This window comes from Spermophilus citellus (genome assembly GCF_964194105.1).
Source record: "Spermophilus citellus genome assembly, chromosome: 5".
In the NCBI taxonomy this organism is placed as follows: Eukaryota; Metazoa; Chordata; class Mammalia; order Rodentia; family Sciuridae; genus Spermophilus; species Spermophilus citellus.
The window spans coordinates 80811558-80955736 of record NC_138186.1 but is presented as its reverse complement, the minus strand read 5'-3'; the positions used below and the strand labels follow the sequence as shown (position 1 = coordinate 80955736).

Below are 144179 nucleotides of genomic sequence, written 5' to 3'. Positions count from 1 at the left end.
TTGACCTTTAGTTTTTTTGCAATTGGCTTATTTCACATGGCATGACAGTCTCCAGATCTATCCATTCTTTTTATAGCTGAGTAATATTACATTGTGTATATATACCACATTTTCTTTATTCATTCATCTGTTGAAGAGCATCTAGGTTGGCTCCATAGCTTAGCTATTCTGAATTGAGTTACTATAAACATTGATGTGGCTGCATCATTGTAGTTTGCTGATTTTAAGTCCTTTAGGTATAAACTGAAGTGTGGGATAAATGGGTTAAATGGTACTTCCATTCCAGGTTTTCTGAGAAATCTTCATATTGCTTTCCAGAGTAGTTTAACCAGTTTGCAGTCCCACCAACAATATATGGGAGTACCTATTCCCCCACATCCTTGCCAACATTTATTATTGTTTGTATTCTTGATAATTGCCATTCTGATTGAAGTGAGATGAAATCTCAGTGTAGTTTTAATCTGCATGTCTCTAATTGTTAGAGATATTGAACACTTTTTAAAATATATTTGTTGACCATTTGTATTTTTTGTTCTGTGAAGTGCCTGTTCAGTTCCTTTGTCCATTTGTTGATTGGGCTATTTTTTTTTTTGGTGTTTTTTGACTTTATATATCCTGGAGATTAATGCTCTGAGGTACAGGTGGCAGAGGTTTTTCTCCTATTCTGTAGGCTCTCTCTTCACGTTTTTGATTGTTTCCTTTGCTGTGAAAAAGCTTTTCAGTGTAATACCATCCCATTTATTGATTCTTGAGTTTACTTCTTGAACTTTGGGAGTCTTGTTGAGGAAGTAGATTCCTAAGCTGACATGATAGAAATTTGAGCCTGCGTTTTCTTCTAGTGAGTGCAAAAATCTTTGGTCTAATGACTAGGTCCTTGATCCACTTTGAATTGAGTTTTATGCACTGGTGATGTATTCATATACTAACATAGGATAGGGGTAAAATTTCATTCTGATACACATGGATTTCCAGTTTCCCCAGCACCATTTATTAAAGAGGCTATCTTTTCTCCAATGTGCATTTACGGTGACTTTGTCTAATATAAGATGACTGTATTTATGTGGGTTTGCCTCTGTGTCTTCTATTTTGTTCCATTGGTCTACATGTCTGCTTTGGTGCCAATATCATGCTGTTTTTGTAACTATAACTCTGTAGCATACTTTAAGTTCTGGTATTGTGATGTTCTTGCTTCACTTTTCTCACTAAAGAGTACATTGGCTCTTCTGGGCCTCATATTTTTCAAAATGAATTTTATGATGCTTTTTCTATTTCTATGAAAATGTAATTGGAATTTTAATAGGAATTGGATTGATTCTGTCTAGTGCTTTTCATAGCATGGTCATTTTGACAATATTAATTCTGCCTATCTAAGAACATGAGAGATATTTACATCTTCTAAGGTCTTCTTCAATTTCTTTCTTTATTGTTCTATAGTTTTCATTGTAAAAGTCTTTCACTACTTTTGTTAGATTGATTCCCAAGTATTTTATTTTATTGACACTATTGTTAATGGGATAGTTGTATTCTAAATATAGAATCACATTGTTGATAAATAGAGATAGTTTGAGTTCTTCTTTTCGTATACATATCCCTTTAATTTCTTTCTATTGCCTAATTGCTCTGGCTAGAGATTCAAGCACTATGTGGTAGAGAAGTGGTGAAAGAGGGCATACCTGTCTTGTTCTTGTTTTTACAGGGAATGCTTTCAGTTTTACTCTATTTAGAATGATGTTGGCCTTGGGTTTAATGTATACAGTTTTTACAATGTGGCAATATGTTCCCACAATCCCTGGTTTTTATAGTATTTTGAACATGAATGGATGCTATATTTTGTCAAATGCTTTTTATGAATCTGTTGAGATCATCTTGTGATTCTTGTCTTTAGGTCTATTGATGTGGTGAATTATGTTATTGATTTCTGTATGTTGAACCAACCTTGCATCCCTGAGATGAACCCCACTTGATTATGGTGCATTATCTTTTTAACATGTTTTTGTTGGTGATTTATCTAAGATCTACTTAGAATCTACTAAAGTAAAAATTCTATGTGGAAAGGCTTGGGATATTTAGGTTTAAAAACCACCTTGTTCTCTTTAAAGTTGAGTAACAATTATTTAAAATTCACCAAAGTTATTATTTACTGATTATCAAGTCTGTTCTGTGTACTCTCACCTCTTTTCCTTTGTTTGTAGTCTTCCATCATTCTAGAATACTCCTTCTTTAAAACCTCTACTTATTTAAGTATAACAATTCTTCAAGACCAAGCTAGGCCCATTGTATGTATTCCCAGTAAATGAATGACTTTTTTTTAACAAGTTCCTCAATTTCTCTAAGACAATTTTATCAATATCAACAAGATGGATTGTTTTGAATTTAATGATTTCTAATGTAATATTTGCCTTCCAAATTGTAATTCTCGTTTTTACATCTTTCTTTGTATTTATCACAATCTAACATTAACTATTTGTGTGCTTGTTGTTTTACCTTTGTACCATAATAAGGACTTTAAAAATTCAGAACTACCTCTATTCCTATTAATACCCTGAAGTGCTTTGAAACATGCTTACCATGCAGGTGGTATTCAATAAATGACTATTTCATTGAAATTATTTAGAATAAATAGATAGATACTTAATTTTTACTATGATTTTGCATCCTGGATTGTGCCTTCTTGACCATAATAATTTAGGTATGCTTAATCTGTATTAAGAATGAATCTAAGATTCCTTCTAAAAAAATGTGACAGTATTTATTAATAAAATATTATATTATGAATAGCATTTATTGTGATATAAACATTAAAAATGTGAACAGTGAGACATAGAAATCAGAATTCCATTAGATGTGACATTTTCTGGTCACTTCAGAAGCATTTTGATAGTTCCATGTGTTTATGACACTAGTAGCCCTTTAATTCACATACTTGATGAACTATAATATAATGTTATCTAAGAAAAAGGCACTTTTTTTGAAAGAAGTTAACACATAAGTTAATTACATTGAGTTCTGACATGCAGATATGCTAAAAGTTTATGCTTTATATTTGAGTATTTTAAAAACTATGTCTGAAATTTAGATTTCCAATAATATGTGGCAAGCCAGCCATGGGCTGTGTGTGTGTAAAAATGAACATGAGTACATGAGTGGACTAGACTGACATTGCCTCTCTGTTTGGGTCGGTGACCCATGTGTCCTTTTTGCTCGCTCTGCCTTTTGATCCCACACAGAACCTGAGATGGGCATGGCCTTCCAAGATGTCAGTCAATCTGCTGATCATAAGACATCAAGAAGCTAGATTCAACCCCCTGAAACCTGACTCCCCTCATTGGGGTGGAACATTCTCGAGTGTGTTCCCCTCAATAAAAAGGGGCTTCAGAACATCCTTTTCCTCTTTTTTCGTTTGCCTCCCTTGTGGGAGCTAAAGGAGAGGGGCCATCACTGAAGAATCCCAAGAAAAAGGTATTTTATCTGTCTTGGGGTGATTATTTCGTGTCAGCCCAGTTCACCTGGAGTGAGCCTGAATGACTTAGTTGTGTGACAGGACAATAATAGCCTATCCATGGAGTTGAATATTTCTAGAAAAATGTGGGAATATTCTCTGATAATGAGTAAAGATTTTCATTAGACTAATTCAAGAAAGAATTAAATTATCTGTAGTTGGAAGCATGGTAGTTCAATAACAGAAAGAACATCAACATGTTATCTATAAAGTCAGAAATAAAAATGTTAGAAATAATGTTTGAAGAGGAAAGTATTTAGGCTCTTTATAGAAGATTAAAAGATTATTATCTTTCTCTATGCATTAAATAGATCACAAGCGCAATCCAGTTATGCCAAGTGTACAGATCTAAAGTAGAATTTATTAGGGAAAACTTACAAAAAGAAGTAGTAGAGACCACACAAACCATTGAACTCTCATTGTCCCATGGCTTATGCAAAAATAGTTTGCATGTACCAAGTCCAACCAAAACTCCTCTCCTCAACAATGTACATATTTATAGAGTGTAGAATCTTAGGAAGCATCTATATGATCACATAACAATGAAGTCCTGTTTGAATAAGTGGCTGTGACATGTAACATGTAACAAAGGGGTAACTTTTGGAACCCTGTACCTGTTATCAGCCAACTCTTCAGCTCACTAACTCTAACCTGCAGAACCTGCTCTCTGAGAAGCCAAGGAAGGAAGAGAAAATACTTTTCTAAAACCATTCAATTGTGTCTTTCATTAGTCCTCTTGAGTTTAGGAATGCATTAAATCTAAGTGTTTCCATCAGTTCAAATGACTCCAGAAAGTAATGTTTTCCACATTGTTCTTGGAGTGAGGCGTTTCTGCAGGAGGAAAGCATCATTTCAGATCCTACATCAGACAGAAGTGCCAGCCATGATGAAGGAGCCCACTACACTTATCTCTATCACAGAAACTCTGGGCAAAATATTAAATAAACTATGAACAGCATTTATTATAATAACTATGAATAGCATTTATTGTAAATAACACACAGATTAAGGAAGAAAACCAAAATTTGAAGAATGACTAGTATGTTGCAGATGAGTTTCCTCCCTCCCTCCCTCCCTTTTTCCTTTCTTCCCTTTCTATCTTTTCTATTTTTAATCCAACTGGGCTGAGTCAGTAGATACTAAAAACTCTAAGAGAATCCCTCATCCTAACCAGGGGCTGAGAAAAATGTGTGTCTGTGCCAGTGAGGTGGCAGGGAGGATTCTTATTTCCTCTCTTCTCTTTTTTTCCTCCAGCCCTTGAAAGGTCAGTGCTAGTTGCAGAACTGAACTGTAAACAGTTTGAAATCTACAGTGAAGAACTTATGTATGTGGTGATGGTGCAGGCAACTAAACCCCTGAATATTTGGATAGAAAAATCAGGAAAATGATGAAAAAGCCTTACTACTAAATCAGCATTGCATACAAAATGAACCAGAACTTTATGAAAACAAACAATTTTTTAAAAAGTTAACAACTTTAATGTTACCCAAATAATGTTTAAATTATCCAGGATATAATGTAAAGTTACTTAACATACAAAAATATAATGAATTTTCAAGGGAAATATTCAGCAATATGATTCAGATGATAAAACTCCAATATGATTCAGATGATAGAATTGTCAGACAAAATTTTACAGGAGCAGCTATAGCCATCCTCCTTGAGGTAAAGCTAAACCCTCTTGAAATTAATGGAAAACTAGACCGTCTGGGAAGATATAATTTTGTGAATGCTCTTTGCTTAGAAAGAAGTATGTAGACTATGTTTATTGATTGTCATGTACTACATATGCCTGTTAGGTCAAGTATGTTAACTGCATCCTTAAAACTTCTGTATTTTTAAAGACATTGTTTGAATATTTTTTAAAAAGTGTTTTTAGTTGTAGATGGACACAATACCTTTATTCATTTTTATTTTTATGTGGCGCTGAGGATTGAACCCAGTGCCTCATGCATTCTAGGCAAGTGCTCTACCACTGAGCTACAGTCCTAGCCCTAAGCTTCTATATCTTTATTGATAGTTTTGCCTGCATTTTACAACAATTTGTGAGTGAGATTCAGTAATTGTAAATGTTCTCTATATCTCCTTGTGGCTCTGTGAATTTTTGATTTATAAATTTCAAACTCTTATTAAATACATATAAATTTAATATTTGATATCTTGTTCAGAAGTTGAATATTAGCTTATGAAGTTATTCTTAACACCTATTTTTATTAATATATTATTATTAATCACATTAAATATATAAAGGCATTCATCACTTAACAATGGGTATATATTCTGACGAATGTGCCATTAGGTGATTTCATCATTGTGACAACATTCTATAGTGTGCAAACTAGGATTGCTAAAATATCACTAGGTGGCGTAATTTTAAGATACTACCATTGTACATATGGTCTGCTGTTGACCAAAATGTTAGTAACATGTAACAAAACATGTAGTGCATGTTAGTACCTGTAGCAAAACATGCAGTGAATGACTTACGTAATAAACATTATACATGCTAAATATATAACTAGTTTTCTTTCATCTAGAGTCTACCTGTTCTGTTTATTCATTTTTCATTTTAAACTTATCTGTATCTTTAGTTTTTATATGTCTATTGTAAAAAGTATGCAATTAGAATTTAAAAACATAGTCTGACATACTTATTACTTCTCAAAGTCTTAAATTAATGCAGATTTTTATTATCTGAAAATAATGCTAAGATCTTACATGTTAATTCCATTTATCTATATTTAATCCTTTCTCTAGCATAGTTGATAATATCTGTATGTTCACATATGTTCACATAGTTCCCATTGATTCAATGGGCAGTTTGTAGTTAAAAAACATTATTTTGTAATTCTACATCTGTAACGATAATTACTTTTTAAGGAATGGGAACAAGATTAATACTCAAATCTCTCTGAGCTTACAAAATAAACTTTAAAAGTCTTTCAAAGTTTTCTGTGTGTCACTTCCTATATCAGCTTCATTTTTTCACAACAGAGCAATCCCAAATTTCATGTTTATCATGACTTTGCTTTCCTGATAGCTTTACCACATATACGTTCATAAACAATACATTGCATAATTTGTTCATTTTAAAATATCATATTGATAAGAGTTATGCCATATATATTCTTTAGTACCTTCCATTTTTGTTCGATATCAATTTCTGAAATGTTTTCACAGTTATGAATACAGTAGTTTATGACAGTGTGTCCTATTACATTATATGAATGCTCTACAATTTATCTATGTAAGGGGGGGAAGCATTTGATAGACATTTGGGTTATTTCCATCATTTAGTAATTATTTTCAAAAAGTGCTGTTAATTGCCTACATCCATTTCTAGCAGCCAGCCAATGCTAAGTGGGCTTGGACAACATAAACTTTTTTTTTTTTTAAAGAGAGAGGGAGAGAGAGAGAGAGAATTTTTTAATATTTATTATTTTAGTTTTCGGCGGATGCAACATCTTTGTATGTGGTGCTGAGGCTCGAACCCGGGCCGCACGCATGCCAGGCCAGCGCGCTACCGCCTGAGCTACATCCCCAGCCCCCAACATAAACTTTGATGTGATTAAGGGAAAGTCAATCTGTATTGTGTGGTGTCAGAGGGATCCCTCTTTGACAAAATCTGGTGTAGGAAGTGTCTTCATCAAGAACCTGTTCAAATCTATAGATAACAAGGCACTTTATAATACTTTTTCTGCTTTGGGAACATTCTGTCCTGCAAGGTAAAATATAATGAAAAGAGCTTTAAGGGTTATGCCTTTGTCCACTTCAAGACCCAAGAGACTGTGACAAGGCCATAGAGAGGATGAATGTTGTGCTCCTCAATGACCCCAAAGTTGTTTGTGGGCAAATTCAAGTCTCACAAAGAGTGGGAAGCTGAGCTTGGAGCCAAAGCTAAGGAATTCACTTATGTTTATATCAAAAACTTTGGGGAAGAGGTAGATAATGAGAGTCTGAAAGAGATATTCAGCCAGTTTGGTAAGAACCTGAGTGTCAAGGTGATGAGAGATCCCAGTAGGAAATCCAAAGGCTTTGGCTTTGTGAGTTATGAAAAACACAAAGATGCCAATGAAGCAGTGGAAGACATGAATGGAAAAGAAATCAATGAGAAAGCCACATCTGTAGGCTGTGCACAGAAGAAAGTAGAATGGCAGGCTGAATTAAAATGGAATTGAGGTGCTGAAACAGAAGAGAACTAGTGGATACTAGGGGGTGAATCTACCTTGAGAACTTGGATGACACCATTGATGATGAGAAATTAAGGAAAAAGTCTTCTCCTTTTGGATCAATCACCAGTGCTAAGGTAATGCTGGAGGATGGAGGAAGCAAAGTGTTTGGCTTTGTCTACTTCTTATCTCCTGAAGAGGCAACCAAAGCAGTTACTGAAATGAATGAATGCATTATGGGCCCTGGGGGAGGAAGAGAGAAAGGCTCATCTGACCAACCAGTATATGCAGGGGTGGCTGGGATGAGAGCACTCCCTGCCAATGCTATCTTAAATCAGTTCTAGCCTGCAGCTGGTAGCTAATTTGAGCCAACAGTTCCTCAGGCTAAGGGAAGACCTCCATATTATACACCTAACCAGTTAGCACAGATAAGGACTAATTCACACTGGCAGCAAGGTGGGAGACCTCAAGGCTTCCAAGGAATGCCAAATGCTATACACCAATCTGGACCTTGTCCAACTCTTCACCATCTGGCTCCAACTGGGTCTGAGTGCATAGACTGCTTTGCTATGGACTTCAGTGGGGCTGGGGCTGCCCAGCAAGGGCTGACAGCTGTCAGTCTGGAGCTGAGCCTAACCTTGCACCTTGTGCTGTCATTGTTGATGCTCCTCTGGCTGTGGCACCATACAAGTATGCCTCCAGCATCTGCAGCCCTCAACCTTCCATGCAGCTTCTGCAGGCATCCCAGCCTGCAGTCCATGTGCAGTAGTCAGAGCCCCTGAGGTGCTACATGTGCTGGAGTCCTTCTAGACTCTTTGCTCTAAGGTAAAGGAAACTGTGGTAGTTCTACAGGCTCATCATGCCAAGAAAGAAGCTACCCAGAAGGTGGGCACCATTGCTGGTGCTACCTCTTAGACAAGGAAAAACTGGTTCAAAAGCCTAATAACCCCTGGTGGAAATCAGTTCAAGATTTGAAGACTTCCTAGCTTGTCCTATAAACCTCAATGTCAAGAACAACAAGTTGTAAACCTATTGGGTCATTTTGTATGAAAAGTTCAGTTATGAAAGGCCTAGAGTTTTTCAATTATAAGAATATATTCTTCAGATTCTGCTATAGCCCAGTGTTAGTTTGTTTTTTTTTTTTTTTTCCTATTGTGGGATATGGTCCCCTTCACCTCAACTGCCAGAAATTGGGTTAATTTGATGTACCCTGTCTCCAGTCAGCCATGGGCTGTGTGTGTGAGCTATGTGCATTTAAGCGTATGAGGGGACTGGACTGACGTTGCTGCTCTGACTGGGCATATGTGTCCTTTTCGCTCACTCTGCCTATGATCCCTACGCTGCACCTGAGATGGGTGTAACTTTCCAAGATGTAGTCAAACTGCTGACCAAGACATCAGCAAGCAATACTCCACCCTTCAAAACTTGACTCCTTGTTTTCTTGTAATATTACCCCTCTGCCTTACATGAATGAAATGTTCTATTGAACAGCCCTCCCCAATAAAAAACAGGGCTCAGGGCATGCTCGCTCTCTTGCCTACCTTTTTTTTTTTTGCCTCCCTTTTGGGAGCTGAGGCTGAGGAGCTGTCACTGCACCCCCCAAAAAAGGTATTTTCTGTGTCAGTATGGTATTTAGTAGTTAGCCCAATTCACCTGGAGGACCCTGACTGATTCAGTGGCATGTTGTGCAGCAGTATCCAAGTCTTAAGTTTCTCAATAAAGAAAAAATCTCAGTAAAAATGGGCTCTAAAACAATGATGCAAATGCCTTCTGGTGAACACGTGCAGGAATTTCTCTCAGGTGCAAATCTGCAAGTGAAATGTTGAGTTGCATGGTGTATGCCCATGTTCAACTTTATGTCATCATAATGGCATACGTTTTCCAAGATGGTCATATTTTCCATGTTCTAGGACAGTTTTCATTGCTACACATATTTGCCAACACTTGAAATATATTTATACTTAAAACTCTTCTCCTTTGAGTAGATGTGAGTAGTAATTCAATTGCTTATTTAATTTTTATTTCCTTTATAATAAAGTTGAACATTTTAAAAATATTTTATTGACCACAGAAACTATGTGGGTTCAAATAGTTGTACTGAAGTAAAAAATAGGCGAAATTATAGTGATAGGGGTCATAATACTAATTACCATGTAGTGAGGAGATGAGCAGTTGGTCCTAAGGAAGATTTGTGAAGCCATATATGATGTGGGTGATGTCTACCAGATGTTCATTTAAGTAAAAATTCATTGAGATGTGAACTTAAAATGTGTGCATTGTATTGTAGATGTTATATAGCAACGAGAAAGGAAATATTCCCAGATGAAAAAGCAGGAAAACAAGACCTGTAAACAAAGTGCTTTTTGTGTACAAACATACATATACATAGTATAATATGTAGAATACCATTTTTGCAAACAGATATTTATCAAAACAGATAAGATACATTGTTAGAAATACTGATGGAGAGAATGCTGGGGAGTCCACTACTGCTCTCACAGGCAAGAATCCTGGTTCTATCTTTGTTCTTTGTTACTGAAGCCACTATTTTGAAACAAGATTGAGGTGTGTAATGAAATGATACCCAAGAATTGTTGGCACAAGGAAGCCATTTATTAAGCCACCTACTTTGTTCTTGGGTAGAAGCAGACAACAACGATGTGTTTTAACTGTGAATTTACTTTGCTGCAAAGACACTTGTTACTGTTTTGGAAACAAATGTTTTTGCAAAATAGATGAATGAACAGACAAAATGCTAAGTGTATAGTCAGGGTTAGCTTCTTGGGAGTGCAGCCTGTATAGTCATATGGGGTTCCACATTCAGAAGGGCCTCATATTTAATTTAATGCTCTGCTGCTGCTATGTTGAAATTCTTCCTAACTGTAGTTTTGAACTTTTTCTAAATTTTGAATTTGAATTTCTTTAAATGAAGTCCAATGGGGAAATGGAGTCTATGAATGAACAGAGATACATGGTAGAAACAAAAAAGGGTTATAATTTAGTACCTTTAACAGTTTTTTGCCCTGTTATTAAATCAAATTATTCAGTTTGGAGTACATAGATAATGTAAAACCAGCCCTTTCAAAAATGAATAGATATTATGTATTAAAATAAACATCAATAGTTAGTAGTCAATAGTAAAAGCAACAGCTGTTGTGAAGTAGTGATTTAATTTAGCAAAAATGGTTTGTTCACAGGATTGAACTACAGCATAAAAACACATTATAGATAATATGTCTATGATAATGGACCTATGGTATATTATTAAGAAAAAACGAGATATTTGATGTCGAGCACTAACTTTGAAGAGTATAATCATGGCACCTCATACTCTGAGGCAGAATGACAGGATAGCTCCAGATAAAAATCAGATCATTTAAATGCCTTTGAATTTGGAATTTGGAGACTTCTAACCTGTCCTTTGTGGCCACTGAATAAGGCTGGAGAGGTCAGGCATGTGTGCCTGGAAGATAGTATATGGCTCAGAGAATTTTTTTAAAAGTTGGCAGCTGGGGTCCCCCCAGAAAAGGCAAACAGAGCAGATGGGCATGTGATAATAGTAGGAGGGTGCATTGGGAAATGGGCAGTGAGGCTGCTGGTTGGCTTGGGCCCAGGATATGTGGGAGTAACAAGCTGGATAGCATATCACAGCAAGAAAGATAACATTTCCTTTTACAAACAGCTTTAGAAAGAAGAGAGGAGAGCAGAAGAGTCTATAGGTGAAAGAAAAGACCAAATATGTTAATAAGGAGGCAAAAATTATACAAAGAAATAAATTTAAATAAACTGCATTTCATTAAACTGCTCCATTAAACTGCAGCATACAATAGTCATGTATCATTTAGAATTAAAAGGAATTGTTAAAAGTATAATGTGTCTTCTATCAGAAAGTTTAGTCTCACCCTCTTGAGACCTTACCCATCTGCCCTAATACCAATTATCCAGTAACTCCAACTCTGAATGCATTCAATATTTCTTCTAACCATACAGAGCTAGGGCCAGAAAGTGGATATGATATACAGCTCTGTTGCTTTTACCTGTTGTTTAGTGTCACCTGAGACCGATTTAGTATAATTCCAGAGTCTTGCCCATTGCTACAGGGATGCTCTTGCCAGGTCAGAGACACATACAAAGTCACAATGGTGCCCTACCTGGGAAGGTAAGGTGGTGTCTCTTTCTAAATTAATTTATAAATCGATTTCTTCCTGCTTGGCATTTATCTCTAAAGCCTGGCAGGGTTAAGAGTCACCTTCTAGACCAAGTCAGAGTAAATCCTCACCATGAAGCATGAGGATGAACTTAGGCATATTGTTTCAGGGACCTCATTTTCCCAAGACAATTTTATTTCCAAGGTTTCTCTCCCCTCCTGGAATCCTAAGGCCCAACTGAAACCACTGAAATGAGTTTCCCAACTTTGTATCTTAAGGAACAGCCTTTGGGGATTCATTCACTTTTTCCCCAGAAAATCCTGGATTTTCCTCCCCTATAACCATCTTTTGCATGCCAGAACCTCTAGGAAGGGGAGGAGTTTGTTAAAGATAGAATGTTCTGTTGCACATTTTCCAAGCTCACCACCAAGAAAGTCAATTTTCCCTGCTCTTTTATAAAAAAGGGAGACCTTCAGTGATTCTTCATAGGAAAAACAACTGCTTGAGATTTACTTTAATTTGCCTTTCTGAAGTTGCCAGAAGTAGCAGCAACTTCTCTTATTAAAGTTCAAAAATGTGTATAACTAATTTATCTGCCATACCAGGCATCCTATTTTGCACAAATATAACACTACATTTATGGGTGATTAAATATAACTGTGTGTGTTTGTAGCTTTTTAGAGTGGCGTTTTACTCATTTATTTAACAAGAATTTATGACAACTTCCTATGGGACAACCCTGAGGATATAGACAACAGATAAACCCAGGCCTAGAGGTGGAAGCTGAAGAAGCTGATAAGTAAATAGACCATTTTATTACAATATAGTAAGTACATATGCTGTCTAATGAGTAGAGTGCTGTGCAGTTATAAAAAAGCAGTATTAACTACATCTTTTTGCTGTTATAAAGACAGGGTTCCCCGAGAATGTCTTAAGTCATGTGAGTTTTATTAAAGGGTTCCATGTAGAAGTAAGTAAAACAGAAATTGTGATCACTCATCCTGGACTCCTATGAATCCAGGACATAGCCCCAAACCAGGACCCACAAAAAGAACTGGAATCTTTTCCCACATGGCTGGATTTTATGGGCTTTAGAACTGTAGAAGTCATTCAAGATTCAATCCTTTTGTCTTCAAATCTTCCACCACATAATTTTTTCATCCTTTATCTTATCTGCTACTGCTGACTCAATTTTGACTTACCTCCAACTTTCTGATTCATGCTTGTGTTTCTTGCCCCTTTCTCCTAGGTTTTGGTTGTTCATTACTTCTGCCTTATGACTTCTACTGCCAGATATTAGCTTCTTTTTGTGTTTCTCCTGCTGTTTACTAACTAGCCAAATCTCTTCTCTCTCTCCTGAATCCAAAAATTCCTGAGTTGACACTTAATTTGTTCCCCATTTTCATTGTTTAGCAAACTTTTGGGGACAGCCTTTTCATTTCCCACTGTCTAGTCTACATATTGGTTGCCCTCCTCTTCCCCAGCCTCATTATCTGGTTAACAAAACAGACTCACACAGGGCATAGTAAGTACACCAATGTGTTCTGTTCCCTGCAATAAAATGTCATGACCAGATTCAAAGGGCCTGTGGACATGAGAGGACTTAGAGACTAGGTCTGACCAAGACAAAGATGAATGTCAATATTTATGATATTTTATGAAATACTTACAGAACCTTCAATTATCAATAACAAAACTTCATTGTGAATACAGTAGTTGTTCAAAGGATGCCAAGATATCTTTATAAAGTGAAGCCCCAAAGTTTTATGTTTCTAAACTAAGATTCCAAACTATTGACATGAAGCCACAGATGAATGGGTTTGTGTGAATGATTTTATGTGAGTCATAGCGTTGAAGTTTTTGTTTTTTCAGGTACTCACTTATACTGTCCAGTTTTATACATATACTACACATAAATAAATAGGTAAATAGTTGTTTCAGGAGTCTATGACATTTAAACATAACTATTATGACAGGAAAAAATGATAGTCATAACTTTAGGAGTAAATTTATCAAAAACATTTTTATAATTATCTTATTTAGTAAAGGAAATAACATTGTTAGTTCTCTAAGATAACATTTTTTTCATTTCTATTTTCATAAAAGTCTTACAAAATTAATATAACTATATATTGAATTATCTGAATCAGGTACCTCAAATTTATATTTCCTGTCATATTTGCACTGAGTAAAGGTCAGATGCCAATCAAATCAAATATATCAAAGTGATTCCATACCTGGAAAAGAAAAACCTGATAGTAGAATAGATTGATTCCATGACACATGGTCATGCAGACTTGCCAATCTCTCTCAAACCTCTTTGGTTGGTCATTGTTATATTCACATTGTTGGACAAATAGTTTTAAAAATCCTACCTGAATGTTCCACTTGGTTTTACTTCATGAGCACTACGTATGCAAAGACAAAGGTTCTAGTTTTGGTTCCCACAGTAATTGGGTCACATACCAACTTAATGCATACTTCAGTAATGAGTGTCAATACTCACATTATCTCCAAGTGAAGGAAAACAAACAATTATCTCATGACTCCACTTTAAAACTGGCACTCAAGGATTATTCACTAGAGGAGATTTAGTTAGGCATAAAGTCTGATTTTACTCAATTAGCAAACAAAGTTATTTGTACCATTTTGTACCATGTACATATGGGAAAATACATTTTCTAGATTTGTGCTATTGAAATAAAAATCCACAAACACTCTAGATAGAGCAGAGGAGTGGAAGGGGAAGGGAGGGGGCATGGGGTAATTAATGATGGTGGAATGTGATGGACATTATTATCCAAAGTACATGTATGAAGACACGAATTGGTGTGAATATACTTTGCATACAACCAGAGATATGAAAAATTGTGCTCTATATATGTAATAAGAATTGTAATGCATTCAGCTGTCATATATAAATTTAGAAAAATAATTTTAAAAAATTCACCAACAGATTAGTTATAAAACCAGACATGAGTTTCCATTTTTCTACCATTAAATCCAGAACTGGATGATTTTATTTCAGCAAAATACCATCACATATCACATTAAAATAATAGTATTCACATGGATTTGGTCTCTTTAAGTTTGTTTAAATTTTTAGTTGTTTTAAAGGCATACAAAGTCTATAAGCTTCGGATATTTATTTGTAGTTTTAAACTTTTATTTATATAAATAGACTCATAAAAATAATTTCAACAAATATTGGATTCTCCCAAGATATTGCCCTCCTTCAAAGGGATCCATCCCTATTTAACTCAAGGTTGAGAAACACTGGCTAATCATGTATAAGATGGAGGAAATTATTTACATTTAATTTCAAAACAGAGAGGTATCTCTAAAGAAAAAAAGAAACAGAAAAGGGGAAAAAGACACTTAGCAAGAGAATCGTGAGCAGGAAAAACATACTTTAAGTAGGAGATGATGCTTAGAGTGAAAAGTCTGCCAGGCTTCCAGGAAAGGTTTCTAGGAAGGAGCCAAAGAGAGGGAGGCAAGAATATTTTTCTCACCTGTAAGGCAGATCCAGGAGACCAAAATTTCTAAGCTCATGAGCAGGTCCTGTTTATAAAAACAAAAAGAATAAAAATTATGAATACAAAGTTAAATTAAATGGTAAATTTTTATCTAGAAAACAAAAATTAGCTGACAAGTACCACAGATGTCACAAAATCCAGAAAATAGCTGGATTTGATTCTGGTGCCAGACTTTCAAAAATCTGGATCTCCTCCATCACCCACAAATTTTTGGTTTTAGGCACCATGAAATATATTCCTCACATAATACAAACTGCTGGTTTTGCCCTTTGTATCATGGTGCTCAATAAATTGGAATAGTAGGCAATAAGAATATTCCTGGAAGCCATTCCTACATCTGGAAACCTAGCAATAATTTAAGTAAACCTGAAAGTATCTATGAGCCATATGAACATTTCTCACTAAACCTAAACTAAAAGTACTCTAGGCCTACCTAACCCCGAGCAGGATCCTCAGAATGGCTGTGGCCACTCAAGTGACATTCATATGAGAGACAATTATGATGATGGGATGGTTAGGTAGAAAGAGACAATGGTCTTAACAGACTTAAGTAAAAATACATTATTTACAAAATGTTACAGAAAATTAGAACTATGAGAATACATTGGTAGGGACTCTGACAGCCATGGAAATGCCTGTGTAAGTGGATCATTGAATTTAAGTTTTATTTCCATCACAGTAAACCCACACCCATAGACATGTTAGAGTAAATGACAGTAAGGTCTCAAGGGGACTTTAAGGCAGTGTAATTACCCTAATTACCCTTTGACAATTTCTCAAGAGACTGAATAAAGATTTCACTTGCTTATAATATGTTTTTATACCCAATAGGTGTTTCTTTGAATATGAGCCCATAAGACTGGATTATGAGTAACCCCACAGAATCATATAGGTTATAAAACAATTAGATAGTCATAAACAGATGGTCAATTTGGGTAAATAGTGAAAATAAAAATGGAATGGTACTCAAAAACTCTTGCAAGCTTGAATTTTCATATGGTTATCAGAAAATAAATCTAACCTGAGAAAAAATGATTATAATAATTAGAAGTGGGACAATTTTCTATCTTGTACAAAGTTCCATCTTTCCTTTAATATTTAGTACATTCTAGCACTGTTCAGACATTAATTAGACTATACCAAATAAAAAGTTAATGTTATTTCTACAAAGGAGAATTTATGGGGGAAAAAAAGACCTATAATCAATGAAATATCAAATTTTGATTTTTAAAGTTAATTTCTTCAATATGTAAACATATATCCATATGCACACTTTCTGGATTGATTGTCATTTTAGAGGATTCCTTTATTGATGTGAAATGTAGTGTTTTAGTCAGCTTTTTCACTGCTGTGACTAAAAGGACCCAACTGCATAACTAGCTTAGCAAAGGAAAAGAAAAATATTTATTTTTTGGCTTGTTTAAAAGATAAAAGAAGAAAGTATCTTGGGGGTTTTCTATAAAATTTAACTACCAAAGCTATCTGTTACGGTTTGGATGTGAAGCGTTCCCCCCAAAGCTCACATGTATGACAATGCAAGAAGAAATGATTGGGATGTAAGAGTCTTAACCTGATAAGTGAATTAATCCCCTGATAGGGATTACCAAGTAGTAATGAAGTGGTAGGGTGTGGCTGAAGGAGGTGGAAATTAGGGCGTGGCTTTGGTCTATATATTTGTATCTGGTGAGTGGAGTCTCTCTGCTTCTTGATCACCATGATGTGAGCTGCTTCCCTCTGCCCACTCCGTCATGATCTCAGCCTCATCTTGAGCCCTGTGAAATAGAGCTGGCCTTCTATGGACTAGGACCTCAGGAACCATGAGCCTACCAATAAACCTTTTCTCCTCTACAGTTGTGCAGTTGGGTCCTTTTAGTCACAGCAGTGAAAAAGTTGACTAAAACACTATATTTCACATCAATATGAGAAAGGAATCCTCTAAAATGACAATCAATCCAGAAAGTGTGCATATGGATATATGTTTACATATTAAAGAAATTAACTTTAAAAATCAAAATTTGATATTTCATTGGTTATAGGTCTTTTTTCCCCCATAAAGTCTCCTTTAATGTTAGAAACAACATTAGCTTTTTATTTGGTATAATCCTTAAATTGTCTGCTAGCTATAAGACTACTAAAATGGTGGTAAAAATGAAATAGAAATAGAATCATCATTACTCACATCACTTGATCTATTAAGATTTTAATTACAGCAGAGAGCTCCCCTTCCACCAAAATAACCTAAATTTAAATGAATAAGCCTTTAATTTCAAAATTAAGTGGAAATATTAAAGACCTACAAAAGTTTTAACAGTTTTCCTTTTTCTTTCTTTCTTTTTTTGTTTTCAGAGCTAAATCTAACCATTAGTGGTTATTTTTTAAACTATTAACTTATTCATATTTCTGAAATAAGAAGCATCTTTTTAATACGAAAGCTGTATTTGAATATAAAGACTGAAACATGTGAGCAGTTTAGTTATTCTGCAGAGTATTAGAATCTTTTTAAACCATAGATATTACTGACTGTCTTTATGATACACAATACAAAATGAACAATGGAGTTTAATTTAAACAAGGTTATTGGGTCTTTTCTTATTTGGAAATATCAGTTTCTCATTAACTATGCACAAATTAGAATAGCATTTTTTTTTCATACTACTGCTAGAGCATATCATCGGATCTGTTAAAAATGCCTTCATCACGTATTCCCGGCAGTGGCGGTGGAGGTGGCGGCGCCCGCGGCAGGACGCTCCGCAGACTCGGTGCTGCTCGGCTTCCTCCCTTGCATCACTCCGACAGCTGCGGTAAAAATGGATTTATTTTTTTCTATTCTGTGAAGACTACCATTGGTACTTTCATAAAGATTTTGTTGAGGCGGACGAGCGGTCCCTGCACGCTGCCAGCCCGGAGCTCGGGCCCCAGCTCGGCAGACCGCTGGTGGGGTGCGGGGAGCGCGCTGAGAGCTGCCTGGCAGCGGGGGACCCTTCCCGCTGCCGCCCCCGCACGCCGCGCCCGCTCCCGCACTGCCGCCGACTTTCTGCATGACTGTCACAAAGACAAACAGCTGTGACTCAGCATTAATCCATCCGGCTGAAACAACTGGTCAGCCCTTCTCATCCTACAGAGGTAAATGCCTACCGAGCCTTCATAGTTAGTGGCCACAGGTTTGAAACGGGGCTTGGGAGAGACAGTAAGGACCCACCCGTTGCATTGGTCACCTGGCAAAGGGAAACGAACTGTCGCCATTTGCAAGAGACACCACCATGGCAGAGAACTAACGTCATCAGACTGCGACGGAGGAGATAACTTCATTGAAACCTGCGGATACAGGTGTGTAATCCCCTAGCCTTCCCTCTCCACACATCGGGGAAACCTTAAGGGCCCCTCCCAGGTCTCCCGTAAGGGCCCCTCCCAGCTCTCCCATGAGTGCGACAGCCAGCCCGAGGGAATCAGAGGTGGCGCGGGACTCGCGGCGCGGAACTACCGCTCCCACCAGGGCTGACTGCTGAGGTCTCTTGCACCAGCTACCGGGGGAGTGGCTACCGGAGGGCAAGTAAAATTCGCTGAGGATTCTCAGCCCCAAGCTCTACAAACTTAGGGTCTGAGGGAATGGCAAACAGGGAGAGTGTGCCCAGTCGTTCATGAAAACAGGGCTCCCGGGAGCAGCAGACCTGGCGTGTAGCCAGTATTGTGATGAGCGGCACCCGTGAGAGGGGCCTGGCTAGAGGAAAAGTGGGAAGTGACTAGACACAAGAGGAGGCCCTAGACACTCAGGATTGGAGACTCGCCCAGTCTGGGAGGAGCTGCTGCACAGTGATTGGTTCCCGCGTATTGACAGGAGAAACTTGACCTGGTGGGCACAGCGCCAACTACTGGAAGAGAAGTTAATCAAACTCTAAGACTGCATTTATTAGTTTTTTTTTCTTTTTTTCCTTTTTTTCTCTCTTTTTTTTTTTTTGATTTGGGTTTTTCTTTCATTTTCATTTTTCTTTCTTATTGTTTTTTTTAATTTTTTTTTAAATTTTTTTAAATTTTTTTCTTCTAATTTTAATTTTAATTTTTATTATTATTATTATTTTAAATTTTTTTCTTTTTTATTTCCTATTTTTTTCTTCTTTTGTCTTTTCATTTTTCTTATCCCCCTTCCTTGAATTCTACCTGCTTACTCTCATTCTCTTTAGTGACTTCTTCCCTTCCCTTCTAATACCTTTCCTCCCAAGCATCTAATAAATTTATAGGAGTAAACAGTAACTCAGCAGTCAAACAGAACAAGAAGTAACATGAGCAGCTTCAAAAAGCAAGGAAGAAAAGGAGTACAAACAATGCAGGACAGCCTAAATATTCAGGAGGACCTAGAGTCATCAGAAAAATGGTCATATAAAGACCTCAAGGAACACCTTAGACAGATGGAATGGAACCTTAAAGAGGATACAAGACAGCAAATTCAAGCAGCGAAAGAACACATTGAGAATGAATTACATAAACAGCTAAAAGAAGAAGTTAAGTATCTTTATCAGGAGACAGAGATTATAAAAATAATCAAACAATAATTCTAGAAATGAAGGAAACGATAAACCAAATTAAAAACTCAATTGAGAGTATCACTAACAGAGTGGAGCAAGTAGAAGCCAGAACGTCAGATAATGAAGACAAAATATAGCATCTTGAAAAGAGTCTAGCCAACTCAGATAGGCTGGTAAAAAATCACGAGAAAAACATCCAAGAGTTATGGGATAACATAAAAAAACCAAACTTATGAGTCATCGGGATAGAAGAAGGTACAGAGATTCAAACCAAGGGAATGAGTAACCTGCTGAATAAAATAATTACAGAAAACTTTCCAGAAATAAAAAAGGAAACAGATATACAAATTAAAGATGCATACAGGACACCGAGCACACAAAATCACAGTAGACCAACTCCAAGACACATTGTTATGAAGATATCCAATATACAGAACAAAGAGAAAATATTAAAAGCTACAGAGAAAGGAGGCAGATTACATTCAGGGGTAAACCAATAAGGTTAACAACGGGGATTTTTCACCACAGACACTGAAAGCAAGAAGGTCATGGAACAATGTATTTCAAACACTGAAAGACAATGGATGCCAACCAAGAATTCTGTATCCAGCAAAATTAAGCTTCAGGTATGACAACGAAATAAAAATCTTTCATGATAAACAAAAGTTCAAAGAATTTGCAGCCAGAATACCAGCATTGCAAAGCATCTTGAGCAAAACACTACACGAGGAGGAAATGAAAAACAATAACCAAAACCAACAGTGGGAAGTGCCTCAGTAAAGACAGAGGGCGGGGGGAAAGCAAATCATGGAGAAACAAACTAAATTAAAAAAAAAAGAAGGAGATAAATAATCCAACATGGCTGGAAGTACAAACCATATATCAATAGTAACAATAAACACTAATGGCTTAAACTCTCCAATAAAGCGACATAGGCTGGTAACATGGATTAAAAAAACAAATCCAACAATATGCTACCTCCAGGAGACACATCTGATTGGAAAAGACATACACAGGCTGAAGGTGAAAGGTTGGGAAAAAATATACCACGCACACGGTCCTCGTAAGCAAGCAGGAGTGGCCATCCTCATATCGAATAAAATCGACTTCAAGACTAAGTTAATCAAAAGGGATAAGGAAGGACATTATATACTGTTAAAAGGAACCATTCACCAACAAGACATAACAATTATCAATATTTATGCACCGAATAATGGTGCTGCGACATTCATAAAACAAATTCTCCTCAAGTTCAAGAATCAAATAGACCACAACACAATAATTATGGGTGACTTCAACACACCTCTCTCACCATTGGACAGATCCTCCAAACAAAAGTCGAATAAAGAAACTATAGAACTCAACATCACAATCAATAACCTAGACTTAACTGACATATATAGAATATATCAACCATCATCAAAAGGATATACTTTTTTCTCAGCAGCACATGGATCCTTCTCAAAAACAGACCATATATTATGCCATAGGGCAACCCTCAGTAAATATAAAGGGGTGGAGATAATACCATGCATTTTATCTGATCATAATGGAATGAAACTGGAAATCAATGATAAAAGAAGGAAGGAAAAATCCTACATCACATGGAAAATGAACAATATGTTACTGAATGATCAATGGGTTACAGAAGACATAAAGGAGGAAATCAAAAAATTCTTAGAGATAAATGAAAATACAGACAAAACATATCGGAATCTATGGGACACAATGAAAGCAGTTTTAAGAGGAAAATTCATCGCCTGGTGGTCATTCCTCAAAAAAAGAAAAAACCAACAAATAAATGAGCTCACACTTTATCTCAAAGCCCTAGAAAAGGAAGAGCAAAACAACAGCAAATGTAGTAGAAGGCAAGAAATAATTAAAATCAGAGCGGAAATCAATGAAATTGAAACAAAAGAAACTATTGAAAAAATTAACAAAACTAAAAGTTGGTTCTTAGAAAAAATAAATAAGATCGACAGACCTTTAGCCATGCTAACGAAGAGAAGAAGAGAGAGAACTCAAATTACTAACATACGGGATGAAAAAGGCAATATCACAACAGATGCTACAGAAATACAGAAGACAATTAGAAATTATTTTGAAAACCTATATTCCAATAAAATAGAAGATAGTGAAGACATCGATAAATTTCTTAAGTCATATGATTTGCCCAGACTGAGTCAGGAGGATACACACAATCTGAATAGACCAATATCAATGGATGAAATAGAAGAAGCAATCAAAAGACTACCAACCAAGAAAAGCCCAGGACCGGATGGGTATACAGCGGAGTTTTACAAAACCTTTAAAGAAGAATTAGTACCAATACTTTTCAAGTTATTTCAGGAAATAGAAAAAGAGGGAGCTCTTCCAAATTCATTCTATGAGGCCAACATCACCCTGATTCCAAAACCAGACAAAGACACCTCAAAGAAAGAAAACTACAGACCAATATCTCTAATGAACCTAGATGCAAAAATCCTCAATAAAATTCTGGCGAATCGAATACAAAAACACATCAAAAAAATTGTGCACCATGATCAAGTAGGATTCATCCCTGGGATGCAAGGATGGTTCAACATACGGAAATCAATAAATGTTATTCACCACATCAATAGACTTAAAGATAAGAACCATATGATCATCTCGATAGATGCAGAGAAAGCATTCGACAAAGTACAGCATCCCTTTATGTTCAAAACATTAGAAAAACTAGGGATAACAGGAACTTACCTTGACATTGTAAAAGCTATCTATGCTAAGCCTCAGGCTAGCATCATTCTGAATGGACAAAAGTTGAAGGCATTCCCTCTAAAATCCGGAACAAGACAGGGATGCCCTCTATCTCCACTTCTATTCAATATACTTCTCGAAACACTGGCCAGAGCAATTAGACAGACAAAAGAAATTAAAGGCATAAAAATTGGAAAAGAAGAACTTAAATTATCACTATTTGCAGATGACATGATTCTGTACCTAGAAGACCCAAAAGGGTCTACAAAGAAACTACTAGAACTAATAAATGAATTCAGCAAAGTGGCAGGATATAAAATCAAAACACACAAATCAAAGGCATTTCTGTATATCAGCGACAAAACTTCTGAAACGGAAATGAGGAAAAACACTCCATTCACAATATCCTCAAAAAAAATAAAATACTTGGGAATCAACCTAACAAAAGAGGTGAAAGATTTATACAATGAAAACTACAGAACCCTAAAGAGAGAAGTAGAAGAAGATCTTAGAAGATGGAAAAATATACCCTGTTCATGGATAGGCAGAAATAACATCATCAAAATGGCGATATTACCAAAAGTTCTCTATAAGTTTAATGCAATGCCAATCAAAATCCCAACGGCATTTCTTGTAGAAATAGATAAAGCAATCATGAAATTCATATGGAAAAATAAAAGACCCAGAATAGCATAAGCAATTCTAAGCAGGAAGTGTGAATCAAGCGGTATAGCGATACCAGATTTCAAACTATATTACAGAGCAATAGTGACAAAAACAGCATGGTACTGGTACCAAAACAGGCGGGTGGACCAATGGTATAGAATAGAGGACACAGAGACTAATCCACAAAGTTACAACTATCTTATATTTGATAAAGGGGCTAAAAGCATGCAATGGAGGAAGGATAGCATCTTCAACAAATGGTGTTGGGAAAACTGGAAATCCATATGCAACAAAATGAAACTGAATCCCTTTCTCTCGCCATGCACAAAAGTTAACTCAAAATGGATCAAGGAGCTTGATATCAAATCAGAGACTATGCGTCTGATAGAAGAAAAAGTTGGCTCCGATCTACATATTGTGGGGTCTGGCTCCAAATTCCTTAATAGGACACCCATAGCTCAAGAGTTAATAACAAGAATCAACAAATGGGACTTACTTAAACTTAAAAGTTTTTTCTCAGCAAGAGAAACAATAAGAGAGGTAAATAGGGAGCCTACATCCTGGGAACAAATTTTTACTCCTCACACTTCAGATAGAGCCCTAATATCCAGAGTATACAAAGAACTCAAAAAATTAGACAATAAGATAACAAATAACCCAATCAACAAATGGGCCAAGGACCTGAACAGACACTTCTCAGAGGAGGACATACAATCAATCAACAAGTACATGAAAAAATGCTCACCATCTCTAGCAGTCAGAGAAATGCAAATCAAAACCACCCTAAGATACCATCTCACTCCAGTAAGATTGGCAGCCACTATAAAGTCAAACAACAACAAGTGCTGGCGAGGATGTGGAGGAAACGGTACACTTGTACATTGCTGGTGGGACTGCAAATTGGTGCGGCCAATTTGGAAAGCAGTTTGGAGATTCCTGGGAAAGCTGGGAATGGAACCACCATTTGACCCTGCTATTGCCCTTCTCGGACTATTCCCTGAAGACCTTAAAAGAGCATGCTACAGGGATACTGCCACATCGATGTTCATAGCAGCACAATTCACAATAGCTAGACTGTGGAACCAACCCAGATGCCCTTCAATAGATGAATGGATAAAAAAAATGTGGCATCTATACACAATGGAGTACTATGCAGCAATAAAAAATTACAAAATCATAGAATTTTCAGGGAAATGGATGGCACTAGAGCAGATTATGCTTAGTGAAGCTACCCAATCCCTAAAAAACAAATACCAAATGTCTTCTTTGATATAATGAGAGCAACTAAGAACAGAGCAGGGAGGAAGAGTAGGAAGAAAAGAGTAACATTAAACAGAGACATGAGATGGGAGGGAAAGGGAGAGAAAAGGGAAATTGCATGGAAATGAAGGGAGACCCTCATTGGTATACAAAATTACATATAAGAGGCTGTGAGGGGAATGGGAAAATAAACAAGGAGAGAAATGAATTACAGTAGATGGGGTAGAGAGAGAAGATGGGAGGGGAGGGGAGGGGGGATAGTAGGGGATAGGAAAGGTAGCAGAATACAACAATTACTAATAGGGCATTATGTAAAATTGTGGATGTGTAACCGACGTGATTCTGCAATCTGTATTTGGGGTAAAATTGGGGGTTCATAACCCACTTCAATCTAATGTATGAAATATATATGTCAATAGCTTTGTAATGTTGTGAACAACCAATAAAAAAAATGCCTTCATTGTCTTCACCAGGAGTTCCCTTGACCAGGGTCCTATTCCCTATCCTTTGTTGGCTATCTTCCACCTGCTCCCTTAGATGCATTTTCCATCCTTCTTTGCTCAGCTCTGTATCACAGGAGGCTAATCATTATGCTTTGTATTAAATGGGCTGCCTTGTCCACCCTCTGACTTCCTGTTAGTTCACTCAAAAGCTTGAACATCAAATGGAAGAAGAGAGAGGTCAGGGTACTTATCCCCTGGCTCTCTTCTTGTGAGTCCTTAGGTTAACAACTAAGTTGTTTCTTAAAGTTATCAGTCTTGGCAGACTATAACAACTTCCTTTTGATGGAGAAGGAGTATCCTCTCAGGGATAGTGGCATATTCTTGAGAACATTACTAACCCTAGGGTCAGTTTCCTTTTATCCTGCTCATATCTTTGCAGATAGTCTGGGCAATAAATTCTCTTGAATCCCCTCTCTTGAATATACTCTTGGTTTTTTCCTGGAATCCTGGATGATTGATTTGTCTCCTTCCTTCTACCTCACTACCTCAATCCTTCAGAGTTCAAGTTGTCAAAAAGATGATCTGATAACCATATTTAGGTTGATTTACTAAGAGTGGCACATTTCTCTTTATCTTAGACATAAGTGCAAGGTGAGTCATTTCTAACAAAACTTTGGCTTCATTCCCTCTAGCTTTTTTGTTATTCCACCTCTCTTTACCAAACTTACTTATAGTTTTTGTTCATGACCTCTGCTGTCTTGATTCTCCTTCATTTCTCAATTCAGTGAAACCTGCTTTCTTCCTAACCACTACCCTGAAATCATTCTGGAAAGGTCATTAATGACTTCCATATAGTTGTGCTGCATTTAAAAGTGACAATTGCTCATTGTTTTCCAAACTTCTCATCTCTCTTTACTTATAAGAAATATTCTGACTGTTTTTTTCTAAATACTCCCTTTCTTTTGTTCCCTTCTAAAGTTATCTGTTTTATTTTTAGGCTTATTTATTTAACTATTATTATTCTCACTTATAGCTGTTTTCCCTGAGAATTCCATCCATTTCCACTGCTTCAATTTTCATTTTATTAAAGATATATGCCCAATCTTACCTCTGTAGCTGGTCTCTGTTTCCTACCTATACATTTTATGAACAGGAGCTATCCATGGCTGTGTTAGTCAGCTTTTCATTACTGTGACCTAAATATCTAACAATAACAATTTAGAAAAGAAGTTTATTTTTGGCTCATGGTTTAGTGGGAACACCCCCAGTGACCTGTTTCCTCCAGCCCACTCCCTACCTGCCTACAGTTACCACATAGGAGTCCATTCAAATTAGTAATCCATCAAATAGATCAATCCACGATGAGGTAACAGCTCTCATCATTGCCTAAAAGCCCCACCTCTGACCTTTGTTGTGTTGAGGACCATGCTTTCAAAACATGAGCTTTTGGGGAGACATTAAAGATCCAAACCATAACAATATCCCTGAGATATGTTAAATTCAGGATACCAAATTATACCCAGTACTTTGTTTCCTGCAATCCAATAGTGTACCATCATTTGGTAAATAAATTACTAAGAAAAAATGATGCCAATTATAGTGATAAGATGCCATCAGTTTTAAGATGCATCCTAACACCAGAGAAGTTAAACTGTAAAGGAAGAGTATACCTTAGCAGCTATGAAGTGCAGAATACATTTTAGTTATTCCTTACCCCCGTCTGTTCTTCCTCATGTATTCCTTATCTTAATTAGGTTACCAATGTTTTCCACTCCTCTCAGTTCAGAATCCTGAAAGGAATCTCTAGTAGTCAGCTTAACGTGTCAGCCTGGTAGTTGTAGTACTCAATAATTCAGATCATAACGCAGTATTGCTGTGAAGGTATTCTGTAGATGTGACAAATAACACAAAAATATTGAGTTGACCAAGTAAATGAAATTATTCTTAATGATCTGGATAAGAACTATTCAATCAATTGAAAGGCCTTAAAAACAGTACTCAAGTTTCCCTTAGAAAGAAGAAATTCTACCTGTGTACTATCTGTGTCATTTCCTGCCTGAGAATTTCCAGCCTGCTTTTCTTGAAGGCCTGCTCTGTAGATTTCAAACTTACATAGTCAGCTAATGTACAACCAATGACTTACATAGTCAGCCAATGTATAATTGCACAACCTAGTTTCCTACAATAAACATATATCCTGTTTTTCCCTTCCTCCTTCTCTTCCTCCCTCCCTCCCTTCCTCCTTCTCTCTTTTTTCCTCTCTCTTTCTCTTTCTCTCTCTCTCACTTTCTCTCTCTCTTTCTCTCTCTCTCTCTCTCTCTCTCTCTCTCTCTCTCTCTCTCTCTCTTCTCTACCTAACTTCCTATCTACTTATCTACCTGCCTATCTATCACTATCCTATTAGTTCAGTTTCTCTGGAACCCTAATACAACATCTTACCTTCTTCCTCTCGTTCCTTCATCTTTCACACCTGGATACCATATATTGCAAATTAATTTTTATTAGTATCTCATAAATTTATCTTCTCCTTTCATATTAATAGCCTTGGGTTAGTGTCATCATTTCTTACATTGACTTTAGCAACAGAATCTTAACTGAAATGAATCCCTGCTTCTAGTCTTCCCACTTCAAACCAAGCACTCAGATTGCCATAAAGGTATCTTTCTTAAATAAAAGACTGCTTACAGTACTTCACTGTTTCTTATTACCTACAAGATGAAGCCTAAGTTTCTTGGTGGATACATACAACAATTTATAATCTAGTCTGGGATTGGCTTAATTCCTGCCATTCTCATACTGGTTGCTCCAGACTGACAATGGTAGCTCAGGCTTCTCTTTGCCTTTGTGTGCATGCTGTTGCCTTGATGGAGTTTGCTCACTCTCCTGCTCTGTTGGATAAAATCATTTTCATCTTTTAAAATCTATCCCAATGTTACCTACTCATAAAAGCTTTTCCTAACTCTGATGAATTTATCTCATATTTTTACTTAAAATATTTTTTAATCAAAATTCAGATATAATGCTTGAAAACCCCATCTTTATATCTCTATATAATTACAAAACAATAGAAAATTTTGAAGAACATACCTGACATTCAACAACAACTAAGAATAAATGTTTGGGGCTGGGAATATAGTTTAGTTGGTAGAATGCTTGCACAAGGCCCTGGGTTCAATCTCCCACCATCACAAAAATAAACAAACAAACAAACAAATAAATAAATAGATAAATATTTTTAGTCTGTCAATTGTTTAAAAACCTAAAGATGAACTTAAAATTACTTAACATTGTTCTACAGTTATAATTATGTACACAAAAGCCACTTCAGCTCCATAAGTTCTAAAAAGACCAAAAGGATTTATAAAATTTATGATCTATAAACCATTAACATGAGAATCAAATACCAAGGTTTCACTTTGAATTCAAATATAAGTAGAGAAGTCTGTCCATAAATAAAACAAACAAAACCACACTATGAAAGAAGACTAGATTTTGAGTCAGGAGAAGAACCCTATTTTTAGGGGAAAAAAATAAGATATGTTACCCACCTCCAATCTCCATACCTTTAACAAAACATCCTTTGTTAAAATTTGAGTGCACTCTGGATAATTTTTAAAAGCAGTTTTTATCACAATATTTACTCATATTTGCAAACTGTATTTGCAAGTTTACTTTTTATATCTTAAAACTTTTAAGATATAAAAGGTTTAAGAAGCAACACAATGAAAAACACTTGGAGGTTTTAAGTGACATTTCAACATGTCTAAACTATGAATAAATCATTTCTTTCATAGCCATAAGAAAAAAAAGTCTTAGGAAGAAAACTAACATATATTACCAGTTCATGTGGGAATGCTTATCTCATTAGGAGAAGTTTATAAACTGTATCCATTAAGAGTTTATGCTTGTAGAAATAAGAAAATGTGAATTTCACAGTTCATATTATGAAACTGTGTGCAATCTAATTTTAGGATGACAAATTGGAAAATTGCTGATGTGTCCACAAATCAAAAATACCCAGATATTAACAGTTCATAGCACTTTCTTCTTGGTATTTTTTCTATTTAATGACCTATGCTTTTTAACACATACCTTATTTATTTGCACTCAAAACAAAGTATGTATGTATGTATGTATGTATATGTATATGTGTGTGTGTATATATATATATATATATATATATATACATATATATATATATATTCCATTTAGGCTCAAAAGTTATTTTTCATGAATTGGCTCTTGTGAAAAAAATGTCTTTCTTCCTACTGGGGAGAAATTTCTCATTTCTCATTTCTCATACAGAAGTGAGAAAATGTTCTGGCAGAACCCAATGGGCCTCTCAACCATATGTGCCAATGACCTTAGAAACACAGTGTAAATTCTTTCACAAAGAAAATAAGAAACTTAGGGTCATGATACTAATTTAGTTGGATGATAGTGGAAAGACTGAGAAGGCAAAGAGGTAATACAGTACTAGGAAGAAAAGGCAGGCATGGTCATGCTTCCTTAAGTCCATGTGAATGTTCACTCCAGACCATTGTTAAATCCTCTTGACAGAAGAGTACCTACAGGACACAGCAGAGAACAAAATATTAAATCAACATATTATGGACCAGGGCAGACATGTGCAAAGTCACTAGGCAGCAAGACTTAACTGTAGCCTGACTGAAGGAATTAAAAGAGCAGAAGAGAGAAGTCCATCCGAAAAAGAGTTCCCTGAGAGCCACAAAAGTACAGACAGAATGAGAGTTGGAAAGACAAATATTGAGCTTTCTAAGTGTCTTATTTGGACTTGGACAGTCCAGTGTTTTTTGACCCCTCCATTAGGCTTGAGTCATCCACCCTTTTACATTGCACCCTTCTCTAGTTCCTGGTCTAGGTAACTCTTTATGCCTTACTTCTTGCTTTTGGGGTTTTGAGGACTTTCCCTTTCTTTGTTCTCATTACCTACCCTGTGTTCCATTAACATAAGTATTTCTTGCAGGCTTTTCCTTTCCTCAGTATTACTTTTGTTCTATCAATTCCTGTGTAAATTAATGTTATAAATTTTATTTCCCATTTTATGTCATTTAATCATAATCCTACATTTGATTTACCAGAAAGACCTCATGGAAGGAATGAATAACCATTCTCATGCTTCTGGGTCCATAAAGCCATCCACAAGCTCCCAGGGGAGGGAAACTCTTTTGAGTGCTATGCGGATAGGGGTAAGAGGAGTGATTGTCCTTGCTTCATGAACACTTGTGTTGCGGGTTTTGACATCTCTGTTTATATTACCTTTCTGGTTTTGCAATAAAGTAAACTTTCTATAGGCCATCACTACCTGGTCTTCTTAGTACTGCTCCTAACTTTTTACTGTGCATGTGTTCCTGTCCCAGGCAAAGAAAATTCTCAGGAAGGACTCCTATAGTAGAGGTTGCTATATCTCTCCTTAGTCTTCCACAGGAAAACAGCGCATAAATAAGGTGATTTTCAGGAGCAGTGAGTTCAAACTCATCCAAGCCTTCGGTGTGAGTTCAAGGGAGTAGAGTGTGTTTTTTGAGGAGGAAAAATATTGGTAGGAGCTAATCCATACCCCTTCTACGCTATGGTACTCCTCAATATAGATCTTTACGGCAGCACAGCACCAGACATTTCTGTGACTCAGCCTCCCTTAGCAGCTGCAATAAGATGTAGAACCTCTTCCCAAATTTAGACCACATCCTCCAAAACTATATGTGATTTTTTTGTATATTCTCCCTCAACTGGTTTAAGGTAGAGGAACTATTCAAAAGCCGAGAAGCAGATGAGGAGTGAGGGGAGATATCTTTGCTGTCTTACAAAACTTTTTTCCTTCAAAGACTTCTAGCACTCTTAATATAGTCAAGGGAGTTTAGATTTTGACAGTTCTTCTGGAATGCTTCTTCTTATTAAACCTCTTGGGGTTATTTGACTTTTAATGACCATTTCATTGAACATAAAATGAAGCAGAGCACATAGAAATGCTGGTAATTTTCAACCAATAAAGATATTTTTGTTTGTTTATTTATTTATTTTGGTACCGGGCATTGAACTCAGGGGCACTCGACCACTGAGCCACATCCCCAGCCCTATTTTGTATTTTATTTAAAGACAGGGTCTCACTGAGTTGCTTAGTATCTTATAGTTGCTGAGGATGGCTTTGACCAAAGAACTCTGGCCCAATTCAAAGCATTCTTACATTGAAGAGCATAATCAGGATACTGTGTTTAGTAGTCTTTATTGGTCTAGTCTATGATATTAAATGATTAGAACATACTGACTAATTTGAAGAATGGCAAGAGGGCTAAAATGCATATCTTCGCCTTCCCAGATGCCTCACTTTCTCATTTCTCCCCCAATTTTGCTGATTCAAACCTATGTTCCTAGAAACCCCTATGTAACTAGAAATTCTTGTCAGTAACACAGTGATATAAAGTTTTTCTAACATGAAAATCAATCAACTTCTAAATAGTACTCCAATTCTTAGATGGTTAGAGGCATCAGAAGGATTAATACAATTTAATAAATGGGCTTAATTCAGTAGAGGGTACAAAAGATATTAACAATGTTCAGTCCAGATTTAGCAAAACTCCTATTTTATATATAATTTTAAACCATGGGGAAGAGTACGGGCTTAAATTCCTTTTTTCCCTTCTAACCATGATTTCTATTGTATGTGCAGAAATAAAAATGAATGTAAGGATTTATTATGTCTCTTGGAACACTCATCTAAACAAAATTTTGATAAATGAATTAGAGAGGGGTAGAAGAGAAATTAATGAAATAATTTCTTTAATGGGAACTGTTGCTTATTTGTGGAACCCTGCCTTGGGGGAATAGTGTTACTCCAATCCCTAGACTAATAAGGGAGGTCTACAGCTTGGCTATGGAATCACCACCAAAGACTATGTATTAAAGGCTTGATCCCAGGCCAATGGTGTTATTGAGAGATGGGGGAATCTTTAGGAGGTGGGGCTGAGTGGAAGTAAGTGAGGTCATTGGGGTATATCCTTGGAAGGGATATTGGGCAATAGTCTCTTTCTATTGCTTTCCAGTTGCCAAAAAATCAACAGTCACACTCCTACCATGATATGATGTGCCATCACAGGCCAAAGCATCAGGGCCAGGTGATCATGGTTGGGAACCTTTGAAACCATGAACCAAAATAAAATTTCCTTTCTTGTAAGTCGTTGTTTCAATGACAGAGAGCTAAGATATGAAGTCTCAAGAGACCTATTTGGAAATTTTGAAATATGGCCCCTGAAAGTGAGAGACAGAGGGTTGGTGTATGATTTAGTTCTGAAAGAATGATAGCTGACCATGGAGTGGGACTGACTCCAGTGGCCACATCCAAGAAGGGTTGATTTTTATCATGATGGAACTAGAGTAATGCAGTTAAATTGGGCTATGTTTATGCTGGAAGAAAAATTATTGCAACAAAGTATGTATGATCATTTCCAGTAGAGGAGATCTGAGCTATGTTGAGGTGAATGGGGGAGAACTGGACTGGGTTGTTCTCCAACCAAGAGAGATCCTAGGAGAGGATTAGAAGACATTAACAGGAATAATCAAAACTGTCCTCCAGTATGCCTTGGGGATGTTAGAAGAACTCTAGGTGACTATTTGGAAGAAGTGTCTCTTCAAGGAAACTATAAGAAAGAGGTCTCCAGAGTTGTGAATGTACCACAGTAGAGTCAAGTTCAAACATCTGCAAGCACAGAGAACTTACTCGTTTATGATACCGGTTCACATTACAATTACATTCTCTCCTGTTCTCTTCTTCCCTCCTTATTCTGTACTGGTAGAAGTACCAGGCCATCCCCTAACTACTGCAGGTTTCCTGCCAGAAGTGGGTCCTAGGTAACGGATAATATAAGAAATTGTAAACAGACGATGATGTTCATTCACAAAGTTGTGTTTGGCCTACTCACAGACTATGCTTGTTAAACTCAGTGGTAAAACTCACACTAAACACACCAATGGACCCAGCCAAGGCATCCCTGGAGTTCTCTTCCTCTGTTTCACTATGAGCTATGGCAGTGTCTGTCTTGTTTACTTCTGAATATTATAAAAGCCTATCATCTCATTTTGAATGTTCACAAACTGAATTCACAAGTATGCACAGATCTAAACAAAAAGGCCATAATACAAGGCAACGTCCAGCCAAGCAGTTGCCCTGCCTGGCATCACCGCCAGCAAATTAGAAAGTCTTTGGGGGCAGTGGGTAAACTTAGTCTGAGTCAAGATATTCTCTTCCTGCATTCTGGTGAGTTCTGATAATCATATCACCCACTCTACATTTTCGGGAAGTGGAAATCCGTAAAATTCGTTTGAATCTCCACATGTATATAGTCCATCCTTTCCAGAATTTCTTGGCTCTCTCAGTCCATCCGCTTAGGCTAGGTTAAACATTCCAAAAATGCTGTGCTGCTGTGAAACGACCTCGTCCTTTGGAACTCAGCCGGTGTGAGGCAAACCAGCTCGATGATGTCACTGCGTCCGGGCGTGCCCCGCCCCTAGCCCGTTCTTCCCGCCCCGCCCGGCTCGACGCCAGGGGACGCTCGTGGGTCGGGTCTCCTAGGCAACCAGTTGCTCCGCCCCCTCCGCCCCTTTAACCTTTAGGGTGAGCGGTTCCACGTCCCTCGCTCTCTCCCCTTTCCCCCTCCCCCTTCCCTATCCCCTTCGCTCAGGCCTGTCCGGACCGGAAGCGAAGATGGCGGCGGTGACTGCCGGCGCGGCTTCAGCCGAGCTGGTGATCGGCTGGTGCATATTCGGCCTCTTACTACTGGTAGGGGAGGCGCTTGGAGTTTTCCCAGTGTTTGCACTGGTGGGAGAAGGGAGGGGCCGGTCCTCCAGCTGGCCTCTCCAGGCCCTGGAGACCCTCCTTGCCCCGCCCTGCTTTTAGCTGGGACTCTGGGCTGCTTTCCATCGCGGGGCGGGGGCGGCTCCGGGAAGTCGAGGAGGGGGAGCTGATTTCCGGCCTCTTTTGCTTCCATTTCACCGATGACGTCTGAAGAGCTGGTGTTGTTTACCGAAACTCTTGCCCCAAGCCTTGATTGAGGCCTGGGGCCGGAGGTCTGTGGGCGGAAGAGACCCTCGGGTTGAGAAGGGTGTGGTGGCCTTTCATCCCCAAAAGGCTGTACCTCTAGTACAGGTGTGCGGCGGCAGCACCAGGTCTTTTCCAGTTTAGTAGGCGCTGGCGTTGTTGACTAGTCAGATTTTCTAAATGTTTTTTTCCTCCATGTTCCCTATCATTGGCAGCCTTCAGTGCCCATTGTGCGATTCCGCCTTGATGACGTGAGCTACTCGTTCTGACTTTGAGGTGTCACATTCTTTTCAACCTTTTATTGCCAATTGTAGAACAATTGTCAGGTAGAGCGGTAACCTCTTTTTAAGGCCAATGCCAGAGTATGTTACTCCCATTTTACCTCAAGGGCCTTCTGTCCCCAAGCTTCTTGTCTTTGATTATTCTGTGGGACTGTAATGGCCCCAAATGGCCTTGTTTTTACTTCTCTACCCCAAAAGACAATTCTTTTTCCCCCAATTTGTTCTTCTTTATATCCCTCTACATTCTCAGAATTCTTTCGTCCTTTGCCTTCATCCTGCCCTGTTGTTTTCTGTTCCAATGTATTTTGACTTCCTGCATTACAAGCGAAACAAAACAAAACTTTTCACTTCTAGAAATCCCACTTATTTGAATTTATGAGATTCCCTAGAAGTGTCTCCTATACTTTCTGTTAGTAAATTTTTTAGCAGAAACTACAAAAAAGAAAAAAGAAAGAAAAACTATTGAAAATGTAAGGAAAGGCTTTTCTTGCTGCCCTCACTTTCACAGATGCCTTTGCATCAGAATATGCTTTACCCCCTCATGAAGAAACTGGAAACACTAAGGGTTGGCTGTGGCCTTCAGAGCCATCCACTCCTGTGCTTGGAGAATTCCCTGGTTTTCCAACCCATCATATTTAGTTTATTTAGAAGAAAATAAACAAGTATGTAACTAGTATTGAAGTCTAGCGGGATTATTGTGTCAGTGGTTGGTGAATGAGCATTTAAACTACAATAGGTTTTCTGTAATTTGTAGAAGGATGCAAATGAAACAAAACATGGCCTTTAGCAAGGCTTGGAGATAGGTGGGAAAAAGAAAATTCTTGAAACATGTATTTTAAGCAATGAAAGCAGGAGTTTAAAAAAGAAATAGTGTTTCTGGGAATAGAGAACAACTTTGAAAGTGAGTATTGAGATAGATTTTAGATAGAAGAGGAAACCCACTTTAATTAGTAAAAGCACAGCAGAAACAAATGAAATGAGAAGACAGTTAATAAACCAGTAACCTGGATATTGGAGTGGGGAAAAAAATTAGTAATACGGATCATTGTTTAAATTTCTGTAGATACATTTAATTTCTGGTTTTAGAAGAGAACTGGATTCTTATATCTACTTTTTCATTCAGTCTTTTGAGTTATTTTGGTTGAAGTATATGAAGAAAATCCAGTTTCAACAATACGTGGTTAGAAGCAGAGAAGTATTTTATGTATAGTTGCAGATGCTATTTGCTATTACACCAAAGCTCAACAGTTAGAAGCTTCTTATGTTTAGTTGCAATATGCAATCTTAAACCCTGTCAGTGACTTTTCCTTGTTATATTAAAATTCATTAGTCCAACATGGACTTTGAATAGATCTTTTACCCATGCATAGTTTTACAAGACAGTATGTTGACCATTTAGAAAATACTGGTTAACTGAGTCATGCACATTTTCCAAATATGAATGCATTTTTTTTTTTCTTTTTGCAGTACTGGGGATTGAGCCCGGTGATACTTTACTACTGAGTACTTTTACTACCCAACCATTTTTTTTTGAGATGGGGGCAATCTCACTAAATTGCCTAGGCCAGCCTTGAATTTATAATCTGCCTCCCTCAGTGGCCTGAGTAGTTGGGATTACAGGCCTGCACCATCCCACCTGGCCAAATATGGATACATTTCATTATAACATATCCAAATGTCACATTCATTAAATCACTACTGATCTTATCAGAAATGCCTCAAACTTCCGAGTATTGAGAAGTTGTCAAGCTCACAACTTTTCCAAAATTCTTTCTTTTTTTTTAAATTTTTATTTTTTAATTGATTTTATTTTTTAAATACATGACAGTGGAATGCATTACAGTTCTTATTACACATATACAGCACAATTTTTCATATCTCTTTTTGTATATAAAGTATGCTCACACCAATTTATGTCTTCATACATGTACTTTGGATGATGATGTCCATCACATTCTACCATCATTGCTAACCCCCTGCCCTCTCCCTTCCCATCCCGCCCCTCTGCCCTATGTAGGGTTCGTCTGTTCCTCCCATGCTCCTCATCCCTACCCCATTATGAGTCAGTTACCTTATATCAGAGGAAATATTTAGCATTTGTTTTTTTTTGGGATTGGCTAACTTCACTTAGCATTATCTTTTCCAACTCCATCCATTTACCTGCAAATGCCATGATTTTATTCTCTTTTATTGCTGAGTAATATCCCACTGTGTGTATATGCCACATTTTTTTTAACCCATTCATCTACTGAAGGGCATCTAGGTTGGTTCCACAGTTTAACTATTGTGAATTGTGTTGTTATAAACATTGATAAGGCTGTGTCCCTGTAGTATGCTGATTTTAAGTCTTCTGGGTTAGACTGAGGAGAGGAATAGCTGGTTGAAATGGTGGTTCCATTCCCAGTTTTCCAAGGAATCTCCATACTGCTTTCCATATTGGCTGCCCAATTTGAAGTTCCACCAGCAATGTATAAGTGTGCCTTTTCCCCCACATCCTCGCCAACACTAATCTATGTGGTGAATAGAGAGTCTACATCTTGGGAGCAAATTTTTACCCCTCACATATCAGATAGATCACTAATCCCTAGGGTATATAAAGAACTCAAAAAGCTAAGCACCAAAAAAGCAAATAACCCAATCAATAAGTGGGCCAAGGACATGAACAGACAATTCTCAGAAGAGGATATACAATCAATCAACAAATATATGAAAAAATGTTCATCATCTCTAGCAATTAGAGAAATGCAAATCAAAACTAAGATATCAGCTCACTCCAGTGAGAATGGCAGCTATTATGAAGCCAAAATTCTTATTTTCATTTGAAAGCTTGAATTTTAACACTAGTTAAAAAAATATTGTTAGTTTTTCTTGAAGAGATTGTTTTCTTTGTTCATTTGATAAAATTTGCTAAATATCCAAAACTGAATTATCAGTTTCAGTTTTTCTTTCAAGTAAAAATAGTGTTGCTTGAAAAGAGTAGCTGGTTCTACTTTTGACTCTTAAGTTTTCACATGTTTTCTTGGTGAACAGCCATCATACCTTGGTATGCAGTGGGAGGACTTTACTCATGCTTTATATTTTAACCCGAAGTATTTATAAAAATATCATGGGTCAAAATTTAATAAAATTTTTACTGCTTTTTCAAGCACAGTCTTAAGTTAAATTGCTTTGTGTGTGTGTGTGTGTGTGTGTGTGTGTGTGAGAGAGAGAGAGAGAGAGAGAGAGAGAGAGAGAGAGAGAGAGAGATAATAAAGAAGGCAGTGACAACTGGCAGTTTGATGCCATTGTCTTGATTTGTGGTAATGCACCAACAGTTTAATCTACTGTGGCTTTTCACTTTAACCATGAGTGAAAAGGCATATGACATCTTAGTATTATTATGAGAATAGTTTTCAATTTTGAGTTGAAAGTTTGAATTGAGATTTGGGGACAAGCAGGGTCTGGGGACTTCAGGCTTTTAGAACTGCTGCCAGACATCTACTGAAGAATTGTGACACACATGTTCCTACTTTTGTGATCTTGACCAAACAGAGTGGATTTCAATTTCTTCTACCCCATAAAAATGATTAAATTTGGTCTTTCATGCTTATACACTGTGTTTACTATAGCAGTTATAAACTTTCTACTTAATTCCCAATGTCCTCAATAATTTGATTCAATCCATCTTTCAATTGTTTTTTCCAGTACTATAGAGATGATCTTCATTTCTGTAAAGCAAATTTGTCTTGTTTCTTAAAGTGTATCATCTGAGAACTGGTTAGAAATAGAAAATATATTGTCCCAACTTCACTGGATCAGAATTGCTGTTTAACAGGATCCCAGAAGTATGTATGCTTATTAGTTTAGTAACTGCTCCTTTATTCTCATTCCTTCCTCTGCTCCATTGGTTTTCAACCTTAGCGACTCATTAAAACCACCTAGGGAATTTTTAAAATCCCAGTACCCAGGCTAGTTAAGTCAGAATCTCTTGGGAGGAGTTGGGGAACTATTTTAAAATCTTTTCTGAATTTTTAATAAAGTTATATATTAGTTTACTTTATAAAATGCTCTAAAATATTGTTTTGAATGACACTTCATAATAATTCCTAATTTTTTTTAAAGTACAATGGACAACCATACTTTATTTTTTTAAAGAGAGAGAGAGAGAGAATTTTAATATTTATTTTTTAGTTTTCGGTGGACACAACATCTTCGTTTGTATGTGGTGCTGAGGATTGAATCCGGGCCGCACACATGCCAGGCGAGTGCGCTAACGCTTGAGCCACATCCCCAGCCCATAATTCCTATTTTTTAAGCAGTTACTGTAGCTAACCACTTTGTAAAACATCTCATTTAATTCTTATAATCTTCTGTGAAAGTATTCTTATGCTTATTTTATAAGACATTGGTTTATTTATGGTACAATTATATTGCTACAACAAACCTACATAAACAAGATTTTTTTGGTTCTTTTAAAATGTAAAGGGATTCTGAAACCCCAAAGTCAAAACCCATGCCTTACCTATTTGCCTGGTTGCCCCTTTTTAATTTGTCTTCTTGATGCTGGCATACTCCTTCCTTTTGATTATACCAACCACTTTGAAATTTATAAAAGTGCAGATATTTCTCAAAATCTAACAAATTTTGTTGAGCACTTTGTGTTGAGTACTCTGTAAGAATAGTAAGATAAGTCTCAGATGCCAATGAATTAAAACAAATTTAAGGAACATTTAAAATATTTATTTATTTATTTTAAAATTTTAAATCAAACTCAAAACAAAAAAAAATATTATTAAACAGTTAAACCAGAATTTAAGTCTAGGTCCTTTTTTTTTTTTTTTTTTTTGTACTAGTGATTACACTCAAAGCTTAATCACTGAGCCATCCCCAGCCCTTTATATATATATATATATATATTTTTTTTTTTTTTTTTTTTTTTTTTGAGGCAGGGTCTTGCTAAATTGCTTAGGGCCTTGTTAAGTTGCTAACACTGCCTTTGAACTTGGGATCCTCCTGTCTCAGCCTCCCCAGTTTCTTAGATTATAGGCTTGCACCACTGCGCCTGCTCCAAGTCCTTTTTTTGTTGTTTTGTTTTATACCAACATCTAGGTTCTAAAGTCTAAATCTTTTCTCACCTGTTATTTTTTTTTTTTCTTCCTGTTGATCTGTCACCAGTTGAAATGACAGCAATGTGAAGGAATGAGTCACAACTTGGATTTCAAATGCATTGTGTCATGTGAAAAGCCAAACTCAAATGACAGAATACTACTATATGAGTACCTAATGACATTCTAGAGAAGACAGAAATTATAGAGGCAGTTAATAGATAGTAGTTGTGAGGGTAAAGAGCGTGGTTAATTACAAAGGGATAAAGGGAAATTTTCTGGGGTGGTGAAACTGTTCTTATATCTTGATTGTGGTAGGAGAAATTGAAAACTGTAAAACTAATTAGATGGTTTTATTAATTCCATTCAGACATCTGAACTGGGATGCCTAGAAAGGAAGTAACAGATGGTTCTTGAAAGTGAAAGGACAAGACAGGGCTTTTGTCCCAGAACTCTTACTTTATTTAGAATAATGGTTTTCAAGTTTGGCTGATTGAATCCTCAGGCATTTAAAATACTGATGCCTAGAGGACCCTAATTGACTTGATAGGGAGTTGTGGGGGAAGCAAAAACTATGTATTTTATTTAGCTTTATATATTGTTTATTTTTATTAGAGCCTTACAGTTATAAATAGTAGTTGGGTTCATCTTGGCAAATTTGTACATGCATGGAATTCTATGTCAGTTCATGTACCTCCCAACCCCCCTGCATTCCTTCTCCTCCTGCCTCTGCCCATTTTCCTTCCTCCTCTCTACTGTTCCTCCTTTTGCTGTGTATTTATTTATTTTTGTTTGGTTCTTTCTATTTATACATAAAGGTGAAATTCACTATTGTATATTTGTATATGCCCATAGCATAATTTAAAAAACAATTTCATTCCACATTTCCCTTTCCTTTCTCATCCCTCCTCTTTCCCTCTCTGTTTCCTTCTTCACTAATTTTTTGCATAGGTTTATGATATCCAATCCTCCTCTTTTTTTTTCCCTTCTATTTTGCTGTAGCTTCCACATAGGAAGGAAAACATTTGATCCTTGATTTTTTGAGACTGGCTTATTTTATTTGGCATGCTGTTCTTGATTTCCATCCATTTACCAGTAAATGCCATAATTTCATTCTTTATGGCTGAGTAAAATTGTATTGAATATATATAACCACATTTTCTTAATTCATTCATCTATTGATGGGCATTGAGGCTGATTCCTTAATTTGGCTACCTTGAAGTGTGCTGCTATAAGCACTGAAGTGACTATATCACTATAGTATGCTGATTTCAGTTCTTTCACATAACTACCAAGGGGTGGGATAACTGTCATATTGTGGTTCCATGCCTAGTTTTTTGAGGACTTTGCATGTTGCTTTCCAGAGTAGTTGTACTTATTTGTAGTCCCACCAGCAATGAACAAGTGTACCTTTATCCCTGTACTTGCACTGGCATTTATTATTATTTGTGTTCTTTATAATTGTCTTTTTTATTGACAGGAGATGAAATCTTAATATAGTTTTGATTTGCATTTCTCTGATTGCTAGAGACATTGAACATTTTTCATATATTTGTTGGCCTTTTGTGTTTCTTTTTAAAGAAATGCCTGTTTGGTTCCAAAAGATATTTTAAACCTACACAGGTGATTCTAACTCATAGTCAAGGCTGAAAAACATTGATTTCATATGTCTGCAACCCCCTATAATTGAGTAGAGTGGATACTCTTGAAATATATTCCCTGGACCAATAGCAGCAGCATCTGAGAATCCATTACTAATGCAAATTTTTAAGCTCACTTCAGACCTCTTGAATCTCAGAATCTGGGGTTGGGGGCCAGCATTCTATGCTTTAATAAACTCTCTACTTGATTCTGATACTCCCTAAAGTTAGAGAATCACTTTGGTAATTCAGTTGTTAGAAAGGTCTTGATAAAGTTATCAAGAGTACCTGATTGACAAGAGAGGTTCACTGAAGTATCTCTGGGTGTACTTTTTCTCATTTGTTCTGCACATGAATCCATTTTCTTTATTGATTTTTCTTATTTAAAGCCCTTTAAAATTTGAATTATAGTAATTGCATAATAATTATTGCCAGTTAATCTTTTGAACTGTCATAATAAGGCAAAAGTTAATTTCAGTCTAAGTTATATTCCATGTCGCTTCAGTAATAAGCCTAGGTTAGGACAACATCTAGTTATATTTCCTTTGGATGGAGAGATCCATGGGAAAAAGGTATTCAAAACTGGTTATAATTATGACGTTGTATGTAACCACTAATGGTAACACTGTATTTTGTGAGGGTATATGTAACTGAGCACTGTTATCAGTAATGTATGTGTTAGCATTGAAGCAAAGTTGTACTACATTCATGAAACAGACTTTGAAAATGCTAAATTTTACAATTTTTTAATTATACACGTAGAAGAACCTTCACATTACATAAAGTTTTTTTACTGGACACCTTTAAACACATACAAAGTCAGGGTTGGAAAATACATAGGGGAGTAATAAACATTCTTTTTGTTCTATTTCAGGCTATTTTAGCGTTTTGCTGGATATATGTTCGTAAATACCAAAGTCAGAGAGAAAGTGAAGTTGTCTCCACCATAACAGCAATTTTTTCTCTAGCAATTGCACTTATCACATCAGCACTTCTTCCAGTGGATATATTTTTGGTTTCTTACATGAAAAATCAAAATGGCACATTTAAGGTATGTATGATCATACTATGTAATTTTTTTTCTTTCAAGTTCTGAGCAATTAAGTCCAGTGTATTTTGTGTTTCCTTTTTTTGTATCTGGGTTGAAATAAGAATAGAAATGAAGTATAAAGGCTAAGAATGCAACATGGTAAACTAGAAGCAAACTATTAATTGACATAAGAACCATGAATTCAATAACCTTGCAAATGTGAAAAATGCCTTTTGTTGATCTGAAAATATTTTAAGCATAAAAGATTTATTCTTGTGCCTCTCACAACTCTTTTGAAGCTAACATTTGTTGAATATTTACTATGTGTCAGTCTCTATTTTAAGCGTTTTACATATATTAACTTTGTTTGATCTCCTAAACAACCCTACAATGTAGATAAGATTATCCATAGTTTTATGGATGAAAAACCAAGGTTCAGCTTGTCAGTATTGTAACTGGAATTTGAAGTTCTGCAATCTGGTTTCAGAGCTCTTGTTTCATGAGGTTTCTTGAGAAGATGGCCTCTTAAGTAAAAGATATTTTCAAGTAGCTCAGTAAATGGGATTTCTGCTAAGGAGTCTATTGTTGTTGTTGTTTTCATTTAAGCAATTCATATTGTGTATTGAACTGTCATAATAAAGCAAAACATTTCAGCCCATATTTTGGGCTGAAACATTGTTTTAAGAAAAATGACCATTTTTTTTTTTTGTGTGTGTGTGTGTGTGTGTATGTGTATGATAATTCCAGATGGATAAGACATAATTATAAACTTCTAGACTATTCTCTGTGAAGTTAAATAACATACATATATACACATATGCTATATATATATATATATATATATATATATATATATATATATATTATATATGATATATACATAATTTTTGCAGATATAATAGAAACAGTGTAATTATTCCTGTACAACTATTGTTTGAATAGGAGTTTTTAGTTGTGAATTTAGAATATTTGATTTTAGATTTTGTGGGGAAATATTTTCATCTTGAAATTTCTCAAGTAAATATTTTCATGAAATTGTGAACTCTCTCCTAGATTAAGTAAGTAGTTGTTTTGTGCCCATATTTTTAGCAATCATTGCCTGGGTGATGATTTTAATTATTGTTTGTTTGTTTGTTTTTGGTGAAATTGCATTATATTCATTTGAGCAAAATTTTAAGAATTTATCTTCCTAAAGAACAAAAATCTTACTTGTTAAAATTTAGACTGCTTATTAAATTTCTCCTAAAAGAAGAAAATACACAATGGTAATTTATGTGCTTACTTTATAGTTATTAAATATAAATGTGATATAAATGACTAGAAGGGAACAAAATTCATGATGAATTTCTCATACTTAATACAAAGCTTTTAAAAATTATTATTAGGATAATAAAACTGTAGGTTGTACTTTTACTTTTTTGGGGGTGGTGGGGTGGGTTGGGGAGTACCAGGAATTGAATTGAACTCAGGGGCACTTGACCACTGAGCCACATCTCCAGCCCTATTTTGTATTTTACTTAGAGACAGGGCCTCACTGAGTTGCTTAGTGCCTTTCCTTTGCTGAGGCTGGCTTTGAATTCATAATCCTCCTGTCTCAGCCTCCAGAGCTGCTGAGATTACAGGGCTGTGCCACCACACCCATCTATTTTCTTTATTTATGTCTAGTTTTGTTTGGTTTAGCCCCTTCAATTTAGACAATGTATCATTTTTTTTCTCTGTACATTGACACTTTTTTGATACCTTGAAACATTCTTTGTATGTCTCCCTTCCACTTTCTTCCTCTTTCTCTCTCTCTTTGGCTCTCTCTTCTTATCTTCTCTTTTGTTGAATAAAATTCACAGTTTTCATTTGGAGTCAGCCTGTTTGCTAACTCTCAAAAGTAGAACCAAAAACATTTTTAAAACTTTTCACTGATAAACTCTTCTCCAGAAAGCTACTGCTGAATTCTTTTCACGTACTCAACAACTAAGGAAAGTGTAAAGTATTTAACAATTAGTTCTTCAGATGTTATGCTATAACTATAAATATAGTCATGTTAATGTAAATATGCCACAATGGCTTTAGATCTATTCCAGGTTTATTTGTTGCTATAAATGTATGTTGGTTAGCAATATGTTCTGGTATTGCTTTCCATAGTGAGTGATACTTGCATTTTAATGTGCTTTTGTCTCTCCTCCCCTCCACTCTCCTTTCCATTCCAATCTCTTTTTTGGTACTGGAGATTAACCCAGGGCTCTACCAAATGAGCTACATTTCCAGCTCTTTTTATTTTATTTGAGGTAGAGTCTCATTAAATTTCATTGTCTGGCCTCGAACTTTAGATCCTCCTGCCTCATTCTCCAGAGTAGGTGGAATTACAGGCAAGCGGCACCCATGCCCAGCTTCTAACATACACTTCTTATTCCTAAATTCCTGCTTTCTCTGCCTTTTTATAGAAGCTGTACATTACAATGTTTCTGTTGACATTTCTTTTAACATAAAGCATTGTAGATAATTGTAACTAAATAACTGCTTTGTTTCTAACTTCTTGTGAAGTAATCAACTTTTTATATTAAAAAAAGACCTTAAAGCTTAGCTATAAGTGCTCTATTAAACAGTCTTGTATAGTTGGCCAATGACTTTGGAGAGTGAACTATACCATTAAAAATGATAAGTTGACACTAATATGAATAAATATTCTTTATTTTATACAACATGTAAAAAAAATTCAAAGCTAGTAGTTAAGATATGGCATCAAAATACTTAGTATTTATTTACTCTTGTCCCCTAGTGATTAATCTCTTTGCGGCCTGCTGTTACAACATATCTGGGTTGAACTCTGTTGCTTCCTTATTCCTATTTTCAAACAGTGGGTATTATATCTTAGAACTTTGTCTTGTTCTCTGAACCTTAAATACATTTATTTACTATTTATTAAGTACATAGTATGTGGTAGACAAGGTAGTTTCTGGAGATTATGATGAAAATAAATGAGATTGCAATTCACATGGAGCTTAAGAGTATGTAAAGCCAGACAAATGGTCAACAAATAAATGCAACAAGGTACTGTATTAGTGATAAATTCTACAAGGATATATAATATATTGACACAAAAGTCTATTTAGGTGTGTTTAACACAGAAATGGTGATAGGGAGGCCAGACTGCTGAGGTAAACCAAACTAGTGGGTTAGATGACAGCCAGCTAAGAGCAAAATGAGAGAATTCTCAGCAAATACAAAAGACTTTAGGCAGGATGAATTGGCTTTTTTGACTGAAGTGTGGTATTAAGGTTTTGCTTTTGTATAAGCTAAGAACCAGTGGAAGGCAAGGGCCAAATGGCTTATAATTTTTTTCATGTTAGTGAATCTGGATTTTTCTCTTAATAGAAAGTTAATGAAGGTAAAAGGTGCAGGTAAGTTGAATTGGAGTGGTGCTAGTGGACAAAAACGATTAAAATAATATATATATTGGAGGTAGAACTCAAGAATTTGTTCATGGATTGGATATGACAGGATGAAGGTAAAAGAAAATTGGAGTGCCTACGTTTTTATACAGCTTAGAGATATAGGGAAGTCTAAAGGAATAACAGAGCATAAATATGCACATGGGTATATGAGGGAGTGTAGAGGGAAAAAATGTGTTTTAAATAAGTCACCTTCAAAGTAACCATATATATTTGCAAGTGTAGGTATCAAGTAGGAAGTTGAAGCTCTGAAGAGAGGTAGGACTGGAGAGAAATATTTGGGAGTAAACATATGAATGTCAGAGCTGTATACTGGTAACTGGGGAGACTGAGTAGTGAGAGAAGACTTGACATTGAAGTGCTTCAATATGTAGAGGCCAGTCAAAGGGAAGAAGCTGGAACCCGAGAAGAAGAAAAGTAGATAACGAAAGTAGGAGAAGAATATTTCAGGAATAGAGAATGATTGCTTTTTTGAGTGTTGTTGGAAGGTTAAGTGAAAGGGGTAGAGAAACGACAACTGGATTTGGTCATTGGTAACTATGAAGAATAATTTTAGCATAGCAGTAGGACAGACAGGTTGGAGTGGGTTAAATATGGACAGTGAGGTGAGGATGTAGTGATAAGGAATACTGTCAACTTTTCAGGAAATTTTGTTCTCTAGGTGGGCATCTGTTTTTATTTGTTGTGGTAATGTCTTTATCTCTTTGAGGTTAATGGGAATTAGTTGAGTTTGTATACTTTAAACTTCATTAGAATAGGAAGAATTTTTGAGAGTGGAGATAGTGTGTCATTGCAGGTGTAAGATGCTTGACAGATGCTGAGGTAGGCCAGACCTCTAAGTCAGTGGTTCCCCACCATTGACATTTTGTGCTGGATAATTCTTTGTGGTGAGGGACTCTCCTAAGTTTTGCAGATGTCTACTTAACAGATGCCTATTCCTCCCTCTGCCTGGTGTCTCTAGACATTTCCAAATGCCCATGGGAACAAAATGGCTTCTGAATGAGAATTACTGATCTAAGGTGAGGTTATCAGGTAAAAGTATGGAGAGTCATGTTGGAATTTTAGGTTGGACACCAGGTTTTAGAAAGTCATCTTGAAGGATAGGAAAAGGAATTTACATATGTGACCCCACTACATTTTTGTTCTATGGAATTCATATCATTTTCTTTTCTTCTGAAATATTCTTCTATAGTAGTCTCTATTTAGTATTAGTTTTTGAGTGTCTTTACATTCCTTTGAGTCTTAAGTGATTGAAGTTTCTTTTTGTTTCTACTCTGGGAGGCAATAGTTTATAAAACATATCAAGGGTATAGTGGTTTTCAAAACGTAAAAGAAAGAAGATTTAATAAAGTAAGCTTTCTTGACAATATATCAAATATTTTGGAGGCAGAGGAGTGCATAAAAGCCAAATACACTAATGGTACTTGAGTGATGTTGTGTATTTTACACATATTTGTAGCTTTAAAATAGTAACAGTTTTACTCTCTATTGCCTCAATGATTGGTTAAACACAAGAAACTTGTAGAGTAAAAGATGTTAAATTTGAATGATTATTTGGCTATAAATTACTTTCAAAATTTCTACTTTCAACCCCCCCCCCACTTCCCCCTGGGTTTGGGCTCTTGTCCAATTTTTAAGTTTGAATTTTTTAAAATTCTAATTTGTTATATACGACAGCAGAATGCATTACAATTCATGTTACACATATAGAGCACAATTTTTCATATCTCTGGTTGTATATAAAGTATATTCACACCATTCTTGTCTTCATACATGTATTCAGAGTAATGATATCCATCTCATTCCACCATCTTTTTTACCCCCATGACTCCTCCTTTCCCCTCCCACCCTTTTGCCTTTTGTTCTGTTGAGGACATTACTACTTCTTGGGGCTGTCTTGGAAACTCCTAGGGACTTTGCATGAAATGTTATAAGTAAAAAAGCTATAATTATCCTCTAGTCCATCGATAAATTATTCTTAATTTGATCATCTTCATCAGAAATCTTTTTACACTTCCAATTTGATGCATAAGCAATCACTAAGGAAGTACGTCTCTTAGGAGGTGAAGCTTTGGGGATTATGTATATATGCATTTGGATATTTGAATCATTGAGGAAAAAATTTCTAATCATTATATAGAATTTTCCTCAGGGCTTTCCATTCTAGTTAGTAAGCACTATGTATGCTTTCTTTGACTTTTTAAAAGTATTTTAGGTGTTTCTTTTGTTCCTCCCCCTTTTCTTTCCCCTAAAGAGTTGGTTGCATGTGTTAAAACTAATGGTGGCAATATGTTCTCTTCCCTCTATCCAAAAGTACTTCATGTGTATGTTTCTATGGCTGTTTTTTTTAATAGGTTTGTTTTTAATGTCTGTGTGATATTCTCTGTTATGAATATACAATAATATGTTTTACCATTTTTCCTGGGGTATTTAGATTTTCTTCAGTTTTAAACAACACTATACTGAATATGATTGGGCAAAGAGCTTTTAAGCAAAAACCATTATTGTTGCTTGGTGTAGACTGTCATTTACTGGAATAAAAATCAACAAGTGCTTATGTTCATGTATAAGTTGAAATATATGCAAGAATAAGCTCTCCCAAGGGCAGATACTTCAGTACTTCAACCTCCTTTCTTCTATCTTATAGGGGAGGCAGAAGAGTGGTCTTGTAGATAGATAAACACTTGGGACTTCAGTGTCAAGTAGTCTGAGCTGAGTAGGTACAAGCTGTTCAGAGGGTGTTAGGACATTCTCATTGTTGAATAACTGATGAAGACTGTGGGCTCCTTTGTCCCAGGAGTAGTTGAAATTAAGTGTATTCCTCTTGTGTGGGAAAGGGAGGCCGCCCTGTTCAGTCTATCTTGTTGCCAGGGAAATCAGTAAGAATCTCAAAGTCATTCATTGGCCAGTACTACTGTTAAAAATGTCCCTGTACTAATATCTATCTTAACTTGTGAATATTTTTAGGATGGATTCAACAAAGGATATCTAGATCATAGAGTCTCCTATTAATGTGAAGGAAATGCTTTCAACTCCACATTTTGCCACTACTTCATATTATTAATGTTTTCTATTATGCCAGTTAGTTAAATTAAACATTATTAAAATAAAACATTTTCATGTTTTACTAGTAAAATATAGTAATTAGGAAATTACTTATTGTTGGTCTTTTTTAACATATTAACATACTCCCTTGGTACATTGGGATTTCTTCTTTCCTCCCTCCCTCCCTTGCCCTTCCCTTCGTTCTTTCTTCCTGTTTTCTCCCCCCTCTCTCTCTCCACTTTTTCTTTCTTTTAAGAGAAAAGGTCTTGCTATGTTGTCCATGCTATCACTGAACTTCTGAGTTCAAGCAATTTTCTCACCTTAGCCTGCCAAGTAATTGGGACTATAGGCACATGCTATCATGCCTGGCTCACTCAGTACACTGGGGTTTTGATTGGCAATATATATTATTTTTATAGATTAATTCGGAGTGAATTAGTATTTATAATCTTTCATGTTGCACAGGTGATTTTCAACTTATCTAGAACTTTAATAATCTACAGTTAGGTTAGTTTTCTTTATATAGTTCATTTTTAAAATTTGGTTTATTAAGCTATATTTTAATAGCTGTTTGGAAGTATTATTGTTCATTTTGTATATAGGTTTTGCACTTGCAAGTTTGGATCGTCCACATGTTTAGTTATTTATCAGCAAGAAATTCATAGATGTTCATTGCTAGATGTATTTGTAGGCAAAAAGAAGAAGAAAAGAAAAATCCTAAGTTATTTTAAGAAAATTAAGTGTTGATAATTTCCTTAACAGCACTTATAGTGAATGTTGACACTAACTTGAATTCCTGAAATGTTTATTAAAAAAAAAATGACCTGCATTCGAATTTGAACCTTGCAACTTAATATCAATGACCAGTTCCATAGACTCTCCAGGTTTAATTTTTTGCATGCACAGAATTTAGGGTATTAGACAAAAATATTTGATATTATTATACCTCCATTCTGACTCAGTAGTGTATAGATTTTTTTTTCTATTGACGAGATTAACTTGAAATATAAGTTTATTAGTTGAAAGAACATTTATGGGGATGAATGCAAAGGAGTTTAGATGGACTTTTATATATTTCAAAAGTGATAATCTGTTCAAACCTTATTTTATAAAATACAAATTACATTTGTTAATGTCTGCATAAATTCATCACCATTTTTCATTACTTTTAGGACAAAGTCCAAAATACTTACTATGACTCACAAATCTCTTCAACATATGCCCTTCCTTTCCTTTACTCCACCTGTTTTCTGGTTTTTGTTTTTGTTTTTCTAGTGAATCTGTACTTAGCTTCTTTCAGTTTTTCTAACTCTCCATGAATATTCCTCTTTCCTCTTTCATCATTTTCTTTCTATTTTCTTTCCTTTTCCCTAAAAACATCTTCTTTTACCTTTGGTCTCTCATTTTAGATAATTTTGGGAAAGCTATTCCTGATCTTCAGTTCAGTTAGGTGCCTTGGTGCTTCCCCAGAACTGTGTTATCTTATCTAAGCATTTCCATATTGAAATTTGTCTGTTTACTTGTCTGCCTCTCATTTTTTGAAGATATAGACCATATCTTATTTGAATTAATGATAAACTTTAGAAGTGAAATTCTGTCAAATTAAATCTTAACTGTTGGGCAGGTGGATGTTAAAATTAATATTGCTATTGTTTCCTTACTGTCCTAGGACTGGGCTAATGCTAATGTCAGCAAACAGATTGAGGACACTGTATTATATGGCTATTATAGTAAGTATCTTTTTGTTATATTTCCTATTTGGGCTGCTATCAGAATGTAGAATAAAGCTACATATAAACTTTTAATTTTGATATCAAATATGAGATTATTGTTTTCTTTTACACCAGGAATGAATAAATAATATGTCTTCATTCTCAATATTCTAAAACTATTAGTGCCTATTTTGCATCTTTTAGGTTAGCTTATAACACTTCTTTGTGGTAGTTCGATCTGATTACTTTATTTTCATGTCCCTTATGTTAATATTGCTGATTTCCCATACTTAATTGTGCTCTTTATTTAAAAATATGTTTTCCAGAATTTTTTTGGTAAGTGTTGACAATAGTAGAAAGCTCTCTTGGAAGGGGAATTTTCATCATTACCTTTATTGTACTATACAGAGGTATTTAATTCAGAGGCTATGGTTGATAGGTAGCCTCTCTCCCTTCCCATTCCCCTCCCCTTTTTCTAGTATTAGATCTTACAAATTTATAATAACCACCTACATTTTTCTTTCTTTTCAAATAATCATGAGACTTGTGCTATTTAAAAAATGTAAAATTTCTTATTTAGAAAAGAGATTCCATTTTTTTCATCAGTAAATAAGATGTATAAGATTTTAGTTGGAAACTTTAAAAAACACAGAAATTTATGTTAATGGGAATTTTTTTCAAGTGTTTCATTGATTTTTTAATTTAGCTGTTTTGGTTCTAACCTTTGTCTTTTCTCCTGATCTAAAATATAAAGGACCCATTGTGAAATTCTATCCTTTTGGTATAGGTTTGGAAAAGTCTTTATAGTATTTTAATATTGAATAATATTTCTAAAAATGGCATTAATAGGGAAAGTGGTGACATTTGGATAACTTCTGTAGTTAGTTACTAGTATTATACCAGCTTTAATTTTCTTGTTTTGATAAATTGTGTATAATTATGTAAGATGTTACATTAAAGGATGCTGGCTGAAGGGTATATGGCAACTCTTGGTACTACTTTTGCAACTATTCTACATGTCTAAAATTATTTCTAAATAAAAAACCAAAAGGACAAAGAAAAGAATTTAATATTTCCTATTTATACATTAAATATTTTATAAATGTAATGTTAAAACTGTTGATATGGTTCTTATTAAGTAGAATGTTGCCTTTTCAGTACAAATTTATTGGAAGGATATGGCTTACTTCTTCAAAAACAATTTTGGTGGAGGAGCCTGTCACTTGTGTAACAATAAAATAAGATTATCCTGTAGACATGTAACAGGATGAGCCAATTTACATGTTAGGGAAGTCCAAGTCCAGGAACCATATCTTATCATTGAACCCAGAGGCTACTGAACTAATCTATTAAAACCAAGGTCACAGAGACTTGTAAGCCAGAATATTACTTCATCAGCTCTTTGCAGTTAGTATCATGTAGGAAATTAAACCTACAGAAAAGGCTTTTAGTATTTTTCTCAGTTCTCCCAAGGATAGTATGTCTTCAGTCCTCACAAGGATAAACTATCTATAATAGAATTTAAAACATTAGGAAATGAGTCAGTCCTTACAAATAATAGGTGCTTAGGGCCTTAGGGCTAATTCTCTGCAGAACTTAGGCTATGCTGAAAAATATAACTTCCTTGGGTTAGGATAGTTGAGACACACTGGTCTAGGGAAGAAATTTGCATGAAAAGCCAAATGATGAATAGAATTTTTTGTTGACCATGAAGTCAAAACAAAATTTAATTGGATATTATTAATGGTTATTATTATAAAGTTAGTCACATCCTTTAACTATCCACCAAGGCCTTTGGCTTCAACTCAATGATGACCTACCTACAGCAAAGAACCTGAAAGAAAAGAATTGTGTGGTTTCTAAAATAATTATTATTCTCAAACCCAGCTTTTTCTTCTGAAATGCTAGATACTATCTAGTTACTTATTACATAGACATCTTCTTCTGGATTCTGAGAACTAAAAAAATACAAAGCACTGTATTTATCTGTTGCCTCCATCAAATTCTACGGTTATCTAATCTGTCTCAATACATCAGCACATTTTCAGTCTAACCTTGTAGGCAATGTACAAGACTTTCATATTCAGCATTTTTTAAAATTTTCATAAATGTTTGTCTCCTCGCCACCCTGCTTTTTTTTTTTTTCTTTTTGTATTTTCTACCTTTTCTAGAGGAAGAAATCGATGTTAAAGATCACCTTATTAGTGAGTGGCAGAGCCCAAAGTAGATCTTATTTCCCAAGATGGAGCTATTTGCCTTTAAGCAAATGATTCTGAGGATGTTTCCTATGGGAGTGGCTACCAGCATTGAACCTCCAGGAAAGCTTCAGAAATTTTCTGGAGACATTTTAATAATATGGAATGCTAGATCATGTCCAGAAGTTCTGTTTTACTTGGTATGATAGGGAGCTTGGTAATCCATTACTGAAGTGTTTATGATGCTGATTCTGATTTTAACACAGGCAGGTCTAGGAAGAAGTGATGGCTTTCATAATGTGTTTTTTGTGCATGTATTTAGAGAGGTTTGAGGAATAGGGAAAATAATTAGGCTTGCAATTGTCTTCTGTGTTGTCTTCTGTCTTTCTTGTGTGCTTTTAAAAGAAAAGCTATCGGGTAACAAATCATTTGGCAGTCACTTTTCTAGACAAAGGTTAATTTTCATATGTTAATTAGTGATAATTTACAGTAGCTTATAGACATATTTTTGGAGAGCTGCTGTTTCAGGGCTCTCCTACCTTTGTCAGGTTTTTTTAATGCCAGTGTGGGTTCTAACTAAGATGCCGGTTTCTATGAAAAACCAAACAAAAACAAAACAAAACTGGTCACAAAGGTTTAAACTCTTATTAAAATTCTCTTAAAGTAGTTTTAGTTGTCTTCCTCCATGAAAATATTTAAGAGTGCTAACTGCCTTCAAATTATTGATTTAAATTTATATGTTCACTGCCTTTTAATTCTTCATTGCCTTGAAATTCCATTTGCACTTTGAATCAATCTTTTACCTATACATGGTTTTTTGACATTTTATTGCTTTATTCATTTGGAAAATATTGGTTCAATGAATAATATAGGTTTTTCAAATATTGACATATATCATTATACATTAGAAAAAACATTCAATATTGTCACCACTATTTTTATTAGAAAAGCCCTTTTGTATTTGGAAGCTGTGAAACTCAATTTCTAAAGGTGATAAATTCAAGTATTCCTAAATTCTGATTTTTCTCTTGAAAGCTTGAGTTTTATTGGTGGTAACAAATACTGTTATTTACTTATTTTCTTTGCAGTTTCTTTTTTGTTGTTGTTTTATTTGCTTGCTTGTATTTTGAGATCTTGCTACGTTGCTCAGGATGGCCTTGAAGTCCTGGACTCAAGCAACCTCCTGCCCCACCACCACCTGAGTAGCTGGGACTGTGGTTGCATGCCACCGTGCTCAATGTTCACTGCTCATTTTTGACAAAGACTGCCTTATACATAAGTCTGGATAACCATTACTCATTTGGCAGTTGTTGTTTCAAGCAAAAAAAGAGGATTTTTTAAAAATGCGATAGTGTATCTCATAACTGGAATAGCATTATATTGAGACATTTGTAAGAAACAAGTAAGTATGCTTTATGTATACTTCTCTTGCCACATAATATTAAAAGATACATACTTAAGGGTGGACATTTAATAGACAGTTTACTTTCATGAATAAAAGTCTAAACTACTTCTTCCCCTGAAGGATACAAAATGACTGGCAGTATAGCATGAGTCCACTGTTCTCTCTCCTTTTTAAAGGCCAGCAGTTTTATCCACTATTGTTTCTGTTCCATCAATTAGTTCATGTTAAGCATAGAAAAAATGCAAATAAAAACTTAGTATCATTATAAAAAGAATTTTCATTTGTAGATGGCCTTTAAGGATCTCTGTAAATCCGAAGGTCTGGAAGCTCCATTTGGAGGGGATCTTGTGTGTTATTAATGGAATTCAGGTGTTTTTTTCCTGGCAAGTTTATAGAAGTCAGGATGATTGCTGTGTCTGCCTGCGGATATTCCCCGTCTGTTGGTTATTAGCAATCCTGTTAACTGAAGCTACCTGAAAAGGAGATACAGTTTCCTGGAGCTTGTTGAAGATGAAATGTGAAGTTGCTTATTTCTGCCCATTTCCACTATACTAGTAGTGATCTTCTAATCAGGAGACTCCCTTGGCTGGAGATGTTCTGTCTACCCCAGAAACATAAACCCATTTTGTCATATATTCCCAAATGTTTAAAAAAAACTTACAAACTAGTATGTAATATATAATTATATACTAGTATGTAATATATAATCATATATTACATAATAGGCATATAATTATATTATGGCATACTAATTGGTATAATATTAATATTAGTATAATTATACGTAAACTCTAGATTATGATTTCCAACCTAGTTTACTATATCTGTGCCAATTTTGTTGAAATGTTCCTAGAATTGAAAAGTTGAGACTTGAAAAATTGAAAACTTAATGGGTTAAGCTTTCAATTTCTTTTTTCCTTTTTATTAATTTTATTTATTCATTATGTCTTCAAGTGTTTTGCTATTTTCTTTCATAAAACTGCTCTTGTATGACTTTATAGTTCTCAGTTCTGTCTAATTTTGTGTTCTGTTTCATGTTCCCATTTCTTCCTTTTAAAAGAAAACATTGTTAATCTTAGGGGATGTTTCCTAAGTAGTTTCTGGTTAAGTCTGCTCAAGAGATTATCTAGATAAAAACTTCTTGAGACCTAAATGCCTAAGGATTTCTTTCCTCATTTCCAAGTGGAAATATCAGAAAAATAAGTAATCTCTTGAATTTATAGCTAGAGTGACTTGTGTGAGTTTGTCACATTGGTATCATAAACCTTCCTCTATATGCCAGATTGTGAAGAAACATATACTCTTGGTTTTTCATTTTACGTCCTTGGTTATGCCTTGTAAGTTTTCATTGCAGCTTCTTTCTCTTCTTCTTGACCTCTTTAATGTTGAAATGCCCAGGGTTTAATCTTTGGATCTGTTCTTTATCTCAGTCCTTTATTGATTTTATACTGTTGCTTGATTCTAAATATCATTTATATGCCAAACTTCCAAATTCAAATCTTTGTGCAAACCTCTTTTGAACTTCATATTCTTCTGTGCAGCTGTTACAGGAATTTCTACCAGAAAACCTCAAATTTCACATGTTCAGAGCAGCTCGATCTTCTATACTATTATTTTCCTTGTTGTACTATGTAGCAACCAGAAGGATAGAGTTCCTCAGGCCAAAAATCTTGAAGACTGTCCTTGAAACTATTTTTTTCATGTTTTGTATCAAATATGGCAGGAAATTCTCTTGTATTTGATCTTAAGAATTCTTTTAGAATTTACTTCTTACTACCTTCTGGCTACTATACTGTTTAACACACTGTTGTCTCTTTTTAGGTTATTATAGGAACCTCTAACATATCCCTTACCTATCGATTTTTATTCATAATGCAGAAATCATAGTGATCTTTTAAAAACATGACATATCCTATGCCAAGTCTGCTCAAAATCCTGTAATACTTTCCCATTTCACTCACAGTAAAAGACAAAGTCATTACTAGAACCTATGGAGCTTTGTGTGATCTGGCATTCTTTCCCACCTCACAAACCTCTCTGACCTCATTTCCCACTACTCTCTTGTGGTTGGCTGCCTCTTAAGATGGCCCATAGTGCCTTCTACTTCCTAATACTTATGCCCCATATATAATCCTCTCTTTTTCAGTATGTTGTGGACCTAGTAATTGGCTTCTAACAAGAGGATTGGCAAAAAGGATGGGATGTCACTTCTGAGATTAAGTTATAAAAGATGATGACTTTTGCTTGTACTCTCTGGCTCTTTTCTCTTCCTTTCTTTGATTAAGCAGCTTCCCTGTAGTACACTGCCTTATGGACAAACCCATGGAGGGACTAAAAGTATCCTCCAGCTAATAGCCAGTATAGAATGGAATTCTACCAACAACTGTGAGTGAGTTGGGAAGTAAGGTCTCTCTCATTTGAGCCTTGAGAGAGCTGCTAGATGACCAATATCTTGATTTCAGATTTGGGAGAAATCCTGAGTTGAAAAGTTTGGGTAATCTTTTTCACAGCAGTGGATACCTAATATATCTCTACCCCACTGATTATATTAATGTTGCTGTTAATGTTCTTTAACATTCCAGGTTCACTGTTCCCTTCCATTCTCCACTTTATGTTCCCTTTGCCTGGAATGCTTTTCTTCCAATTATCTGCTTGATTAGTTTCTTTAACTCCTTTAATCCTCAAGTCTTTGCTCAAATGTTATTGAGTGTGAAAAGGTCTTTCCATCTTCAATTAATGGTCCCTTTTATCTTGGTCCATTTTATTATTGTATTTTTTTCTTGTAGGCCTTAATCACCTTTTCATGCACTATGTATTTTAGTTTAATTTATTGTTTATATCCTCCTGCTAGAATTCATACTACACTAACAAAAATATCTTTTTTGTTTCTTTTGGTCCTTGATGCATTTAGAAGAGTTATTGGCATGTATGTAGTTGCTCAAATATTTGTGAAATGAATGGGTCCTTTATTTGCTGTGTAACTTGGAGAACTCATGTAAATTTTACCATTTTTGTTAATGAGAGAGGATTATATGTGCTTCAATGTAGTTAAGATTGAGCTGGGGGTGGAATTTTATCCATGGCTAGATAAGAAGGTTGGCAGATTTTCTTCTACCCCCCCAAAAAAAAAAAAAACAATCATAAAGCTGGACAAAAATTGAACAAAACCCCAAAATCTAGTGCTTTGGAAATCAGACAAAGACATAAAACAGTCTGACAGGTGCTTGATAAATGTTGCAAGAATGTTGTAGTTCAATGTTTTAATCTAGGGATGCTGTATCCTACTCCCAGGTTGTTTATTGCTGATGGATCTCCAGGGCAGGGCAAGCCATTAAGACCAGAAACGGTCCTGTTCTGGTGGAAGGGACTTATTCAGATGGGTGGTGCTTATTTCTAGCAGTATTATTAGTGTAACTGACAATCTTGGAGTCAGCTAATTGGAAAAGGCCAGCAGTTCTACCTGCATAGGGTTGTGGTCATGACAGACAATCTCATATCCAACTGTTTCTGTACACATGTATATCAGAGAATGGGGAGGATGCAAGTTAGTCATACACTCCTGTCTAGGGGCTGTATACACATATATAGAAGACCAGAAAGAGCCCAGCAGAAAATAAAACCCAGGGCCAACTTAAACTTGACCTGAACTTTTAATGCACTCTTTTGTCAACTACAGAGTAATTGGCAAGGTATAGAGGACTTACTGGCTCAAGGCATTTGAGTAAAATTTCTTTCTGGTCACTGGTTGATCATTAAGCTATGCAGACACTGGAAGTCCCTAGAAACTGAGGCTTAAAGATAAAAAGAAGAATTTATAAAAACCAACCCATAAACAAAAATCAACTGGGTAGACCAGCAGCAACTTAATGCTGTAGTTTACAGATATAATTCTGACAAGTAAGTGAATAAAGATACAAACTGTAAAACAGGAATGACAACCTTCAGGCATAATGACACAGTCCAGAGTTGATAAAATATATTGTCTAAAATGTTGAGTTTCAAAAATTATTAAGTATGTAAAGAAATAGGAAAATGTGACCCATGATAAAGAAAACAGCAGAAATAATATTTCTAGATTTAAAAACAGAGGCTTCAAAATACCTGTTATCAGTTAAAAGCAGAAAGTAAACTATTTAATTAAATGAAAGTGTGACAAATTGAGACTTTTAGTAAGGAGATAGAAATGATTTTTTAAAGAACCATACAAAAATTCTGAAGTTAAAGAGTATGGTAACTGAAATGAAAAATTCATTAGATAGTCCTATCAGCAATGGGATCTGATGTGGCTGATGAAAAAAACTCAGTGAACTTGAAGATAGATTATCTAATCAAAAGATCAGAGTGGAAAAAAGATTGAAGAAAAATCAACAAAGCCTCAGAGACCTGTGTGTCAGCTTCAGGCTTACCTATTCATGTATGATGGAACATTCAGAAGAAAGAAATTTGGAAATCCATAAATATTTGGAAATTAAATAATGCACTTCTGAATAACCATTGGGTCATTATAAATCATAGGCAACTGGAAAGTATTTTTACATGAAAATAAAAAATGGGACTTATCAAAATTTATAGGATGCTGCTCTAATGGTGCTTAGAGAAATTTGAAATTTTAAACTTCTATATTAGAAAATAATTCTTAGGTGCCTAAACCTATTACCTTAAGATAATAGAAAAAGAAGAGGAAACTAAATTTTAAGCTAGTAGAAGAAGCAAAATCAGAGAAGTAGAAAACAGAAAAACATTAGAGAAAAATTAGTCAAACCAAAGTAGTTTCTTTGGGTGAAAATCTATACATTTGACAAATCTTTAGCCAGATTGAGGGCATGGAGCAAGGAGAAATGTGAGAGAGAGAGAGAGAGAGAGAGAGAGAGAGAGAGAGAGAGAGAGAGAGAGAGAGATTATCAAAATGAAGAATAAAAGAGGTGTGTTACTACTAATTTTGCAGAAATTAAAAGGATTAAAAAAGACTCTAAAGAATGACTTTATAGCAACAAATAAGTAAGATGAATTAGAAAAGTTCTTAGAAAGATGCAGATTACCAAAACTGATTCAAGAAGAAATCGCTCTATAGCACATAAAGAAATTGAATTAATTATTTACTATATTTCCACAAAGAGAACTTGATACATAGATTTCATCACTGGTGAATTCTTTCATATGTTTAAAAGAGAAATTATACTAGTTTTTCACAAACCCTTTTAGGGATAGAGGATGGAATACCTTCCAACTTTTACCTTGACACCAAAATCAAACAAAAACATGACAAAAGGAAACTTTGGAATAATATTCTTCATGATGCAGACACAAAAATACTACACAAAATTTTAAAAAACCTGAATTGGACATCATATTTCCATTCTTGGGAATTAATTCCAAAAATGGAAGGCTGGTTTAATATTAAAAAATCAATTCATGTAACATACATATTAAAAGAACATAGGGCAAAAAAATGCATGATTGTCTCAGTAGACATATAACAGAATTTGCGTATCCATTGTTGATAACAACTCTCAACAAAGGAGTTATAGAAGGGAACTTCCTCAACCTGACATAGGACAGCTATGAAAAACTTACAATTAACATTATATTTAATGGTGAATATCTGAGTGTTTTCCCCTAAGATTAAGAACAGAGTACAAACATCTCTCATCACTGATACTTAGCATTGTACTGAGGATTCTAGCCCATGAAGGAACCAAAATAGTTGTTTAAATAAATATATCTAAACTAGAAAAGAATTAAGATTTGTTTTCATATATGACAAAATTCTGTAGGTAGAAAATCTCAAGGTACCCATGTAAAGACAAATAAAACCAATAAAAAAGGTTGGCAGGGTCACAGGATGCAGTTTTGACATGAAAGCTAGAAACATAATTAAAAGGAAATAAGAATGTAATTCCAATCAGAAACCAGAAGTTCCTGTATTAATGCAGGAATGTTACTAGTTGAAATGATTGGATTGTGAGAGGTGTAACCTAATCAGCATTGAGTTTGTAGGCAGGTGGGGGGTGGCTGGAGGTGGGTCACTGGAGGTGTGCCCTGGAAGGTTGTCTTCTTTGTGGCCCCTTCCCCCACTCTCTGCTTTCTGGCTGCCTTGAGGTGAGCAGCTTCCCTCCACTATGTACTTCCACAAAGATGAGCTGCATCATCTTGAGCCCCAAGAAATGAATCTAGCCTTCTTTGGACTGAGACTTCTGAAACCATGAGCTCCCAAATAAACTTTTCCTCCTCTAAAGTTATTTTTGTCAGGTCTTTTAGTCACAGCAGTGAAAAAGCTGACTAAAACAGTTTATAAGCACATAAAAAGATATCCAACGTTTTTAATCATTAGGGAAATACAATGCATGGAAATGGAAGGAGACCCTCATTGTTATACAAAATTACATATAAGAGGTTGTGAGGGGAATGGGAAAAAAAACAAGGAGAGACATGAATTACAGTAGATGGGGTAGAGAGAGAAGATGGGAGGGGAGGGGAGGGGGGATAGTAGAGGATAGGAAAGGTAGCAGAATACAACAGTTGCTAATATGGCATTATGTAAAAATGTGGATGTGTAACCGATGTGATTCTGCATCTGTATACGGGGTAAAAATGGGAGTTCATAACCCACTTGAATCTAATGTATGAAATATGATATGTCAAGAGCTTTGTAATGTTTTTTTGAACAACCAATAAAAAAAACTCTTTAAAATTAATGTACCATTGCTACAGTTATTACATAACATTTTCTTTTTAAGAATGTATTAACTAGCAATATGTATATAACAATAACATAATAACCAAATAGAGTATAAACAAATAAACATAAATTTATAAATCTCATTTTATAATAATATTGGTAAAATATGATCAGAGGTGAAAATAAACATTTAAATAATGAAAAAAAAAAACAAATTGCATTTCCAATGAGATATATAACACATAAATTAGAAGCAGAGACTGTTTAACAAAATAATATAGACTGGGTGACTAAAACAACTAATATTTATTCCTCATACTTCTGGAGGCTGCCAATAGATTTGGTTCCCTGATGAAGGTTTGCAGATAGCCATCTTCTTGCTGGGTTCTCAAAGTAATACACACTCTGTTCTTTCCTCTTTGTTTGATAATCCCATCATAGGGCCCTTTTTAGTGCCCTAATCTATACTTTATAACTTCCCAAAGGCCCCATCTTGAAATACCATCACAATTGGAGTTAGAACATCAACATACTATTTTGTGGGGCTTAATTCCTTCTATAATATTCCACCTTTGCATAGGAGAAGGACATGAAAATTCAAGTCCTTCTCCTATGCAGAATGCATTCATTCCATTTCAGCATTCCCTAAAGCCTTAACTTATTCCAATATGAACTCAAAAATCTAAAATTAAGAGTCTTATTTAAGTATCACCTATCCGTGACACCCTTAAGTACTTGTCTATCCTGAGGCAAAAATTTTCTCTATGAACTCTAAAACCATATAAGTGATCTATTTCTAAAATATTTTTAGTGGTACAATCATAAGATAGACATTTCTTTCCAAAAGGGAAAAATCAGAAGGAAGATAGGATCTCAATCAAGTGCAGAACTTACAAAGGCTAGGTTTGATGTTCTGCCCTTTGGACTCACTGGCACTTGGACGCTGGCCAAGTTTGAGCTTCTAGGTTCTACTTTGTAGGGTTTATGCTCCCAAGAATTTTCCATTTGGCCTTTGAAATCTGGGCGTTGCTACCTCCCCCCACTCTTTGAAACCTAGGCGGCAATCTTGATGATTAAATAGCTTCTGGGGTCATTATTCCCTTGTGTTGTGGAGTAGTAAACTTTTGTCACCAAATAGCTCTATGGTCTGGTAGAAGAATTTGAGAGATCCATCATCCTCTCTTTATGTTATCTTACCTCAATCCTCTTTGGTTGAGACAGTGTTTCTGCTGGAGTAGCTGATTATATCCATGATTCTAGCTGTTTATATCCATGGTTCATATCTATACTGATTTGCTTATCAAATATTTTTAATCTGTTGGGGGAACACTAATCTTTATTACACCAGAGGTTACTGTAAGGAACATGGACAATATCCAGCTGTTGACACGTACGTAGAGAAAATTGAATATTCAAGTGCCACTATTTGGGAACATCAAATGGTACAGTTGCTTTGGAAAATTTCTAAAAAAAATAAACTTATTATATGATATGGATTTTCACTTTTAGAAATCTACCAAGAGGAAATAAGTGCAATGTCACACAAAGATATGTATGCTAACTTTCATAGAAGCATTTTTTGTAATAGCCTCAAACTGAAATGAGTACCAGAGCTCAACAACTGAAGAATGTTCAAGTAAAACCTATGTCCATACAATGGAATATATTCTGCAGTCAAAGTTAGAGATCAGCAAACTATGGTAAGGCCTCTGAGTCAAATCTAAATCTGGCCATACCTATTTGTTTACATGTTGTCTGTGGCAACTTTCATGCTAGAATAGCACAGTTGAATAGTTGTAACAGATGTATAGGCTGCAAAGCAGAAAATATTCACTATCTGATTCTTTACAGAAAAAAAATTCCAAACTCCTGGGCCCAGATGAAAAAAAAACTGTATATATAATTATCTATACATAAAATATCCAGAAAAATAAAAATTTCTAGAGACAAAAAAGAAGTCAAAGTTTGCCTCAAATTTGGGGCGGGTGTGGCTATTATTTACAGACTTACAAGACAACCTTTTGGGGGTTATGGAAATATTCTAAAACTGTAAATTTATTAAATTCAATTCATACACCTACATTGTATAAGTTTTGTGATAGTAAATTACTTGTCGAAGTTGTTGGTAAAAATATTTAATGAGCTAATGTAAATAGAGCATAACAACAGTTTTGTGTTTTGTAGACAGTAAAGGATAGTTGTAATACCAGTCAGGAATGGGTTCTCATTCCCAATATGTTAAAGATTAAATACCTGATAAATGCCAAGGCAAATATGGAAAGCACAGTTTTATTTAAGAGAGGGACAGAAGTAGCAGACTTCTCCTGAAAAAGAGTACTCAGAGCTAGGTGCTTGCAGGAGTGGGTGTGTCTTGCTCTTTTTTAGACCACAGAATGCCCCTTTTAATCCCTGCCTCCCTATCTACTCTGTGTTTGTGCCTAAGGTCAGGAAAGGGCAAGAGCACAGGGTATAATCCTTTGTGTTGGGAAGTGAGATCCCTGGAGGTGTTAGCAACCCCTTGAGCTGGAATGTGTGATCCCAGAGGTTAGCTGTTATGAACCCAGTGATAAGCAGCCATTATCCTCTCTGGATCCCCATCATTCATTATGTACACTGACTGCCAGGTGTTCTCCCCACTGCCTCAGTTTGTTGAGGAATGTGACATTTCCTGCCCCCAGGCCAGGCAGGGCTGCAGACAGATGCTTTTTGGCAAAGAAAGCATGTGGTGAGTCAGTACAGTGGGCTCATTTTATAGAATTATTCTCTTAATCTTGTGTTTCCACCATCCTCATCTATTTGTCCTCTTACAGTTGCTATTGTTATAGCTTACAATTTTAGAGGACTTGTGCTATGCTTTGGATAAGTGTCCCACAAAGATTTAGATGTTAAAAGACTTGATCCCTGATGGGTGTTATTGAGAGGTATTGTGGTCCTTTAGGTGAAGTGTTCTAGTGGGAGGTCCTTAGGTCACTGGAGGTGTGCCCTTGAAGGGATTTGTGGAACCCTGGCTCCTTTTTCTCCCTTTTCTTTGCTTCCTGGCCGTGCAGTAAGCAGTTCACTCCATCATGTACTATTTGCCATTGCCATCCACCATTCCCAACAGAGCCCCAAAGCTATGGGTCCATTGATCTTGGATTGGAATCACAAAAACTATGAGCCAAAAACTGATTCTATAATTTCATTCTGTCCAGCATTGGAATCTTTAATTTACAGATAAAAACATTGAGGTTAAGAAGTTAAGAAGACAGGCTTATCAATTGAAATGTGGTTCTTTGTAAGATTCCGCATGATCTCCAAGAGTAATCTGTCTGTAATGTGTATTAGTCAGGCTTCTCTAGAGGAACAGAATCAATAGGAAGTATGATTATCAAAAGGAGATTTATTTACTCAAATGCATTTCTATACATCAGTGATGAATCCTCTGAAAGAGAAATTAGGATTAGCCTTAAAAAAAATTCTTGGGAATCAATTTAACAAAAGAGGTGGACGATCTCTACAATGAAAACTACAGAACACTAAAGAAAGAAATTGAAGAAGACCTTAGAAGATGAAAATATCTCCCATGCTCTTGGATAGGCAAAATTAATATTGTCAAAATGGCCAAACTACCCAAAGCGCTATACAGATTCAATGCAATTCCAATTAAAATCCCAATGTCGTTCCTTATAGAAATAGAAAAAGCAATCATGAAATTCATTTGGAAAAATAAGAGACCCAGAAAAGCCAAAGCAATCCTTAGCAAGAATAGTGAAGCAAGAAGCATCACAATACCAGATCTTAAACTATACTACAAAGCTATAGTAATAAGACAGCATGGTATTGGCACCAAACTAGACAGGTAGACCAGTGGTACAGAATAGAAGACACAGAGACAAAACCCACATAAGCACAGTTATCTTATACTAGACAAAGTTGCCAAAAACACATATTGGAGAAAAGATAGCCTCTTCAACAAATGGTGCTGGGAAAACTAAAATCCATATGCAGCAAAATAAAAATAACCCCTTTCTCTCAGCATGCACAGAGCTCAACTCAAAGTGGATCAAGGATCTAGGAATTAGACCAGAGATTCTTGTGCCTAACAGAGGAAAAAATAGGCCCAAATTTTCATCATGTCAGATTAGGCCCCAAATTCCTTACAAGACTTCTAAAGCACAAGAAATAAAATAATAAATTAATAAATGAGATGGATTCAAACTAAAAAGCTTCTTTTCAGCAAAAGAAACAATCAGTGAGGTAAAGAGAGAGCCTATATCTTGGGAGCAAATTTTTGCCACACAAATGTCAGATTATGAGAGCACTAATCTCCAGGATATTTAAAGAACTCAAAAAATTTAACACCAAAACAACAAACAACCCAATCAATAAATGGGCTAAGAAGCTGAACAGACACTTCTCAGAAGATATACATTCGGTCAACAAATATATGAAAAAATGTTCAACATCTCCAGTAATTAGAGAAATGCAATTCAAAACTATCTAAGAGTTCATCTGACAGCAGTCAGAATGGCAGTTATCAAGAATACAAATAACAGTAAGTATTAGCAAGCATATGGGGGAAAAGGCACACTCATACATTGCTGGTGGGACTGCAAATTGGTGCAGCCAATATGGAAAGCAGTAAGGAGATTCCTTAGAAAAGTTAGAATGGTACTACAATTTGACCCAGCTATCCCACTCCTAGGTCTATACCTAAAGGACTTAAAATCAGCATACTATAGTGATACAGCCACATCAATGTTTATAGCATCTCAGTTCACAATAGCTAAACTGTGGAAGCAACCTCTATACCCTTCAATGGGTGAATGGATAAAGAAACTATGGTATATATACACAATAAAATACTCAGCATTAAAAGAGAATAGATTAAAAAATTAAAATTAAATAAAAATTAAATAAAAATAAAATTACTCAGCATTAAAAGAGAATAAAATTGTAGCATTTGCAGATAAATGGATGGAGTTGGAGAATATCATGCTAAGCTAAGTAAGTCAATCCCCCAGAACCAAAGGCAGAATGTTTTCTCTGATAAGTGGATGTTGATCATGGGGGGAAGGCATGAGAAAAATGGAAGAAGTTTGATTGGGCAAACTGGAGGAGAGGGGAGGAGAAGGAGCATGGGGACATGAAAGATGGTGGAATAAGATGGCCATCATTACCCTAGGTACATGTATGACTGCACATACATCATGTATAACCAGAGAAATGAAAAGTTGTGCTGCATTTGTGTACAATGAATCAAAATGCATTCTGCTGTCATATATTCCTAATTAGAATTTATAAATTAATATTTTTTAAAAGGATATTTATTTAATATCCTTTTGGATTGGCTTACTCAGTCAGAAGCTGGATAGTCCATAATAGCTGTTGCAGGCTGGAGAGCTGAAAGAATCAGTAGCTGCACAGTCCAAAAGGCTTGAAGCCCCAGAATGTGAGGGATCAATGGTACTACCCTGGTCTGAGACTGAAGGCTTCTGGAAACTCCCCAGAGTATCACTGACAGAGTCTGCTTTGGAAGAGTGAAGAAATGAGAGTCCAATATCCTCAGATGATCACAGCACCAAGAAGAATGGAGCTTGCATCTGCTGCTGCTTCCTTGTTCTTCTTTTATTCCATCCAAGCCACCATCCTATAGGGCAGTGCTGCCCATTCTTAGGGAGGGTCTCCACTTCAGTTCCCTATCCCCATGCCAATCATTTCTAGACACACTCTCATCAACACACCTAGAAGCCTCTTAATCATAGGCATCTCTTAATCCAATCAAGTTGGCAATTTAAATTAGCCATTACATAATGCTAATTTATTTCATGTGTTTTCCACATACTGTTGTTTCTGTATTTCTGTGTAGCTTTGAAGTCAACATTATAGTCATCAGTTGCCATTCAATTAGGAGTTACACTATGAATTAATCTTTTTTTGGTTATTAACAACTTATTGTTATAAAACTGGCATTGAAGTTTAAATCTTGGAATAAAGACTGTAAAGAAGGGAAACAATTTTTTTAAAAAAGGCATAAGTTAAATGAGTGTTGACCCATTCTTCAGAATAAAAATTCTGAGTCAAAGCCTAGAAATGAGGTTATCCTCCAAGGTATGTATTCTCAGTATATGCTCAGTATATATGCAATAGAATATTTGAATGACTTTGCTGTACTATCAGAAGTTGTGCTAGTTATTTATTGTCATGTAACAAATTGTCACAAAATTTAGCAGTTTAAAACAGCAAACATTATATTGCAATTTCTATTGGAAAGGAATCCAGATGCATCTTAGCTGGGTCTTCTCTCTCAGGTTCTCTTGCAAGACTGGAGTGAATGTGTGTGCTGGAACATCCTACAGCTCCTCTAGGGGAAAATTGGCTCCCAATGTCCCTCACAAGGGTATGAGCAGGCTTTCAGGTATTACCCTGTTTGGCCAGCAACATCAGTTTTGTGTCACATGAACTTTCCCATAGGGCATTTTATAACATGGCAACTGTGTTCTTTCAGAACAAGTCAGGGATAAAGTGATCAAGAGGGAAGCCAGTTTTTAAAATATCTCAAGAGTAATAGTTTTTGTTACATTTTCTTCATTAGCAATGAGTCACTAGGTCCAGCCTCTATCAAGTGTCTGTATCAGTTTGTCCCTTCCTTTAGAAGTAACCAGTATTTTAAATTTAGCTTGTGTTCATCCTTTGCTTTGCTTTATAGTTTTATATACTTTATTCAGTTTTACAGTTTTTAACTTTATATGAAATGACTTGTTTTCCTTCATCCTTATGTTCCTGAGATTCATACATGTTATCACATATAGTGTGTAAATTTTCAGCATGAATGAATATATCACATATTACTGTGTACATTTTTTATTAAAATTGTGCAATGAATGAAACTCATTATTCTTTCTAAGTGTTTGCACTACTTTATTCCCAAATAAGCCTTCTAGTTGCTCTATATCTTAAACTATGATATTGTCATGCATATTTAGTATTTGTCAGTCTGGTGCGTATGAAATGAAGCCAGCCTGTACTTTATTTGGAAATGAAGTTGCAAGCCTTTGTATTTGTTGGCATTTCCATTTTCTACTTGAAGGAACTATTTCAGTGGGTTTGTTGAATTGATTTTGGAATATTTTTATGTACTCTGAGTATACTATAATTCTAAATATTATGTTTTTTCCCCATTAGAATTAAGCTTTATGAGAGTGGGGACTTCTGTGTTTTGATGTAGCTATATGCGTACCTCCAGAATGTTGACTGAAACATAGTAAATAGGTATTGGCTAATTGAATACATTTTATTAGGGTCTTTTTCTATATCAAAATGATCATTTGAGTTTTTGTTTTTATTTTATTTTATTTTATTTTTTTAAAGAGAGAGAGTGGGGGGGGGAGAGAGAGAGAGAGAGAGAGAGAGAGAGAGAGAGAATTTTTAATATTTTTTTTTAATTTTTTTTTAGTTCTCGGCGGACACAACATCTTTGTTGGTATGTGGTGCTGAGGATCGAACCCGGGCCGCACGCATGCCAGTTGAGCGCGCTACCGCTTGAGCCACATCCCCAGCCCTTTATTCTTTTTTTTTTTTTTTTTTTTTTTTTTTAATTTTTTATTGATTATTTAAAGCATTACATAGCTCATGATATATCATCTTTCATACATTAGACTCAAATTGTGTTTTGAACTCCCATTTTCACCCCAAATATAGATTGCAGAATCACATCTGTTACATATTCACATTTTTACATAATGCCATATTAGTGTCTGTTGTATTCTGCTACCTTTCCTAACCCCTACTATCCCCCCTCCCCTCCCCTCCCCTCCCATCTTCCCTCTCTATCTCCCCTGCTGTTGTTCAATTCTCTCCCTTTTTTTTCCCTCCCCCTTGCCCCTCATAGCCTCTTGTAATTTTATGTATCCTTGAAGGTCTCCTACCATTTCCATATGCTTTCCCAGCCCTTTATTCTTTCAAGTAATACATTAAATACCACATATCTAGCTAGATGATTCTTTTTTTTTTTGGTATTGGAGATTGAACCCAGGGGCTGTCAACCACTAAGCTATACCTCAGCCTGTGTTTTTTTTGTTTTTTTGTTTTTTTTCCTGAGACAGAGTCTCTGTAAGTTGTGAAGGGCTTCAATAAGTTTGTGAGGCTGGCTTTGAATTTGTAATCCTTCTGCCTCAGTCTCCTGAGCTGCTGGGATTACAGGTACCCATGCCAGCATAGATAGATTCTTCTTAAGCCAACTTTGCATTCCTAGGATAAACCCAAATTGGTCATGAATAGTGGCTTTTGTTTATTTAATTTTTGTAATGTTTTGCTAGATTTGATTTGGTGCCTTCTCATTCAGGATTCTTTTTAAAAATCCACCTACGGGTGAAACTGGTCTGCAAATTTCCCTTGGTCTTATTATCCTTGCAGGGTTTAAAGTGAATCTAGAAGTTTTTCTCTCTTTCAGAGAATTCTGTAGACCCTTAAGCACATTATGGTTCTCTTTCTCCCATAATATGTACATGTGTTTCTTATAAATAAGGGATAGGAGTATATCATGGCAGTTTACACTGTTGGTCCTAATTCATCAGTGAATACATCTATAAGTTGTTTATTTTTGAGTAGTTGTTACTTACAAAACTTTTGCTTGTTACCTAGCATGCTGATTTTGAATTCTTAATAGCTGTCCAGGAGTACTTACACCTTGGGATGAAACAGTGCTTTCATTGAATTTGAAGGTGCCATTCTCCCTAATCATTTTGGTGTCCTTATTCCATTGAATTACTGGGAAATAAATAGTTACCATATCAGCAGGAATGGTAGGCTAGCCAGAGCTGTTATGTCAATATTATAAGAGTCTGAAATTTATTTCTCCTTGTCTTTCCATCCTTAGTACATTAGTACCACCTTAAGGAAACTACAGCATCCAAAATGAGGTGGAGTTAAGCCATCATATATTTGTTTTCCTTCCATGGGTGTTGAATACTGAAAGGAAAATGGATATTCATATACAACTATCATTCTTGACCCCAAATTTCTTTAAGTGAATAAAGGATACTTTTAAAATTCTTTTAGGGTTCATAGAATATCTTTATATTTTGACCCTCTAAAACAAAGTGTTTTTTTTTTAAGAGAGAGAGAGAGAGAGAGAGAGAGAGAGAGAGAGAGATTTTTAAAAAATATTTGTCAGTTTTTGGTGGACACAACATCTTTATTTTATTTTTATGTGGTGCTGAGGATCGAACCCAGCACCCTGCACATGCCAGACGAGTGCATTACCGCTTGAGCCACATCCCCAGCCCCCCAAAAACAAAGTTTTTTAATGACTACATTATTCTCTTACAGTATTGACTGTTATTCTAAGTTTTTATTGGACCAAATATTTTGATTTAGAGGTTAGCTTCTTTCATTGATAATCAGAAGGAATACATTTTTAAAATTTTAATCATTCAAAAGTCTAATGTATCCAATTTAATTTTTATGGGAATTATAATTTAATGATACACAGCATTTATATGTAGATTTCTTGTTTTGTGTATATATTTTAAAAATCATAGGAATTATCCTGTATTCTTTGCCAGTTTTTTTTTCATGTTTTTTTTTTTTTTAAATCAGTGGTCCTACATTCATTTGGTTTTGCTAGTTCTTAATAAGTTTTTTTTTTAAAGAACATGTTTTATGAGTAATTCTTTTTTATTTATTTAATTTTTTTTTTAGTTGTAGATGGACACAGTATCTTTATTTATTTATTTTTATGTGGTGCTGAGGTTCGAACCCAGTGCTTCACATGTGTGAGGCAGGTGCTCTTCCACTGAGCTACCACCCCAGCCCAATATGAGTAATTCTTGTCAGTTTCTGTGGACATGAGATTTTAAAATTTGTTCTTAATATGTTCTTTGATGTTAGTGGGTCTATTAAACCAAAAATATATTATCTTTTATTTGCTAGTCTTTTAAAAAAACCTTATAAGTAAAAAAAAAAATCATACTTTATAGAAATGTCATGAGAACATCACAACTGTTGGAGTTAAGAATATTTTTTCTTTGAAAATAGCTGTGAGTTTGAAGTATAATTTCAAAAGAAGCAATTTCTCTGTTTCATGATAGTAGTAGTTATAGCATTTTTTTTTTCATTTATAGCTCTATAAACTCAACTTGGCATTAGAAATGATCCAAAACATACAATAAATGTTAATTTAATTCTTTCTTTACATTTCAACATTTATGGGCTAAAGGAGGAAATCTTTACGAAGCACACTGGAAAGAGCAGTCAGATTACCAGAAGACAGCTTAGAATGGGATGTCAGGGACATAAAGATTTAGGGTCTTCTAAATAAATCTGAACCGTAAACTACTGGAGAGATATTAGAGAATCTTCTTAATTTTATCTGTTCCTCACTTCCTTCCATGGGTGTTGAGTACTAGAAATTGTCTCTTTTTGAGCACTGCTATCAGCAGCTTCTCATTAGCCTCAGAAGCTTTCCCCAACCACTTTTTGTTTTTAATTCCTGTAATAGTTTGTCTAGTGCTAGAATTTTCTTTAGTCATAGGAAATGTATTCTTGTGCCTGGACTTGTTTTATTCAAGTTTAAGGTTGTGAAATTTATCTGTATCTCATTTTTTTTTTTTTTGGTATTGCTGTGTGGTAATCTTTTGTATGAATACATTCAGTTTGTTTATCCACTCACCTGTTGATGGACATTGGGTCCTTTTTAGGTTTTGATCATTGCTAGAACATTCCTGCTGAGAGTTAATGCAGTAAATGTGCTATTGCTCAGCTCTTGTCTATCTTCAGGAGGATTAGCTTGTGTTACTGGTCCTTGACCAACTCTTAGGAGCCTAGACCTTGCTATGTTTCCTGTGCTACTAATTGTAAGGTGGTTTTTTACAATGGGATAAGAAAACATGTGGTATCACCTTGTTTAAATTGTTTCTGAAAACCATGATTTTTGGTGAACTCTTTTTTTCTTTCTTAGAGTTTGTAGTTTTGGTAATTGTACTCAAAACAGATACTATATTATAAGCCTCCAATAAAAGTCCTAGATTCCAGAACTCAAGCAGGCTTCCCTGAGTGGAAACACTTTGCATATATTATTGCACTTATCACTAGAGTAATAGAATTGTTGGGTCATAGAGTAGGTGTTTATTGATCTTTTTTTTTTTCCTCCTGAATTCTTTTTTTTTTTTATTGGTTGTTCACAACATTACAAAGCTCTTGACATATCATATTTCATACATTAGATTGAAGTGGGTTATGAACCCCCAATTTTACCCCAAATGTTTATTGATCTTGATAAGAAACTACTAAACAGTTTTCTACCGTGTTGTAACTTTTTACATTTCCACAGGAAAGTATGAGAATGTTGGCTGTTTTGTTTCTTGTTAATTCTTGGTACTGTCAGTTAATTTTAACCATTTTAGTAAGTCTGTATTATCTAATTATGGGTTTTTATGCTTTTCTTATAATTAATGGTAATGAACACCTTCTTAAGTGTTTATTGGCCATTGTATGTATCTTCTATTGTGAAGCATCGTTTTAAGTCTTTACTTTTAAAAATGGATTTTCTTTTTTTTTTTTTGTTTTGTTTTGTTTTTGGATGAAGGTGCATATTTATTGGTATGCAAGGTGCTTAATAACATAGTCATAAGCCAAATAATCATATTTCAGGACAGCAGCTATTTTATGACAAAAAGAGTTGCTTTATAACTATAAGAATTTGTTTTATCCCTGTCATGTTAATTGAATATGATGGTAACTTATACAATTAGAAGATAATTGTGTTTTATAAATGGCCTCCAGATAAATGAGATAGTGTGAGCAATTATTGAGATCATATTTAAAACTTCTATAACTCCTGCAGTTCTTCCTTCCCATGGAATAAGTAACTTGAGATTTTATCATGTATTAGTAACAAATGCTTTCTATTTTTTTCTTTTTATTGTGGCAAATTAAGCACAACAAAAATGTGTAGTCAACCATTTTATGTATATACTTCAGTGTTGTTAAATACATTTATAATGTTGTTCAGCCATCAACACCACATTTTTATAAATATTTTTATCTTGTAGAACTGAAACTCTATACCCATAAAAACAGTAACTCTCCATTCTTTTCTTCCCCTCAACTTCTGACAAGTACCATTCTGCTTTCTGGCTTTATAATTTTGACCTAAGTGTCTCATATAAGTGTAACCATATAGTATTTGTCTTTTTGTGATTGGATTATTTTACTGAGCATAAAGTTTTCAAAGTTCATCTGTGCTGTAGTTTGTGTTACAATTTCGTTGCTTTTTAAGGCTGAATAATATTCCTCTTATGTGTATGCTACATTTTGCTTCTCTGTTTATCCATAAAAGGATGCTTAATTTTCCAAAGGTATTGTGAATTAATGCAGCTATGAACATGGTTATATAGGAAAATCTGAAACCCTGTTTTTTGTTCTTTTGGCTTTATACTCAGAAGTGGAATTGCTGGATCATGCAGTAACCCCTCCCCCCCCCCGCCTTTTTTTTTTTTTAAAGAAAACATTATACTGTTTGCCATTTTATGTTCCCACCAATACTACACAGTGTTCCAGTTTCTCTGCACAGTTGCCAACATTTGTTATTTTATATTTTTAATAGTAGCCATCCTAATAGATGTGAAATGATGACAAATGTTTTGTTTATTTTTTTAACAAAGGAATACAATATTTACCATTCTGTAATTGGTTAATATAATTATACTGGTACTATTGTTTTTCATGAACTTTATATGCAAGGAAATGTTAATACCTAGACTTCTAAAAAACAACTTTTTTACACTTATTATATCCCCCCAAAATTGTTTTGGTTGTGTTTCTTGTCTTTATGGGTGGTATTGAGGATTGAACCCAGGGTTGCTTTACCACTGGGCTTACATCCCCGACCCATTTTTTTATTGTTTTAAAATTTGAAACAGGGTCTTGCTAAGTTGCCCATGCTGGCCTCAAATTCACAATCCTTCTACCTCAAATCCTAGTCACTGGAATTACAGTGTTGTGCCACCACACCTGACATTTATGCTGGTTTTAATATTAAACAATATATCTTTCATTATTCCAGTTTTTTAATTTAGATCACTATTGAATTAATTTGATTAGTGTCTATAAAAGTATCTCAAATCTAAAATTTTAAGGTAGAAAAATAGTAATTCTTGTCAGTTAACTTTGAATCTAATTTTACTGTTGTACTGCTTTTCTTCTTGCTTTGTGTAAGGTCAATTTTATAATACTGCATATTTTAAACTTAGCATGGGGAAATTATTTATATCAAAAGGACAGCAATATTTATAGCTGTTGTTTTAACTTGCCAGAGTGGCAAATGTTGGGTCCCTGTGATCAATTTTAAGTTGGAATGAATGCAAAAATTAGTTTAAATGAGATAGTTTATAGGAAGTTTGTAGCACTGTGGTTAGCACATAGCAAGAGCTCAGTGGTTACCTACCATATTTGTTGTTGGTACAATTATTTTAATTTTTTGTTATAAATTGTCCCATAGTTAACTTGAATTATAATATATTATTCTAATAGTGGTATTGATTTCTTGAGATGGAGGACAGCAAAGGCTACTTGAAAATCACATGAACAAAGTTATGAATACAGGAAATCAGATAGGGAAGTAAATTTTGGTAAGTTGATATATATATATGCAGACATATAGTTAGATAACTGAATGTGTATGTATTAAGTAGAACTCAGTTTATTATTTGTTTCCACAGCTTTATATTCTGTTATATTGTTCTGTGTGTTCTTCTGGATTCCTTTTGTCTACTTCTACTATGAAGAAAAGGATGATGATGATACTAGTAAATGTACTGTAAGTTATCTCTACTTTAGAGGTCTAATTTTAGTTTAAAAAATATTTTCTTGTTTTACAAAGATGATATGACTCCATCTTAGTTTATTCTAGATCAGTGTTGTCTAGTAGAAATATAATATTAATCCCACGTGAAATTTGAAATTTTCTAGTAGCGACATTAAAATAAATAAAAAGAAAATTAATTTTAATTAAACATGGTAGTTAATGTTTCCCTTATTATAATTTCAAAATAGTCAAATTATATTATTAATAAGATACTAAATTTTTTTTTCACACCAAGTCTTTGAAATTTAGATTACAGCAATTTAACCAGCCACATTGTTCAGTAGCCACATAATGGCTTGTGTCTGTTGTTTTAGACAGAGAAATTCGAAAGTAAACTTTCCTGTGAAAACTGTGTAGTAAATATTTTAGGCTTTGTGTCTCCACTATTCAACTCTGTCATTATAGTGTTAAGTATCCAGAGACGATACTTAATGAACATTTTGTGATGCATTAAAAAAGGAGTCAGGACATGGTTTGCTGACCCTTGTTCTGGGTTATAAGGAAGGAACACTTGCAGATAGTTCAGACTAAATGACACTGAAAACAGAAACCTAATAAATATAGCACCCAGACGTTTCTAAAAGAGCAGACTAGTATCACTTAAGTATTAGCATAAAAATCCCTAGCTATAAATATAATTGCGAGATGCCCTGATGATGCTGGGTGCGCTAGTGCATGCCTGTAATCCCAGTAGCTCAGGAGGCTGAGGCAGGAGGATTGCAAGTTCCAAGCCAGCCTCAGCAAAAACAAGGTACTAAGCAACTCCGCTGCTGTCTCTAAATAAAAATACAAAATAAGGCTAGAGATATGGCTCAGAGGTTGAGTGCTTCTGAGTTCAATCCCTAGTACCACCCCCCCACACACACACACACATTGATGTTGTATAACCAACTTAGTTCCATCTCTAGATTGCATGGATGGTTTAGAATAAAAAATCTACTATTATGTATTAGTTAATAGGTCAAGGAAGAAATTGTATTTTGAAAGGAATTTATCAAAATAAAACACTTTTTTAAAATTTAAGGCAGGGAAAACAGTATAATAGGAATAAATACTGAGTTACAGAAATTTGTTTTGTACTTTGTTTTATTTAAACACAAAAATATATTAATTCAAAAAACAGCATCATGCTTAATCATGCTTAAAACCTTAATAGCATTTATTGTTAAGATTGGGAGCAAGTAAATCAACATGTTATTTATATTTTGCATGGACTGGGGATTAAACTCATGGTTGCACATGCTATGTGAGCATTCTACCACTGAGCCAAACCCCAGCCTATAAATCAACATTTTAAATGGGAAGGGGCATTGTAGGTTCTGATTGCTGCTTGTTTTGGGGAATATTTTATTAAATATTCTGATAATTTTACTAAAGATGCTCACTAGATAATAAACTGCTTTCAGTATTTTGCTTTTACAAGGGCCTAACCATTGAAACGATTTTAAAATCTTGAATATTTTGTAAAGATATAATGATCATTTTTATTTAAATGTTAAGTCTTTTACCCAACTGGCAAATTTTTATATTGTTGATTCTAAATGCATATTTGACTTGAAAGTATAATTATACTGTTGCAAAAAATTTTTATATAACAGCTTACTAAATGATATATTCCCCCCCCCCACCCCCGGCATCTAGCAAATTAAAACAGCACTCAAGTACACTTTGGGATTTGCTGTGATTTGTGCACTTCTTCTTTTAGTTGGGTAAGTCTTAATTTTTTTATCCTGACAATGGAAATATAATTAGTTGAATAATAATAACAAAATGTTCATTCAGAGAAATCTAGGAAAACAAAACAAAATGTGAAGAAAGAACAAATCACCATTTATACCACCACTGAACAACATAGCCAGAATCAACATTTTTCTCTGTATTGTCCCACATACACATATTTCATGCTTAGATGATTGCAGGGTGCCTGTCCCCACCTTGCATGCACCCTCCATGTTTCAGTTTTCCAAAAATGTGATTATATTTTATTCATTTCTTGATAATCTATTTGTTACACTATATTGGGTACCTATTTAGGAAAGTAAGCGTGGGTCCATCAATTTTGTCTATATTGCAGTCCTTTCTTAGTAAAGCAGTTTATTTGAATGATCTTCTAAGGTATGACTATGTAGACATTTATGATGTTTGCAGTTTCTTTTTATTATAAACAACACTGTGGTAAAAATCCTTATCTCTACATCTTTATAGATTTGACCCAACAGTCAAATCTTTGTCAATAAGTTCCTTCTTTTGTTGTTCTTCCTTAAGCTTCATACTAATATCAATATATTTTACATGTTTGTTTAGACATTTAAAATTTGTTCTTGTTAATGCCACACATTTATCTTTGTTAAAATAGGTCTAGATTCTTTTTTTATGTTAGAAATACATTAGGTGCTAATAAGCCTTTAAATTTTATAATTTGGTGTTACAAATTTCAATAAATAACTTTCAATAAATAAAAAATTTCATTTATTAAAGGTAATTTGTGCTGAGAATGAAATTGGTCTGTAACTTTTTATAGCTCCAGGAGTTGTTAGAATGCAAGTGTTTTATAGTCTAGTCATGTTTCCAATTCCCTTTGCCTGCCTTTATGTGTCATGAAAAAGAGAACTTATTGAATGGATTTTTTTTAGCGGTTTTGCTATTTATTTTAGCTACCAAATATACCTTTTAAAATCTTTTTTGGCTTTTAAAGAAAGCCAGCTCTACTTAATGTTAGTTCACTTTGATAATGTGGAAGTCCCTTGTCTGTAAACTTAAATTATCTAGAACAGGGATCAGCAAACTCTTCATGAGGTACAGATGATAAGCATTTTGGGTTTGCAGTCTGTTTGATCTGTGTGGCTTAACTGTGCTCTCGTAACTCTGAAGTAATCATAGACAATACATAAACACAAGGTATTCCAATAAAACTCTATTTATATAAACACAGGCAGCCAGTAGTTTGGAAATTCCTGACTTAGAACGTGACTGAGAGCCATCAATAAAAATACACATCTTTATAGCAGCCAGAGTAAAAGAGTAGTAAAATAAAGACTAGTAGTGTTTTGGTTACCCAGTGTAGTATTCTTTTCATTACCATATTTTAATGAGCATACATTTAGGTAAAGTGACTGATTAAATTTCTTGAAATTTCCTTGAAGGGGACATGCTATTTTTTCTTTGAATTGGTGTTTATTTGTTTATTTTAGCTGGTAAAATTTGAGATAATTTTATTACAAAGATATAGCCTAGATATACTATTCCTATAGCTCATACACTTTTGGAGCACTTGTGTAATGGACGCTGTGCTAAGTAGTAGGGCCAAAAACAAAGTCCTGGTCTCTATTCTCAAGGTTCACCCTGGGAAAACATGCAAATAAATTATTTAAATTATACTGTTTAAGTACTTCGATAATATATATACCAGGTATGATGATGGAGGAACAAGTTCTTACTCTACCTTGTAGACTCGGAAGACCTAAAAGGAAGTAATACTTCAATTGAGATTTGAAAGAGTGTAAATTGGTTGGAGTGTTTGAAGAATGGCATAAAAAGTATGATATGAAGGGAAATACTGGGGAATGATATTGAACAGATTATATATGTGCATGTATGACTATAACAATGAGTCCCACTATTTTGTATAATTATAGTGCACCAATAAAAACATGTAAAAAAGTTTTTTAAAAATATGATGTGAATTTAATCCTTCTAAGAAAAAAAACACACACCTCCCCAAACAAAACATAAAGTATGATGTGATGTTCCAAGTATTCCTGTGAACCAGTGGCAGGACATGACATTAGCCAGGTAGGTAGGCTATGAATCTAATATGTAATGTTTAAGAAATTTTGATTTTTATCCTGCCTAATCAGTTGAAAGACAATGAAGATGTACATGTTTGTTTATGTGACTGTAAGAAAGTAAATATGTGTGACCTTGCTTTAAAATTTAAAATACTGTAAAGGGGTTATTTGGAGGTCAGACTGGAGAAATGATACATTAAATGGTAGGTAGGCAGATTAACTACCTGGCCATTGTAATAATTCAGGTGAGAGATGAGGATCAGAGCTAGTATAGTTACAAAGAAAGCAGAAACAGATAAGCCATTTGGAAGATAAATATGACTTGACTTGGTGATTGAATGTAGGAGGTAAAATTCTCATTTTCACTTCTGCTGAAATTCATCATTTCAATTTCATATCTACTGAAATCCATTAGCCTTTTCTTTGTTTTTTTTTTCCTGAAGAAATAATCTGTATTAAGCTAATTCAGTGAGTCAGATTGGGTGTAAAATATTTTTAGTAAGAAATTTTTCATTTTTATTAGTTTCAATGACATAAGGAGAAATTATAATCTTACTAGGTTCCAAGTTCTTATTTTGATCTAGTTTTGTGTCTTCAGAAACTGATATGCTTTTTATTTACTTTTTGAGAAGAATTGAGATTAAGAAATTATCTTTGCTTCCCCTGCATAAAATCCTACTATAACTCTTGATTATTGTGGTGTCATCACCACTTAGTAAATACATGATAATCTTATTAACTGCTTCTTCCCTCCTTAAACAGCTGTGTCTGTATTACATCTTCATTTGACTTCAGTTGCCTTTTTTTTTTCTGTCATGCTGGGGATTGAACCCAGGGCCTTGTGCATGCGAGGCAAGCACTCTACTAACTGAGATATATCCCCAGCCCTCAATTGCCTTTTTATCCATTAGTAAATATTCCTTTTTCTTTATAGATCTTGTATGCAGGGCTGATATTTGGCTAATGAGCAGTGGTTTGTTCTTCCTGATGGTTAAAAGGTTGAAACGCTTCCCTACCAGTTAGCTGCTGTCCTATATTCCTGAGTCTCGTTACTTCACTCTAACCCCACTTAAAGGATAAAGCTTGATTTGTGAAGGTCCTCTAGAATTAAGGCCAGCATCTGTGCTCATTGCATTGTGTCTTTGCCTACCAGTTGTTAAATGCTATGAATATTATTGCTCAGAATTTACATCTTTTTAGTTGTAATCATTTTGAATTCTCCTTATGGATGTTTCTCTTAATGTACAATGAGAGTAGTTTTGGTTTGTTTCTTAGGTTATAAAATCTAGTGTTAAGGTAATTGAAAAATCTGTTTCAAATTTGTGCTTTGGTTTCTGCCTAAAATAATAACTGGTGCTCAAATGTTAATTCTCTGAAGGATTTTTTTTAAGTAAGTATTTTCCTGAAGTCATTCTGAAAATTTTTTGGACCATATAATTTTTTTAAAAGATTGCTTGATCATATAAGGTTTCTTCTACTCTTCATTAAAGACTTGAACTGCTGAATAGCCTTGCTCAGGAGTGTGAACACGAAAGTGTGTTTGCTAGTAGGATTACTTTATTTTTTTCCCACCACTGTACAATACCTTTGATTACCTAAAATTGCATATTCAGACTGAACTTTCTGATTATGAATGCTAGTTTTAGATATTTGAGAGATTTTTATTTTAATAATATTTTAGATGATGTTTTATACAATGTAATTTTTTCCCCACATTCACACATTGGTTATTTCCAACCAACAAATTTCAAACATACTTTCCGGGATATTTAGAAAAAACTGTCTATATAGAAGTATATAAGTAGTTTTTCTTGCTTAGTTTGTATTTCTGTTAATGAAATATTAATACTAAATAAGTTAACATTATAGACATATAAAATGTAAAAGTTATTTAAAAGTTTGTTCTATCTCAGTACAATTATTCCTCTCTTTATTTGATTTTTTAACTGGGCAACAAATAATGAACTGCTTTTACATTTATTTTTTGCTCTATATATTTGAGTGGTCACTTTTTTCCCCCATAAAGTGGTGAGGTTTAAGTCTCTAAGATTAAGACAAGTGCAATAAACTACAGTCAACATGAATAGTTAGAAATTTAAATAACACCCTAATATGTTCTTCCTATTCATTTTTTATAGAATTGTTAGTAGTTCCAAAGAATAAAGGTTTTTAAAATTAAAAGTAAAATTTTAGAATAATGACATTGTTCTACTTGAAATTTTAATCAGAACAAGATACCTTTATATATTCGTAAACTCATCCAGTATTTTGTTTTTTATAAAAGTGGATAGAATTTACATCTTGCTTATAAATAAAACTGGGCTAAGAAGAAGGAAGAATTAGAGTCACTTTTTACCTTTCTGTTTGAATTTCAACATATACTATCTAAGGGATACCCAGCCCTTTAATCTCTTGATTACCTTTTGGTTCATGATCTGGGCTCTATAATAAAGTGACCATTTATTTATTTTATTTTCCATTTTCTCAGTCTAAGCTCTTAGAACAATTCCTAGGACACTAGCTGTCTCTGTTATTTCAATGGTTCCCCCTTACCTGTGGACCGAAAAATAAACAGAAACTGATTTTGTTATTTTTATTAAGCACAATATTGAAAGATATAAAGAAAAGAGAACAAAATGAAACCCCCCAATCCCACAATGTTAAATTTACTATTTATTATGATGTATTTCTTGTCTATTATTTTCAATGCATATAAATATACTGAATTAATTGCATGCCTATAGTTTGTTCTACTAATTGGATGCAGAAGATCTTCAACTTTCTTTGTGCGATGCACTATTTTGTCCATCTTAAATTTATAAGACTTTAAAAAATATTTTATGGGGCTGGAGTTGTGGCTCAGTGGTAGAGTGCTTGCTTGTGTGAGTCACTGGGTTCAATTCTCAGTACTTCATATAAATAAATGAATAAAATAAAGACCCATCAACACTAAAAACTACTTTTTAAAAAATTTTATTTATTATTGTTTTATTTTACTCACCTTTATGAAAGTATAATTGAAAAATAAGCCAAAATAGGTTTAAGTATAAAAATAAAATGGGTTACAAAAGAAGGTAATTTTACTGAATACTGTAATAAAGTTATTAAAACAAATTATGGTAAAATGTATACATAGATAAGAAAATTCTCATACCTCTGTATAAATGGTGCAGATTTATTAGTTATTCAGGGGAAAAGTTGATATTTGTTTCAAAAACTTACTAAAATTGAGTTTCAGACCATTTCTTTTATTCAACATTTTTATTTTTAAAGCTATTTAATAGAGTTATTTTCTATTTTAGTGCTTTTGTTCCATTGAATGTTCCCAATAATAAAAATTCTACAGAGTGGGAAAAAGTGAAGTTCCTATTTGAAGAACTTGGAAGTAGTCGTAAGTATTCTTTTTATTTTCTTTTTTTCTTCTACTTTTTAAAATCTACCCATTGTAATTTATATATCCTGATCCTTAGGACTTTTCTTTGACAAGTAGCCCATTCTTACATTTTCTATTCTCTCATAGTGAAGCTGCTGAGAAAGAAATCAGAAAAACAATTGCATTTTTAAGAAATCAAGAAAACAATTGCATTCTCTCTAGCCTCAACAAACAAACAACCAAACAATCCTGGGGGTAAATCTAGCTAAAGAGGTAAAGACCTCTGCAGTGAAAATAATTGAACAATTAAGAAAGAAAATGAAGTCTATGATGCAAGCCTGTTATCCCACCTGCTTGGGAGGCTAAGGCCATAGGATCATGAATTCAAAGCCAGCCTCAGCAAAAGTGAGGCACTAAGCAACTCATTGAGACCCTGTCTCTAAATAAAATACAAAATAGGGCTGGGGATATGGCTCAGGGGCTGAATACCCATGAGTTCAATCTCTAATACCAAGAACAAAAAAAAAGAAAAATTAAGAAGACTTTAGAAGGTGGAAAGATCTCCCATGGTCTTGGATAGGCAGACTTAATATTGTCAAAATGGCCATACTACCAAAAGTATTCAATCCCTATCAAATACTGATGATAGAAAACAGAACAGAGGGGCTGGGGATGTGGCTCAAGCGGTAACGCACTCGCCTGGCATGCATGGGGCGCTGGGTTCGATCCTCAGCACCACATAAAATAAAAAGATGTTGTGTCCGCCGAAAACTGAAAAATAAATATTAAAAAATTCTCTCTCTATCTCTTCTCTCTCTCTCTCTCTCTCTCACTTAAAATAAAAAGAAAAGAAAAAGAAAACAGAACAGAGAACTAAAAAAAAAAAAAGTCCTAAAATTCATATGGAAGAATAAAAGATCCAGAATAGCAAAAGTAGTACTAAGCAATAAGAGTGACCTCATCTCAATTTATACTACAGTGGTATAGTAACAAAAACATCATGGTAAGGGCACCAAAACAGACAAGAGGACCAGTGGAATATAGATTGGAAGACCCAGAGACATTTGATCCTTAACAAAGATACCAAAAACATATGTTGTAGAAAAGATAGTGTTTTTAACAAATGGTGCTGGGAAAACTGGGTATTCAAATGTAGGAGAAAGAAACTAGATTGCTGTCTCTCACCCTGCACAAAAATCAACTCAAATTGAATTAAAGACCTAGGAATTAGATCAGAAACACTGAAACTGATAAAAGAATATATAGGGTCATACTCCAACATATCAGCAGGTACCAATTTCCTTAATAAGACTGCTAAAGGTCAAGAAATAAAATCAAGAATCAGTATGCGGGATGATATCAAATTAAAAAGCTTCTGTACAGCAAAGGAATCAAATAAGAAAATGAAGAGAGTGCTTACAGAAAGGAAAAAAAAATCTTTGATAGGTTACTATTCCAACAAGGAATTAATATTCAGAAAATATTAAGAAGTCAAAAAGTAACACCAAAAAATCAAATAAAAATGTGCATATAAACTAAACAGAAATTTCTTAAAAAAAGAAATGCAAATGGCCAACAAATGTATGAAAAAATGTTCCAACAGTATTAGCAATGCAAATTAAAAGTGCACTGAGATTTCATCTCACTCCAGATAAAATGGCAATCATCAGGAAAAGAAATAACAGTAAGTTCTGGTGAGGATGTGGTGAAAAAGATACACTCATACACTGTTAGTAAGACTATAAATTAATCCAACTTTGGAAAGCATTGTGGTGATTCTTCCAAGGATTAGGTATGGAACCACCATATGACCCAGCTATCCTACTCTTTTTTGTTTATCTAGAAGAACTGAAATCATACTAATAGTGTACAAGCAATTCATAGCAATATTTTAGCAGTAAAATTCCTGAAAGTTTCTATGTGATCTTTTTTTTTTTGGAGGGGGGAAGGTTAACAGGGATTGAAATCGGGGGCAGCACTATACCACTGAGCCACATCCCCAGCCCTACTTTGTCATTTATATAGAGACAGGGTCTCACTGACTTGCTAAGCACCTTACTTTTGCTGAGGCTGGCTTTGAATTCATGATCCTCCTGCCTCAGATGCTGGGTTACAGGTGTGCGCCACCGTGCTCGGCTTTCTATATAATCTTCAACTCACTTAAAATAATATAGAATAATTTTTAAAGAGCACTAAATTATTATTTGAAATGAAGTAATCTTTTATATAGGTTATAAATTACTGAGACTTCATATACTTTAAGCAATGTTTTATCATAAATTTATCTCAAAACATTTTGGCATTACTTTTTCAGAAGTTCTAAAATTAATCCATGCAACTTAATTTTTTAAAGGAAAAAAATAAGTTCAAGTGGTTAGGTTAAGGAAGTTGCTTAGTAGTTGAAAATAGCTTTGCCATTACAAAGTCATATATATATAAATGTGTATAATATGACTCAATATTTCATGTGCTTTTGGACATAGCTACTTTATTTTTCTTTAATTAATTAATTAATTAATGACATCAAATTAAAAAGCTTCTGCACAGCAAAGAAAACAAAAAAAATGAAGAGCAAGCTTACAGAAAGGAAGAAAATCTTTGATAGGCTATTATTCCAATAGGGAATTAATATCTAGAAAATATTAAGAAGTCAAAAAGTAACCAAAATTTAAATAGAAGATGTGCATATGAACTAAACAGATATTTCTTAAAAGAAGAAATACAGGGCTGGGATTGTAGCTCAGTGGTAGAGTGCTCGCCTAGCATGCATGAGGCACTGGGTTCGATCTTCAGCACCACAAAAATGTAAAATAAAGGTATTATGTCCACCTAAAACTGAAAAATAAATATTTAAAAAACAAAGAAATACAAATAGCCAACAAATATATAAAAAAAGTTCCAAAAGTCTTAGCAATGCAAATTAAAAGTGCACTGAGATTTCACGTCACTCCAGATAGAATGGCAATTAATTAATTAATTAATTATAATTAGGTATCTTGGACAGCAGAATGCATTTTGATTCATTGTACACAAATGTAGCACAACTTTTCATTTCTCTATACACGATGTAGCATCACATCATATGTGCAGTCATACATGTACCTAGGGTAATGATGTCCATCTCATTACACCATCTTTCTTGCACAATACCCCACCCCACCCTCCCCTTTACCCAAAAGTTCCTCCATTTTTCTCATGCCCCCTCCCATGGATCAGCATCCACTTATCAGAGAAAACATTCGGACTTTGGTTTGGGGAGATTGATTTACTTCATGATATTCTCCAGTTCCATCCATTTACCTGAAAATGCCATAATTTTATTTTCTTTTAATGCTGAGTAATATTCTATTGTGTATATATACCATAGTTTCTTTATCCATTCATCCATTGAAGGGCATCGAGGTTGCTTCCACAGATTAGCTATTATGAATTGAGCTGCTATAAACATTGATGTGGCTGCATCACTATAGTGTGTTGATTTTAAGTCCTAGGAGTGGGGGATAGCTGGGTCAAATGGTGGTTCCATTCCAAGTTTTCCAAGGAATCTCCATACTGCTTTCCATATTGGCTGCACCAATTTGCAGTCCCAACAGTAATATATCAGTGTACCTTTTTCCCCACATCCTCGCCAACACTTATTGTTGTTTGTCTTCATAATAGCTGCCATTCTGACTGGAGTGAGATGATATCTTAGAGTAGTTTTGATTTGCATTTCTCTAATTACTAGAGATGGTGAACAATATTTTTATTTTCTATGAAATGTAGAATACTTATTTTTATAGATACTATACTGAAAAATTTGTTTACTTTTGTGAGTATTCTTTCTATTAGGTACCATATATTCTTTGGTTAGTATTTCTTGTTTTTTTCCAGATACATTTTTAAAATAATGATTAAATTGTGACTTGTTAGCTACACTATAACTTCTTAAATGTCTTGCTTTCCACTTAAAGATTTTTCTTGTAAATTGTAGTCCATTAATGTCATTCTGAAACCAGCAAGAATAAGGATAGCAGGACTGGCATCTACTATAATGAATTGTTAAGGATTTATGCACCTTGATCCTCTTTCTCAGAAATAAATAGCTTCTTTTCTTGCAGTTAACTCCTTCAGGTTTTTTACTCCTTCTGCCTAAATATTATTTCATAAATTATACTAGTACTTGAGTATTGATATAACTTGAATTAGTGATTAGACATACAATATTGTTCTGATTTTTGTAATCTCATTCTCTTTAGTCTCAATTTTTTTCCTCAAATTTAAATACCATGTTCTAAATTATATTTAATTTTAGGTCTGCCATCTTTTTAGGTTCAAAATAGTCACCCAGCTATTCTTAATTTTTAGTTTTGTTGTCCCTCACCACAACTCCTTTTTTTTTAGGCATCAACTTTATGCTTAAAACTTTATGACATAAACTTTAGACCTCTTTCTTTAGGCATTTTAATTTTTAAATACTGTACTTTACCTGTAGAGAAATGCATATGGCTTATACATACATGTATATAATCAGTGTAACTGATTGCAATCAAGATATAGAACATGTCCATCATTACAGAAGTTTCTTCAGTGTGCCTATTTAGTATCATCTCTGATAAGAAATACCACTGTCATAATTTCAGCTACTATGTATTAGTTTTTCTTTTTTCTTTTTTTAATATTATAAGTGGAATTATACATTATGATTCTTCTTTTGTATGTCTGACTTATTTCACATAGTAATGATTTAAATTTGTGTAAGTAGTTGGTTCTTTGTATCACAGCAGTTAATGCATTTTATGAGTATACTATAACTTCTTTATCGGTAGGATCTCCTTATGTATATGCTCAGATCATAGACCCTGTCTTATCAAGAGAATCTATGTTCAGTGTCTTTGACAAGTTTATTATCTTTTACCGAAATGGGAATCCTTCTAAATGATTAATTTTGAACTCCTTGGCTCAATTGATTCGCTAATAAGTGAACATAATACTCTATCAATTCTAAGACATATTTTGTTTTCACATTTTTATATCTCTGGTGTTGGTAAATATAAGTTATAGTGCCTTAAAATTACTATCAGCCAGGTGGTAGACCTTAGTGGTATGAACACCTTGTGTTGATACTTCTGTTATAAGAAAGTAACAACATCAAAATGACTTTGATTTCATAATAAGTAGTTTAAAAAAAAGACTGAAAAAATTTGCCTTGCATAATTTGTGAATTTGTTAATGTTTTCTTTTTATTTTTAATAAAACTGATATTTGACTTTTAAGAAGATTTTATCATTTTATTTATAGATATGGAAATATTAGGAATATGTTAAATTGAAATATTATATTTGACTTTACTGGATCTGTATTTAAAGTAGATTAGTACAAGCCCATTAGAACCTATATTAAAGCTAGAAAAATTGTTACATTCTTTAACAATAATCAAATTTTCATAGTATTTCCTTATATATTAGATATATTTATGTGCTACCCCAGCTTCTCACTCATGGCCTTTTTTTAAAATAAAGTTTTAAGTCCAACTTGTTAACAGTATTACTCTTTTTGTTGTTAAATTTGAATCTATTTTCTTTTTTTGTTTTTCTGCCAAGTGGGCAAGCAAATCTTTTCAAGTTAAAAAGTGAAGTAAACTCTTTTTAAGATCTTACTTTTAATCTGGGTAAACTCAGCCCTCACACCTGAAATCCCAACTACTCAGAAGACTAAAGCAGGAGGACTATAAGTTCAAGGCCAGTCTAGGTAACTGAGGGAGACCCTGTCCCAAAAATAAAGTGTGAAAAGGTTGGGAATGTAGTTCAGTATAATACCTCTGGGCTCAATCCTCTGTATAGGGGGAAATAAAAGATTTTGGGTTTGGGCTATATATTAAAAACTTAATTAAAAAAAAACCTGGAAGTATCAAGATTGAGGAGAGAAGGGAGAGTCAAGGTCAGTGGCTTTCTTATGTATTTTATTTATTAGTGTCTGCCATTGAGAAAGGCCAGGCAGTCTTTTTATTACCTTTTGAGCATCTAACCATTTTATCAATCTCTTTTTTAGACCCAATAGACCTATAATTAAACAGTAATTTTTCTCTTAATTTTAAGAGATGAAGGAAAAAAATTTTAATTAGTCTGAAAGATCTTTTTAAAATCAGTTTGTGAAGAGGCCTTTAAAAAAAACCTTTTTCCCATTTGAAATTAGCACTGCAAAGACATGGTAATATATATTTGTTTTATTACATCTGAATGTATAAGAAGTCTAATTTCATATATTTACATTGATTTGCTGAATATAAATGTGTGAGTAGTACATATGTGTGTTTCAACAGTCTTTTTCTCTCCACAGATGGCTTAGCTGCATTGTCATTTTCCATTAGTTCTCTGACCTTGATCGGAATGTTGGCAGCTATAACTTATACAGTAAGTGTAATGGTGTTAATTGAGTTAAAATTAAAGATTCACCCTATAAAACAGCTTTTTTTCAACTTAGTAATCTATTTAACTTAATTTTTTTTCTTTAATGTTTTAGTTCTTCATTTTTTCTTCAGTTTTCTTAAGAGGATGATAAAGTTTGAACCACTTGGTCACAATAATTTTATCTTTATTTATACACTTTAATATTCAGAAACAAATTTTATTATTGTGAACCTTGAATATGGTTATATATTTTACAGTACTATAACTCTGACCTATAGATCAAGATCTATTACTGATAAACTGTCTTATTTAGGGATGCAGAGCTTTTAAAATAGGCTATTTTACAGAATGATTCTTTTCTAGTATAGAAAATCTAATATTATCCAACACTTTATTTTTTGTATTTCTAGAAGTGACCAGGTGTGAATTATAAATGATTTCCAAATTTATATACGGACTGCTCTTTGAGTCTTTTGCTCAAATTATAGAGGAAAATTCAATAAGAAGTGCTCCTTTCTTACCTTCCAAAGTTGTAGAAGCAGCATTAAAATTATCTTGGACCTTTTTAGATTAATGAACTTTTTGTTTAGAGCATTTTTGGTTCCTACAAAGATGAAAAATACTGTTTATAAATACTTTTGGATATTTTCCCAATATGTCTTCCTTTAGACATAAAAGAAATAGGCTATTAGTATAATAGCAATCTAATTTGGTTATATGCACATTCATATGTCATTTTGTATAATAAAAGAAGTCTAAAAGACATGCATTTTAATATCTTCCCAGTGCTTATACAGGTATTAAGTTTTATTATTTATTAGTACTTTTCTGTTTTTATTTGTTGGTACACAGGAATTTGCCATTTCCTTTAGTGGATGATTATCCTCCCATCTCACAAAATGTATGTAGAGGATGTTAGTTGTCATTTAAGAAGCAGGCACAAGTTAGAGGTTAGACCTGGAACACAAATTGCTATTCTCTGGTTTGTTATGCTGATCTTGGGTTTGTCTTTTACCTTTCCTTGGTCAGTGTTTTATCTATTCCATTGGAATAGGAAATATTTCAAAGGGATTTTTTGAAGTTCAAATGATAGATACTGTTTATAAAGCACTTTGATGTCTATAGGGAAATTTGATAGCAGTTATGGAAGATTAGCCAGGAAAACCAAATGGAAAAGGAGAAAAACAACATGTAATTATACTGTCAGTAACTATAAGGAACCAAATATGATCTCATAAGCCTATAATCTAGAGACTTAGGAGACTGAGGCAGGAGTATTTGCAAGTTCACAGCCAGCTGTAGCAAGGCCTTAAGCAACTTAGTGAGACCTTGTTTCTAAATAAAATATAAAAATGGGCTGGGGATGTGGATCAGTGGTAAAGCACCCTGGGTTCTATTCCCAGTACCCCGACCAAAGAGGTAAAAAAAAACTATTAAGGATCTAGAATTTTATTTTATTTGTAGCCTGCCAAAGTTTTATGGATTGTGATCAAAGATGCAAGACTTCTTTCTGAGTCAGAAACAAAGACTTTTCTTATTCACAGTAATAACACTAGCTTTAGAATTGGAATTTTCTTATTCTGTTTTCCGGAGTCCCAATTCCCACGAGAATTGTGAGTAGAACCATAGGAAACCTGTATATAGTGGGGTGCATTACAAAAGAGGAACTCTGAGCTTAGGGAAACTAAAGCTTTTGTATGGACAGTAACCATGCCTGCCCCCACCCCTTTTTTTCCCAGAGGAGGATATTATGTCCTATATAGACATTATTGAAAAGGTAGTACAATGCCTGGTTGCAAAATGTACAACAATTAAAGACCCATTGAGAATTTTCCCAAGGGTCAAGGAATAGATGCTACGCAGAATAATAAGCAGCCTAAGGGATTAGATAATAATAGAGGCTAATGTTACTGTAAAGGTTAGGAGTGCCTTTTCTAACATTTGAACAAAAGACCTAAATAAAATGAAAGCAAGCCATGACAGAAGAATAAGTGCAAAGATCCTGAGGTTTGTACATGTGTGCTGTTAGAGTAGCAAGGAGGCAAAGCCCTTGTGGCTGGAGCTCAATTAACAAAGGAAAGAGGAAAAGGTGTAGATTAGATGTTGTGAGAAGTTAAGTAGTCGTAGTATTGACTGTGGTTAGGATTTCAAATTTTATCCGGATTGAGATTAGAAAGCCATTTGAAAATTTTTAATGCAAAATAAAGGGATTTGTCAAACATTTTGTTTTAATTTTTTTTGTAGTTAGGTAATATCTTTATTTTATTTATTTTTATGTGGTGCTGAGGATTGAACCCAGCACCTTGCACTTGCTAAGTGAGCACTGTGTCACTGAGCCACAGCCACAGCCCCTCTCAAACATTTTAAAGGTATTAATCTGCTGGCTTTGAATTAAAGAAGCTATCTTAATGGGGAGTAGAAGTGGAAAAAATGATTGAAATTATCAAAACTATTTGAGAGAGAACTTTTCCTGTAGGAACAATATTACTGTAGAGATAAATATTTTAAACTAACATAATGTTTTGTATTGTTCAAATTAAAACTTTAAAAATTATCATTTAATCAAGTAAACCACATATAATAATCATGCTGAATTAGTTATCTGTCTAAAAGTTTTGGCTTTTCTAGAATACAGAGGGCTGAGCTTAAGGACATTGATAAAACGATCAGAGGACATTATGGTGGTACTGAGGCTAAGAAACTGCAAGATAAGGAAGAGTTGCTGACTAAGTAGAAAAGACTGCTTAAAGCCTGATGTTAAGGAAGAGATTGCAATGGAATAGGACAAGATTAGACAACTTAGAAATTATGTTTTGTTGTATGTGGCATAGCAACAAAATCATGTACTTAGTGGAGAGACTTAAATGTGGATCTCAAGTTCATGGGTTCCTTGACCTATTTTACCTACCAATTTTTGTTGTCTTTAAAATAGAACTAATATTTAAGTAATAATATTATTGGGATTTATTAAACAACCCATCAAGGATTAGAATCTAAATATTTGGTTTTATTTGGATCAAACTATAGTTTCTACTTCTTTTATCTCTCAGTGAAAGTCAGCCAGATGCTAAAAACAATTATATCATGATTAGTGAAAATTGTGAATTATTCAAAGATGAGTAAGTCAAAGAGGCATCCATAATTGAATGATAGTTGGAATTGGTAAGGTGTGGATAGACAGATGAATTTCATTTAAATAGCACTTCAAGGATGCTCAAAGCTCAGTAAGAGAATGTTTTGCTACTTAAACTTTAGTTATACTTAATTGAAAAACTTATACAGGGGCTGGGGTTGTGGCTCAGCAGTAGAGTGGTCACTAAGCACATGCAAGGCACTGGGTCCGATCCTCAGCACCACATAAAAAAATAAATAAATAAAGGTATTGTGTCCAACTACAACTAAAAATATTTTTTAAAAACTCATACAAACTTTTATAAATTAATTAAAAATCAATAATTTATAAATAGGTGGTTTTATTATGAATAACTCATTAATATTACTAATTTTTATATTTATCTGAAGTTCAGATGCAAAGTTATCTCCTAACTTGTTATGGAAAAGCTTGAGAATTGGGCATTTCATATGGCAAGAAAGAGGGTATATAGTATATGTTCATGAGGTACATTTTAGCTAATGTACCCAAAGTGGGAAGTTAATACGTAGAGTATTTTGGCCCTATATACAAAGACTTACTTAAACCTAAAATCATGTGTGTGATGGAATTTGTCATTTTTTTGCATTGGGACTAGAGAGACTTTTTACATTATGTTAGTCAAGTATGGATTTCTCAGAGATATATATTATTGTTTAGTTTGGAAGCTACTTGATTATTTAAATTATATTTAGTTTCTAACCTCTGTACAGTGTCCTAAAGGATAGTCAGATAATTGGGCATTCAGTTTTAGGAGAAGAATATCCAACAATATATTAGCTTGCTTATTATTTTAAGCTTAAACCAAAAAGAAATCTGATACTGCCTAAACTTAAAAAAAAAAAATGAAACCTCTAGGAACAAATATCTTTGTAGGTATTTTAATTTTTTTTTTGGTGCCACCAAGTGGGGAAATGTAGAATAATGATGTTTTCATGCAAAATGAATTACATGGTCCAGAGAAAGGCCCCTATGAGAGTTTAGCAGAGACAGCTAAAGTTTTTATTATATATTCATGTTAGTAAAGCTTTTAGTATACTCTCCAAGATGTTTGTGAATTACAAATAAATATTATTATCCTAATCAATGTACATTTAATGTAAAACAAACTAATTGAAGTGATAATTAAAGACTCAAATATAGAAATAAAATGTTTTCTTCTTATGCTCATGAAAATTTGTCTTAGTTTGGTCTGCTGTAAATGTACTATAGACTGGGTGGCTTAAACAATAAACATTTATTTCTGACAGTTCTGGGAGCTGGGAAGCCTATCATCAAGAAACCAACAAATTGGTTATCTGGTGAGGGTTCACTTCCTAGCTTGCAGTTGGCTGTCTTCTCATTATTCCCCATATAGTAGAGAGCAGAGAGAAATATCGCAAGCTCTGTTGTATCTGTTTTGTGTCACTAATCTCATTCATAAGGGATCCAACATCATGATTTAATTACCTCCAAAAGGCTTCAAATACCATCACATTAGAAATTAGCTTTAACATGAATTTGGGCGTAGGGGTAGGGGTGAGGGTAGGGAACAAACATTCAGTCCCTAGCACCCTATGAACTGGTGCAGTGGTTCTCAGTAATCTGGAGATAGAAATCCCCTTTAAAAATCAAATTTGTCACCTTTCATGTGACATCGTATGTCTTTTAGTCTGTGATACTTATTGGAAGATGCACCATTGTTTTAAGTGCATTTTTACCATTAAAGGAAAAATCCTTGAAAATAATTTCATTATTAATATTTTTCTATATTCAGTAAGAGAAGCTTCTTTGTCTTGTGTAGATACTTTTTATAAAAATCACATCAATCTTTGCAATATAACAAGGAAAATACAAGTGAAGGAAATTGGAAAGGTATTTCTAAAACTGCACATTTTCTAAGAAATTGTGAATCATTTTTTGAATTGGTTATGATGTTCTTCTTAACTGAACAGTGCAAGAAGGTATAAGAAATGTTTGTAGTTTGTATATGTTATTTTAAAATATTTCTGTTGGCAGTTTATTATTATTTTTTTGTATGTATATTTTTTTTATTCTTTTTTTTGGTTGTTCACAACATTACAAAGCTCTTGACATATCATATTTCATACATTAGATTGAAGTGGGTTATGAACTCCCAATTTTACCCCAAAGGCAGTTTATTTTTGGAAGTCAAAACAAGATAGGAAGCAATAATGGCCAACCTAAGCTTTTAAACTGTACAATCTTTTTAGCCTTTGTTGATTTTCCAGAAATTCACTAGAGGGCAGTAGTAAGTAATAAAAATTTGGTTTTTGAAAAAGTGTTTTAAGTACATTTTTTTCCCCACAGAAGTTTGAGGTTACATTCGAATGGTTGTTATTTAAACATGTTAATTTTTTTCTATGTTTATTTCAAGCTTATTAAAATCTAAATAGTATAAATTTCCTGATAATCATTGAAACTTAAACATGCAATCTAAAAACAAACTAAACACTTGATGAAAAAAACAAAAGATTATTTACTTTTATTTGCTATATTCAGAGAATTATGGTATAGTCTGGTCTCATGTTACTACAAGTTGTTACCAAGGATGTATTTTCGTTTTCTAATCTTTTACATTAAGCCATTTAGGAATTTAGTTCAGCTCTTTTAGTAAACATATCAATTTCATGCAAGGAAATAACTTCATGAAGAATTAACAGTTCTCTCTTCTTAAAATAGTTTTAGTCAGATATTATCTTCTTACAATAATTATTTTATTAATAAACATTTGTTCTTTGAATAACAGTAGAAGGACAAAGAATTGGGACCTACCTAGTCTTAACAAACCCAATATTCATTCTCTGGTTGCTAACTAGTTTGGGTCAGTAATTTGATTAGTCAAGTTTGGCAGATCTAGTGAAAAACCAAGTGAGCAGACTGATAATTGTTAAATATGTGTTATGTATTGTAAGCAAGTGACATTTACAAATCGAGGAACTTTTCTCAGACACAGTAAGCTGAAACCTGAGTGCATTCAGATTTACTAATGAAGTAAGTTAAGAAGGTAGGCATAGAAGAGGGTGCTACATGTATTAAAGTACGAAGGCCTGAAGTATTTTAAAATTAGAGTGTTTTAAGAACTATGGACAATTGTGAGGCATAAGGTAAAAATTTCTCTGACAAAGTAACAGTGGATCACTCTGTGGCTCACCACTTTCTTGTCTTTCATACTGGCCATGGGGTCACCTTCCCAAAAGGTGCTTCTACTAGAGCACTTTGAAAAATACCCTTCCTTTTCCTGGAAAATCTTAAAGGATACTAATTAGAAGAATGACATATTCTGAATTGGGTGTTCAGAGTAAGATCATTTGGAAACAGTATAGAAGATGTATATGTAGAGAGTAAGAACAGCAGAGAAAATAGTAGATGACCTTGTATTTAGATGACCTTTTATTTGACAGTAGATTATAAATAAGGGCCATGTTGTTAATATTAGTAGACCAAAAGATTCTACAGAAACAGTATTGAGTACTGAAGTCAGTACATTATAGGATTCAAATCCATTCAGCATAGAGTTGGGTTAAGCCTAAGAAGTAGCATTTATCCTGAGTTTGTGTGCTCAGCAGAAAAAAAATGGAACAAATTTAAAATTACATTCATGTATCTGCTTTAGAGCCTGTCGTTGCAACCAGCAGGTGTTTCTCAGTGTTTCTTCTAAGAATTTAATGTCAATAGATTCTGAACCATGGCTATATGGCAAATAACATTGACTGTTAAGTTAATGATTATAATAAAAAGTTATTGAGACTTTTTGGAATTGAGTAGTATATACAATAATATGTTTATTTTTAATGCTGACTAAAAGTTAAAAATTACTTGTTGGAAAATATTTAAATTACTTAGTAAAAAGATTGGTTATAAATAGGTAGAACTTTTAAACAAATTGTCCATATAGATAATTGGTATACTAATGAAGTACTGTGTATATATTACTATACATATGTTTTTCTAAAGATACATTGTATGTGCTTGGAGAAAATTACTCTTGTTTTCATAGAAAATAATTTTATAAATTGTTCTCATTAATTCATCCTATCATAATTTGATTAGCCTAAAGTTATAACTTATTACTTTGATAAAGTATTATATTGACATTAAATGTGCAACTTGTCCTTTGAGGAAGGAGTAATAGGTTATCATAACTGCATAAATGTAAGTGTAAAATAAACAAGAGAATTATAATATGATCATGATTCACTTCCTTAAAGCATATTCTTCAGTGACTGTACACTGCTACTACTGCTCACTTTCAAGTTATTAAAGGATATGTTTTTACCTGAAAATTGTGTTAATCTGATTGAAATGAATTTATTAAAGCATTTGAATTTTGTTTATTTTAGGCCTATGGTATGTCAGCATTACCTTTAAATCTAATAAAAGGCACTAGAAGTGCTGCTTATGAACGTTTAGAAAACACTGAAGACATTGAAGAAGTGGAGCAACATATTCAGACGATTAAATCAAAAGTGAGTTAGTGTGTTGTTGTTACTGGGAAGCATAAACTTACTTTACCTTTGAGCTGCTTTCTGATGTGACTTTAATATTGGGAAACACATATATTTTTATATTGTTTGATAGCTTTGTAACATTCTTCAAGAACTATGCCTCTATTTTGAAAATTGATATCCTGTGTAAGGTGGGACACTGGCAGTTTTAGAATTTCTATCAATACTCTAACAATGAAGAAACAAAACTACATATTTATGATCAAGACCTTTCCAGTTCTCAGTTACCCTTATTCCATATGTAACATCATATTTTACTGTGTTACTTATGTTCAAGTTTTGTGTACTTAGTTGAACAAGCTAAAGGGTACATGTAATCACTTGCCAACCAAATGGACTTCTAAAAATATAATAAATTTTTCTTCCTTTTTTACCATCAAATAACACATTAATTTTAAAGAGTTTAGGAAACATGTTGAGCTTTCTGAATTAGTCTACTAACCTAGCATGATCCTGCTTTAAAAAAAAAAAAAAAAGCAGACAGTAATAGCACTCAAAAAGGAAAACCACGTACTCTCTTTCATATGAAGGTAGAGGCAAGTATTTTAATAGAAATATAAATATTAGCAGTGCAAAGCCTGTGCTGTAATAAAAGCTTATCATAATGATCAGGCTATATTTATCTTAGAAATACAAAGATGATACATTAGAAAATACATTAAAGTAGTTTAATATATTGAGATTAAAAATAAGAAATAAACATCTTAACAGATGTCAAAGAATAAATTGGTAACAGTCAATTTGTAGTTATGATTTTTAGAAAGCAAAAAAAAAGTCTTACCAAATTAAGAGAAGAAAATACTAAATCAAGGAATCCTCTGATGAGTATCATACTTTAAAGTGAAAGAAACATTCCCAATAAAGTTATATACAGGGCAATAATGTCAGTATGATTGCCACTCTTTAGCATATTCCTGGAGATTCTAGTCAAATTAAAGGAAATTTAGATAAGAACATTGAAAGAAGGAGAGGAGAAAAGGGAATTCAATCTGTGTTGTTTGCAGATATTGTCTACCAAGACACGTGAAAGAATTAACTACAAACTACTAGAACTAATAGAAATTCTTCAAATTGTCTAGAAACAAACATAAAAAATCATTAACCAGTTAAATGTTGTTATAGAGAATTATCCATAATAGCACAAACTATAAAATATTAAGAAATGTCAACATCTACCTGATGGAAATTATAAAATTTTCTGAAGTACATAATAGGAGATTCAAATAAATAGAGAACTTCATCGGTTTGTAATTGGTTAATTCAATATTATAGATATATTACCTGAAAATTATTTTTCAGTAATTTTGGTATAAATTCAATAGTCTATATAATACAAAAATTAAATTTTCATAAAATTTCATACCATCTAAAACTGTATTCTAAATCTAAATCAAGTATAAAACTTATAAAACACTTTAGAAAGTATGAATTTATCTTGGTGTGGAGAAATCTTTCTAAAAAAGACACAAAACCAAGTTGCTAATTTAGAGAAAATTGGTGAGTCTTCAGTTTTTATGTTATGAACCTGAAAAGGGCACCTAAAAGGACGTTAAAGATCAACAATTGTATGGGAGAAACTCTCAACACAGATGATAACGATAGTAAATAAAAGGACAAGCACTGTACAGAAATAATGAAAGACCCAAAGGTAGTTCACTGAAGGAGAAATTAAACTGTTTAGTAAAATTATAAAATGATGTTTTAGGTAAATAGTAAATAGGAGGTTGATCAGGTGTCCCAGTTACCTGGGACCGGAGGACTTTTCCAAAATATGGGACTCTCAGTGCTAAAACTAGGAGAGTTGGTAACTCTAGTAATCAAAAGTGTAGACATTAGAATGACTTAATATGTATTTTTTAATCATTCGAAAGTCTTTTAAATGGTTACCTGTGTCGGGAATTGATGATATTTGGGGAGGTAATAATACTGTTTGTGGGAATATGAGACATACAGCTTTTTAAAGAAAATGAAATGTTGTGATGCCTACCTGTATAATCAAACATACAACTTTTAAAAATTTAACCTAACAGTTTATCTATAGGAATCTATGTGTACTATATGTACACATTGGTATGTAGATATATAGGAAACAACCTTAGTATTAAAAAATAAGGTACTTATTAAATTAAGACACCATGGTGTAATGTGCTATGTAGTGATAGAAAGGAATGAGGGAGATTTATATAGCTTGACAAAATATGTCTTATGAAACCAGACTATCTCAGTTCAAATTCTGACTTTTTTGATTATGCACACTACATCTGCAGTCTTATTTTTTTTTAGGTAGTAAATGAACATATTTCTATTATTCTGAAAATTTAATTAGAATAAATACATAACGAAAAGACCAGTTTTAGGCATAAGAAAGGTGCTCAAGATATGTTAGCTAGTACATACAAAAAATATATAAATACATTGGTACGTGTGTATATGTGTCTGTTTGATTTGCTTAACAATGATAACCACAGGAAAGGGAGCGATAATATGGTAATTGGTCACAGTGTAAAGGAAAGCTTTTACTTTTTTTTTTAAAGATGGTATACATATTTATGTACATTATAACCATGTTATTTTTCAAATGAGATGGATTGCTGCAGAATTTCTGTCCTAGCATTTTTTCTCTTACCAAAATTATTCTTACATTAATTTAGTGAGTAGTGCAGAGTGGATATCCATCCCTCACTGTACTGATACATTCATTCACCAAATAGACACATAACTGTTTTAAGTTGACCCTCAAATTGATTTACTAATTTTTTTCTGAAATGGTTAAATCCATCAGTTAAAAAAAATACCTCATTGTTTGTATCATTTTGACATCATGATGGAAGTTTTTTAGAAAATTTATTATGGGTAATGTAAAAGTACTGATCCCTTCTCAAATCACATACTTGAAGTATTATTATCTGGGTATTTCTTTAAGAAGGGAGTGTTCATTTTATTCCTCTGACCTTCAGAAAATATCTTTCTGTAAATTCCTTTTTCGGGGATCCAATTTGATAATACCATTGTACTCAACTTAAAAGTTGACTTAAAGGAATGAAGATAGTAACATATAGCCTTATAAATATAAAATATGGTCTTTGCACCATATTTATTGGGAGAAATATAAATTCTAGGCCCACTCAAGATCTAAATTATATTCTTTGGGGCATTGGGCCTAGAATTCTGATTTTATTGAACTTTTCAGGTGCATCTTAAGCATGCTAAAGTTTGAGAAGCATTAAGATAAGGTATGGAAGAGGTTAGCTTCAAAAGAGCCTGGTAATGCAAATATGTAAAGAGCTTTTTATAACTGTGAGAACCTTTTATTAAAGGTTTGGGCATTACCTTCATTATACGATTTCAAATTGAAGCTACACTAGGCTATACTGGAGAGAAATGTTTTTGTCTGCTAGGAACCCATTTAAACCTTAATAGGTATATTAAAGACATTATATTCTCTAATTTAGACTTTGCATTCTTAAAATGTAGTCCTTTATTTTTCTTGTTCCTTCTAATAAAAGCAAACAAATCTGCATTTCATCCTTTTTTCATTTAGCAGTTATTATTCTGGTTTATTATTGTGGTCAATTTAAGACATTTCGGGGTAGGGGAGTTAAAGTGGGAAAGTATATCTGTGAGACATCATGGAAAAGGCACTACTCATGGTTACCCAAAGCATCATGTAAAAACAGATGGAAATTATCTGTCAGATAGATTGACCAAAGAAAGCGTTACTCATTTGCAAGTGTACTTGGACAACAAGGAAGTGCCAACTCTTAGCAGTTGTTATAAAAACTCCTGCATGTGACTTATGCTTGATACTGCATCACTCTACTGATATTTGAGTTGGGCTGAGAATCATCAGTTCAGGGAACACAACCACTAAACTAAAGGATGGGAAGGAGCAGGACCAAATATATTAAAATAAGGGATGGAGGAGTTTGGAGGTGAGGAAGAATAATTACAGTACATAGTGGTTAACAGTTCTTTTAAACAAACACCTTTTTAGTAGGGTATTTTTACAAATACATATCTTTTTTTTTTTTTTTTTTACAAATACATTTGGAATAAAGGAACAAGGAAAAGGTCAGTATTAAATGTACACACATCTCCATTTTCCTGCTAATCTTGGTTCAGAGACATTTATTGTTACATTGCATTTGTCAATTTTATTATTTTTGTCAATTTGCCTTAGTGTCCAAGCTAAAAGTATTTTATTGCCTGATTTGCTAGATCTGGTGAATGCTTTATTAAGACCTTAATGGTGGGGAGAAAAAACCCACCCCCAAACCTTTAATTTTGTTCTGTTATTTGCAGAGTAAAGATGGTCGACCTTTGCCAGCAAGGGATAAACGTGCCTTAAAGCAATTTGAAGAAAGGTTACGAACACTTAGGAAAAGAGAGAGGCACTTAGAATTCATTGAAAACAGCTGGTGGACAAAATTTTGTGTTGCTCTGCGTCCCCTGAAGGTAAATGGAGTTTTTAAAAAAATGATGCTGTCACTCTTCTCTCAAGTTTTTGTAGTGCCTCTTAGAGATTGAGTTCTTCTATTGAGGCACTATAGCATGATATTTCAGAGTGTGGATTTTGGTGTTCAGATAATCTGGTTTTTAATCACAGGTTCCTTGCTTAGGTCAGACAAGATATGAACCTCTCAGAGCTTCATTTATTTCATGTGTAATATAAGTATTATAATCCAGTTATTAGGAAATTTAAATAAAAATAAAGGTAAATAAGAAATAAGCTGTTAGCATATTTTCAAGTTTGTAGTTATCTATCAGTAGGAGAACTGAGAACCACATTAGAACAGAAGAACCCTAACTGAAAAATAATAGAATTTGCCTCATTATTAGATTTTAGATGATATTTCTGAAAGTATGCAAAAAGATGTTATTGAGATAGAAAACCTTTTTATTTTCCTTTTTTTGTTTTTCAGGGGCGGGGGGAGCCATTGTTTGCCAGCCTTGAATTCTTGGGATGTTAGTGACTAAATTTAAGTACCTAGATCGAATTAAAACATTATAATATGACTTAGACTATAAAGAAACTAAAACTGCTGTCCACCGACTTCCAAATTTGCATGTTATATATATACGGGGGCATTTCAGAGACCAGAATTTTATACCATAGTATGTAAGTTGTAATTCAGAAAGTACAATGAAAAGACTCAGATGAAGAATGCAAGATGAAGCTAGAAGGTCCATTTTGGTTAAATTCTGAAAGAAATGTTTCAGAGTATTTCTATCAAAGACAAGTGAGTCTTGTTTAACTTTGTTGCTACTGTTCACTCTTTAAAAACTTTAAAAAAATGCATTAACTGCTTACCCTTTTTAAAACCTCCTTTTTTGAAAGTTTTTTTCAAAAATATACTATAATCATGTAATTCTATGTAACCTCTTTTTAAACCTTCTGTTAGAAGTGTGTGTGTGTGTGTGTGTGTGTGTGTGTGTGTGTGTGTGTGTGTGTTTTGCTGAGAATCTAACCCAGGACCTAATGCATGCTAGGCAAGTGCTCTACTACTGAGCTATACCTCCAATCCAAAATATATTGTTTAAGGACTCACTCCAATCCTTTTTCCTAAGATAATTTGTCTTCATAGCAACAAAGGTGTACAAAAGCCTCTCCAACCCTTATTTTAATTCTAGATTCTTTATAATGTCTTATAAATATTCATATCCTGATCTCTGTCATCAGCTGCCTTCTTTTAAACTTCTGTTTCATTTCACTGAGCATATGTTTAGAAGGATTTTAGAATCAACTTTATTAAGTATACAGATTGATTTTGCCAAATATAAATGTATAGATATATAGAACATTCCCATCACCCCCAAATTCTACCTTCTCTTGCTCCTTGAGCTCAGACTCCAGGTAACCACTGATGCCCTTTCTGTCATTAGAGTTTAGTTTTATGCATTTTAGAATTTCATATAAATGGAATCATGGGATATAAAACTTTTTGTCTAGTATCTTTGGCACAGCACAGTAGTTTTTAGATTCATTCACAGTACTTCTTTTCTTTTGGTGGTCATTCCATTGTGTTATTAGTTAGTGGTATTCTGATATGTGTCTGTATCACAATTTGTTTATCCATTAATCTGTTAGTGGATATTTTGGTTGTCTACAATATTCAAAGTTTTTTTCCATTTGTTTCCTTTCCTCTTTCTTTGAATCCTATGTTTGTGTTGGTTTGCTGATGATGTTCAACATCTCTCTAAGACTCTGTTCACTTCATTGTTCCTTCCTTATGTACTCTCGGTTGATTTCTCTTCAAATTGCTAACTCTTCTGATGCTCAAATCAGCTGGTCAGTTCTTCTAAAGAACTTTTTTATTCAGTTATCATTTTCCATTTCCAAAATTTCAGTTCACTCTCTTTGTTAGTGTTTTTAAAAATATCTTTATTGGTATTCTTTATTGCTGACACTTCATTTTAAGATATGGCTTTTTAGAGTTTTCTGAATATATTATTTTAAAGCATACTTAAAGTTTTTGCCTCGTAAATCTAATGTCTGGGTTTCCTAAAAAATGTCTGTCAATTGTCCCCGAATCCATGCACTTTTGGTTACCAATACTTCATTGTTTTTGTTGTTAACACTTAGAAAGTGTTAAATAATATGATAACTCTAGAAATCAGATTTCTCCTTGTTCCCAAGGGTTTATTGTTACTATCCTTTCTATCATTATTTGTTTAGTGACTTCTCTGGACTGTGTAAAGTCTCTATTTTTTTTTTATGTGACCACTATAGTCCCTGCTCAGTTGGTTTGTTAATGATTAGATATAGATTTTCGTAAACACCTGCAATCAATAAGTCTCTCAGTCTTTAACAGAGATTTTCGTGTGTGTTAGTACACTACTTCAACACCCAGGGAGACACTTTCCAACTCAACCTTAGCCTTCACTTCCTCCTTGTACTCAGTGCTTGTCAGAGGTAGATTTTAGTCCTCAGATCTTTCCTGGTCATGCACAGAGCCCTGAGCATACACAAGACCTTCTAGATTCTTAGAGATACATCAGAACTTTTTAAAACCCTTATTGATATCTCATTTCCTAGGCTTTTGTTTTAATCTTTTTGGTTAGTTTAATTTTTCTTTTGTCCACTGGCTTTGAGATCATGAAGTTCATAGATTGCTTGCAAATTTTTTTGGCCAACACTCCTTTGAAAAGGCTTTTAGCCTCATGTGAACACCAGTTTAGGTCAAATACAAACAGCCTTGCAAGTGGGGGCTTCTAGAGAAACACAGACAGGCCAAATAATGACAGTTCTTTGGGAGTGAGACTGTAAAAAGTGTCAGCCCTTTTTGCTTCCTTATTTGATTTCTAGGATGCTGAATTTTATGGCTATTTTTCAAGGCTGCCGTAGCGATAGAGTAACAGAATTGGGAGTAGAGCAAGTTAGAATGTCATAATGCTCTAGATTCTGAGATTCGGCCATTTTTCTTGAGTAAATGCTCCTATATTGCTGCAAACCTTTGGTTAATTTCCAGAATGTTGAAAATGTTGATTCTGATTATTTATGCCAGTTTTCTTAGTGCTTTTATGGAGGAGGAAATTTTCAGAGGTTCTTACTCTTCTGTTTTTACTGTGTCACCTTTGTAACTTAGTTTTTATTTCAAAATTGACAAGATTGCTAGAATATACATTAATATGTGTTCAAGGTTAACCCAACATGATCATCTCTGAAATGATTCCATAAGTACTAACTTGAGTTCTTATATTTAAATATACTTAGTTTCCTTGGTCTTTATAAAGTATTTATCTTTTTTTTAACTTTTTTTATTAGTTGCTCAAAACATTACAATGATCTTGACATATCATACATTTGATTCTAATGGGGTATGAATTCTTATTTTTCCTCGTGTACAGATTGCAGGATCACATTTTTTTAACGTTTATTCTGTGTTCTTTTAAGTAACCAATTAAACAATTTAACTCTGGTTCCTATAAGATTGGGAAGATAGCTAAGGATATATTGTGTTTTTTACTTTTTTGCCAAAATGGAAATCAAGCGAAGGGAATTTTAACTTGATATACTTCTATGTCATGTTTCTTTACTACAGAGTCTGGCAGGTATACTGCCTTGTGTCACTAGCTATTTCTTATTAACAGACAATTAGGAAGTAACATATTTTATATATTTATCTTTAGTTTTCACCTAGGTGTCAAATATAGGAGCTGGAATCTGATAGAAGAAAAATGTGTAACTAGTAAACTATATTGTAATGAATATATCTTTGCTTTTAGATCATGTGGGGAATATTTTTCATCTTAGTTGCATTGCTGTTTGTAATTTCTCTTTTCCTGTCAAAGTAAGTACAATACACACATTTTTTTATTTGTTCTTTTTAGATATACATGACAGTAGAATGTATTTTGACATATATACATGGAGTATAACTTATTCTAATAAGGATCCCATTCTTTTGGTTGAACATGATGTGTAGTTACACTGATCATTTATTCATATATGAACATAGGAAAGTTATATTCAATTCATTCTACTGTCTTCCTTATTCTGTCCCCCCTCCCTTCCCTTTATTCTCCTTTGTCTAATCCAGTGAACTTTTTTTCTTCCTTCCCCCGACTAATTGTGTGTTATTATCTGCATATCAGAAAGAATATTCAGCCTTTGATTTTTGGGGACTGTCTTTTTTTTTTTTTTTTTTTTAACTGAGCATGATAGTCTCCAGTTCCATTCATTTACCTGGAAATGCCATCATTTGATTCTTCTTTTATGGCTGAGTAATATTTCATCAGGTACACACATTTTTTAAAGCACTTATACAAATTCTGTGATTTAGATTTTTGGTGTTAAACTCCATTAGTGTAGCCTGTTCATCTAAAATAGCTATTTTGACATGAAATATTCTACAGTAATAACTCAAAGAATAACTGAAAGTTTCAATAATAGACATTATTTCTTTATTCTGTATCAGTTGAACAATATCTGTGAGATATTTAAGTGAAGGTTAATTTGTTTTCCATGTTTTTCTTTGACTCAGCTGAATTTTCATGTTTAAATTATAAGATATTCTTTCTAGATCAGTTAAAAATGTGATAGTAAAACACAATTATCTTCTTTATGATTTTTTTTCTTTGTTTTAGTTTAGATAAAGCTCTTCATTCAGCTGGAATAGATTCTGGTTTCATAATCTTTGGAGCTAACCTGAGTAATCCACTGAATATGCTTTTGCCTTTACTACAAACAGTAAGTATAGCATCAAGTTATTTTATGTTCCAGCAAACATTCTGATACTCTTAAATTTAAAATTAGTATTCTGAAAATTTGTTAATACTTTAACATACTTATGTTCTCTGCTAACTTGACTTTTTATTTGCATATAATTTCAACATTAGAGTGTTGTTTTAAAGACTATTTTATCAATATATTGCTAAAGTTTTAGTTGAACATAATTTGATTTGGGGTACATTATGTAAGGTGAACTTTTCCAAATAATTTTTGTTTTTAATTTTTAATAAATTCTTTTAAGTATATAAATGTAATTTGATGCTTAATTTTTTTAGTATTTTTCTTAGGATAATCATACTAAATAACTTAGTAATACTTTGTATCTTTGAGAATTTTTGTGTTTTAATGGTATTGTAGTAACCTAATCTAAATCAGAGTTGACATTTTAAATATTTCTCAAATAAAATAATTAAGTTTTCAGTTAATTTTATATGACTTCTAGAGATTTCATAGTTTGTATATTAAATTTGATTTTATCTTTTTCTAGGTTTTCCCTCTTGATTATATTCTTATAACAATTATCATTATGTACTTTATTTTTACTTCAATGGCAGGAATTAGAAATATTGGCATATGGTTCTTTTGGATTAGAGTAAGTATATATTGCATTATTATTTTGATGTTTTTCTCATTATTTTATACATGATCTCCATTTTTACAAATTACATTTAAAATATATGAGTTGTATCTTGATACTAAGAGTAATGGTAATATTAAACTTTCTCACTTCATGTTAACATATAAGTGTTTTTGTGTCTAGAGCAGTACTTCTTAAACACAAGCCATTTTGTCCCCCTTCTCCTGGAGATATTTGACAATATCTAGAAATGTTTTTAGTTGTTAGAAGCTAGGGAGTTTTACCGTCATCTTTGGATATGGCCCAGACATGCTGCTAAACATCTTGTAGTAAATAGCACACAGACTAATCCTGCCCAAATGTTAACAGTGCCGAGGTTAAGAAAACCTTGTCTAGAAGATACATTGTTTTCCTTGGTGTTTTGCTGCATGGAAACATACGGATGCTCAAAAGATTGCCTTTCCTGTTAGGAGTTATAGATTATTACTGTCAGCCCTCTGTATTAAAAGCCCTTGTTGATTTAATCAACTATGGGCAGAAAATGTTTAAAAAATTTTAAAAAATTGCATCTATACAATATTTGCAGACTTTTTAATGTTATTTTCCCTAAATAATATAGCATAACAACTATTTTTGCAATGTGTGCATTATATTAGTTATTATAAATAATCTAGAAGTGATTTAAAGTATATGGGAAGATATACAGAAGTTATATGCAAATATTTTTCCATTTTACATAAGGGACTTGAGCATCTGTAGATTTTGATATCATAGTTTGTCTTAGAACCAGTCCCCCATAGATACTCATGAAGGACAACTGTACGTGATTTGTTATTTCTTCTTACACTCATTTTGAAATAATTTGAGAATTTTAAAAGGAAGCTGATGCAGGTAGATACTACTTGCAGCTATGAGTAAAAGAAAACCCAGTTCATTAGTGATTTTAACTAATGCAAGACTTCTTATTATGAAGGTTATCATATATTTAATTTCCCTTTAGTTTGGATACATGTGAAAATGTAATCAGATTGTCATAAATTATCATAGACTACATTTTGTAGCAGAATATGATATGAGGATGTCATGAGTATTTCATAGAAATGAATACTTATAAATGAGACATGTTTTTCTACAGTAGTATGTAAAATAATACATATATAAAACCATAAAAATTTACTAATACCTAGAATTTTAATTCATACTTTTGATCTTTAGATAGAAAGGGAGGTAGTTCACAATTCTTAGGTCTATGTACTTCTAACAGATGCTATTGTATGGTAAGTGAAGAAGGTTTGTCTGCAAGCTAGTCACATGAACACTGATAAATTCTGTAGGTCTTTAGTTTTTAATGGATCATTTATAGGATCCTTTGGATATAAATGCTCTGCCGTTATTGAATTATCTTTTTCGTTATTGAATTATCTTTTTCATTCTTCTAATTATTTGCAATGGCTAAGACTTTTCAGTATTTATTTTGGAACAAAGAAATAGTTGACTGAACTGTGTAAATTATTCTCAATAATGTAAGAGCAGTACTTAATGCTTTACAAGTAAAATATATAGCTGAAATTTTGTCACTGTCTTTTTTTCTTTCCAGTTATATAAAATCAGAAGAGGTAGAACCAGGCCTCAAGCACTTTTATTTCTGTGTATGATACTTCTGCTAATTGTTCTTCATACTAGCTACATGATTTATAGTCTTGCTCCCCAGTATGTTATGTATGGAAGCCAAAATTACTTAATAGAGGTAAGTGAACTTGATTATTTTTATATTTTATAGACAGTGATCTTTAAGGCAAATTTTAGTTTTGAGGGCTAGCATATTAACTCACCAGATTAAATTTAATATTGCTAAAGCTGGTTTTTCAGTCAATTTTGAGTATATTTAGATTTGGTTTATACTTTCTTTTTAATAACCCACAGAATTTCATTTTCATTGTTTCTTAAATGGATCTTGTTAGGTACTAAGTTCCTGAGCATTATCTTAGCACTTTTAAGTAATTTTAATTATACGACTTCCCCTCAAAAGTTTGGTGAGCACAGGATTTCTGTTTATTGATTCTATGAATCCCACAGGAAAGGCTGTCTGAATATTTTATTTGTAAATTACTTGACTTTCTTTCAAAATGATGGGTATCCTGATATCTGACTTCTTGATGATGTTGATCTCCTAAAAGTTTTAATTAGACAGCAAGTTTAGATTTTTTGACATTTAAATATTTTTACAATAACTGATTCAACCTTTGTTTAGTTTTTTTCTTTGTCCTAAATTACTTTCTTGCTCTATTTCCTAACAGTTCAAATCATATTTGTGTTTCAGAGCCTATTTCAAGCATTGCTTTAATGGAGTCTTGCATTGCTAACCTGTATTGCCCAGATTACTCCTTTTTTTATACTGTACTTCCTACATTCTTTCTTTAGTTTAACATGTAATTAGAAATGAAAAAAATCATAGCACATCAAACCCTCAGTTGATAACATCTTTAATATTGCTAAATATTAAAAAGCTAGTTAGTTCATTGAAAATTTTTAAGTAATAATCTAGGTGAATCAGAAAAGGCTTAGATCATAATGGAAGTACATGAACCACCTTTATTTGACATCCACTGTGTTAGATCACTGAACCATTTTTTTTTTTAACTTCTTAATGACATTTTATTCTCTTTCTGCCTTTTCCCCTGTATGTAGTCTACTAAGTCAGGCTTAGTAAGCATTTCTCTAGGAAAGAAGGAAGGAAAGTTATGTTTTGTGAGGACAAAAGACATTCTTTGCCTGCTTCACAAGTCTAAAATTAAGTACTCTGTTTCTTTTTAGATGCCCTATTTAAACTAGAAGTTTATTAATGACTTTATGTTTGTTCTGGGAAGCAGCTCTGTTGTTTAATACAGGACCTAAAAAAATTACTGCAAAAAGATCAGATATTAAATTTACCATAATTCTCTTTCTTCTAATTGAAATTTGCATTAAATTTGCCATTTAGAATATCAAATAGATGTAATTAATGGAAAAGAGTATAAAGTTCAAACTATGATTACTTTTTAAAATCCAGGTATAGTTAATAATATAATATTTTCACTTTAACTATATATTCATCTTTCAGAGCAATGTAACTTCTAATGATACTAAAGGCAATACAACCATTTCTGTGCCAAAGAGATGTGATGCAGATGCCCCTGAAGGTAAAGCAGATTTTTTTGAACAATCTTATACTTGATCATTTTTTTAGAGAAGACATACCTTGTGTTTTGCTGTGTTAAACATTTGATGCATCTATTTTAATGTGTGGTAACAAAGGAACTTTCAGCTAGTAGAAGATGGTAAGTGTCTTTAACAGAATTTCTTGGTGATGGAAGGATTTCCATTAAGGAATCAACCATTATCAATTAGTTACTTAGGAAGTACAAAAGGTAGTTATTATTTTTTACATTTACTAATATAATAAGCAATTACTATTAAATGTTTTTTGTTGTTGTTGTTGTTGTTGTTGTTGTTTTTAGAAAATTCCAAGAAAGTTTTTTGGAATCTGTAAATTCTGAGACCAAAAGTACCTATGATCTGGAACAATTTTTAATCCATCCTTATCACTCTAGTTTATAGTAATAGTATTAGTTATAATAGCAGTTAACTTGTAAGCACATACAGTTGTGTTTGAACACAGTATTTCACTGTTTTGACAAAATCTGACTTTGCTCTTAACTACTGTATATTTTAGAGAATGATTTTTTTTCTATTTTCCATGAGTTGTAAGAGTGATTTTTTTCTTTGAATATTATAGTATTCAATTCTGATTAAAGAATACCAATTGATTTTTTTCAAAATTTATAAAAACTTTTTCTGTTTGTCTTCAAAATGCTTTTATTTACTGGTGTCAAATATGGTATATTTATTACTCCATGTGTCAAATATAGTATATTTCTCATTCATGCATTACCATTATCAAAAACATAACTTCTGAGATTTTATTTTAGATGGGTAAACTATATAATGTGATAGAGAGTAATAGGAGCAATTATAGAGAACAGGGATAGCCTAAAGGAAGAAGTGAGTAGCTTTACCTGTTGGAGATTATTGTAGAGTAATAGTTAAGAATAAAGTTTTCAACAGATACTAGAGCTGTATTTCAAGATGAAAGAAGAATTTATCTGGCTTGTGTCAAGGTAAGGCTGTTCTATGCCAAGAAGAAAATTGCATGAACAGAATTAAATTATACAGATTTATGTTCAAGAGGGACACAAAACATTATTTTTTAATGCATTATATATACTATCATATCATTTTTCAGTTATGGGAGTAAGTATGTGATGGAGGATTGAAATTACAGAATTAGAAACCAGATCATAAAAGATCTTAGAAAATGACTGAAGAGCTAATAAAGAGTTTTTTAAGTAAGAAAATAGAAGTTATCATCTGATTTATTTTCAGTAGGTTAATTATAATAGTTATATAAAGAAGGGATTTAAGAAATTGAGACGAGAGCATGGAAATAAGTTAAGGGTAGGCGACCTATCTATAGTAATCCAATAAGATGGTAAAAACTTGAATTAAATATAATTCATGATGATAAAAATGATGAAAGAAATTTGTGAAATAAATTTAAAGAATTTCTGATTGCTTAGATCCAAAGTAGTGATGAAGAAAACAGATTCTAGAATGACCCTCCAGTTTCTAATTAGTTTTATAAATTTTGATATTACTACACAAGATAAAAGTTACTAAGATTAGAGAGAGATGTAAGACATGTTCAATTGACTTGAAATGTCATGGGGACATTCTGTTGGAGATTCCACAGGCAACCAGATATAAATGTAAGGGATTCAGAGGACAGAGAGTAAGAAGAGAATGGAGACTGAAACTCAGGAAATCATTTTCTAAGGGCAAGCAGATAGAGAAGGTACAGGGAAGACAGAAAAGAAGAAAAAAAACTAATGGAGGTAAAACTAATTTCATTGAATAGAAAGAATAGTAGTCACAATTTATTACTTTGTTGAAATTATTAATAGATACTTAGAGAAGGTATGCATGCCAAGTTGAATTATTGTTTTGTTTTTTAAAATTAGGAAAGACTTTAGGGATGATGATAGATTGGAGGTAGCGGAGCAGAAGAGGTTGAAGAAAAATGTCAGCAAGGCTGATTGATAGACCAATATTATCCAATTCGGGAGAATATGATTAAAAAGGCATAATGTGCTAGAAAGAATGAGGCACACCTCTTTCTCTAGATCACTAAGAAGGAAACAGGATAATAAGTCTTGGATAGTAAGTTTTTACACTCTGAGGGTGGCAGGAAGTGGTATTTCTTGATTAGCTATGAAATATAAGTTCATATCATCTACTGAGAATAGACTATTGAAGAAAGTGGCAAAAATTTTTTATAGTCTGTGAAGGAAAATGTATGGGTTCTGACTGAAGATAAGGTAATGATAGGTAAATATGTGAAGGGACAGAGATGAAATTATCCATTTCTATTTTTGTTGAACAAATCTGAACAACTGGTATGATTGTTATTCATTACCAGTTTGGAGAAGGCATGACTTGAGGAATTGAAGTGGGATTGGGGATATAAGTATGGGAAGCAAAGTACACACTGAGGATTAGAGCATCAGCTGACCAACCAGAGTCCAGAGGCATAGGAAATAAGGAAAGAGATCAAAACTAGAGAAAGGAGCAAAGTCAAGAGATGAGATAGAAAAATAGAGATTATTTTACCTTGTATGAAGAAATAATAGTTAAAATCTTACTAGTATGAATAAATGCTACTTAATGTTTGAATCTACTTTATTGGTGACTTTATTCCTAGATGTTTTATTATAAAATGATATATACATCACAAATGAGGGTCAATAGTTAAAGTGCTTCTGGTTATCATCTTTAGCTAAATGAACATAGAAGGAAAAATTAGTGTTGGTTTAGTTTAGTTTTGTTTTTTTTTTTAAACTAAGGGGGTAGTTACCTTGAAGATCTATTTCCCAAATTGTTATAGTGGTCTTGAAACCTTAGAAAAACAAATAAAAACATAGTGAGGTTTCAAGAATATATTTTACTGATAAAGGGGATTTTAAAATGTCCCTGTGTTGCTGAACTGCATGAATTAGTATATTATAAACCTTTTGTCAAATGAGACACTTGTCTATAACTTTTTTATGAATCACATTCAGTATTTTTGTTCTTTAGTCTGATCTAATTTACTGTGGTTAAAATGACTCTTTGAACTACCATTTTTCTTAAACATTTCAGTTGTCTCATCTTTTGAAATGTTACTTTACAGTACAAAAATTTACCCTTTAGGTTTATGGATTACATTTACTTTTCCTAATCCTTTTTTTTTTCTATGTCACATATCTAAACATTTAACTTGCTTGTGCATGCTTGAAAGAAGATGATAGAAATAAGGTAATGGAATTTGGGGTAGCAGGGTATTTTTTTTTTCTCGCAAGAGACTGTAGTTTAAATATTGATAGGGTAAGATGAAAAGGACATGATATTAGATATATAAGAATAGTCTGGAAGTGGCATATATGGTGAGAAACTGGTACATTTGTATCCATTTAAATTGAAACTAAGAAATTTAACAGGTAGGGAAAAATTCAGTACTGTTATTTATGACATTTTGGTGAGAACATTTGACTAGAGTAGTGTATATAATGCATAAGATATTTAATGTGATCTTTTGTAAGTAATAGAATTTTTGTTGTTTTTGTTCTGTGGTGCTGGGGATCAAAATCAGGACCTTGTACATGCTAGGCAAGTGCTCTACCACTGAGCTACCACCCCACCCCTTGCCCCCCAGCAAGTAACAATCTTAGAGAATGATTTTTAGATTTGGAAATGAAATAACAGCATGATAATATAGGTTATTTCCAAGATTGCTAGTTTCCCTGAAAAAATTTTTGGCAACAAATTCTAAAAATATGCACATTTATTTCTTCTTCATATCAACCACATTTTAGAGACTTTTTACAGTAATATTTTATTCATGTGTGAGTTGGTCTGACATTTATTAAACATATAGAAAATACTACTAAAATTTTGAGCATTATGTTTAGAATGACAAAGTCATTTATCAAAGAATAGTTTACACTGTGTTTAAAATAATCTATTAAATAGAGTGATTTAGCAGTAATCTGTTTACTATGTTTATAAAGTTCTCTTAAGGCGACAGGAATACTTAATTTATCCTGACAGGTATTCTGCATAGTTTTTATGTTCAAAGTGAGCCAGTTGAGCAGATTCGAAGATAAGTTTTAAATTTCTTATGCAAGGGGACTTTTAGGTTTCTATTTTTATATTCTTTGATTGCTACTTAATTTAATAAGGATTAATAATAATAATAAGGATTAATAATAATAATAACAATAATTGATTTATATGTAGATCTGAGGAAAATACTTTAAAGCCAACAGTTATTAAAAGGAACATATATTCATAATTATGAATATTTGAGTGGATATAGGAAAATGAAAGATTAGGGTGCTCTAAAGGACAAATACAATAGGCAGTATAAGTACTGGATTAGATTTTGGAGAAAGGAAAATGTCAGAGGAAACACATATAGAATTCTTCCCTTCAAAAAGCATATAGGCTAATAGAACTGAATCCAAAAATAAATAATTGTAATAATTGTAACGGGAAGAAAATAAATGGCAAAGTATAATGAAAGTATGTAAAGGTGGAAGGAATAATGATTTATTCTGCCCAGGGGGCAGTATAACATTTTAGTTGGACTCAAAAGAATAGTTAAATCTGAATGAACAAACAAAACAACCTGAAGATATTCCAAGAAAAGGAAAAAAATGTGCATTAACAGGGCATAATGACATAAATATATTTGGCATGTTAAAATTGTGGCAGGAGCATAGATTCATTTGAAGAATATGGAGAGTGATCAAACAATACGTTCCCAAATGACCAGTTTTAAAAATCCATGAACCCAAAGTCTTATTTCTGTTGTTTCATTGAATTATTTTATCTTTTCTTAAAGTAAATTTGTGTTGTCTTATTTGGACATTAAAGTTACTAGAATGCTCTCTGTGGATTAAACTTCATTTTTGTGGATTTATTCTGATTATTGTTAAAATAATACATATAAAGAGAGGAGCCTTAAAAATTATCAAATAATCCATAGGTTTAGGTTTTAGCTTGAAGATATGATGTTACTAGGACAAATTGAGTGAAGTTAGTTGCTAAAATAGGAGCTGTTATGTTAAGCCAAACTATATGAATTACAAAGAAGAAACTGAGCAGACAAAAATATAATCTAAAGCAAACTTAATTGCATATCAGAACGTTAAAAGAAAAATTTTTATTGATAACATACAAAGTAGATGAACACTGTTTTGTAGTAAACAAGTCCATCAGGAGATGATTCAAAATATAATCTCTATAAATAACACTTGCTTTGGCTAACAAATATTCACTACCTATCCTTCTGAAATGGTTTACCTAAGACATTGCATAGATTAGGTTAGAAAATATCCCGCCCCCAGATGTCTGCATGGGAGACAAAAATGGTAATAAAAGCCATAAAGAGCTGTGTGGGTTAGAAACTATTTCCTATATATCTTTCTATCATTTCTGGTGAACTAAAAAATCCTAGAAAGATTATCTAAATAATTTAATTTTGCAGATGAAGAAACTAGAGCTCCAAGAGTTAAGAGTTAAAAGTTGCACAAATAGTATCAGACTGAGACTTTAATGCCAAGTGTCTTTTTCCAAGTTTCATTCCAAGTCTTTTTCCTACATGTAACATATTTTGTGTTTTGTTTGAGAAAAATAAAATGTAAAACTATTTCATCATTTGCCCTTTAAGTTTAAAAATAAGTTGTTGTTGCTTTTTAAATAAAATAAAAGTGGTTATTTGAAGCCACAAGAAAATGAAAGGCACAGACAGTATACAGAAAGCCAGAAATCAAAAGGCTAAATCTAGGTGTTGGAAAAGACATACAATTTTGGAAAATAAGAGATGAACCAGAAACTACAGCATATTAATACCCAAGAAAATGCCATGTCTAGTGGTCAATAGTGTTGATGCTGTAGAAAGAGATTTAGTTAATGGCAAATCTTTAAACCATTGAGAATGGTTTGAATGGGCTGAAGTAATAGAGAATTATTCTGCAACTCAAAAATAATTAACATTAAAAAAGTAAAGTGAGTACATTTTTCAATGAGAAAATTCCTTAATGTGCTTTCAATTTGAGATTGAAATAGTATTGATTAAATAGTATTGATTAAATAGTATTTTAAAATCCCACATATTGGATGTTATATGAACTAAAAGCATGTAAATATTACAAATAGTACATACAACTGATTTTTTAATATAGTTTTTTAAAATTTATTTTTTAGTTGTAGATGGACACAATATCTTTATTTATTTTTATGTGGTGCTAAGGATCGAACCCAGTGCCTCACATGTGTGAGGCAAGCATTCTACCGCTGAGCCATAGCCCCAGCTCTAGCCCCAACAACTGATTTTTAATACAGAATCATACCAAAGCATTCAAGAGCTTACTATTTGGGTAATTCCTCTTGATTTATTTCCCCAAATGAATGTTTTTATGTATTCTGTATGTCAGTTTTCCTACTTCATGCATTGAAAGAGAACATCATTTAGTTTTGAGCATTTTTTTGTTTGAATTATTCATTAAACATTCAAGTAGACATATTGAGTTGGCAGTTGAATTGGATCTAGAATTTTGGAGGAAAAAGTTTATGCTGGGCTAGTCAGGAATGGATGGGAAGAGACTGTGAAGGATCACTAAGAGAATGAGTATAAATGGAGACTTGCAACTATTCTATAATCTGTGTGATTACTGACACAGATTATAGAATAGTTAACCAAAGAAAAGATTTTGAGTAAGGCCAACTCAAAATATTGGCCAGTAACAAAAAACTGTTTTAAAATGAATGAATGTACCAATGAAATCCTTACTTATAAATGGCCCAAACAAAACATTTACAGATAGATGTAATACTAGTTATTGAAAGTAAATTCAATGTAGGGAACTATGGATTAAAATCACAAAGAGATCTGTCCATAGATTATTTATTTGTATAAAGAGGGAAAATAGTAGCTATATATTAGAGAAATTGGACAATATCTGCATCAGGTGATCAAAATTAGCATCACTGAGGAATAAATTTGCTTTTTGTGTTTCATTAAATGACACCCTGAGAAGAATGGATAACATGAATTAAATCAAAACGAAAGAGCAGACAAACCCAAATTGAGGAACATGCCATAAAGTAATTGTCCTGTGTGCTTCAATAATGTCAATGTCATAAAAGACAAAGAGGCTGAGGAACTGCTACAGATGAAAGAATATTAAGGAGACATGATAAAATATAATATATAAATCTGGATTGGATTTTGTACTTGAGGATAAAAGTACTATAAAGAATATTAGCAAGGGTATATACCTGTAATCCCAGCAACTTTGTAGGCTGAGGTGGGAGGATTGTAATTTGAGGCCAACCTCAGCAAATTAGAGAGACCCTGTCTCAAAATAGAATATGAAAAATGGGGGCTGGGGATGTGGCTCAAGCAGTATTGCGCTCGCCTGGCATGCGTGCGGCCCGGGTTCAATCCTCAGCACCACATACAAACAAAGATGTTGTGTCTGCCAAAAACTAAAAAAAATAAATATTAAAATTCTCTCTCTCTCCCTCTCTCTCTCTCTCTCTCTCACTCTATCTTTAAAAAAAATAAATGGGATAGGGATTTAGCTCAGTGGTAAAGAGCCTGTAAGTTCAATACCCAATACCAAAACAAACAGAGAAAAAATTAAAAATAAAAATAGAAATTAAAAAGATATATGATGGTGTTGGAAAATGAATGGCAGGATAAATAAAAATATAATACCAATATTAAATGTCCTGAACTTCTTACCTGTACTGTAGTTACATGTCAGAAAGTATCCTTCTGATTAAAAAATGCGAAAACATTAAGAGGTCAAGGACCATGAAACATCGTTCAAAAAATGTTGTGCATATGTTTAGAGAATGATTCTAGGAGGAAAAAACCTACAATGAGAATCACTGTATACCATCTGAATAGCTGTTCTTTAAAAAAAAAAAATTACAATAATCAAGTATAGACCAAAATGTGAAACTGTTGAAGAAAACATTTATGAATACCATTTTAGAGATATTATACAATGTCATTTGCATAATTATGTATTATGTGTATTACAAATATTTACATTATATGCATTATTTTTCTTATTTCTGTAAATTTAAGTTTGTATCTCCAGTGATTTAACGTGATGTATTTTGTCCCACAAAATGACAGGATTTATTTTGATTGTAAAAATTAGTATAATGCTATTTGCTGATTCCCTAAGCAATTTAGATGAAAAGTAAAACTTACGAAAGTAAGCTAATCTTTCATGTTTACTTTTAATTTTGAATTTGCTACAAAATAATTCATTCCTTATATCTTTCTATCATTTCTGGTATATATTTTTAGTATCAAATAAATTTTGACTTAATTATAGACATAACCAATCATGTAAAGTGAGTCATTGACTAAGTTTACATGATATATTTCTTTTGAGACTGAATGGAAAAGGGCAATTTAAATCCACAAAAAACATATTTAAAACTCTTCATAAATTAAAATCTTCTCTAAAGGCACATAGTACTTTAAAACGTATTGAAGATTTTTTTTCATTTAGTTTTAAATAATTTACCAATTAAAATGGAAAGTTGGTGTTCTGTATTTGATGATGTAACCCAGCTTCCTTAAACAATTTAGGATTTTTCTATGAATTTCCTTTCTATTTTTTAATAATAGAACTATTTTTTTTAAATTTACATATGACAGCAGAATGCATTACAATTGTTATTATACATATAGAGCAAAATTTTTCATATCTCTAGTTGTATACAAAGTATATTCACACCAATTCATGTCTTTATACATGTACTTTGGATAATAATGTTCATCACATTCCACCATCATTTATAACCCCATGGCCCCCCTTCCCTTCCAACAACTTTGCCCTATCTAGAGTTCGTCTTTTCATCCCATGCTCCCTATCCCTATCCCATTATGAATCAACCTCCTTATATCAAAGAAAACATTGGACATTTGGTTTTTTGGGGTTGGCTAACTTCACTTAGGATTATCTTCTCTAACTCCATCCATTTGCCTGCAGATGACATGATTTTATTCTCTTTTATTGCTGAGTAATATTCCATTGTGTATATATGCTACATATTTTTGATCCATTCATCTATTAAAGGGCATCTAGGTTGGCTCCACAGTTTAGCTATTGTGAATTGTGCTATTATAAACATTGATGTGCCTATATCTTTGTAGTATGCTGTTTTTAAGTCCTTTGGGTATAGACCTAGGAGAAGGATAGCTGAGTCAAATGGTGGTTCCATTCCTACTTTTCCAAGAAATCTCCATACTGCGTTCCATATTGTCTGTACCAATTTTCAGTCCCACCAGCAGTGTATGAGTGTACCTTTTTTCCCCACATCCTCACCAACACTTATTGTTGTTTGTATGCATAATAGCTGCCATTCTCACTGGAGTGAGATGAGATCTTACAGTGATTTTGATTTGCATTTCTCTAATTGCTTATATTAGACAAAGGTGCCAAAAACATGTATTGGAGAAAAGATAGCCTCTTCAACAAATGATGCTGGGAACTGGAAATCCATATGCAACAAAATGAAATTAAACCCCTATCTCTCACCATGCACAAAACCAAACTCAAAATGGATCAGGACTTAGGAATAAAACCAAAGACCCTGTGTCTAATAGAAGAAAAAGTAGGCCCTAATCTCTATCATGTGGGATTACGCCCCAACTTCCTTAGTAAGATAAGACTCCTGTGGCACAAGAATTAAAATCAAGAATCAATAAATGAGATGGACTCAAACTAAAAAGTTTCTTCTCAGCAAAAGAAACAATCTGTGAGGTGAATAGAGAGCTTACATTTTGGGAGCAAATTTTTACCCCTCACATATCAGATAAAGCACTAATCTCTAGGGTATATAAAGAACTCAAAAAGCTAAACACCAAAAAATAAATAAATAAATAAATAAACCAATCAATAAATGGTCCAAGGACCTGAAGAGACACTTCTCAGAATATGATGTACAATCAATCAACAAATACATGAAATAATAGAGCTATTTTTAACATTTTCTTATGTGAAGATTTTGCTTTGAAAGCTATGAACTTAAGCAAGCAGATTTTCTAATCAGAATAGTTTCATAAATTGTATCAGGAAGTTAGCCTTCTTACTGGTTATTTTCCAAATATACTTGGTCAGCTCCAGCATATTGTCCATCACAGAGTATCATGTTTAATTTCAACAATTTATAATAAAATCTAAGCCATTCCCAAGTGCCAATTAATAAATTTTGAAAGCTTTAACCCTCTGAAATGTGTGTAGCTGGTGACACCAACATAGTGTCACTACACTAAGCCATGCTGAATGTAGGCGTATTTCCCTGTCCTTATGTTCAGTAATATTTTTTTTAAATTGGTTTAGTTACTTGCTCTAGGAAATACTCCTGATTGAAACCACTAAAATAGCTCATTTAGCAAGATTAATTGCTCAGTAAGGCTTGCTTCAAGATTTTCCCTTTCACTGTACCTACTAATCCAAAACTATTTCATCATAAACTTTGTCTAGTTCTAGCTAGTGCCCCACCCTGCAAGATGTTAAGTGGTCCAGCCAACTCCATCCCCTAAAACCTTATAAATATTCTTCTCAGTATTTCTTCTTCATGTTCTCTCCCATTGCAATTCCTCTAATAAATTTAGCTTTGCTAGGTCAATGATGTTTATTAGTGATGTTTGGAGAATTGACAGTTGACATATAGAGGTTATTCATGCTTAGTAATTCAAAGGGGTGAAATCAAGAATTCATAATATTAAATTTGTGCTCTTATTTTCTGTCTTCTAGTTCATCTGTAGGGACAAGCATGTCCTGTCAACCCCTGAAACATAAAGTCCAATATTGAGCTCCTTTCCTTTTCTTTTCCACTTTCTTACCACCTTCCCTGGTCATGGGATAGTGAGGAGTGATCCTATTCCTTTTCTGTCTCCTAAACTATTTATTCGGATGGAAGTCTTGAAGTTATATATGTATATTCTCTCTTCCAATAGCTAACCAGTTTCCAAGCCCTACCAAGATTAGAAAAGAAATAGCAAAATCAAAAGATACAACTGTGTATTTACCCATTAATGATACTACTTTAAATAACAATAAATAAAATGTATTGGTACAACTTTATATGTTTTAATAGAAAAGTAAACATCAATGGTAAGTGGAAGAATATATATATATATAATCTCATTTTTTGATGCTTTTGTGCATAAATGAAGACTAAAATTCTGGTTTTGCCTAAGGCAGGCAAGAAGTAGATATTTACTCTGTTCTTTAAAATAAATACTTTATATTCTCTAATTGAAAAAAAGCACAATTAAACATCTTTAAAGGCAAAATCAGTGAGAGATAATATAGTGATATGCATTTGCCAAGTAAATATTGATTTTAGGAAGATGTTTGTTCTTTCCAGTTTGTTAAAAATGGGAGTGTGGAAGATAGTTACTTTTCAAAGATTAGTTCATTCTTTATACCATCTTTTCTCTGAACATGGAATATTTTTTTCTCCTTGAACTTTTGTGGTCCTTTGAAATTTTATTTTGAAGTTTGTATCTAAGCCATACTGTTTACATTTACATTGTCACTTATAATGGATTCAGGTGATTTTTTTTTTAACCTCCCTCCCCAAACTTTGGCCTGGAAGAAAAGAAAAATATGTTTTATGCATTTTACTTATGTTTAAAACCAATGTTACTAAAAGAGTTACTATAGTAGATGATGCTTGGCATTTGATATTTACAGTTACAGATAAAATGATCATTTTAACAAAGACTAGTTTTAATAGGCTGAGAATGAAGCTGGTTGAGAGATTTCTCTAGAAACTAAGCCTTCAGTGATTCAGTAGAAAAATGACGCTAGTGCTTTGGGATGATTGTGTTTGGGATGTGGTGCTCTGCCCAGTGGTGGTTCATAAATACAATTTGAAATGAAAGCAATGGAAGACTATTACTGTCTTTATTCAAAAGGCAGGTTTGAATGTGAACTATCGACTTAACACTTCCTAGTCCATATTAAGTGAAGCTTTCTGAAATTTTATAATTAACAAGATGACTTTCTTTAGGAGAATAAAAGTCACTAAGTCCCTCAGCATCAAGAACATGGGATAGTGACCTTTCAAAAAGCTATATTTGGATTGTGTGTGGTGGCTCATTCCTATAATCTGAGTAGCTCAGGAAGCTGAGATAGGAGGATCAGCCTCAGCAACATAGGGAGGCTGTAAGGAACTTGGCAAAACCCTATTTCTAAATAAAAATATAAAAATGGGCTGGGGATGTAGCTCAGTGCTTACACGCCCCTAGGTTCAATCCTTGTTACAAAACAAAACAAAACAAAAAATCTATATTTGTCCTTTTGTTTTATAGTCAACAAATTTGGGGATGCAAGTCAGAAAGTTGGGATGATCTATAACATGAAGACAAGTTAACTCTAGTAATAGAGATAATTTTAATAACCTTATCTAGAAAACAATTCTGTATGAGGGATAAAACATATTAATTGCTATATTGTAATCCAAGCATCTTTGGAAGTTACTGACATTATCTTCAATACCATTGAGAGTCACAGTCCAGTTAGTTTCTAAATTATAACAAATTTATATATGTTTTAATTTCAAGTGCCTTACATGATCTTTTAATTCTGTTTATTCTAGCATTCCTGTGCTTTTCATTTAACATATGATTGTTGATGACTGCTATGTGCCAGGTACAATTTTAAGTGACAGAGATACAAAGTAGTGAATGAAACAATCAAGGATTCTTGTCCCCACAAATCTTACTTAGAAGGAGACAGACAAATATGTATATCAGGTGATATGTACTATGGAGAAAAATAAAGGGCCAAAGGAAGGGTAGGTAGTGCTCAGAAGGAGGAATGGTTCACATTTTTCAATATAGTAGGAAGGAAATTGTTTCTGAGAAGATGGCATTTGAGCAAAAATATTTTAAGGAAGTAAGGAGCAAACTAAGATATCTGGGAAAGAGCATTCCAGTAGAGATAATAGTAAGTTTGGTGTGGGATTAAGCTGAGAAGGTAGAGGAATAGCAAGCAGTTAATCTTAAGGACTTCAACTTTTATTTTCAGAGGAAAGTATTTGGAAGATTGTGAGCAGAACCAGGGATATGATGTACATATGTTCTTAAGAGATCGCTCAGACTGTGTTTCATATAGTCCAAAGCTTGGCAAACTTTTTCTGTAATGGTCCACATAGTAATATTTTAGGTTTTGTGGAACATAGTTTACTACAACCATTTGTCTCTGCCTTTGCACATGAATGCTGCCATAAACAGTATATAATGGATGGCTGTGGCTGTGTTCCAATAAAACATAAAATAAGTGGCAGTCCTGACTTTTCCTGTATGCCATATTTTGCCAACCTGTGATACAGACCATAATGAACCAAGAACAAAAGCAGGTTGACAGGAAGTTTTTGCAGTAATCCAAAGCAGAGCTTATGGTAGTGGCCATAGCAACAAATGGTCAGAATCTGGAAATATTTTAAGGATAGAACCAATAGGATTTGCAGGTGAGTATATGAGTAGATATGAGAAAGTGGTTAGAGGCAATGCCTATGGTTTTGAGTTCTAATTAGAAAATACTTGCCTAATGTTTCACCTTCTATAAGGTTTGATTATATCTAGAATAATTATCTTTAAAACATGTTTGCACCTATTAAGAGTATGCATTTCTTTCTTTTCTTTTTTTCCTTTGAGCCTATGTGACTTTGTTTAGTTCTTGGTATTTCTTCATAAATAAAGAAGAAAAAGGATAACTAAATAACTTCTCAGAGCTACCTGGTCATTGCTAACCCATTAGATTTTCCTGATGGCTGAAAGCATGTGTGTAGTTGGAATGTGTTATATAGGTTAATGTGTATAGGTCAAGGAAGAAAGCAAAAGAAAGATATTAGCCAGTTATCCTGCTCTGAGTAGTTCCAAATGAGACTGAGCCATTATGTGAAATTAATACCCCAAGCTTTGCCTTATTTTGGTACTATATCCATAAGAATGTTTAAAGTGAATAGTTCTTAGAGAAGACAATACAAACTATTAGATAAGGACTTTGGATTATACTGAGAAATTCCACTACCCGCATTCTTATACTACCATCATTCTTCAAAGTACATTTAATCTTTATTCACTCCTACTCACACCTAGTTATTTTACTAAAGGATGCAGAGCCAGTTGTCATAATGACCTTCTCTTCTTACCTTCATTGCATCTCACTTAAATTACGTTTTCAGTATTATTACACTCTGATTTGCACTACATACTGATATTGGCTTAATTGTTCTGGAAAACTAGTTATCAAACTTTTGTATACATCTGAATCACTTGTAAGGCTTTTTAGACACAGATTGCAAAGTTTTTGATTTAGTGGTTCTGAACTAGAACCCTACCTCCTAATTTTCTCATGGTTCTAGTTTGAGGACCCATCATAGAAACCACTGTTCCAAAGTGTTCTGATAATGTCATTTCATCAATAATAAACATAAGACCTTCCCCGTCTCCTTATCTGATAAATTCTCTGGGTTTTAAGGATTGTCACTATTTACCCTGTCATACAAGTTTCTAGCTTTTTAGAATATACTTTCTGGACATGGACATCTTTACCATCATTGCTTTTCAATTACATTCTTAGAATGTCACAACTGTTCTTTACTCTATCCTTCCCATTTTCATTAGTCAGAGTCCCAATCATCTTATAAGGTTTATTTCAAAGGAGACCTTTATTAAATCTCCAAATGTGTGCATTCTTCTTTTTTCTTTGATTTCCTAAAACATTTATATTTTTTAAAACATCAACTTTCTCTTAATTGATACCTGTCCCAGTCTCTTATATGAATGTAAGTAAGCTCCTTGACAATGAAATACACACATTCAGCCATCTCTCTCTCTTGCTCTCTCTGTCGCTTTGTCTCGTTCAAACAACATTTGTAAACCATCCTTTTTCTTTTTTCTTTTTCCACTCTTTGAATAGTGTAATTAAAATAGCCTAAGACATTAATATGCCTAATATCTTCTAGCTTCTTTATGTTAGGTGAAATTCATTGTATAGACTTAAAGGCTTTCATCTTGGAACCTACTGACTTTCTGTCTTATTTGGTTCAATTGCTGTGATTCTATTTTACAAATTTTAATTACAAACTTATAATGCTATAATTTCTGATCATTAAACTTTTGATGTATTGTAAACAATCTCTTCTTGATTTTTCTCTTCTATGTCCCTAGTTTTGCTATAGTAAAAAAAAAGTGTGTGTGTGAAATTCATATTTGAAAATTATTTTGTGTATCTGAAAAGTATTTTTGTGTCACGCTTGATGGGTAGTTTGGGCTTAGAATTCTACATGAGAAATAATTTTTCTCTTATATCTTAAGGGCAAGGCATCATCTTTGTCTTTGATTTTAACTGAGGAGATAGCTAATACCAGTCATTTTTTTTTAAGCTAACATCATGGTTTCTATTTCCTGCTTTCCTTTTTGGGAGTTCCTGTTCTTTATTTGCAGGGCACCTTCAGTTGATCATCTGTCTCATCTCATACTTCATGTATTCTGCCTACCACTTTGTTCTAAATTCTTAAATATGTATTCATCTTTATGAACTATATTTTGAATTTTTATTTCATGTAATGCATTCTTACCGATACTTTATTCTTCTGATTGTTCTTTTCCAGTCATCCTTAGTCTTAATGGATGTAACATCATCTTCAGTATCTGAAGACACTAAACATTTTCCTAAATGGTTTTCTTTAAATAAAATTACAGTTCTGTTTATCTTGGAACAATTCTGTTTATCCTGTTCTTTTCCCCTCATGCTGATAGATTTCTATATATCTGACGATCTATTCATATTCATGTCAATTCATATTATGTATCAGAAACTATGATTTCTCATTGCTGGGAACTCTGTGGATATGGTTGAGACTTCTTGATCTTCAAATTATATTTTAAAATAAATGGGAGGAAAATCATCTGTTTTACTGGAGACCTTAAATGTGGCTTTTCATCTTCCAAATTATTGTTGAAGCCTCTCATCAGCTGATGGTCCAACTTCTATTCTCTTCACAGTTAAAGGATTGCTTCTGGCTTTATTCCTGTACTGTAACTTTAATAAGGTCTTGGGAAGGATAAGAAACAAATGACTGTCATTTTAAACCAGAAAGCTTTGTTTTCAACAGATTAAAATAGATCTTCATAGTTATGTACTTTATATTTACATATAATCTTTCATTTGACACATAATACATTTGGATGGATAACCTCATTTGATTGAAATCTAGTAAACCCGTAAAATGGGTAGTACAATATTAGAGTAATGAGATGGAGAACTAAGGATTACAAACTACCCTATCTTTCACTCTAACATCTATATTTAGCTTCATATAACCCAAGAGGAGACTAATATATTCGTCAGATGACTGTTTATCAATTTACTATAGTAAATGTTAAGTATTAAAGAAACTAAAGGCTCAGGATTAGTGAATTCCGACCAGGGAAAAAGAGTCTACATGGAAAACCAAATTTATAGTCATACAGTTTAGGTAAGCATGAAGGCACAAAGAAGGCCTCATTGATCTTATTGGCTGGGATCATCTAGCTGAGATAGCCTGATATATTATGTCCATTTTCAGGCAAGGTTGCTATGTAGACCAGAAAATTGAGTATTGATCATGACATCATTTTTCCTGGATTTTGCTAGAGATTGAGAAAGTTTCCTAATGTGGAGGTTCTTTTTCTAGGTGACATTTTGATTGTCCTGATAAAGTTCAACTAAGACAATATAATGAAGTTAATTAGTTATAAACTTTCTAAATTCTTCAGAGTCCATACTAGAGCCAGCTTAACTAATTTTGTGAAGCTTCTCAGCTACTTACAGATTATTGCTTAGGACTGCTAGCTCAGAAAACATCACTTTTCCTTTTTTTTAATCAAATATAGATCTCTAAATTTAATTCTCAAAAGGTCGATCTAGCCAATCACCACATAATATAAGCAGACATTAACTTTATGTCACTTATAAAGAAATTGATACTCAGAAGTTAAATGGCTCATCCCAGAATCTCACAGTATATTAGTGGTTGGTTCAAGAACTAAATTTCAATTTTCTGTCTCTAATTTTTTCAAGTATACCCCTTAAAATGCTTTTGTTTTATGAGAAAGATAAAGTAATAAAAAACAATTACCAATTGCTTGGAGAGGATAATGAAACTGAAGGATCCTCAGTGAGCCCAGCCTGGGTGACAAAGCAATATTCTGTCTCAAAAAAAAAAAAAAAAATACTGTAAAACTTATTCATTCGTTACTGCAAAATATATAACAAATCCTATCTTTTTTGGGAGGAGGTGCCAGGGATTGAACTCAGGGGCACAAAACCACAGAGCCATATCCCTAGCTCTATTTTGTATATTATTTAGAGACAGGGTCTCACTAAGTTGCTTATCACCTTGCTTTTGCTGAGGCTGGCTTATAGCTCTCGATCCTCCTGCCTCAGCTTCCCAAGCTGCTGGGATTACAGGTGTGCGCCACCATGCCCGGCTGACAAATTCTATCTTTATTAGCCCAATGCAGTTTGTTTTAAAGATATAATAAAAATATTTATTTTTCTTAGAATTTCTGTGATTATTGATGTTCATCAGTTCTTTTCCCCCTTTATGGAGCAATCCCAGTGAGATTTAACAAAACACTTATGTAGCTATGCAGTTTGCTAAATTTTTTCTCTGGTACTGGGGATCAAACCACTAAGCCATACCAACAATTTTGTTAATTTTAAGCTAAATATATAACTTTAGCTTTTATTATATATTTTCATTTTTTCTGTCTTCCCACTTATTTGGTTGCATATTGCTACTCTCTCAAATGTTTTATGTGTATGTATTTCATATGCTATAAATTTATTTGACTATAAAACTGATAAACTGGGACTTTACGTCTTAAAAATCTTTTCAGATTCAACCTTTTCCATCCCTACAGCTAATTTTTTCACTTGAATTGTCTTCTTAGTGAACCTCTCTCTACTGTGAGTTCCCTCCTCCAATCTGTATTTCATGTTATATCCCCTCTTAACACCACTTGATGAGTAACTCCTAATCATATCAAAATAAAGTCCAAAGTTTCTTGTCCTGTGTATAGTTAATATTTATATGCCCCTTATACTTCAATAGTAGTAAGACCCTAATCAGAAACCAAAGTTATTATAGTCATGGGCAACCATGCGACATGAGTTTTCTTAAATGTTTTCTATTTCTAATCACATAAGGATTTAATTAGTAAGTACAATAATTATTTATAAATGATTTCTAGTGAAGGTTTAACTTAATTGTGACTTAAATCAACAGTAATTTTTTTAAATACATTTAAAGGAAAAGGTGCTATTTATTATAATCAACGGCTATAGTTACCTTAGTAGCAGTCAACACACATTTTTAAAAAAGGACATAGTAAGTACTCTAAGAGGAAACAGGAATTATATATATATATATATATATATATATATATATATATATATATATATATATATATATAAAATCAGGAAAAGTTTCTAATTATATGCCAAACAGTGGTTTCATTACATTTTTCTATTATTTCTGTGATGATAGAAGAGAAGAGATGGAAGAAGGGTAGAAGTAACAAGAGTTAAACATTTTTTATTGTATTCATATGCTTCACCTGACTTTCTTGATTTTATAAATTTTGATTTTTTTCTTTTTGTGTGGCCACTGTCATCAGAAAGAAAAATATTGCATTTTAGATTTTATTGTCAACATTTAGTTGTCAGTTTAATTGGAACTTCTATGTTTTTTTTTGAACTACAACAGTCAGAAGTCCTTTGAACACCTCTGATTTTAAAACACAATCCCTAACTGGAACATTCACCAACTTGAAAATTTCCTTTGAGGTAAAACCAAGTTCAGAATGTTTTTTCTAACTTTATCAGATAATGTCAAATGAAATTCATAAATCTAGATATTTGTGATTCAGGTGAGCAGCAACAAGTTGACAGATTGTAGAGAAGAAGCTCCCCTCCATTTACTCAGTGTGGAATCATCCCTTAAATTTGAAATGTGTGCATGGAACTTATAATTCTGTGGGTGTATACCATTTACTATAAATAGAACTCAATATAATAGACGTATAAAGATAACTATAAAAGCTGCTACATATTCTTATGTATGTACTTTTAGTCATGTTGTATTTCAACAAAAAAGACTACTAACAATGTTGGAAAGCTGTGTCAAAGATCAATCACAACCTTTAAAAATAGTGAGCATGTAAATAATATGATAGGAAAAATATTTAAGGTATGATTTTGATGGTAATCCAAAGAATCTGAGTATATGCCAATTTAAAATGTCACTGGATGAATTATTAGACGACTAAAGAATAAAAATTTTACTTGCTTCTGCCAGCTCAATCTCTGACTTAAAATTCCTGTTGTAGTCAAATTCTTATTCTCAGAACATCTTTAAGTATAAAAATATGTAATAGAATTTTTATATTTTTTTATTAGTTGCTCAAGACAGTACAGTGATCTTGACATATCATACATTTGACTCAAATAGGGTATGATTTAAGTTTGGAGTATTATCAGTATTGAGAAGACTGACTTTTTACAACCAAGCTTATACTTGTTCAGTTGAGCTGATATTAAATGGCACTTTGCACAGGGTTTTTGATAATAACTTATTTGGTCTTTACACAAAAATGATGAGATTCTCATCTTACAAGTACACAGGCACCACACTTCTGATTTGCCTATTCACATGGCAAAGAGACCAAGTGGTAGCCACCTCCAGTGGGTTGGAGCATAGAGCCATGGCTTTTCTTTCATCATGCGGGACATTTCATTTATACTTCCATTTTTAAGATATGAAATTCAAGTGTCTTGTTTTAATAGCCTTGGAATCATATCAGTTTTTAATGAATAGAAAGTATACTATTTAACAATATACATTTTATTTTATTTTTTATTTTTATTTTTTGGCGGGTACCAGGAATTGAACCTCAGAGGCACTCAACCACTGAGACACATCTCCAGCCCTGTTATGTATTTTATTTAGAAACAGGGTCTCACTGAGTTGCTTAGCACCTTGTCCTTGTTGAAGCTGGCTTTGAACTCTCAATCCTCCTGTTTCAGCCTCCCGAGCTGCTGGGATTACAGGAATATGCCACCACGCCCGGCAACAATATATAGTTTAAATAAGATATTCCCTCTCTTAAATTTAATTTTGCTTCACCAGTCATGTTGAATATGAATGAACAGGTATGCTCTGATGGGTTCTTGAGAATACTCAGGCTTATTGAATAGGAAAAACGGCAAATTAAATATATTACTATGGAGTAAATTCTGTAATTGAAGTGAGAATAAAATGTGGTAGGAGCAGAGAGTAAGTGACAATAGGATTCTTATCTAGGAGTCTCCTCTGGTATACTGAACTCCCAGCACCTGGTGTAAAACTGTAATCTTGCCTCCTTATTACAGGAAGGCAGGTAAACATTTGTTCAGCCACTACTGCTTGAAGGCTTTTTGGGTTTCTTAGAGAACTGTGAATATTCCTTCTAGGCTCTTCTGTTGATAGAGTAAAAGGGATATGGAAGTAGCCCTTTAGGGATCAATAGAGAGGAATTAGATTGGTCACTGTGGAAGGAACAGGTTGCTTCTCTATTAAACTGCATGTTTTGCAAGAAAAAAGAGACAGGTTTGTCCAGTTTCATATTGAGCAATTCAGAAGTAAATATTGGAGTACAATGTTGAAGTGGAAGGTATGTAAGATTCACAGGCTCAAAACTTTACATATCTATATGATAGTTCTTGTACTTTGGTAAAATATAACCTGATTTCTACTTTTCAAAAAATCGTGTATCAACCAAAAAATTTTTTTACAGTATATTAGATCCTTTATATAAAAGCTGGGCTGCAAAGTTCCCAGCTCAATTTTGTTTTATGAAAAAATAACACTCACTTATTGAAGCTGAGAAGACAGTTCATAAAAATAAAAGGTGTATTTCCTTAATCACCAGAAAGATGTTATATTGGTCTTCTAATTGAATGCAGGATGTTTTGCTATTGTCCATTTTGGATAAAAGTAATGCAGAAATCAAAATCTCTTTTGTAATTAATAGACTGAAAGAAGTTGCCTTGTAAGATGAAAATTTTCTTTTGTAAAGAATAAAGGCCACTTAAAATATATGAGGTTGTTTTCCTCTATTAGCTGTAGCAAATAAAATTTTTCACACAGTTATGCAATATTGTTCAAGCCTGGCCATTCTGAATAGCTGGGGTGAGCAAGTATTTCCTTAAACATCATTTACTAGATATATGTGAATATGTATACATGTATTTGTAACCTAATGGCAGTAATATATTTAGATAATACTAATAGAATCTGACACAAATATCAAAAAACCAGTCTACTACCTTATGAGTTACATTTTATTTGTAGAAGAAAAATATGATTTATTTTTAATTGTAGCTATAAATGATCTCTAAAGTTTAAACAGGAAGAATAGCAATGAATAATGATTTTTGTATTTTTTCAACAGCATTATTAAAAAGAAAAAGATTCAAAAGAACCTTCCCATGTTTGATCTGTTCTGAGAATTCATTTCTTAGAAAAGTGCAAGTTAATTCCAATTATATCTGATTCCTTTGCTCATTTTTTCCTGCTTTTCATTGGAAAAGTTTATCCTTCTTTTATTTTAGGATGTCTGACACTCTAGCTTAAAAGTATTTTTGTTTCAAATAAATTAGTCAAGATAATGTTTTTACACTTAAAATCCAGATTACAGTGGTGGCATTAATTTTTTTTAATATGTCATAATAGTTGGCAGTTTAACACTATATTAAGGTGGTTAAGAGTGGGCTTGGGAGAGAAACTTAGATTTCAGTTCTGTCTATCTCTAAACATTTACTGATTGTATGATCTTGGCCATTAGCTAATCACATTTTAGATATAGAATGAATCCATTTTAAGAAGAAACTATCTCACCGTAGTTCTTTTTTTTTTTTTTTTTTTTTTTTTTTGCTATTTTATAGATCAGTGTACCGTTACCCGGACATACCTATTTCTTCACAAATTCTGGTTCTTTAGTGCCGCATACTATTTTGGTAACTGGGCCTTTCTTGGGGTAAGTACAGATATCCCAGGCATGATTTTCCTTTATAAAGTTCAGTGTATAAACTCCTTGTTTGTATATCAGTAGTCCTTTTGTATCACAGTACTGCCATTGAATTTTAAATGCATTACTTTTAAGTGATTTTATGTTTGAAAAATAACACCCAGATTTTTTAAATTTACAGGTATTCTTGATTGGATTAATTGTATCCTGTTGTAAAGGGAAAAAATCAGTCATTGAAGGAGTAGATGAAGATTCAGACATAAGTGATGACGAGCCCTCTGTCTATTCTGTTTGACAGCCTTCTGTCTTAAAGGTTTTATAAAGCTGACTGAATATCTGTTATGCATTTTTAAAGTTTTAAAGTTATACATTAGGATAAACTAACTAGCTTTCATCAAAAATGGGAGCATGGCTGTTAAAAAGGACTATATTTTTTATGTTTCTGAAGTAACATTATTGTATCATAGATTAACACTTAAAATTGCTAAAATTAATACTGTGTAAATATGAAACTACCAGCTTTGTGAGGGAATGTTTGTGGAAAAAGAAATCTTTAATGTATAATAGTGTTAAATTGATTAAAAATCTTCCAGAATTAATATTCCCTTTTGCTGCTTTTTAAAAACAATAATAAATCACTGATATCTGTGCCTTAGAGTCTCCAGAATAGTGTATCTGTCTCTGATTGTCTAAAAATAATACTCGTAGTATAGCATAATAAACATTACTCCCATATGGAATTTGTTTTTAATTTTCTACTTAAAATCATTAGGGCCACTCAGGTAGATTTCATGAAAAAAATTCTAACTGCTTAAGACAATGGCATTCTAAGATGTTTGTTATATTATTCAAATATTAACCTTTAAGTATGTTACCACTTCTACAAGAGTATTTAAGACATTTATGCATATATATACAGACATATATGTAAACACAAATATGTATACATATATGGATCAATCAATTTATCCATCTATCTATCCCTATGGGTGGCATGTGTTTTACAGATGACCTTAGAATTTGTCTTTCAACATAAATGGAATTGACTAGAATAATTCTGAAAAAAGATCAATTTACTGATCTTGACATCATATTTAAAAACATGTTTTCATTTTAAGGATTTGAAGTTTGCACAAGAATATAGTGAAAGTTATATATACATATCAGTATTTTGAACACATTCTGAATAGTTAAAAATAACCACAAACGGTTATTCTAACTTACTAACACAAACAAATTACAATTCATAAAAAGTATACAATATGATCCTTGAAGTAAAATTTTAGTTTCTGAAAAAGATTTAAGAATTAACAATTATTCTTAAATCTGAATAATTGTTCAACTGAATTCTTCTGTCACTTAATTTTTGTACCACTTTTTTCTGTTTTCATTCTTTAATTCTCTTGACATACGTTTAAAGACTTCATGTTTGACTTCAGATTCTTTATCTAATCTTTAGTGTTATTCATCAGGATTTCATTCTCTTCTGTTCTCATTTTACATTTTCTCTGTGGATAATCTTACTGTACCCTTAGTTTCCATACATATTATTTTTTCTTACGTTCTGAAGTTTTACTTCACTGTCAACTAAAAATTACTGTTTCAATTGTATCATGTTGAAAATATAACTAAGCCTCTCTCAGTATTCTTTTTTTTTTTTTTTTTTTTGACAAATGGCCTAATTTTTCAAAATCAGGCCCACCTGATTGTCTAAATCAAACATCAGGCAGACTTTATGTCTCAGTATAACTGACTCATCAAACAGTAAGTCATATTGATTTCTACTTTATATCTGTCCTTCAGCTTATCTCCTTTCCACTTTTACTGCCACTCTGTTAAGGACTGAATAGTGAGTGTCTCTCCAGACTTCCTATGTTGAAGCCCTGAACTCCTATACCTTAGAGTATGACTATATTTGAAGATAGGTCTTTTAAAAAGATAATTAAGATAAAAAGAGCACTAAGGCAATATGACTGGTGTCCTTGTAAGAGACATCTGGAATGTATGTGCATAAAGAAGAGGCCATGTGAGGACACAATTTTGAAGGCAATGGTCTGCAAGCTAAAGAAAGAGATTTCAAGAGAATCTAACCCTGCCAGTACCCTATACTTGGACTTCCTGACTCCATATCTGTGGGGGATTGGGGGAAGCAGGAATTCTATTACATAAGCCACCCAAGTCTGTGACATTTCGTTATGGCAGACTAATGCACATAATGGTTCTTGAACTTCTTCAATGGGTTTTCTGCCAAGTCCTGACTCTTTTCAGTCTTTCCATGGCATTTAAAATACAAATCAGTTTCTTTCATTTCTTTGCTGTGAAAAGCTTTCAGTTATTTTAGAATAAAATCCATAGGCCCTTATGTGATGTTTAAGGCTTTCCTGACTTCATCTTTCTCTGCTATCCCCACACCATTTATGTGAGCCAGACTGACAAACTATCTACTTGGTTAGGATGCCTCACATCTGCACTCTGTGAACTATTCCTTCTATATGTAATGCCCTTTTTTTTTTTTTTTAACCTTCCAAGAAAATCCTTATTCTTCAAGTGTCAGTCTTAGCACTTTAGGTTCCCCCTTCCTTAAGTCCCTCAGGCTTGGTTCCTTGCTGAATCTAGTACTCAGTGGCACCCTTTGCAGTGTCATTGTAACTAATTGCCTTTATGTCTGCCTCCTCCTGACTGCAGATTTTGGAACACAACATCTGGTTTTGTAACTTTGTCCTGGTGCCTGCAGTAGCTCCTTGTACTTGGAACATATTCAGTTGACATGTAAATTTGCTAATTGGAAGTTTTAAGCCCATAAACTGTATTTTGATTAGAGTGGAAATGTATAGTCAGTCTGTTTTTGTTTTTTGTTTTTTGTACCAGAGATTGAACTCAAGGGCACTTGACCACGGAGCCACATCCCCAGTCCTATTTTATATTTTATTATTTAGAGACTTGAGGTTTATTTTGCTACCTAGAAGTTTAGAGTTTAGAGATTGTATCATGTGTGTCTTAAATAACCCATACACTCACACATCATTATTTCAAGGAATAATTTCTTTTTGTCAGACCAACATCTTAGCTTTTTATTTTGTTAGTTATATTTTTACAATGTGATTTTTCTTATTAGTTTCTCAAATTTTGTTGCATACATATTTAGAAGTCTACTTTGATTCTAACACTAAGGTGTTTTCCCCCCTCCTAGTGATATGGAATGCCTTTAACTTTATGATTTCATAAAACTAATTTAAGTGTTAGAATTACCACTAATGAACAACATATGTCCTTTGAAATTCTTCTGAAAATGCCTAAATTAGAGGTCTTCTAGCGTAATAACTTTCCAAAATACTAAGATCCTCATGTTCCATGCAAATCTCAAAGTGAGTATTTCAGTTGTGTAGAAGGTACTGGCAATATGAGGAACCTGGAACTGACTTCCAATTCAGAGCTACTATACCAGGATATGGTGAGGAGGGTGGGAAAATATGTTTGTGTGTGTGTGTGTGAAGAAAAGAAATTAGGAACTCCAGGAAAACAAAGCAAAGCAATACAAAAGATATAAGAAAAAAATGTTTTCAAAGTATACTACTGAGCAGTGATATGCTGTTTTAGAATCAATCCATAGAAAAACACAGTAGTAGACATTGATTATAGCACTGAATTTAAGTATCAGCTTTGATCACTGTTTATGAGTTTTGTCACTGTGAAAAAAATACCTGAGAAAATCAATTTAAAATGAGGAAAGATTTATTTTGGCTCCTGGTTTCAGAGGTTTCAGTCCATGGTCAGCTGGCTCCAGGTTTTGGGCAGAGCATCATGGCAGGGATTGTGTAGCAGAACAAAGCTGCTCACTTCATGGTGGCTAGGAAGGAGAGAGAGAGAGAGAGAGAGAGAGAGAGAGAGAGAGAGAGAGAGAAGGAGGAAGGGACTGGTGTCTTAACTGCCAAGGGCAGGCCCCCCCAGTGACCTAACTTCCTTCCATTAGACCCCACCTCCTAAAAGTTTCCAGCACTTTCCAATAGTGTCATTGGCTGGAGACCAACCTAGTATAGCATGTGAGCTTAACGGATATTTAAGATCCAAACCCTAACAATATAAAAAGATTGTTGATGAAGATTGGAAGGTTGAACAAGAAAGGTACAAAGAGACCTAAGGGGAAATGGGTGTTAATACCCGCATTATACAGTGAGTAAGGAGAAGAAAAATGAAAAGATACTATCTCTGTTAGAGGGAGTATTGAAGGGTGGCAGAATTTGCTGCCACAAAGTAGACATTTTGGCATAAATCTACTGTAGATAGACCGTGGAAATAGACAGGGAAGCATTCCCCCGTGAACAAACTCCTGGGGGTAACTGGTCCCCTGATTCCCAGGATTGGAATCCCCAGCAATTCCCTGCTGAGGCTATGAAGTTAACTATGCAGATGCACTCCCTGGTTTACATAATGACATCCTTTAAAGGAGAGAGGCTTTGTTGCATTAACCTGGACCTTATCTCAGTTGGCTAGCACTGAAATACTGGCTAAAGTGTAGTCATTGGTGGTGGGTAATATGTAACTTTGAGTTATTAAAGATGATGGCAGAGGGGTAGGCACCCCCTTTTGTCTGCCATCCTTCTGTCTGTCTGCACCTTCCCTGTGTGTCTGTGTCTGTCCTATGTGTGCCTCTTCTACAAGTCTCCCCATACAGGTGTTCCTTTACAAGCTACTTTAAAAACAGCAGGTGCAAGAACATCTAACCTTCCCCTTTTCGTCCTAAAAGCAGAAGATAAAACTATGCTAGAAGATATCCTTTCTATATCAAAAGTAAAGCACCATTCTTATCACTGGGACCACAATACCTTTATCAACAAATCTTGTGAAACTAACTTTTGTCTTCCTAGTAACTTTTCTACCATTAACTGTTCCTAGCCCAAGATTCTTTGTCTTGTTCCATTTCCATAATTTACTTCTCTTTATCTAATTCAGCATGTAAGCATTCAACTCTACTTCTTTGAGTCTTCATTTTCTCATGAGGGCTCTGTGTCATGTAAAACTTAAATTTTGCACGTATTTCTCCTATTAATCTGTTTTTTTTTGTTACAGAGCCCCAGCTGGACTCCTAAAATGGATCAAGAAAAGATTATTTCACTACAGTTCATTAAAGTTGTAAAAATAAACGTAACTGGTGGACCATCTGAAATGGTAGTTTAGCAATGTTGTTAAACATTGTTAAAATGAGGAATTTCATCAGAAGATAAAATAGTTTGCAATTATATGTAAATATATCTTTGAATCCTGGCAGACAAGACAAAAGGAAGACGATGGATGATGACATTTTTACACTTGATAAAGGAAAACACTGAGTTTGTGTGAAGATAATGTTTTGGGCACTGAAATTTAGTTGGAAGTTACATTTTGACTCCTTATGTAAAGAAAGTTAATGAGCAAATGTCTTTGTTAAAGTTTAACTAGAAATCATGTGCAAAGAGAATTTGGGATCTCCAGAGGAAATCTGGTTGGCTCTCAAGAACTCTCCAGATGGATTAGTTTTTATGTACATCATTCATTTATTCCAGTCAACTAATACCCAAGTTCCTGCAAATTCCAGGCACTAGATGATGACTACTGAATTTCTAGGATGGAAGAAAATAGCCCCTGTCAGAATGTGTAGGCAAGTGGCCCCATGGCAGTAACTGGACTTTTATCAATATCACCAAGATTTGTATGTCTGATGTGAATAAATATACATGAAACAAATTATCATATTTTGAGTTATAATAAAAATTTTTCTAGTGTTGGAATGCTGTCTTCTCCAAAGCACAACACATCCTCTCCTCGCACCGTATCAGAAGGTTTCTTAATTAGTTTGGAGTTAGAGTGATGCAAGATAGGTCCTTGGGAGGGACATTTCTGGCATTTTAGAGTGATGCTTCATAAATATCCACCATTATCAGAAGAATCAACTCCAAGTTTACCAAATTGCCCAAGTTCCTGATATTGAGTTGTTTCCCTGGACAGACCTAGAAGCATACCAGCAGCATTTAACTAAATCTCAACTGACACATTTCATTAGATTTGCACATATGGATTAAGCTACACCCTGTTGCTAGGAAGGTCTCTCTCTCCCTCCCTGCCCCCACACATTGCCTTAATGAATTTTGGAGGTTGCCTTATTTCCCTCATTAGCAAGTTGTCAGGAAGCAACCCCTAATCTTCAACTAGGATTGCACAGAGGATGTAAAAACTTTCTTCTTAGAATAAAGTCATTAAACAAATATTAAACCACAACTTAGGGATGACATTTTTCTGGAGACTTAAGCTAATATGATTCAGTGTTTTCTCTATGTAGTTCCCCCCTAGACTCTCATCTGCTTCAGCTAAGTAAAAGTGGGATTCTCACATGTGTAAAGCAATGTCTTCTATTACTCATAGAAGACATTTTGCAGCAGATGAGCAGTCTAGGAGGTACCCAGAGCTGCCTCTTTTTTGCACATCAAGTTGGGGTATCTAGGACTCAGACAAAATTTGTGGGCAAATGATTTTTTTTTTCCTTAAAGTTCTTCAATGACTATCCAAGTTGTATCTTTGATGTGCCAGACTCTGTTGTGTACTTTGTTCTAATATTTAATGAAAAGCAATCAAACTTTATTACATTCACTCTCCTCAGTGGTCTGGTCCCACTTTGTATTTATCTGAAGTCTTTTGAAAACCTGGAGAAAGAGAGAGAGAGAGAGAGTAAGTAAATATACAGAGATATGCATGCACACAATTTCTGTTGATATAAGGGAAGAATAGTCTAAAAGAGTAATTTAAGGAAAATTTATTTCAGATGTATCTATAGCTCAAATGCTAACAAAACTATAATCAAGTCTGAAAGCCTGTAATGGATTTAGTTGCACATTCATGTGAACCAATGTTTGAATATCTAGTATGCTATAAATTGGAGACATAGAAATGAAAAGCAAAACAATGCCTATTTTCAAGATGTTTCTAAAGGACAAGTAAATTCAGAAATAGAAAATCATAATGTAACAAATACTATAAAAGGTATTATATAGAATGTAATGAGGCTGAGAAGTGATACCTTCCTGAGCTTAAAGAAAACTCAGGCTCTTAAGACAAGCAAATGCTAAGCCACTTACAGGCAATAAATCATCCAAGCAGACAGAAACTGGCCTCTGTTTAGTGAGCCTGTAATGGCCTTAAACAGGCAAGGAACTAATGGTGAGAAAAGACCTGAAGGGGCTGTGATGGAAAGTGAGGCAAATGGGTGATCCAGGAGCAGGAGGAGGGCCTGTCTTCCAGTGTAAAGAGCTGGTACTTAATAATCAGCAAAGTCCTCTCAAAATTAGGCTCAACCCTAGGAAAAGGGAGACCCCAAATTGATGGACATTAATTTTCAGCTTCTTTAGTGGAATGAGAAACAGAAGCCATTAGAGAAATAAGTCCTATTTCTTACATGCCTAAATTTGGAAGATAATGTTTGTACCTGCCAAAGCTAAGTACACATAATTGCACCAATAAACATTTGATTTGACTTGCCACTTAATTGTTCTCTATTGGAACAGAGAAAACAATTTTACATTTACACTGTGAAAGTAAAAACCTCCTTAAATTGTACCTGTTATTTCAAAGTGGTTCATTATTCCAAGAGTTAGTACATTTTTTTATATGAAGGGCCAGCCAGTTGAGTAAATATTTTGTGTTTTCCAGGATCACTCCAGGGCTTTGCTGGGTGTTCTCTCTCTCTCTCTCTCTCTCTCTCTCTCTCTCTCTCTCTCTCTCTCTCTCTCTCATCTCCTTTTTACAACCATTTCATATATACACACACAAAAAAAACTTTTATTAATTTGGTTTTGTCTAGTAGTTACGGTATGCCGACCCTTGAATTATTCCATTAATAACTTTGCTTAAGGTAGTTTGAACAAACAAAAGTTGGCTAAAGACATAAAATTTAAGGGGAACTATTAATTTGAAAGCATTTTTTTAAAAAAATGCTGTTGAGCATATTGCATAGTTTTTAAAATTACTAAACCTTTAAGTTTAGAGGTGATAGAAACTTGTAAAAGAATTTAAAACAATTCAGGAATTGTGACTAACCAAGAGAGTCAGTGACCTCTAAATTGATTTGACCAGGGATCAGTTTTTCCCACGTCTTTTCATACAAAGCCCAGTTGGAGAAATGATGAAGAAGATGATCCCTAAGTTGTCTTCTACCTTTACTATTTTGTTAAAGACCTTTTTTTTTTAGTTTCTTTTTCTTCTGTTCTAATTATACATAACAGAATCATTTCAATACATTGTACCCAAATGGTGCACAGCTTTTCATTTCTCTAGTAGAACACAATTCATTATCACATCATTTTTGCCATCATAGATGTACCTAGGGTAATGATGTCTGTCTCATTCCACCATCTTTCCTATCCCATGCCTCCTTCCCTCCCCTCCCCTTTGCCCAACCCAAAATTCCTCCATTCTTCCCATGCCACCCCCCTGACCAACCCCTCTCCCCAACACACACATTATGGATCAGCATCCACTTGTCAAAGAAAATATTTGGACTTTGGATTTTGGGGATTGGCTTACTTTGCTTAGCATGATATTCTCCAACTCCATTTATTTACCCACAAATGCCATAATTTTATTCACTCTTAATGCTCAGTAATATTTCATTGTGTATATGTACCACAGTTTCTTTATCCATTCATTTATTGAAGGGCATCTAGATTGGTTTCACCATTTAGCTATGATGAACTGAGCTGCAATAAACATTGATGTGGCTCCATCACTATAGTATGCTGATTTTAAGTTTTTTTGGTATAGACCAACAAGTGGGATAGCTGGGTAAAATAGTGGTTCCATTCCAACTTTTCTGAGGAATCTTCATACTGCTTTCCAGAATGGTTGCACCAATTTGCAGTTCTACCAGCAATGTATGAGTGTGCCTTTTCCCCCACATCCTCACCAACACTTATTGTTGCTTGTATTCTTGATAACTGCCATTCTCACTGGAGTGAGATGAACTGTTAGAGTAATTTTGATTTGCATTTCTCAAATTTCTATAGATGTTGAACATTTTTTCATATATTTGTTGATCGAATGTATATCTTCTTCTGAGAAGTGTCTGTTCAGCTCCTTAGCCCATTTGTTGATTGGGTTGTTTGTTGTTTTGGTAATTTTGAGTTCTTTATCTTTCCTGGAGATTAGTGCTCTCTCTGATGTGTGTGTGGTAAAGATTTTCTCCCACTCTGTAGGCTCTTTCTTCACATTATTGATTGTTTCTTTTGCTGAGAAGAACCTTTTTAGTTTGAATCCATCCCATTTATTAATTCTTGATTTTATTTCTTGTGCTTTAGGAGTCTTGTTAAGGAAGTCAGGACCTAATCTGACATGATGAAAATTTGTGCCTACATTTTCTTCTATTAGGTACAGGGTCTCTGGTCTAATTGCTAGATCCTTCATCCACTTTCAGTTGAGTTTTGTACATAGGGGTTATTTTCATTTTATTGCATATGTATTTACCGTTTTCCCAGCACCATTTATTGAATAGGCTATCTTCAACGTATGTTTTCAGTGCCTCTGTTTAGTGTAACTGTATTTATGTGGGTTTGACTCTGTGTCTTCTATTCTGTATCATTGGTCTACATGTCTGTTTCAGTGCCAAAAGCATGCTATTTTTGTTACTATAGCTCTGTAGAATAGTTTAAAGTCCTGCTTCACTTTTCTTGCTAAGGATTGCTTTGGCTATTCTGAGTCTCTTATTTTTCCAAATGAATTTCATGGTTGCTTTTTCTATTTCCATGAGGAATGTTGTTGGGATTTTACTAGGAATTGCAATAAATCTGTATAATGCTTTTGGTAATGTGTCATTTTGACAATATTTATTCTTCCTATTTAAGAACATGGGAGATCTTTCCATCTTCTAAGGTCTTCTTCAATTTTTTTCTTTAGTGTACTGTAGTTTTCATTGCACCTCTTTTGTTAGATTGATTCCCAAGTTTTGTTTTGTTTTGTAGATTGATTCCCAAGTTTTGTTTTGTCTTTGAGGCTATTGTGAATGGGGTAATTTTCCTAATTTCTCTTTCAGAGGGTTTATCACTGATGTATAGAAATGCATTTGATTTATGAGTATTGATTTTATAGCCTGCTACTTTGCTGAATTCATTTATTAATTCTAGAATTTTTCTGGTGGAATTTCTGGATCCTCTAAATTTAGAATCATGTTATCAGTAAATAGTGATAGTTTGAGTTCTTCTTTTTCTATGCATATCCCTTTAATTTCTTTTGTTTGTCTAATTGCTCTGGATAAAGTTTCATGGACTATGTTGAAAAGAAGTGGTGAAAGAGTACAATCCTGTCTTGTTAATTTTTAGAGGGAATGATTCCAGTTTTTCTCCATTTAGAATGATGTTGGCCGTGGGTTTACCATAGATAGCTTTTACAATGTTTTCTCTTCATTAGTGTGGTAAGGGTTTATTAATTTTATTTATTTTTTCAAAGAACCAGCTTTTTGTTTTGTCAATTTTTTGAATTGTTTCTTTTATTTCAATTTCATTCCTTATTTTAATCATTACCTGTCATTTGCTACTTTTGGTGTTGATTTGTTGTTCTTTTTCTAGGGCTTTGAGATGATGTGGTAGGTCATTTACTAGTTAACATTTTATTCTTTTAATGAATCAGCTCAATGCAATGAACTTTTTTCCATAATGTCCCAGAGATTTTGATATGTTATATTAGAGTTCTCATTTACTTCTAAGATTTTTTTATGTCCTCCCTATGTCTTCTGCTATCCATTCAGCATTCAATAGCATATTATTTAGTCTCCAGACATTCTATTTTTTATTTTGTCCATGATTTCTAATTTCATTCCATTAGAATGCAGAGGTGTGTGTGTGTGTGTGTCTGTGTGTGTATGTATGTGTGTGTGTGTGTGTGTGTGTGTGTGTGTATATATTCTTTTTTGTTTTTGCTAAGACTTGCTTTGTGGCATAACATATGGTATATTTTAGAGAAGGAGTCATGTGCTGCTGAGAAAAAAAGTGTATTTTCCCATTCATGGATGAAATATTCTATATATGTCTGCTAACTCTAAATTATTGATTGTATTATTGAGTTCTATAGTTTCTTTGTTTAGTCTTTGTTCAGAAGATCTATATAGTTGTGAGAGAGGTATGTTAAAGTCACTCAAATGTTATTGTGTTTTGATTTATTTGAAAAAATACATGTGTGACGATGTGAGGGAAAAAAAAGAAAGAAAAGTGTCACATTAGATTGGGTAGAGAGAAGTGATGGGAGGGGAGGGGAGAGGAAGGGGGGATAGGAAGGGCAGCAGAATAAAAGAGACACTAGTATTGCTGTATGTATATACGTGTCTGTATAACCAATGTGATTCTGCAACCTGTATACTCAGAAAAATAAGAAAGAATACCCCATTTGATTTAAATGTATGATATGTCAAGATCATTGTATTATCATGTTGTAACTAATAAAAAAGGAAATTAAGAAGGGTTTGTTTGATATACATAGATGTTCTGTTGTTTGGGGCATAAATATTCACAATTATTAGGTCTTGTTGATGTATGATTTCCTTAAGCAGTATGAAATGTCCTCCTTTGTCCCTTCTGACTAATTTTGGTTTGAAGTCCACTTTATCTGTTATAAGGATGGATACCCTTGCTTGTTTACATGGTCCATGTGAGTGTTATGTTTTGCCCCATCCTTTCACCTTCACTCTGTGGATGTCTTTTCCTATCAGTTGAGTCTCTTAAACGCAGCATATTGTTGGGTCTTTTTGTTTAAATCCAATCTGCTAGTCAATGTCTTTTAATTCATGAATTTAGGCTCTTAACATTCATAGTTATTATTAAAGTATGGTTCATATTTTCAGTCATTTTGGTTTGTTTTGGGTTTTTTACTTGATTTGATTTCTTCTTTGATTGGCTTTTACTTAGTGTAGTTCTTCCCTTTGTTGATTTTCAATGTTGTTTTTCCATTTCCTCCTTGTGAAATATTTTGCTGAGAATGTTTTGTAGTGCAGGCTTTCTTGTATATTCTTTTAACTTTTGTTTATAATGGAAGGTTTTTATTTCATCATCAAATCTGAAGCTTAATTTTGCTGGATATAAGATTCTTGGTTGGCATCTATTTTCTTTCAGAGCTTGGTATATCTTATGCCAGACCTCCTAGCTTGGAGGGTCTGGGTTGAAAAGTCTGCTGAGATCCAAATTGGTTTCTCCCTATATATAATCTGAACTTTTCTCTTGCAGCTTGTAAAATTCTATCTTTATTCTGTATGTTAGGCATTTTCATTATAATGTGCCTTGGTGTGGATCTGTTGTAATTTTGTATATTTGGTTTCCTGTAAGCCTCTTGTATTTGATTTTCCAATTCATTTTTCAGGTTTGGGAAATTTTCTGATATTATTTTATGGAAAAGATTGTGCATTTCTCTGGTTTGTATTTCTGTGCCTTCCTCTATCCTGATAAGACTTAAATTTGGTCTTTTCATGTTATCTCATAATTTTTAGAGAGTGTGTTTCTGGTTTCTTACCATCCTCACTGTGTGATCAACTTTATTTTCAAGATTATATATTTTGTCTTCATTGCCTAAGGTTCTGTCTTCCAAGTGATCAAGTCTATTGAATTTTTAATTTGATTGTCATTTTCTTCATTTCAAGTATTTCTGTTTAGTTTTTCTTCAGAATCTCTACCTCTTTGTTGAAGTGATCTTTTGCTACCTGTATTTGCTCTCTTATTTCTTTATTGGAATGATTATTTATTGCCTGCATTTGCTCTCTTATATCATACTTTACTAAATAGACCATTTTAATTATGTACATTCTGAACTCCTTCTCTGACATCTCTTCTACTGTGCTCTCAATGGATGCTATTATTGTAGCCTGTTGGTTTGTATGGGGGCACTTTCCTCCCTTGTTTTATCATGTTATTCATGTGTCTTCTCCTCTAGCAGTGTGGATCTAAGTTATTACAGTTTCTACCCTATAAACTTATAAGAGTCCCTGCAAGTTTCCAATACCTCTCTTTTAAGGGGGAGATCAATATTAACAATACCCACTGCAAACAATATGTAGCATTAAACCAGATAGCTCCTATTTAGATGATTACAGTTTTGTCACAATCAAAAGAAATGATGTGTTAAATTAATAACTATAATATAAACAGCAGGTTTTCAAAAGGGTCTACAGTTTCTAATGGTAGACAAAGAACAGGGCAGGGGGTGGTGTAGGATGTGGTGTGTATGAGGTAGGAGGTGAGACTATAGAGGCATTAGATCATAGGGAAAATGAAAGAGAAATCAAAAGAAGTTCGCTAGCAGGGATACCTCTGGTGTAATCAAGCCTGCAGGGACTTTGGTGGTAGTCTCCCAGGTACTGGCTATTGTCCCTAGATGGAAGCAATCACTCCCTAGTTGTTGGTGGTGGCAGCATCAAATCTGTAGCTACCTTGATGTTGGCATCCACCCTAGCTTGTGTCCTAAGATGGAAGATGCCCCAACTAAAGATGGCAGTGGCAGTGGAGGAGGTAACCCATGATGGTGGTGGAGTTGTCCCA

At 33.8% G+C, this 144179-nt stretch overlaps 1 protein-coding gene and 1 pseudogene across 4 annotated transcripts; both read left to right on the top strand.

Moving 5' to 3' along the window:
• The first annotated feature begins 5074 nt into the window (after positions 1-5074).
• LOC308650405 (polyadenylate-binding protein 4-like) lies at positions 5075-8583 on the top strand (annotated as a pseudogene). Its single transcript has 2 exons — positions 5075-5249; positions 7044-8583. The product of its transcript is annotated as a polyadenylate-binding protein 4-like (transcript).
• A 24911-nt stretch (positions 8584-33494) lies between these two features.
• LMBRD1 (LMBR1 domain containing 1) lies at positions 33495-136401 on the top strand. 3 transcript variants are annotated; one of them, XM_081293834.1, is made up of 17 exons: positions 33495-33768; positions 37992-38131; positions 41906-42082; positions 50219-50279; positions 74241-74338; positions 81477-81565; positions 87866-87939; positions 95431-95556; positions 99898-100050; positions 103822-103886; positions 104683-104785; positions 105315-105419; positions 107002-107151; positions 108505-108583; positions 130562-130653; positions 130826-130957; positions 135712-136401. In XM_081293834.1, exons 3-16 carry the CDS (start codon positions 42069-42071, stop codon positions 130937-130939), a joined length of 1323 nt encoding a protein of 440 aa, XP_081149960.1. In that variant the 5' UTR covers positions 33495-33768; positions 37992-38131; positions 41906-42068; the 3' UTR covers positions 130940-130957; positions 135712-136401. The 3 variants fall into 3 exon arrangements, with proteins under 3 accessions (XP_081149960.1, XP_081149958.1, XP_081149959.1); XM_081293832.1 differs by lacking the exon at positions 37992-38131 and adding an exon at positions 76028-76095 and having other exon boundaries at positions 33496-33768; positions 135712-136400; XM_081293833.1 differs by lacking the exons at positions 37992-38131; positions 135712-136401 and adding an exon at positions 76028-76095 and having other exon boundaries at positions 33496-33768; positions 130826-131315.
• The last annotated feature ends 7778 nt before the right edge of the window (positions 136402-144179 follow it).

Coding starts and splice junctions, on each gene's coding strand:
- LMBRD1 (XM_081293832.1), top strand. CDS start 33,694: ATGGCGGCGGTGACTGCCGGCGCGGCTTCAGCCGAGCTGGTGATCGGC. Junction 76,096..81,476: donor GCACTTCTTCTTTTAGTTGG/GTAAGTCTTAAT, acceptor TTTCTATTTTAG/TGCTTTTGTTCCATTGAATG. Junction 105,420..107,001: donor TATGGTTCTTTTGGATTAGA/GTAAGTATATAT, acceptor TTTTCTTTCCAG/TTATATAAAATCAGAAGAGG.